At 37.3% G+C, this 144,179-nt stretch overlaps 5 protein-coding genes and 1 long non-coding RNA gene across 8 annotated transcripts in view; 1 reads left to right on the top strand and 5 right to left on the bottom strand.

Annotated features, from left to right (window-relative positions):
- Window positions 1-30,919, bottom strand: part of LOC125278450 — a 53,296-nt gene extending 22,377 nt beyond the window's left edge. For both annotated transcript variants that reach the window (XR_007187147.1, XM_048207648.1), the window contains exons 1-7: window positions 30,687-30,919; window positions 24,614-24,958; window positions 24,163-24,519; window positions 14,364-14,465; window positions 10,619-10,960; window positions 9,718-10,098; window positions 3,944-4,303 (exon numbers count right to left, since the gene is read on the bottom strand). Coding sequence is in view for 1 of the 2 variants with exons in the window: in XM_048207648.1 (XP_048063605.1) it covers window positions 3,944-4,303; window positions 9,718-10,098; window positions 10,619-10,960; window positions 14,364-14,465; window positions 24,163-24,519; window positions 24,614-24,958; window positions 30,687-30,738 (1,939 nt within the window). In the remaining variant the exon portion in view is untranslated. The remainder of the gene's footprint in view (window positions 1-3,943; window positions 4,304-9,717; window positions 10,099-10,618; window positions 10,961-14,363; window positions 14,466-24,162; window positions 24,520-24,613; window positions 24,959-30,686) is intronic.
- A 7,084-nt stretch (window positions 30,920-38,003) lies between these two features.
- Window positions 38,004-43,092, top strand: LOC125272497 (sucrase-isomaltase, intestinal-like). Its single transcript, XM_048197396.1, has 9 exons — window positions 38,004-38,035; window positions 38,143-38,295; window positions 38,375-38,459; window positions 38,588-38,644; window positions 38,801-38,925; window positions 39,777-39,865; window positions 41,438-41,487; window positions 41,962-42,123; window positions 42,835-43,092. Exons 1-9 carry the CDS (start codon window positions 38,004-38,006, stop codon window positions 42,913-42,915), a joined length of 834 nt encoding a protein of 277 aa, XP_048053353.1. The 3' UTR covers window positions 42,916-43,092.
- A 3,493-nt stretch (window positions 43,093-46,585) lies between these two features.
- Window positions 46,586-92,536, bottom strand: LOC125278477. The gene is made up of 17 exons (XM_048207682.1): window positions 92,348-92,536; window positions 83,021-83,371; window positions 82,555-82,911; window positions 77,727-77,828; window positions 62,237-62,323; window positions 62,051-62,143; window positions 61,792-61,866; window positions 61,184-61,297; window positions 57,237-57,371; window positions 52,495-52,578; window positions 52,136-52,234; window positions 51,912-51,992; window positions 50,187-50,282; window positions 49,838-49,936; window positions 49,295-49,323; window positions 48,985-49,041; window positions 46,586-47,951 (listed from the first exon to the last, which is right to left on the bottom strand). The coding sequence occupies exons 1-17, from the start codon at window positions 92,397-92,399 to the stop codon at window positions 47,781-47,783; spliced, it is 2,082 nt and encodes a 693-aa protein (XP_048063639.1). The 5' UTR covers window positions 92,400-92,536; the 3' UTR covers window positions 46,586-47,780.
- A 1,905-nt stretch (window positions 92,537-94,441) lies between these two features.
- Window positions 94,442-97,525, bottom strand: LOC125278459 (uncharacterized protein DKFZp434B061-like). Of its 2 annotated transcripts, XM_048207663.1 has the most exons (3): window positions 97,407-97,525; window positions 96,835-97,138; window positions 94,442-96,611 (listed from the first exon to the last, which is right to left on the bottom strand). In XM_048207663.1, the coding sequence occupies exons 2-3, from the start codon at window positions 97,135-97,137 to the stop codon at window positions 94,632-94,634; spliced, it is 2,283 nt and encodes a 760-aa protein (XP_048063620.1). In that variant the 5' UTR covers window position 97,138; window positions 97,407-97,525; the 3' UTR covers window positions 94,442-94,631. The 2 variants fall into 2 exon arrangements, with proteins under 2 accessions (XP_048063620.1, XP_048063627.1); XM_048207670.1 differs by lacking the exon at window positions 96,835-97,138 and having other exon boundaries at window positions 97,407-97,509.
- A 9,072-nt stretch (window positions 97,526-106,597) lies between these two features.
- LOC125278489 lies at window positions 106,598-111,738 on the bottom strand. Its single transcript, XR_007187151.1, has 4 exons — window positions 111,620-111,738; window positions 108,832-108,915; window positions 107,652-107,750; window positions 106,598-107,503 (listed from the first exon to the last, which is right to left on the bottom strand). It is a non-coding gene; the product is annotated as an uncharacterized LOC125278489 (long non-coding RNA).
- Window positions 111,739-115,042: 3,304 nt separating this feature from the next.
- Window positions 115,043-143,893, bottom strand: LOC125272423 (butyrophilin-like protein 2). The gene is given in 10 exon segments (XM_048197273.1): window positions 115,043-115,047; window positions 115,100-115,189; window positions 115,282-115,368; window positions 122,909-123,268; window positions 125,329-125,661; window positions 133,941-134,279; window positions 134,974-135,075; window positions 143,055-143,411; window positions 143,522-143,632; window positions 143,635-143,893. Coding segments are annotated over 10 exon segments (2,043 nt in total).
- Between the last annotated feature and the right edge of the window lie 286 nt (window positions 143,894-144,179).

Raw genomic sequence — 144,179 nt, 5'->3', positions numbered from 1 at the left:
GAGAGCTTCACTCCTATTGGTTGTCGCTCGTGAAATTCGCTCCTGATTTGCATAAAGTTGAAATATCTGAACTTTTGTCGCTTGTCTCCCGTCGCTTGACACGCCTACATTCTGTCGCCAACAGTCACTGTTGCTCGTCGCCGGAAGTCGCCAGCGCTCCATTGAAATGAATGGGATCCTGTCGCTTTGTCGCTGCGTGTCGCTGGTGGTGTGAACGTGGCTTAAGGCCATTGTTTCGATTTTTTCACAAAAAGGGGGCCGTGACATCAGTGCCTGGCAGAGAAGTTGGTGTTCCTAGCTTTCCCTCCAGGATTCTGGATCCAAAAGCGCTCTCTTTAAAGACACGTCCATCACTGGTTGTGCGTTTGACTAAGAGTACACGTAAAAACCAAACTATACTTTGGGCTTTAAACACAGTAATGAATGTATAAAATACAAAAGGTATTGAGTAAAAGCATCCCCCATGTTATGTTAACATAATGATGTTATTTTGTTTAAAGCCTAGAGTTGGAAGCAGCTATTCTGCTCAAGGGGACCCAGAGTTGCTGTCTGAAGTTGAGGTGAGCCATGAACAGTTGACTACAGTGTGTGAAGCACAATCTAATCAAAGCACTACACTTATTGCATATCTTGTTATGCAAATGATTTCAATGCAAACATTAGTTTTTTTGTTTTTTGTTGGTCTACACAAACTATCCTATTAATGTGAAGAGAAAATTACATTCATTTTTTAGTTAATGGCCAAAAGTATTTGAGCAGTTGTACAACAGTAGTTAAAAACTAGAATGTACATTTCCTGAAGAAAATGTGAATGTTGCTTGCAGTGGCAAAATTCGGCACTCGTTGCTAGGGTGTTTCTAGGCAATTGCTAAGGTGTTGCTAGGCGGTTGCTAGGGTGTTATGGACGGTTGCTAGGCGGTTACTATGGTAACCTGGTGGTTGTTAGGGTATTGTTATGTGGTTGCTAGTTGTCACATATGGTTTTTATGGAGTCTTTATAAAGTTCTTAGCAAGTTTTTAACCTGATTTAGCACTTAGCTAATCAGTATTAGCATGTAGTTATTCACTTCTAGCATGTGTAGCATGTTGAAAGTCCTGTTTGCTAGCATGAGTCAAAAGAGCCAACCGCCATGTCTCTACGATGATCTGATGCAGAGATATAGGTCTTGCTAAATGGTTGCTAGGGTACTCTGTTTGGTTGCTAGGGAGTGGCTTGACAGCTGCCAATGATGATACTCCAGAGGCTGCTTGCCAGTATGAATGATATAAACCAACCCTATGATATTCACATTTGAAGATATCCTTCTTTGGGTTTGGGTTGTTAGGGTGCTCTAAATGGTTGCTATGGCGTGGCTAGACAGTTAGCAGACTTAAACTAATAGACTGCATGTCTGCCCAAATCAAAAGAGCCAAACTCACATGTCTCTATGATGCTCTAATTAATTTATATCCCTCTAATATATTTTCAATGTTAAGTCTATGTGGTGGTTGCTAGGGCACTGTAAGTGGTTGCTAGGGTGTGGCTATGATGAAGATTTTAGGTCATTACTTATTGGCTGCTTGATAAGATGAGTCAAATGAGTGAGAGAGAGTGAGAGAGAAAGGGTTCCTCAGGCCCTGCGTGTGTGTGTGTGTGCATGTGTGTGTGTGTGTGCGTGTGCATGTGTGTGTGTGTGTGTGTGTGTGTGTGTGAGAGAGAGAGAGAGAGAAAGTGACAGTTGAAACTGACGGAATGTTTGTGAATTTGAATTTTTCAATTTAAGTCTACGGGACTTTTTTGGCCGCTTTTTCGTCCGCTGTGCGAACATCATTGGTCCGATCGCTTATAAAAGTCACAGCACACCTCTCCTCAATGAGCCGGTCGATTTGACACCTCATTCATGGGTCTATGACAAACACTGCTGGAGGATTAGCGTGCCAAACTTTTGTGTGGAATAATAATAATAAGTATGCAAGAGAACAATAATGATGCTTCACCAGAAGCAAATTAATTTAGCTTATAAGGTTTGCCTTTCAAATGAATATGTGAAGATGGTTAATGCTATTATCCCCTCTCCTCCAGGGCCATACTCAGACCAGCCCTCCTGACATCCCAACACCTAAGATAAAGGCTGCAGGGAGGATCATCCTGTGCAGTATGACCACATTGTGCTCAGGTTGGATGTCCAGTTAATCACAGAGGAGAGCGAGGACATCTCAACGGCACTGGGCCTCCTCCTGTGTGTGCTTTATTTGAAAAATCTGTAGTCTTTTTAACATTAGATTAATGAGTGAATGAAATTATTGAAAATTGCTAATATAACCACTTGCAAACAGTTATGCTCTGAAGTCCTGCAGTATCTTTCAATGTCAACAGCGCACTAACGTTTTTGTCCTTCAGGATTTCAAAAACAATATAGAAACTGGAACTAAAATTGGATATCTTATCTTATTAAAACACTATATATTTTCCAAATAAAGTAAAGAATGTGTAAAAACAGGACTATTGTCTTCTTCAAAAATGTACACATTTCAAGCTTGTTGCATTATTTCATGTGTATTAAGGGGAGTATATTGTGATGTTGTACATGTATATTCCCTGACTTGTCAGCACTGAGTTTATTTGCTGCTGAAATAAATAAATGAAAAGGTTTTGAAAGTGTAATGTATTTTGTTTCTCAGTAAGCATTTAGTACACTATTTTGAATCTCTAAAGTCATGATTTGGTAAGAAATGATTAATTATCATTCATCTTTTAAGTAAAAGTGTCATTTAGAAAGATATTGACTCATCAATAGTAGTATCTGGCATGATAATGGGCCCTGCTAGCTCATAAAACAATATATGGCACCTCTAATTTGACAAATGCTAGAAAGGTGCCATAGAACGTCTTTTTAAAAGATGTAATATAAGTCTAAGGTGTCCCCTGAATGTGTCTGTGAAGTTTCAGCTCAAAATACCCCATAGATTTTTTTTTTATTCATTTTTTTAACTGCCTATTTTGGGGCATCATTAAATATGTGCAGATTAAGGCTGCACGGCCCTTTTAAATCTCATGCTCCCCCACCCCCGGAGCTCGCGCTTGCCTTAAACAGCATAAACAAAGTTCACACCGCTAATATAACCCTCAAAATGGATCTTTACAAAGTGTTCGCCATGTAGCATGTCTAATCGCGTAAGTATGGTATTTATTTGGAAGTTTACATTTGATTCTGAATGAGTTTGATAGTATGCTCCATGGCTAAAGCTAACATTACACACTGTTGGAGAGATTTATAAAGAATGAAGTTGTGTTTATGAATTATACAGACTGCAAGTGTTTAAAAATGAAAATAGCGATGGCTCTGGTCTGGACAGTAATAAACGATGGTAACTTTAACCACATTTAACAGTACATTAGCAACATGCTAACGAAACATTTAGAAAGACAATTTACAAATATCACTAAAAATATCATGATATCATGGATCATGTCAGTTATTATTGCTCCATCTGCCATTTTTCGCTATTGTTCTTGCTTGCTTACCTGCATAAAGTCTGTTGATTCGGCTGTGCTGCTCCAGACGTTAATACTGGCTTGTCTAATGCCTTGAACATGGGCTGGCATATGCGAAAATTGGGGGCGTACATATTAATGATCCTGACTGTTGCGTCACAGTCGGTGTTATGTTGAGATTCGCCTGTTCTTTAGAGGTCTTTTGCACAAATTTACATAAGGAGGAGGAAACAATGGTATTTGAGCCTCACTGTATGTCATTTCCATGTACAGAACTCTAATTATTTAACTATGCCGAGGTAAATTCAATTTTTAATTCTAGGGTACCTTTAAAGATAGGTGCTATATAGCACTTAAAGAGGTTCCCCTATGATCCAATGAACCATTGCTGGTGCTATTTAGCACCATTTTTGTTTGTGTACTGATTAAGGATTGAAGAGTTGGTCTTTCTCTTGTCTGTTGACTTACCTAGTAGTTTCAGTACCACATTTATCTCGGTTGAAATTTCCCTGTGATTCTGAGATAATCCACTGTTAACTGTACATGTATATTCTCCTTCATCTTCAGCTCTCAGATTGTCCAGACGGAGGGAGAAGTTTCTGTGTTGAATCTGATCAGTAAAGAAATGAGCTCTATCATGATAATCCTTGTGCTGTTCCTGTGCTTGACTCTCACCATCTTCATACAGATGAACCAGATCTTCTAAGTCCTTTTTTATCCATTCCACCTTCAGACCCTCCATTAATAAAGGTTCATCATCATAACAGGGCAGAACCACTGAAGATCCCAGAGGAACAGGTGTGTGACAAGAAGGTTGCACAGTCAATCCTGGAAATTAAACATTTATGTCAAATAAGTTAAAAATAAGTGAGGCATATTTTGTGTTTTTTTTTTTTTTTTCCATTTCATTTAACAGCCCTAAAATGCATTAAAAGCCCAAACATTTATTATGGGTTAAGCACAGAAGGTTCAAGGACCTCTCTCTGCTGTTATTACAGCAGTGCAATTCAACAAGCTTTTTATTTCAAATACATTTGGCATTAATAAACTTCCATACATTATACCACAATTATAGACTGGTGTGGAAAATAGTCATTTAGAGACTCAAGGGACAAGCATCACAAGTTCAGAACAGAAAATAAGTACTATTTCACATGCCTCCCGTGGGCCCACCACCTGCAGGAGGGACAGTAAGGGGCCGGTGCAGTGTGGATTGGGCGGCAGCCGAAGGCGGGGGCCTCAGCGACCCAATCCCCAGACGCGGAATCTGGTGCTAGGGACATGGAATGTCACCTCGCCGGGGGTGGAAGGAGCCTGAGCTTGTGCGGGAGGTTGAGAGGTACCGACTAGAGATAGTTGGGCTCACCTCCACGCACAGTTTGGGCTCTGGAACCCAACTCCTCGAGAGAGGCTGGACTCTCCACTACTCTGGAGGTGCCCGTGGTGAGAGGCGGCGGGCTGGTGTGGGCTTGCTCATAGCCCCCCAGCTTAGCCGCCATGTGTTGGAGTTTACCCCGGTGAGCGAAAGGGTCGCTTCCCTGCGCCTTCGGGCCAGGGATAGGTCTCTCACTGTCGTTTGTGCCTATGGGCCGAATGGCAGTGCAGAGTACCCGGCCGTATGTCTTGGACACTCGGGTGAAGAGAGGGGTGGAGCTGTCAACTGATCACCACCTGGTGGTGAGTTGGATCCGATGGCGAGGGAGGAGGCTGGACAGACTCAGGAGACCCAAATGTACTGTGAGGGGAACGTTTGGCCGAGCCCCCTGTCAGAGGGATCTTCAACTCCCATCTCCGGCAGAGCTTCGATCGGATCCCGAGGGAGGTTGGAGACATGGAGTCCGAGTGGACCATGTTCTCCGCCTCCATTGTCGACGCGGCCATTCGGAGCTGTGGCCGTAAGGTCTCCGGTGCCTGTTGTGGCAGCAATCCCCGAACCCGGTGGTAGACACCAGAAGTAAGGGATGCCGTCAAGCTGAAGAAGGAGTCCTATCGAGCCTGGCTGGCTTGTGGGACTCCTGAGGCAGCTGACGGGTACGGCAGGCCAAGCGGACTGCAGCCCGGATAGTTGTGGAGGCAAAAACTCGGGTCTGGGAGGAGTTTGGTGAGGCCATGGAGAAGGACTATCGGTCGGCCTCGAGGAGATTCTGGCAAACCATCCGGCGCCTCGGGAGGGGGAAGCAGTGCCCTGCCAACACTGTTTACAGTGGAGGTGGGCAGCTGTTGACCTCAACTGGAGATATCGTTCGACGGTGGATGGAATACCTCGAGGATCTCCTCAACCCCACCGACATCGTCTGACACCGTCTTCCTCTGAGGAAGCAGAGGCAGAGGGCTCAGAGGTGGATTCGTCCATCACCCAAGCTGAAGTCACCGAGGTAGTTCAGAAGCTTCTTGGTGGCAAGGCACCGGGGGTGGATGAGATCCGCCCTGAGTACCTTAAGTCTCTGGATGTTGCAGGGCTGTCTTGGTTGACATGCCTCTGCAACATCGCGTGGCATTTGGGGACAGTGCCCCTGGACTGGCAGACCGGGGTGGTAATACCTCTTTACAAGAAGGGGGACCGGAGGGTGTGTTACTACTACAGGGGGATCACACTCCTCAGCCTCCCTGGAAAAGTCAGGGTACTGGAGAGGAGAATTCGGCCGATAGTCGAACCTCGGATCCCGGAGGAACAATGCGGTTTTCGTCCTAGTCGTGGAACACTGGACCAGCTCTATACCCTCTTCAGGGTGCTGGAGGGCTCACGGGAGTTTGCCCAACCAGTCCACATGTGCTTTGTGGATTTGGAGAAGGCATTCGACTGTGTCCCCCGCGGCGCCCTGTGGGGGGTGCTCTGGGAGTATGGGGTTCAGGGCCAGAGCAGGAGCTTGGTTCACATTGATGGCAGTAAGTCAGACCTGTTCCCGGTGTGTGTTGGACTCCGGCAGGGCTGCCCTTTGTCACCGGTCCTGTTCATTATTTTTATGGACAGGATTTCTAGCCGCAGCCAGGGGCTGGAGGGAGTCCGATTTGGGGACCATAGGATCTTTTCGCTGCTTTTTGCAGATGATGTTGTCCTGTTGGCTCCATCAAACCAGGATCTTCATCGTGCACTAGGACGGTTTGCAGCCGAGTGTGAAGCAGCTGGGATGAGAATCAGCACCTCCAAGTCCGAGGTCACGGTTCTCAGCCGGAAAAGGGTGGCTTGTCCCCTTCAGGTTGGTGAAGTAGTTCTGCCCCAAGTGGAGGAGTTTAAGTATCTTGGGGTCTTGTTCACGAGTGAGGGAAGGAAGGAGCAGGATATTGACAGGCGGATCGGTGCAGCTTCTGCAGTAATGCAGTCGTTGTACCGGTCTGTCATGGTGAAGAAGGAGCTGAGCTGTGAGGCGAAGCTCTCAATTTACCGGTCAATCTACATTCCTACTCTCACCTATGGTCATGAGCTTTGGGTCATGACCGAAAGAACGAGATCCCGGATACAGGCGGTCGAAATGAGTTTCCTCCGTAGGGTGGCTGGACGCTCCCTTAGAGATAGGGTGAGGAGCTTGGTCACTCGGGAGGAGCTCAGAGTAGAACTGCTGCTCCTCCACATCGAGAGGAGCCAGCTGAGGTGGCTCGGGCATCTGTTCTGGATGCCTCCTCGACGACTCCCTACAGGGAAGGTGTTCCAGGCATGTCCCACTGGGAGGAGACCCCGGGGAAGACCTAGGACACGCTGGAGGGACTATGTCTCTCGGCTGGCCTGGGAACGACTCGGAATTCCCCCGGAAGAGCTGGAGGAAGTGTCAGGGGAGAGGGAAGTCTGGGCATCTCTGCTTAGACTGCTGCCTCCGGATAAGCGGAAGAAAATGGATGGATGGATGGATATTTCACATGTATAACTTATTAAGCAAATTAATACGTTCTGGCTGTGGATATCTAGTTTAACTGCTATTAAAGTGCCTTGAACAAACTCTGATTATCTTTAAAAGATCTGATGTCATCAGTCTAACAAACTTTACATGAACTGAATTCAGTGATTTTCTTCAAAAGTGCTTGATGGCGATTTTCTATGATGGGCTGATAAAAAAAAAAACTTACTGCATCCAAAATTTTCTCAAGTCTTTTGAATCTGATTGTGTTTTTTTAGGGCTTGCATTTTTTATGTCATTTATTACTTACCCTCATGCCATTCCACACCCATAAGACCTTCGTTGATCTTCGGAACACAAGTTAAGATATTTTAGTTGAAATCCGATGGCTCAGTGAGGCCTTCATAGGGAGCAATGACACTTCCTCTATCAAGATCCATAAAGGTACTAAAAACACATCTAAATCAGTTCATGTGAGTACAGTGGTTCAATATTAATATTATAAAGCGACAAGAATATTTTTGGTGTGCCAAAAAAACTAAATAATGACAAAAATATCTTAATTTGTGTTCCGAAGATTAAAGAAGGTCTTAGGGGTGTGGAACGGCATGAGGGTAAGTAATGAATTAATTTTCATTTTTGGGTGAACTAACCCTTTAAGCTGTGAATATTTCACTTCAAAACATTTCACACTCATTTACATTATTAAAAATTTGAAGATTCATATTCACCTTTTAGATTTCACATCCAACATATTCATGCAGTCTATACACAGGGAAAGTAATCGTGAACACACAGCTTTTGTGTCTTTATCTATGGCGTTATTTTACTGTCAAATGTCAAGAGCACATTACTGTGATGCGAGAGCTCATCAATGTAATGCTCACGCGCAAATCTCTCTGCTCGCGTGCGGATTTCCTTTGCTCTCACACAAAACTCAGTGAACTGCACATGGAATTCTTTTGACAAAAAATGGATATTTAATTTCTTTACAATTTAATAATATTAATCAAATGTAACCTAGTCTAACTCCACCGAGGCTCTAAAGTGGCAGCGGCCATCTTGCAGAGAGGCTCCGACATGGCGGCAGCCATCTTGCACCAAGGCTCTGAGGTGGCGGCAGCCATTTTATGTCGAGACTCTGAAGTGGCGGCAGCCATCTTGCACCGAGGCTCCCACGCGGCGGCAGCCATCTAACCCCGAGGCTCTGAGGTGGAGGCGGGCATCTTATGTCGAGGCTCTGGGACGGCAGCCATCTTGTGACTACGGGGATATTCAGGCAGGCAGGAAAGGACAGAGTCGTGGAGGGAACCGGCGGAAGGTGAGCTGACCAGGCCACATGTGTTTCTGATGGGGCTGGACAAGGAGGATACTTTTTCTCTTTAACCTCTTCAACTCCAAAATTAGAACCATTCAAATAGACCAGATTAATAGACTGGACTAGAGAGAAATAGCAGACAGTTTCTATATAGCGAATAGTATCCTTGTACAGACCCATCAGAAAACACGTGTTAAGAGAAGCATCGAGAGAAGCATGGAGAAGCATGAAGAGATCGGGAGGAGGAAGAGACCCATGATGCTGCTGTATTGTTGCTGTGTTGGTCCGGTCTTCTGTCATGGGAAATGGAGTCCAGAACAGATGGGAACTGTGACAGTCAGAATGGCTCTTCATGTTTTAGAGGGCAGATCTTGGTCAGAATGAGGCACATTATGGACCTGGCCTTTTGTGGTTTAGTCAAAGTTGTTGGTATGTGAGACTAGGAGACCAGTTTCAAGAGTGTTATATCTTCAGTGCAGTGAAACACCATAAACGGAGTCAGTGGACAGGGTGAAGAAGGTCTGGCTTTTCTGTGTAAGCATGCACTATTATCTAGAATAGTTAAGAGTAAAGAGTAAGAGAATTTCTGTCTGGTATTATGTTGTGAACTAACACAGACTGATTATGACTATTTACCACTGAGAGAACATCTGCTGGGGAAATACATCTGCCAAACTACAAATGAACAGACTGAGATTGTGCTGAGAATAGACATGACTCTCACAGGTCAAAAGAACAATATTTCCTCCCACAAATTGGTATTTTTTTATATTATCTGCTAATACCTTTTATATTATAATTTCTAGATTTTTTTCTCTTTAATTTAGTGGGAATTTACTTTCCATAGACACTCACATGTACAAACCTAGCACCAGGTGATAAATAATATACATGTTCAGATGTAATTGCTGCTCATTCAAAATGTATTATTCAATGTATATAATTAATAATATATGACCAGCCCAGACAATTATATTTATCACTTAAATGCATCATATTTTTTATTGTAACTATACTGCTTCATCAAAATGATATATTGATCAGGGCAGTTTCTTTTCAAGTTTTTTTTTTTTTCTTCTCTTTTTTACACTTACCCAATTCTAACTCTGTATCAGTTGAAGACACACAGTCCTGGTCCCTGTAAACTTTACATCTGTAAACCCCTTCATCTCCAGCTCTCAGTTTTTTCAGACGGAGACAGAAGTTTCCATCTTTAATATTCTTAATTGAGAAATGAGCTCTTTTGTGATAATCCTTGTGCTGTTTCTCTGCTCGACTCTCACCATCTTCATACAGATGAACTAAATTCCCTGAGTCTGTTTCTGAGTTTGAGTCTGTTTCTGAGTTTGAGTCTGTTTCTGAGTCTGTTCTTCTCCATTCCACCTTCAGACTGCTCTGCAACAAGCTTTTGTCAATCTGACAGGGCAAAACCACTGAAGATCCCAGAGGAATGAAATCACCAGACATATAGAACTCTATAAAGGAATAGAAACATGTTTTAGTGATTTTTTCTTTGGAACCCAACAGATGAGGTTCACCAACAGCTGGAATAGGAGGGAGTGGTTGCTGGTGGGCGACAGTCATGATCTTGATAAGATATACATATGACATCTCAATGTTTTTAATCCTTTAATCTTAGTTATAGCTCTGATTATATAAATATATTAATACATTTCTTAAGATGTATAACTACATATTCAGGATTACAAATATAATCAGATACTATATAATTATCTTGTTTGAAATAATTGCACAGATTCACACACACACACACACACACACACACTTTGAACATTATGGTAATCAGTTGTGAATAACGTGATAAATTGACTGCACTGTAACATGTCTTCACTATCTTGAGTTCTCCTTTCTCAAACATGTAATATTGACGCATCACTAACACACTAAATAATCAAACCAGTTGAAAACCTGTTCTGCACATACTGTACTGTTGATTAAATATTGATTTAATATTTTTTTTATCTGTTTACTTACCCAGAGCCAAATTTGTTTTGGCTGAAAACACACAATCCCTCTTGCTGTGAACTGTACATGTGTATTCTCCTTTATCTTCAGCTTTCAGATTGTCCAGACGGAGGGAGAAGTTTCCTTGTTTAATGTGTTCAGTAAAGAAATGAGCTCTATCTTGATAATCCTTGTGCTGTTTCTCTGGTCGACTCTCACCATCTTCATACAGATGAACCAGATCCTTTAAGTCTTTTTTTCTCCATTCCACCTTCAGATCCTCAGTTAGTAAGTTTGGAGGAACATGACAGTGCAAAACCACTGAACCTCCCAGATTGAAAAACAGGTTACAATCATTTTGCACAATCAAACCTGAGAAGGAAAAGACATTTCATATCAAATGTGAGGTAAATGTTGAGGCCAAATAACCCCAATATCAGCCTCTGTCAGGCTGTTTTAATCACATTACAGGTGCAAACATTTTGTGATCATATTATTGAGACATTGTCAGAAACACATGACCATATTCTTTTGTAAACACTAATGGTTTGTTCATGAATCTAGAATCAAAAAAATGACGCTGATTGATGCTATCAAAACCACAAAAAAAAAAAACTTCACAAAAATATTCAAACAAAAGAAAACAGTCCTTACACAACACTGATGAGCGATCTGTCTATAGGTACTAGATTTTGCTATGGTTTTCCAGAGTTTAGTTACTAGTAACACAAAACTTCAGGACACTTCAAATTTGATTATATAAATTCAACAATACTTCAACAACTGCTACCAGAAATTACTTTAATCTGCCATTTCTCAACTCCACCACCAGAGGTCTCACTCACCTGAATTCTGAGCTGATTGTTCTCAGTGTTCCTCATAAGCTAATCAGGATGGCCTATATAAGCTCTGATTGTTTATTCACTCAGTGCAAAGTATTGTTGGTTTCACACTATGATTCTGAATGTTCTATGTTGGATTTCTCTCTTGGTTTTTGACTGTATGCTGTTTGCCTCTCTGCCTAATTGCCTTGTATATAATCTAGTGATGTCCAAATGAAGCAATGAATCAGTATTGAACCACTTCATCAATTGTTTTGAAAATGGGTTCATTCATTCAAAGCTTCGTTTCAGTGACATCTAGTGGTGAAATTGTAGATAGCAATATAATGTCTGTATGAGTGTAACTAGGGTTTGTGTGAATGATGTAAATAAACCAGCCACAAATAAATAAGCCAGGTGCAGTAGGATAACCAAGGTATAATAAAGCACCTTATTAGGACTGATCAGATAAAAATGTTCCCACATTGGAGAACAGGTTCTCTTCCTAGCTGGATCCATGATGATGATCAAACAATGCAGTGATAATAACAACTATGCAAACTCCTAATACAACAAACCCACATCTTGTGCATCGTTTTGGGTGTCTAGCTATATAGTCCTATTACGCACCTAAAAAGCTGCTGAAGCGTGCGTGCAACAAAAAAATCGCGTCATGAAGCCTCTCGCGATGCGAAGCAGTATCGACTGGTCTGAACCAGTCACGTGATTCACTCAGAGAACCGAAGCAGTTGCTGCTTCGGACGTCATCGGTCACGTGTGTTTTTCCGCACCAAAGCAAGCTCCGAAGCAGTAGTTCAAGAAAAATGCTGCTTCGAGTTCGAAGCTTGTGTCGGAGCATCGGTGTCAGGCGGCCATCACTAATATAATCATTGCCTGATGTGAACCATTCTGTGGATTTTACTTGTTGTTCTTCCTAACAAATCTATGCACATGGATTCAGACCTTCCCTCTCAGTCTGATGCTTCACATCATCTACTATAATGTTAACAAACTTTTGTCTTGTTGACTTTTTCTTAGTGATGGACAGATTCTTGAAACACTGAAGCAGTTGAAGCAAATGTGCCGTAATGCTTTGAAACAATCTGACACCTGTCTCCACGGTGACCTCTAGTGGTCAGAACAGTGTAAATGCAACAAAACTCAGGCCAAACATGCATAACACCTTTTACAAATCTATTGCAAACAGGCACGTGCACACAGAGACAAAAAAGGGGCTTGAGCACCTGCTCTTTTCCTTCCTCGAGAGAAAGTGCCCTTTTTTTCTGGGGTGCTTTTTTTTTTTTTCTTTTTTTTTTTAATAAATGAATATATATTCCTGTTTGCGCTCAGCTTCCCTGTCAAACACATATTTACTGAATAAAACAAATTAAAAAAAAAATACTATATCAGGTCGGCTTTGTCGTGCTCAGATGCCCTCACTCCGCGACACGCCATTCATGCCCGCACGCACGCACACGCGCCCGCCCCACCTCACCTCGAGTTTGCTGCTGGCTGAAAACTTGTGACAACTATTCCCGCAAAAATGCAACTGCTGTCTGGCGATGAGAGGCGAAAAAGAAAAAAGCCCTAGATGGATTCATCCCGTGCATCTCTTTCAGGTAGGCTAGCCTATGTTCACAAACCTGAAAGTTTTGGCTATTTAAGGGTTATTTATACATTTAACGCTGCATTAATAGTTTGACCACCATCGACACATCTGCCTGATTTGATACTAAAGAAATTTATGTCATATTATAATTTCAATTATTTTATTGTGCTATGCATTGCGTTTTGAACCATGGTAAACATATCGGTTGGGCTGTCAATACAAGAAGAGGAGCATCCATGAACTGCATTATTAGACAGTTTTCTAAGGATGCATGGTTTATTAAAACCATTTAAAAATCATAATACAGCATTAGCTACATAATGCTATTCTTAAATCTACGCTTACACAGGATAATATATCAATCGCTCTGTTTTTGCATGTTTGATGTCCACATATTCTTGTTGAAGAAATTACAGTGGCTGTAGCATTTCTATCACAAAGAAGTGGCCGAATATTATTATTTAACTAATAATATATTTGTAATCATGGTGCTTGGCTTTGATTGTGGATTTGATCGTGCTGTGCTGTCTAACAACAAAAATCAGCAGGCTATTTGCGCCCTCTACAGGCATTTTTTTTTAATAATATATAATGCATTAAGCAATAACAGTTCAGGAAAAAAAAAATCTTGATGTGTTCAAATATGCAGATTAGGTTGTTCTGGTTAATTTAGAATAAATCTACAGGTGAAAACAGACGGATGGTAGTAGGCTTAAAACAAACTGCATCTAAATGTGTAGGGTTAGGGTTAAGATTTCTATCCATTAGAGTAAAAGACCAAAATCTTAAAATTGTCCACTTCATGAAAGAAGTATTCCAATAACACCAATAAAATTAAAACATATTTAATATACTTAATATAACTTAATATATTATAACTTAATATATTTAAGGGTTCATTATTTTTTTTAAATAAATAATTATGAGAAGTGTCCTTTTTTCCACTTGAGCCCCTGCCCCCTAAAATGTCTGTGCACGTCCCTGATTGCAAAAGTTTTATTGAAAGTAAAATCTATCAAATGCAATTAACTAGTCATCTAATAAGATTAAATATAGAGTGTCTGTATAATGTGTTCTTTTATCAATGTTCAAGGCTTGTTTCTCTGTTCCATGGCTCAAGATAAACAGGCCTATAAGAGATTAATAACTACAGTCATTAATTTTAATTATTCTAATGTCTAATTAAAACATCTACACATGAATAAAACTGATCAGAGATCACGTAAAGCCCACAGACACTTGTTCAATAGTCCTCTTTTCACTTTCACTTTTTTTTTTTTTTAGGTTCAAATGTATTTTGCACTGAATCACAGCAAATCAGAATATGTTCCTGTTATAGTTGTACCTTTAGTAGTTGATCTGCAGTAGATCAGACAGCAGAGCAGAAGAGCAGATCCAGACGCAGACATACAGAGGATCATCACCATTATGTGTAGAGCAGAGAAACCTGAGAAACACACACAGTTATTGGACAATGATATTATTGTGCAAAATTCCTTATATTGCACAAATTTGTCCCTAAGATATGATAAAGCGGGACACACACAAGTATGATGTCAATTTAACACATTGCATGCATGATTTCTTTCCTGACTAAGACACAGTCACCACTAAAAGATCTGCAAAAGTTGAACACTTACCCAAGTGTTAAGTTTCAAAACTCTTCACACAGAGATCACAACATCAGTTTGTTAGGTCATGTTTTTGTCTAAATCATGTTTTTTAGATCTGTGTTTTACTGAATGATGAACTCAAACCTTTGCTAGTGTTCTGGAAAGATGAGTTTATTTGAGTCATGAATGAAGTGTTTTGGTAGTTTTAGGAATTTTGAATGTGAAATTAACTGCTGTGAAGCTGAAAGTTGGTCAGGAGAACTGTGTGAAGAGTTATGTATAAATGACCTGTATTAAGAAATGTGTAAAAAACAAACAAACTGTAATTTCATTACCATTTATACAAAATAGGACATTTTATGAATAATTTCATATTGTAATGTAAAGATGGACCATGTAAAATTTACTTAAAGAATTTCAATTTACATGTAAAGAATTATTAACAGTAGAGGTGTGTCAATCTCGTTTTGTAAATACATTTTACAAATTAAAATATTGTGTAATGCTGCCTGTCGTTAGTGTTTTAGGTCATTGTTTTATGAGTAATAATGTGTGCTTCTTGCTACCTCTGCTAATGTTGTGGAAGAATGAGCTGATATGAAACATGGATGAAGCCTTTTGTTTATTTTAGTGGATTTTGGATGTTTGTTAATTGGTCTATAAAAGAAGGAGTTTTTCCAAGTGCTTGGAAATCTGCAATAATTACACCAGTGTTCAAATAATGTGATCACATCTCTATTAATTATAGGCCAATTCGTATCCTTCCAGCAGTATCTAAAACGCCAGAAAAATGGATTTCTGATCAGATAATATCACATTTGAACTGTATTCCATTCTCATTAAATCTGATGCAATTTGAGTTTTGAAAGTATCATTCTACAGAAACTGCAAATTGTTTTCTTTTAGAAAATATAAAATCTATATTGGACAAAGGAGGTGTGGTGGGAGATGTCTATCTAGATTTAAAGAAAACATTCAACACAGTCATGAGGTTTTAATAAATAAGTTATCAGTTTATAATTTCTCACCAGAGGTAATTAAATGGATAAGATCATACCTTGCTGATAGAAAACAGTGTGTTTCGGGTAGGCCATAAGACTTAACAAATAGTTGCTAATTATGTTGGCGTACCTCAAGGTTCGATATTGGGTCCTTTGTTTTCCAGTTTGTATATTTATGACATTACAATCAATAGAAATACTCTATAAGCAGGCTTTTAAATATTTTAAATATTTAAAATGTCTAATTTATATCATCATTGTAAAATGTTGCTATGATCTTTTAAACTGGGAACCTCCACTTATTAGAAGTCCAGTTTATTAGAGAAAAAAAAAACAAAAAAAAAACACAAGTCATCTATTAGAGCCATTACTAGAGGGGATATTATATGGAAGTAAACTAATGCCATATGTTTTTGAAATAAAAAGCTTGTTGAATTGCACTACTTGAAAAAAAAAAAAATGCATTACATTAACCGTGCTTGTATTTTAATGCATTGTATTTTTAGGGCTTGCATTTTATGGGCAGAAATTCAACATGATTATATATTTAAATTGAATATTTCAATTCAAAACAGTTCACACACATTTTCATTTTCATAGTCTATGAGGGGTGAATTCAACAAAATTTGCTGATTGCCAAGCAAACTGAGAGGAGAACTAACGTGTATACGCACGCCAGCCGTCTGGCCAAAATCCCATAGTATTCAGGCGTCAGACGTAAGATATGAGACGTTAGACGTCACGGTCACGTGTTGGAGCTGCGCTCAAAGTGCGCGGCGGCGATGGCGGCGACGTAGTTGAGAAAGTATATTTTTTTACTTTGCGTCTGGATAACGTACGTGTGGATAAACGTCTGGATAACGTACGTGTGGATAAACGTCTGGATAACGTACGTGTGGACTAACGTCTGGATTTGTATGTGTGGATAACACTAATGATATTTTAGCTTTATTCCTATTTTGCCCAAAGGAAGCTTTAAGGTGTAAAGTTCATAAGTTGGAGGAAGCATTACAAATCTGTCTCCCTGATTGAAGCTTGGCCATTCCTCCGGCCACCTCTGTTGAGCAAGCACCGAATTAACAGCTGACTTTTCTCCGTTCAAAGGACACACCGGCCATTCCAGCTGAACTAAGGCCTTCACCTCTTAATATGGAAAATAATAATAACAAGCCCAAAAATGCATATAAGTGGCCATGGTAACACTGCAAGTGCGCGCTTGGCTTGAAGCAGCTAAACAAATAAAACACAACAGAGTCGAGCTCGACTGTCAAACGTGTTTATTTTTTTTTTTTTTTAAGCGCATGTTTACTTAGAAAAATAATGGAAAAGTGCTGCAATGGCATAAACAACCTTAAGGTTAGAACAACGAAATAAACAAATATATTGCATGGTTATACACGCTCGTTTGAGATGTGTTGCATTAATTATTATTAGAAGACTTATTTATTTGTTCTCATGTGCTTGTATTCGATTTGTCTAATAAATTGAATTACTATATTTAAGCTTTAGTTATATTTTAGGTGATGTTGCTGGGCAAGTGAATTAAGAACAGTGCTCAGTGCCGGCGCGATCACTTATATTTTCTTATAAAAGCGGGAAAAAAATAAAATACTCAGACATTTATGGTCACCTTTATGTAACACATTTCGAATCTGTGAAGGGTTAAATAGGCCTATTATTTTTGTACACTCACAATAAAAATAAAAAATTGCCTGTAAAACAAAGAATATAAAAAGAATTATATTTTGTTAATATGTTTATTAGGTAAAATAAATTTGCGCATAGGTTATTTATTCCTTTAGGATTTAATCCTGTTTTTCTCCATTCAGAAGCGCTGCAGGTGCCTGAAGATGATGATGATGATGAATCCTCACATTCTGTTGTTTATTCTGCTATTCCTTCATGTAGGCTAAAACGAATTAAACCCTGGGATTTTATTAATAGGTCACAGACACGTATCCATTGTAATTTCGTTTAATTCTAATTTTATTTTACTTTGTCGGTTAATGAAAAGATAATGATCTCGTCGGTTGAAAGTCAGAGGGGAAAAACGAAATGACATCCACAAGGCAACATTTCTAGTTTTCGTTTAGTTTAAGTTTGTTTTACTAATATATATATATATATATTCTTATATTCAGGTTTATTTCGATTAGCATAAATGTTTTAATAGTTTTAGTTTTTGTTAGTTTATAACCCTGCCTGGGAAAAAACATCCACAGAACTGCAGTCAATTTTCCAGCTGTTTAAGCCATGAATATTTACAAATATTCACGAACTAATTATTGCCGTCTGGGACACAATCTCAGGCCGGGAGTCTCAGACTCGTCGAAGCCAAATACAGTTATTGATGCTCGGGAAGCTAACAGCAATTTCTTAACGATCAGCATTTATCTGAAAGAGGTTCACCTGAAAATGTTGTCCAATAGAGGGAGCCACAGGATAAGGAATATTTTAAGCTTATATTCCTTATTTTTAAGCTTATTTGTTTCCATACTTTTTAATGTATAACCATTAAATTTCTTTAACCATGTTCTGACAATATAGTTTTACTGTACATTTACATATGTGAAATGCTTATCCCATGAATAATTATTTTTATTTATTCTAATATGCTGCCTTAACTAATATGGCAGTTTGTTCTGCATGTGTATTTATTTTTTCCAGTATTATATAGGCTATAGCTTAAATTAAAACTTCTATTAAAATATTACATGATTGAAGTGTTTGATAATAGGCCATAGCTTGCTCTCTGAATTAATCTTTTAATTTCGAATTTGGTCTTTTAATTTAACTGTCTTTAATGCTTCATGCATTTTTTTAATAAAGGATTTCTATGGGGGACAAAACTCTGAAACAACATGTTTTACTTAGATAATGCAGTAATGTCATTATCTTAGCAGTAGTGTTTATGACAGGAGAAATGTGTTGATTAGTTGTCTCTGGTTGTCATTGACATTAAGCGCAGGCATTTTCAAGTTAAGCAATAGCACATCTTTTAATGTCAGTTATTGATTGGCTAATAGTGTCGGTTATGTTTTCATCAACATATTTAAACAAAATTAGGAATGGAGAAATATTCAGTGATTTTGAGGTGCTTAAATGTTAAATGTGTTTTTTTTCTTTTTTCTCAAAACAAACCAAAAACACTAATTTACAGAACTTCAGACAATTTACAAAATAACAACTGGCAAAAGTTACTTCAGACGTCACGGCGCAGACGTCACGTAGCTTCTCACGTAGCTTCTCACGCGGCTTCTCAGGCGAGAAAGGGGGCGACGAAAGTGTCACGTTCCTTATCACACGTCATTGGTCGCGGCTTCTGCTCACGGCAAGGTACGCGACGATCGACACGACTGATTGCTTAGTTAGCATCGTAAATAGCAAAACGACACCCCATAATAGTCAGGCGCGTAAACGCTCAATTTGCGTCGCGCCATTCGCACGTCAATTGCCGCGCTAGACGCTTGGACATCTAGACGCGTGTTTACATTGACTTAACATGTAAAGACGCTCCAGACGCGTTCGGTGTAAACGCAGCATTAGAGGAAGTCATTCATTTCATTTATTAAAACGGACAACATTAATGGAGCAAGCGTTAAGTGCATGTGTGATGATTATCAGGGACAGTATGCAAAAAAATAGTCAGCTGATGAAGACACACAAGTTGTGTTTACATTTAATTCAATGTCTTCGCTGTTACTTTCCCTGTGTAGCCTGAGGGAAACCCCAGTACTGCAGCACAGCTGCGATATTAAGTTAAGGAAAGTTATATGTTTATCTCAGATTTAATATTTGAACTGTACATCAGCATCAGGGAATAACGTTATAATCTCGTTCACTGTAGAGAAAGCTGCTTACATGTAGGCTACCAGTGGTGGACGAAGTACACAATTCAAGTACTTGAGTAATATTTTTATAAATACTAAAAATGTGGAGATCAAATATACCACCTATAGTGAATTTCTTTTGAGGTCTGGTAAAACTTGACATACAAAAATACTTTAGCTATAAGCTCTTATGTATGCACGATTAATCAAAAGAACGCAATCTTATTCTTAAATGACAACGATTCAGTTATGTCTATTAAACCCTTTGAAATTACGATCATACCTGAATATTTAAACCTGCTTTTGCATTGCCATCATGTAAGCTATATGTTTTGCTACTTCTGTGTTGCAAACATTAAATAATAACGCAAGTATTACAATAACAATTTATAATCCGAATATGCACTGATTTCAGTGATAAAAACGAGTAAATTACCTTTGAAACTAATGTTATTACACTGTTCTGCCAGTAGGTGGTGTCCAGTGACTGTTAAAATGTATTTGATATATCAGAATCATTAATTCAAGAGATTTGTTAAAAAACACTGGATGCAACAAGTCTTCATTAATTTCAAACGATTTTGTAATGAATTTGTATAAATTAATTTTTAATAGGCTAATTTATAACATTTTAAACATTTCTAAATAGACTGATTTATAACAATAAATTAGTTGTTTAATCTTTTGTTTTAAATTAATGTTTAATTTAATGTTTTGGTCCATGATATTGGCTAATATGATGGTTTTTGATAAATCATTCAGTGGGGTTTGACCTGTGGGATGCAGTTAGACAAACAAGCTTATTAATACTGAAACCATCCAAGCGCCCCATTCTGAGCCATTTCTAAGATATGGACTACATTTTGATTAATATTATTAAATTGTAAAAAATTTAAATATCCATCTTTGTCGAAAGAATTCCATGTGAAGTTCACTCTCAGCCAATAAGATATCACGTAGCATTTTCATGGATCAGTCGTCTCTTCCGATTGGTTGATAACTTTTGACAGCATTTAATCCATAAGCAAATTAATTTCTGCAAGAGCACGGAGAGATTCGCGAGCGCACAGGTACAGTTTTAAAAATAATGAGTAACGATATGTTTTATGAAATGTAGTGAAGTAAAAGTTGCTCAAAATAAAAATACTCGAGTAAAGTACAGATACTTGAAAAATGTACTTAAGTACAGTAAGAAAGTAAAAAATACTTTGTTACTGTCCACCGCTGCCCTCAATACATCATACTCCAGGATTCCCACTCGGGACATAACACTTAACTTATCTTTATAGACTAAATACAGTGATATGAAAGACCACCGAACTCACACCTATACTATACTATATAGGCTACAGGCAAGCAGGCGGACTCAGAATATGGATGTACAGTAACATGCAAAGTTTGACTCTAAGCGTTTCCTAGTGAAATACTGGCATTAAGTTGTCTTGACATTGGATGGTCCATATTTGCAAATTTAGGGACTGTCTATAAAGTTACTTACGACATTGGTTTACACATTTCTAACTTCAATATCATTTGAAGATAATGACTTACAGTCATAAACTGTGATGTGCTCGTGTAGGTGTCAAGCATGATGCACACTGTTTAGATTTTTTTATATTTATAAAATAAATGAAAAGATATTGCTAATTATTCACTGCATAAGCTTATATTTATTTTAATATCAACAATCTAAAATTATGGTATACATTTTTGATATTAAATAAAACAAACTGTCAAATCATGTGTATTACTATTTTTCACTAAAATATGAGTTCATATTTATTATCAACAGTCTAAAGGTTGTGCATCACACCTATATGAACACTTTACAGACTGTAATTCATTCTCTTCAAATACTTTAGAGCTTTAAATTATGGTATATTTTGTGTACGAGCATACAGTAGGCTAAGTGAAATAAAATGATATTTACATATGACTTGACAGTTTATTTTATTCAATATCAAGAATCTAAAAGGTGTACATCGCACCTGAAACCTACATAAACACATAGTTGGTTTCATGACTGTAAGTCATTCTCTTCATGTTATTGAAGTTAGAAATGTTGTGTGTAACTTTAGAGACGATCCCAAATATGCAAATATGGACTATCCAAATGTCAAGACAACTTTATGCCAGTATTTCACTGGGAAACGATTAGCATCAAACTTTGCACATTACGTTCATATTCTGAGTCGACCTGCTTGCCTGTAGCCTAAAGTGCGAGTTTGGTGGTCTTTCACTGTATTTAGTCTATAAAGATAAGTTAAGCGTTCTATATGTCCCGACAGCAGGGGAATCCTGGAGTATGACGTATTGAGGGAAACCCCAGTACTGCAGCACAGCTGCGATATAAAGTTAAGGGAAGTTATATGTCTATCTCAGATTTAATATTTGATCTGTACATCAGCATGGGGGAATAACGCTATAATCTCGTTCACTGTAGAGAAAGCTGCTTACATGTAGGCGACACAGGGAAAGTAACAGTGAAGACATTGAATTAAATGTAAACACAACTTTTGTGTCTTTATCAGCTTTTCTGCATATATACTGTCCAGGGGTGTAGACATCATTTCAGAAGTGATGGGGAATGAAATGTTGGGTGTAATACCAGGTTTTATCTGACCTTTGTCTAATTGATAGATTTAAAAAAAAAAAAAAATAACATCTCTTGCTTTTAATTTGAAATCAGTTTGCTTTTAATAAGAAATCAAATACCTGGAAAAAACCAGAGGCAGAAATAAATATAGAAAAAAAGAAAAAAAATATCCTGGTGTATGGGCTATTGTACACCAGTACACTACAGTGTTCTCAACTATTTTTTTATTTATTTTTTCTCAGTGATATGCTTGTTATTTCCTGGAGTTTTGATGCGTTTTATATACTTAATAAATGCTTTGTTTCATTAAGTATATAACCCCCCCAACCCCCCACTCGGGTGCGCGCGCACGCACAGCACCCCCAACCTAAAACATCTTCCTGTGCCTCTGACGACAAGTCATACATAGACTATCTTGTCTCTTTGAATTTAAATCAAGATTTATTCACAATGGCCTCTATGTAAACACTATTGCCTGAAAAAAATGTGCAGTGGACGAATTTAAGTTTTATTAAAAGTGCAGGGGACATGTCAGCCCCGTCCCCCGCGTATTCTACACCCATGATACTGTCCCTGATAATCATCACACATGCACTTAACATTTAATCCGTTACTGTAAATCCATTTTAATTAATGAAACGAATGACTTCCTCTAACTGTTGCTCTGTTCTTCATCAACACGCTCTTGCACCACCTGCTGGTGAGGACAACTAACAGCAGATGGAGATTATGCTCGGTACTCTACTGCTTTTCCTGCAGTTCCCGGGTGTGAAATGTTGAAATTTGAACCACTGAATTTGTGGACGCAAAATAAAATGGACCAAAAATTCCCTGCTGAATATTATAGGCTGTATTTTTGAACAGAATTAATATTTTGGAAGTAAAATTAGAAAGGTAATGGATTATTAAATGTTTAACAATGAAAATGTCTGTGAAATGTTTTGAATTGAAATATTCACAGCTTAAATATATACAACCATGTTTAATTTCAGCCCATAAAAATGCAAGCCCTAGTGATGGGCAGATCGAGCCTTTGTGAAACACTGAAGCAGTTGAAGCAAATGTGCCATAATGTGTCGAGGCTTCAAAACAATCTGACACTGTCTCCACGGTGACCCCTAGTGGTCAGAGCAGTGTAAATGCAACAAAACTCAGGCCAAACATGCATAAAAACACCTTTTACAAATGTATTGCAAAAATTTAATTGAAAGTAAAATCTATCAAATGCAATTAACTAATAATCAAATAAGATTAAATATAGATTGTGTGTATAATATGTGTTCTTTTATCAATTTTCAAGGCTTGTTTCTCTATTCGATGGCTCAAGATAAACAGGCAAATAAGAGATTAATAACTACCATCATTCATTTTAATTATTCTAATGTCTAATTAAAACATCTACAAATGAATAAAACCATATGGTAAAGCCCACAGACACTTGTTCAATAGTTCTCAGAGAATCTGCATGATTCATGGGTTCACTTTATCATCGCCCTCTACCGGTGAACCATTGAAATTTCGAACTGCTTTGAAACGTTTCGAAAGAGTGATGATGTAATGAAGCCTCGTTTACTGAAATCACGTGACTTTGGCAGTTTGATACACGTTCCAAATCACTGATTCGAAACAAAAGATTCATAAAGATTCGGAGCTTATATAATAAAAATAATAAAATAATAAAAAACTTATATAATAAAAAACTAAACTATATAAATATAAAAACAATATATTGAATGATTTTAATGTTGTTAGACAAGCTAAAATTGCCCTTTTTATAATTTCATGCAAGTATTATGAAAAAAGAAATTAAATACGGGATTGAAATGTGCTTTGTGGGCGACTGAAGTTTCAGCTATCATGTGCCTCATGAAGATCATGTCCTGAACTGTGTGTGTGTCTATTAGCTGTGTGAATTCATCTGATCTGTCACTCTACACTCATTTCTTTGCTGTTTAGTTATGGTCCATTTAAAAAATGGCAGCTGTATTCATTGGAATAACTTTGTTCTAAAATTTGGAATCTTAATAAACTGGACACAACTGCACAACTGGACATAAATGAATAACTAAATGACACTTGTGTATTAGTTATTTTTATGACTCACCCAGTCTGTCCAGCACAACAGTTGCATTGGCTGAAGCTCCTCCAGCAAACACTTGACACATATAAACTCCTTTATCCTCAGTTCTGACGCTCTTCAGTCGGACAGAGAAGTTTCCTTTGGGGATTTCAGCAGTGAAGAACTCAACTCTGTCTCTGTATCGCTCATGTGATGACTCTGGTAAAGCCTCATTGTCTTGGTAGAGCAGAACCAGAATTTCTTCATCTTCATCAGTTTTCTTCCATGAAACCTGTTCAAAGTCTTCAGGAGTGATGTGAGAGTCTACAGAGCAGTTCAGAGTGACGTCTTCACCCACAGACACAGATATGGACCGATCCGATCCTGAGACCAGCAAACGCTCTGAAAGAACAAACAGAGTAAATATCACAGCAGGAAATACAAATTCAGTCATTAGTTTCTGTAAAATCATAGTGAAAATGAAGAAAGGACTCACCAACATCTTTAATTTGAACCACAGTCTCTCCAGACTCCTGCTGACGGTGAACCGTACATGTGTATTCTCCTTCATCTTCAGCTCTCAGATTGTCCAGACGGAGGGAGAAGTTTCCATCTTTAATGTGATCAGTAAAGAAATGAGCTCTATCTTGATAATCCTTCTGCTGGGACTCTGGTTGACTCTCACCATCTTGAAACAGATGAACTAAAGTCCCTGAGTCTCTTCTTCTCCATTCCACCTCCAGATCCTCCATTAATAAAGGTTCATCAACATAACAGGGCAGAACCACTGAAGATCCCAGAGGAGCAACCACAGGACCAGAGGGACCGCGCACAACGAATCCTGAGACAGAGAAATTAAATAAAGTAAATGGATACATACTAACATAGAGCATAATTACTGACATGAACAAGTATTTATGTACAGTAGATGCATTTAGGGGTGTCACTAGGGCTTGACCCCAAATGTTGTTTTTGGTTTCTAGATGTTTAGGCTGTTTACTTACACATGTGTACTCACATTTTGCTGTATACATTTACTGCACAATTATAGCATCACAATATTTCATCTTGGGAAAAATAATCCAAAAGGTTTTTTAGACTCAAGCTTCAGTATATGACCATTTGTTTTACAATAATCATGCTGTGATGATAGAGGAGAGGTCAGAAACGTCTCAGGTTACGTATGTAACCATAGTTCCCTGAGAACAGGGAACGAGACACTGCGTTTTACCGCATATGGGGAACGTCACATGTGAACCGCTGTCTGAAAGCAATGTATCAAATCACGCCAATCCTATTGACCGGCGACTGCCTATGACGTCATCAAGACGCGGCCCGGAAGTATAAAGGAGCCGCCAGTGAAGCAGTCAGTATCTTATCGTCTGAAGGGACTGTTCAGCAGGCAGCCCCGATGCATGGCAAGGAACGCAGTCTCTTGTTCCCTGTTCTCAGGGAACTATGGTTACATTCGTAACCTGAGACATTCCCTTTCGAAAGGGAACTCTACACTGCATTTTACCGCATATGGGGAACGATATACCCACGCTGCCATGCTTGAGAGGAGTGCATGCCAAGAAGATGGCTAGACAAACGTCAACGGTCCCTTTAAGGGAATGAAGCCAATGAGCTGGAAGGAACCCCCACCAGTCACTAGAAGGGGGACATAGTCACCCTAAATGCCACCAGGGAGGCCGACCCAGTCCGATAACAACCTAGTCTTGGCCAGCAACCTGTCTGAACACAGAGCCTCAACAACGCATTCTTCAGAGAAGATATCCAGTAAGAGCGACTGCAAAGAGGCAGTAAGCAACTCAGACCCGAGCATAGAGGTGGGCACCCAGGAGAGCAGGACTCAGTTAAGTGCTCTTAACCCTGAGTTGCTCTTATTTGCACTGAGGAGGCTGTGCACTCAAACACCCTGACAGGGGGAGCACATTAATCAGCTTGGGGGCTGGATCACAAACGGGAGCCCTCAACCACTGACCAGCTTAGGGAGCTAAGCACTATGCAGGACGACCTTAACAAGGGGAGTACAGAGCTCAACCTAACAGATAGACCGTACTGTAGGCAAAAAATCATGGAGGCCCAAGAAGGGGCCTACAACATGACAACAGTTCTACACAGTGTAAAAATGAAAATAACACAGCAGCCTTGTTAAAGGCCACCATGTGAAGCTACATGTTTAATCTGCTTAAGTTTCATCACCTAGAGTGGTCCCCCTCCTAACACTCTCCCAAGGCAGCTGCAGTCTGCCAAAAACGTGTTCCATAATTTCCAGCAGCTCCGCATATGCAGGGCAGGGAGGCTTTGAGATCTCAGCAGGCTCACCTGCTCTCTAGGGCTAGAAGTTAGAAGAGCACTCGCCGCTGAATCCGATGACGTCATCCAACAGCTCATCCTCATCAGCTGCTGGGGGTTGAGAGATTACACTTCTCACAAACACCTCAGTGAGCTTCCACCTGAAAATGATTTCAGCCACTGCTCTGCCTCGGCACAAGCAGGGCCATAACCAACAGGCACAGATGCCGACACCTCTTCCCACGAGAAGAGGGCCAAACGAGAACGAAGCGTATAAATAGGCAGACGCTCAGAATTCACACAGACAGCGCGCTCAAGCACTGTCCACGCGTGCTCTTTTCCCAGACAGAAAAACACACAGATTGTGTGTGTCACCGAGTGTCAAACACCTGGGACACGGGTCAACACACATTCTGAAACGTTTGTAGACATAATAAAACATTCTTACCGGATTCGAAGAAATCGCGATCAGACAAAACAGTCCCGAAAGACGAAAAGATACTGACTGCTTCACTGGCGGCTCCTTTATACTTCCAGGCCACGTCTTGATGACGTCATAGGCTGTTGCCGGCCAATAGGATTGGCGTGATTTGATACATTGCTTTCAGACACCGGTTCACGTGTGACGTTCCCCATATGTGGTAAAACACAGTGTAGAGTTCCCTTTCGAACTCATGTTATGTGTAGTGTTTCATAGTGTATATGTGTGTGTGTGTGAGAGAGGGAGAGAGTAATGTTTCTTTGTGTTCACCACATCCATTACCTCAAACTTTGTTATGTAAAATGTATATAAAAAATGATCTTTTGGCCTCAGTCCCGAATGGTTTTAAAACAAATGCTCCGTGTGTGTCTTCAAAGATACAAATTCCTATGATTATCTCTATCAAATTAAATTCAGTTTCTTGTTTTTGCACTTCACAATCAAACTGTGTTTATAAATCATTGACAGAGACTATTTCACTTTTATTGTTATAGAAAAAAAAAAGTTGTAAACACTGGGTCAAATCAGGTAACCAGGAAATATGACCTGAGAAAAAAAATCAAGACAGACTGACACACCTCAACATGACATTACCTGACATGAAATGTTAATCAAATATAAATATAAATCTTGTGTTTGAGCTGCTTCTTTGTCTTCCAGCTCTGCTCATTCTGGACATTCTGAACTTCATATCGAGCTCCAGTTCATCCATAAAAAAAATTCATAAAAAAATACTTGATTTAAATTTTATTTGAAGACATGCTGTAACCAGTTCTACTTTACTGTGACTTCTGTTGAACTGAAGCTAATCCAGTCAAACAAGTTATGATTAAGCTGGAAAAAATATCACTATGAAAAAATGAAAAGCATCTCTAAAGGAAGTAATCTGAAACTCATTCTTAGAAGATGAAGATCTGAGGATGAGATTTTTCTCTAACGTAAAATAGAGTTGTAGGAAAGAGATTTGAATGTGGAAGCTGATCTGTGCCAAACTAAACTTTTTTGTACACTTCAGTAAATACCCAGCAGGCACACAACGTCATTAAATGTTGCAATTTGACTGAATAAAAGTTTGAGTGACCGAAATTCAATTTCAAAACAATGTCTATTGTCAACATCAGTTTGATGTAGAATATGACGACAGCTGACATTGATACTGTGTTGGTTTTAAATCATGGTATCTAGTAACCAACAGTCGACGTCTAATGAACGTCATAAGATTAACATTCACACAACGTCAAAATATAGCATAATGAGACATTGATGTTTTGTTGGTTTTAGGTCTTGGTATTGTGATGGAATTTTAATTAATCATAACTATAACTATTAATCATAATACTTGCAGTATTAACATTTATATGCTTTGGAAAACCAAATGTCCAACTCTTTGGTCAAATGTCCGAATAACAAAAGGGGAAATGACACTAAAAAGTTGTCTCAATATAAACTCATTTTGAGTAACAAACTGCTGTAATCAAGAAATCCAGATTTGCTTTTACCTAGTAACACAAGGGTTTGCTGAATTATACCTATGAAGAACCAATAATAGTGGAGAAAAATTATGTAATGAATCATGTAACATTTGCACTCCTTTTGTTGGTGGGATTCTCTGTGATTGATACGAGATGCTCCGGCTGTGATTAAAGCATATTCAAAGGCAATGTCTGGAGTCTGTCTAATTATCACTGCACAGCAGGCTAACCCTCCCACAGTAAACAAAATAACAAGTCAGAAAACACAAGATAGAAAAAATGGAAAAGATATAGGTATATTTTGTGAATGGGATACTTAACGCTGATTGGACGAGACAACTGTCAATCAAGACATGCAAGAAAAATACAGCAGGCTGCGGCAGCAGAAAGTCAATTCATATCGACATCTGTAAATATTAGAGCTGTCTGTTTAACCGGCTGATTTAGTTTATACTACAGGACTGTTGAAAGCTTGAATATGATTGGTTCTAAGGTGTGCAATTATTTTCAGGGAAACGTGGCTAAAGTAGTTCTAGCAGGTCTTGACCACATTACAGTTTCATACCACTTCGCCAAATTATTTCAGTTATTTTAAAAGGTTCATAAAGCCTATAACCGCAAAAGAAACAAAACCCACAACGACATCGACCAAGCTAATAAATATAGTAAACGACAAATTATTGTCATGGAGTTTGCCACAAAATACGATTATACCCTGAAAGGTCATACTCTCTTTCTCTCTCTCACTCAGACACACACACATAGTAGGGGAGAGCAGGGATGAAAGTACCATTTTACACAAAAATGTAATTTTAAAAGATAATGTTTTAGACAGCGATATATTTTTGCTGTGGTCAGTAACTCACAAGTGTGGTCTATCAATACCAGGCAGAATTTTGTACAAATGTAGAACGGCTTCAGTATAATTTCACTTTGAACATAAATTGCACATTGTTACTTTCGACCCCGTCAGGTGGGACGAAAGTAACACAATACAAGCTAGATTTTTTTTTTGTGTTAGTCTTGTTCATATTAAATATACCTGACTATGACTTTTTTTTTAATATGTAACAACAAACATATTTTGTCATTTATCTTTGCAAAAAAAAAAAAAAATTAAATTACATTTTCATTTTAAATTGAGAATTTCAGTTTCAACAAATGTTTCAAAAGTAACCCTACAGCACAAACTTGAATTTAGAATATATATATATATTTTTTTTTTGCCAATGTCAATTTATTTTGTAAAACATTTTTTCAACAGCATAAACAATATGAAAATTAAATTAAATCAACATAATAAGCAGTAGACCTAGTCATGTTTCCAATCCAGCTGTTTTTATGCATAAATTCAAAATATGCATAAAAACATCTGAATAGAAACACTGCAAATTCATAGGTGGGTGTGGAAAAGCTAAGGTTTGGCTAAAAACTAAATGTGACTAAGGTAAATGTAAACAGATTGAGTGAATAAATGGAGACACAGAAATCAGCAACAGATATGTCCAGAAATGCCCTCTCATGAACATCTGGCTGAATCAGACCTCTGTCTGTCTTTCTGGCCCTCACTCTTGGCATATTATGCTAGTATAATTCGACATAAACATGTTTAAATGCTGCAACGCAGAGAAAGCACCACATTAGCAGTGGGACAAAAGAAACGCTTGTTGTCACCAGCGCGGGACGAAATAACAAGTGTTACTTTCGTCCCGACAGGAACATCTGACATTTAAACCCGAATTACTTTCACACTGAAAAATACTGACAAGACAACTTCAGGATGTGTTACAGCACTAAATAACCTGTAGTTTGATCGTTATTGTGACACATGAAACGAGAAACACAACTTGTAATTAGAAAAAAGTACCGCTTCCGCAATTTATTTACCGTATCTAAAAACGGAAAGGAAGACGAAATCACATGATATTTGGCAGCTCCGTCAAGGGTTGCGTGCTTAACGTGCTGTCATAACTTGAAATGCAAATGTAGTCGGGGCTCTGAGAAAATCGCTTTGTTACTTTCGTCCCGGTTCTCCCCTACGGAAACACACCCGCACAGAAACACACCCGCACAATAGCAATTTAGTTTTATTTTACAGTGTTTCCAGTCAGCCATTTGTCAGCGACTGTAAGTGGCCACTTTGACGACTTTATAGACCGCATTAAGTCTTATAAATCAGCACGACGAAGGGCAGCCATGATTGAGGGGCCTTGAAGCCAAATAATATATAGTTTAGGAATCGAAATAAAAAAGAATTGACCATTAAAAATGTTTTGTTTGAAGAGAGAGAGAGAGCGCTAATAATAGCCTGTACATACCATCAGCGATCATCAGCAGGACTGACACCAAAACACAGTTCGTCTGGAGCATCTTCAAATGCTACATTACACCAAAACGATTATGTCCTTCAGCTATAAATAATCACAAATATAAATGTTCCTCTGACGGGAGCTCGATCATGTTCGTGAAATGTCCGCGGAACAGTTTTACTTTCACTTATTCTTTACTTTCAATTTTAAACGGTCGGCTGCGTGGAGTCAGATGATCAGGAAGGAAGTCTTTAGTCTAACTTACTGAAATACATTGTTAATGCGGGACTGAATGTAATTGTTAAATAACAATATAATGTATATTATATATTATAATGTATAATTACTGCTTAGCTAGAAAATGGAAGTTGAAAATTCAACTAATTGTTAAAGCATATATATATATAAAGGCCACAATACTAATGTTGTCCACCAGAGGGAGCCACTGTCAAATACATTCTGCTGTTTGTTTTTGTTTTTTGTTTCCTGTTCTGTTTAGTTAGTCAGTAATAATCATTTAGCAGATGATTTTATTCAAAGCAACTGATAAACGAGGAGAACAATAGAAACAATCAAACTAACAATAGGTTAGCATTCAGTTTGTCCTTGTTGGTTAGACTATTTCAGTTTTGTTTGTTTCTCAGTCTTGCTCATGTGACCCTCTCAAGAAAAGCCTGATGTAGTTTATTGATTCTTTATCTCTGTGTTCACAATATCTGCAGTTCAGTCAACATGCTAAAGATTTGTGAGGTTTTCATAGGTTTTCAAACAACCCAAAGACATGCTATTGAGCGATACAGAGAAAGAGTTGAGTTCTTCACTGCCAACATGACCATAATCACTTGTAAACACTAACGGTTTGTTCACACTGACTGATTAAATCAGGAGCTCTCAGAGTCTCTGTGCTTTTGGTTGCTGTTAGTTTTTCTCACTCTGCTGTGGAACAGAACTGCATCACATGTCAGATCACTGTCTGCACTCCCATTAGTGGTCAACACATTTTTGTTTCTGATAATTTGCATAAATTTGAGCTCTAAGTAATGCAGCATAACCCAAACATAAAAACTAAGACATTATTAGTTAATTATGAGCCACTCAAGCATTCATTACTAATTCAGAAGGCACTAGTAATGGTGAATTGGGCTGTTTCTATGCAGTTATTGTTGGACACAGTTATTGGATATCCACAATCTGACCTGTAAAGCTGCCTGAATCATAATCACATAATCACAAAAAGTGTTTGTTTATTGGCCAGAGCAGAAATGCTTATGCTGTAAATGTGTTGTAAGTAATGAATCTGGTGACAATGAAGAATCAGAAAAATGATGCTGATTGATGCTATCAGAACCACAAAAACACACTTCACAAAAATATTCAAACAAAGAAAATCGAGTCATCTATATGCACAACACTGATGAGCGATCTGTCTATAGGTACTAGATTTTGCTATAGTTTTCAGCTACTAGAAACACAAAGCTTTAGGATACTCCAAATTTGATGATATAAATTCAAAAATACTTTAACAGCTGCTACCAGAAATGTTTTTAATGTTTTATAACTTATGTCTTATCTCATCTTGGTGTTGTATTTGTCAAAATATGAATAACTTATGATAACTCAAATTAATTAAACTCATCATCTATGACACTAACAAACCTTTGACTTCTTGATTTTTTTTCTAGTCAAGAAGTTTCAGCAGCAGCTGTTTGATTTACTCACTCAATAAACACTAATTATTATAATGATGGTTATTATTAATATTAGGTTCAGATGTATTTTGCACTGAATCACAGTAAATCAGAATATGTTCCTGTTATAGTTGTACCTTCGATCTGCAGTAGATCAGACAGCAGAGCAGAAGAGCAGATCCAGACGCAGAAATACAGAGAATCAACACCATCATGTGTAGAGCAGAGAAACCTGTCAAACACACAGTTATTGAACAATAGCAATAGCAGCTAATGCTAAACTGTAGTTGAACACTTACCCAACTGGTAAGTTTCAAAACTCTTCACACAGTGATCACAACATCAGTTTGTTAGGTCATGTTTTTTTAGATCTGTGTTTTATTGAGTGATGAACTCAAAACTTTGCTAGTGTTCTGGAAAGATGAGTTGATTTGAGTCATGAATGAAGCGTTTTGGTACTTTTAGTGCATTTTGAATATGAAATTAACAGTAATGCTTTAGATTACAGCCCGGAAAGTACTGTGTAATTACAACAAATTTACAGCGTCACTTTTGATAATTATAGTGTACCTATACAGTAAGTATGTGTAAGTATAGGGGAACAATATGTAAAGTATCGGGAATAAAGGGGTAACAACCAGGAAAATAACAAATTATTTATACTGTAAATATTTTATAACTAAGGGGTACTTACACTGTTATGATAAACAACAATCATATGTTTGGGAGCAATTTAGTGAGAAAGTGCACTGATTAAGTTGTTTCAAGGCAAGTAGAAAGAACTATTGCAATCTTTATTAAGTATGACATTGCGGGCCGTAAATTAAAGTGGAGCTTGTTACGCTCTTGTTTCATGTAGTTACAGGGTAAATACAGTATGACATTACGGGCCGTAAATTAAAGTGGTGCTTGTTACACTCTTATTTCATGTAGTTACAGGGTAAGTAATTAATAAAATGCAAACAATCTGATATCACTGACTCCAAAACCTTTATTTGAAAAACAACTTTATTAAAAACAGGTCTACAACACTTTTTTAAATCAACCTTTCATTTCAAATTATAAAGTCCTGACAGAAAGTAACAAGTTTGTCTGTTTTTTGGTTGTTGTTGTTTCTCTTGCTTGGCTTCCTCCTCCTCTTGTTTCTCAACTGATGAATCTTAAGAAGGAATCCCATTGCTATTCTGTATTAAAAGAAAATACAGTACACCCGGAAATTTTCTCATGGTTTAGGCTATTCATCTTTCTGCTTCCAACCAGCTGTCACCAGCGCCTGCATGAGAGTCGACTTTGCGTTCAACAAAGCATATTGTAATGAGCAATATGATGTCCGGTTTGCGAACAAATCGTTCATTTTAACCGGTTCTTTTCAGTGAACCGGTCAAACCAGTTCACCAAATCGGTCTGAATCGTTCCAAACAGTTCGCATCTCCAGTAAGCAAACACTAATCCACAAATTACTGAAGTTACTCACTTTTGACGTGCCTGACACTCCTCTCAAAATAAACCAACATCCCGGTGTCACGTAAGGCACAAAGACTAGAAGGTAAGATCCAAGTGCAGCTTTAATAGGGCAATCCAAAAACGTTGTACATCCAGGCAAGAGTCTCAATCCACAGAACAGTCCACACAAAACAAGAAAACAAAACAGTGAAGCCAGTGACCATAAATTAAGACTCGACAACAAAGGCAGAAACAAACTCAGTATAAATAGAAAGACTAATAACATAATACAAGACAGCTGGGTGCAATGAAGTGATAATGAGTCCGGGAAGTGGGTTATGGGAAATGAAGTGGTGAGGCAATAGTCCGGGGTGGAGATCATGACACCCGGAGTTATTCAGTTACTCCAACAGTACACTGACTTAAGGCCCCGGTATACTTCAAACGAAATCGAAGAACGAACTGATGTGACATCATTTCGAACAAAATCTGGCCAAAACGAAGTTCGTTTTGTGTTCTTTTTGGAAGTTCGAAACGGCTTGCCAAAGAGAACTTTCAGGAAAAGTTCGCTCCAGCTGCAGGTCACCTTCGTACTACCATTGGTCAGTGACGATAACGTACAGGAGGTGTGCGCTCAGGCTCCGCCTTCACTCGCATGAGACGCATCTCTAATTTATTTGATCTGTAGAGTTTAGTGAGATTAGAGCTCTGCAGGTGAAAACATGAACACACTGGATAGCCGCTTTATAGTACAAAATGAAGTTGTGCTTGTAAAAAATGAGGCACTAACACTGTTTTTCATGTTTGATACTGTAAAGCTGCTTGATTTTAAGCACTCTATTGAATAAAGTGCTGTATGAAGACGTGACGTGACTGGAGTGCTACTTTGCAGAGCTCGTGCTAACATACATATTGATCATTATGAGTAAAGCAGGAAATATTAATCTAAAGGTGCTCTTAATATTTACTAACTTTAACACATGCATTGTGTTTCTTCACACTCTCAGAAAAAAAAGGTACAAAATCTGTCACTGGGGCGGTTTCCTTTCCAATGTTACTAATATGTGCCATTAAGGTATTAATATGCACTTTTTTAAGTATTAATATGCACCTTTAGGGGTAAATAAGCTACAAAGGTGATCCTTTTGAAAGGGCTTTGGCGTGTGGATGGAGACCCAGGCCGCAGCCAGGAAAGTGGCAGAGGTCATAATCCTGTGCATACAGTGAAAATGTTTGCAGTGCCAACAAATTCTGTTCTCAAATATTTTAAGAGACAGTGGGACAATCTGAGAGAAATACATTACATGGATCAATGTAAAGTACTTCATTTCAACACAGTCTGTAGTAGTTTGGATCCCTGGATATTAATATCGATCGTAAACAGTTGGCAAATATTGCTGGACATTTGCCATTATACATTTATAACAATAATATCTTAGTCTAAACCTAAAGTATTTATATATATATATATATATATATATATATATATATATATATATATATATACCTTATAATGTCACCGGTGGAGTCTGGATATCATCTAGTGGAAAAGTTTGGTACTGCACACAAAACATCTTACTGAAAGTTCTTTTTTTGAGATTTAAACCTAAAATTTGCCACATAACTTTTTCAGACATTTAACTTTGATTTTATTGAAGATTTAGAGTTACATGTTTTGCAAAATATGTAATTTCAACTCTATGCTCAAAAAGTTGGACAGTTAACAGGTAAAACAACTTTTTTTTATTTAAAAACATAAATGATAGCTTTTTTTTTTACCATCTGTGGCTGACAAAATATTTTTCAGTATTGCAACAAGTGGGAATAAATCATTCAATTCAATTCACATTTATTTGTATAGCGCTATTCATGATACATATTGTTTCAAAGCAGCTTTACAGAGAATGCATGTCAACATTACAATTTAAAGAATGCAGTTAGCAAATAATGTAATAATTTAGGCAATTAATTTACAATCACTGTTAGCAGTTTAACTGAAGGTAGAAGCAATGAGCTCCTGGAAAAATGAATTACATATTAGCAATAATTAGGATATATAGAAAATAAATAACTTTTAAGCCCATTTGTAGTAGCCAGGTTTGGGATGGATGTGGGATGAATGATACCTCAGAATCGGTCCAAATAGCCCGAGTCCAGCTGCTGTATTGACGAGGCTCACACACCGAGTACTGTTATCAGAATGCTTTAATTCTTGTTCTCCGGTCCTTAACTGAACTTAGCTGTACCACTGCATTATACTGCCATCTAGTGGCCATAATAATATGACAACACACATATCAATACATCTTCCTTTCTTTTTCTTTTTCTTTTCTTTAATTTTTTTTTAAACAATAATTTATAATGTTATACTCAAACAACATTTGATCCTTTCTGAGAAACACAAAATAACTCTATTATATCACCAGTCAACAATCCTTAGTCATCTCCACTCCAGCTTTAAACTTTAAACTAAATTCTGTATTTTTTCTGTATTTCTCTCTGTTATGACCACATCTCTTCTATCAATCTTTTTGGTCTGTTTATTTGTCTCTTAGGATGTTCTGTCAGTGTCTCAACATCCTTTTCTTTATCAGTCCATAATACTTTACTTTTTTCTGGCGTTTTTGCTTGTTCACTTTGCTTTGAGATTGCCAGGTCATGTGTGTCACTTTCCTTGATTTTCATCACTCTCTGAGGCACTTTCAGCAGGTGTCTTCTGCACTTTGCGGTTGACACTGGCATCTGTGTTTTGATAGAGTCCACGTGAATCTGCACATCTGTAGTGCTTCTGGTATTCCGGAAGCTAGCCCTGCTCAGGGTGTCTGCTACTACTAAATGCTTGCCTGGTTTAAACTCATATGCCAGATCATACTTTTGTAGTCGCAGCATCAGTCTTTGTATGCGTGGCTGCACTTCTCCCAGTGTTTTTTTTTTATATTGCTATGAGAGGCTTATGATCTGTCTCAAGGATCACTGGTCTTCCGTAAACATACTCATGAAATCTCTCACAGCCAAACACTGCACCAAGAGTCTCTTTTTCTATTTGCGCATAGTTTCTTTCTGCAGAAGTCATTATGCAGGATGCATATGCGACTGGATACCATTCTGTGTCATGCTGCTGGAGTAAAACGGCTCCTAAACCAGCTTTCGATGCATCCATAGAGACTTTTAGTGGTTTATCTTGGTCGTAGAATTTAAGAACAGGCTTTCTAGTTAAACTGTCCTTCAACCACATCCATTCTTTTGTGTGCTCCTGCTTCCACTGCCACTCTATGTTTGATTCCATCAGGCTTCTTAATGACCTTGTATTTGCTGACAGATTTGGAACAAACTTCCCCAGGTAGTTTACTAACCCTAAGGCTCTTTGTAGGTCTTTCTTGTCTCTTGGTTTGGGCATTTCTTCGATTGCCTGGATTTTTCTTCTGTCCGGCTGTACACCTTCTTCAGACAGTCTCTCCCCCAGGTATGTAATTTCTCTCACACCAAACTGACACTTGCTTTTATACAGTTTTAACCCTGTCCTTTGTGCTTGATTTAGGACCCTGCAAAGTCTTGCATCGTGCTCTTCTTTTGTGCAGCCCCAAACTACGACATCGTCTATGAAAACTCCTACTCCTATTCCATCAAAAAGCTGCTGCACAGTTTTGTGGAAGACTTCTGGGGCTGAGCTGATGCCAAATGGTAACCTTAGGAAACAATGCCTTCCAAATGGTGTGTTAAAGGTGCATAGCTTCTCCTGCTATCAGTAAGCATAGGGTGTCGTAAAAGTAATCAGCATTGGTTTCTCTGTAGACGAGCTGGAGTCGGAATTTCGATTCTGAATTAGAATTATGGTTTGAAAGAATCATCTGAATGATTCATTTGTCTGATTCGTCCATGGTTCCCACAATGTCAAGAGAATGTATGATAAGGTGCTGATGCTTAAAGGGTTAATTCACCCAAAAATTACATTTCTGTCATTAATTACTCACCCTCATGTTGTTCTACACCCGTAAGACCTTTGTTAATCTTCGGAACACAAATTAAGATATTTTTGATGAAATCCGAGGTTTTTTTTATCCTCTATCGAAAGCAACGAAATTCATATTCATTGTCCAGAAAAGTAGTAAAAACATTGTTAAAATAGTCAGCTCGACTACAGTGGTTCAACCTCAATGTTATGAAGCAACAAAAATACTTTTTGTGCACAAAAATAATGACTTTACTCAACAAATTTGTCTCTCTCCTGTCATTCAGCTATTTATGTTGCAGAGCTTCTGTGTTTATGTCCGTTCTTGTTTTCTTCAGAAGTGCTGAATGATGATAATCTGATGAGTTTGTGTGATCTTTGACAGAGGCAGGATCCCGTGGCATTCTGGGGAGCCAGAGTTTGCTGCTGTGTCTCGTGATGTGCTGAATATTCGCTACACCCTCCTGCCGTATCTGTACACACTGATGTACGAAGCTCACGCTCACGGAAACACTGTGGTCAGACCCCTGCTGCACGAGTGAGTGTTTCTCAACAGTTTAGCCAAATAATTGATGAAATCATGTCTGATGTTGTTGAGATCATGTTCTGTACTGCAGGTTTGTCACAGATGAAAACACATGGAAGATCGACAGGCAGTTCCTCTGGGGTCCGGCTCTTCTGATCACACCTGCTCTGGACCCGGTGCTGAACACACACAAACACAACTCCACTATGATCACACTACACAAACACATGAGCCGTAGTCATGACATACCCTGAACTGATTCATGTGTTGTTTGTTCATTTCTCATTGGTTTTGTTTTGTGAAGGGTGTTACTGTGGTCAGGGGCTACATGCCAAACGCCCGCTGGTACGATTACCACACGGTGAGCAATTTATCAGCATGCAAATCTTTATCAGCAAGATTTTAATAGCATGTCAATGAAAGAAACAGTCATAATGCAGCTGGCTTCTAAACAAACTCAACCTGCGCTACTATATATTGGCTCCTCTTATCTGCTGGTATGTGATTGATCATCCAGGGTGAAGTTGTTGGAGTGCGAGGACAGTTTGTGGATATGGATACACCATTATCAAAGATTAACCTGCATGTGAGAGGAGGACACATCCTGCCCTGGCAGAAAGCAGAGACCAACACACACTACAGGTCACACTACACTACAACAAGCTGCTCGCCATCTTTATTAAGACTTTATTCTAGAGCTTGCACTGTATTTCTTTCAACTTTCAAAAGGGTTTCTTGCTCCACAAACAGTCAGTTTTTGTCGCCCAAAAGAAAGAAGCGATTCTGAACTGAAACGAGTCGTCAGTAATTCAGTCTCACTTCCTGCTGAACCTGTGAAGGTTTGTAAGTTATTTGCATAATGCCAGCCTCTGCTCTTCATTGGCTGAACAGTGTCTCTTTGCCCCGCCCTCAATCACTGTAGTTGTATCTGAGACTGGAAGAGTTTGGTTCGTGTTGTTCATGTCGAGAAGACGCTGATTTCTGCTGCCAAAGCAAATCCACTTACACGAGATTGATACGGTAAAACTGATGCCATCATTACTGTTCATATCACTGTGAATCAAGTGTTAAAATTCAAATATGATTATGAGCATTTGGTTTCTGATGAATCACAACAGACTGGGCCGTCTGACCAATCAGAACAGAGCCGGCTCTCAGAAAGGCGGAGTTTAGAGAGGCCGAGTCCTTTACTGAACTGTTTCAGATACTGTGAGAAAAGAGCTGATGCTGCAGATATTAGATATTATTAGAAAATATTATTAGATGTTTTTATTAGATATTATGAGAAAATTAAAGTGTTTTTGACCTTGGATGAATGAAAACCTGTTGTAGGAGACTCCGAAATTAACATTAGGAACCTTTGAAAATATAATAGGGCACTTTAATATGTTAATGTAAGTGTTTTTATATTTATATATATTATATATTTAGGTATATTTATTCTTGTGATGTCACAATATGGTGTTTTTTATTATTATTATTATTTCTTGTAGTCGTCTGAATCCTCTGGGTCTTCTTGTTGCTCTTGATGATGGAGGATCAGCTCATGGATCCTTGTTCTGGGATGATGGAGAGGGAATTGGTGAGTTATGTTGTGTGTGTGTGTGTGTGTGTGTGTGTGTGTGTGTGTGTGTGTGTGTGTTTAGGGATGGGAATCGTGAGAAATTTAATGGGTTTGACTGATTTTGAACGATTTATTCAACTTCCAGAGTAAAATGTGCAGTAAGTGACACTAAAAGCACATGCAGTTTTATCTGAAACAGATGAATGTGAATGTGTTTTATTACATTGTGATGCAAAATGTCAAAATGTTTACAATATTTAGTTTTTGGAGTTTTGCAATAAAATGTGTCGTGTTTGAGCTCTAAATGCAGAATTTATAATTCTCTGTAATTCTGGTAATAAACATTGAAATAAAGGAAAATATTAAGAAACTTTATAAAGTTGTTAATAAAACAGGAGAATGTTCTGCATTCACGCGATTGATCAATGACAATAGACAAGGCGTTCTATCTCCGTAGCAACGTTCATTGGAGGATCGCATCTGAAGGATGGAGCCAAAATTGCTCCTTTAAAACTATGCTGTCCGAACAAGCTAAGTCAGAAATAGGTCAGAAATCGCTCGAAATCGGTAGAAGTCGGACTGAAGCACAGTCGTTGAAGCCCAGTAGCAAGCACCGCTACTTTGACCACGGCGGAAAAGTCGCATGGGTCATTGAGAACTGATTGACCGGGGCTGATTTTCCATCTAACAGTCGCCGACTTCAACCACGAGCTGCGCAGCTGACCATTCAACAGCCGTCACATCCAGACTCCAAAACACTCCAGCCACCAGCCAGCAGCATCCTTCAAAGCTTCCGCGCAACCCACAGGGCTTTCCCGAGAAGACGTCACCTGAAAGACAGCCAATCCAGAACGGGATTCCGCTGTACACGAGTCACGGAACAACCCGATACCTCAGCTGTCACAGCAAACGCAGGTCAAGCAAACTTTCTCTCTCTTGTGGGAACTGGTGAAACTTTTAAACCTAAAGAATCAAGCCAAAGCTTGCTTTTGTGATTTTCCTCAGGTTATGTTAAGTTAGCACTGAACTTGGGACTTTTCATAACTCATATCAACTCCGCCAATGTGTGTGCATGTATGTGTTGTGTGTGTGTTTAGCCTTAGTTTCTTAATCATTAGAAGTAGTCAATAAATCTTGTTTTGATTTTCACATATACGATTTCTTGTGCTGTGTATCTTACTGTTTAAACTTAAAAGATCAAGTTACTTTGCTTATAATAATATAATAATTACAATAATAAGAATAATAATCTAATAAAATGTTTTACTGTTGGCCACAGAATTTTTTATCCAGAATTGGTAAAATACTCTAACCTCAATTTTCGTGGACGAATAATTGATGAAGTGTTAAATAATAATTCTGAATCATTTACAGAATAACAGCTGATTCACTTATTCCCTGTAACAATTAAATTGAGCTAATAAATGACCTAAGGTTACGTAAGGTCTTGTCAGCTTTACAAACAATAAAACTGTTTGTGAATATGTTTCTTTATATTAGCTTATGTTTTTTATGTAGATCAGAGTAATTTTATCAAATTTTCCCTTGTTCTTCTCTTAATCTTCTTTGTTTTCTTCTTTCTCCTTTCAGATACTGTTCAGAATAAGCGTTTTCTCTTTACGACTTTCACTGCATCTTCGGTACGTTCATATGTTTTGAAGAAAGATATGTGTGCAGTTGTTTCAGATTTATTAAATCTAGCAGGGAATCAAAGATTGTCTGCCTCGATTAAAGCCAAACATCACTCTTAACAGATCCAGATCCAGAAGACCATTAGATGATTCATAAATACTGAAACAACACAATTTTCTGTTGTGACTGAGTCTCAAGAAGCATGTCATATGCCATTGTGATATTATTTTCATGAAAATTAACTACATTTCCCTCACAAAAATTCATTACTATAGTTTAACTGGATGTTTTGCTGTCATCAGTTATCATCTGTGATAGCATGTTTGCTCACACTGTAAATATGCGTGTGTGTAATAGTTGTCCTGTGTGTTTATTTGTGTGTAACAGTTGTCCTGTGTGTTTATTTGTGTGTAACAGTTGTCCTGTGTGTTTATTTGTGTGTAACTGTATGTATGTCCTGTGTGTTTATACTGTATGTATAGGGTGTCCTCACCAGCGCGGTTCCCACTGACGGTCTGTCTGAGGTCGACAGGTTGACTCTGGGTCTGGTGAAGGTGTGGGGTGTAACAGCGCCCGTCACTCGTGTTATCATGAGCGTGACTGGACAGCCTGACGCAGACCTGACCTTCACATATAACGCTGAGGTGAGAACATATATTCAGCTTCATACTGTCACAAACACTGATACGATTATGAGGGGAAAAATGAATTAGTTTTAGTCATTTAAAACAAAATGTAAATATATCAGTTTAAAAATGTAAAATGTCATTTAAATATAAAAATTATATTTAACAGTTATTTAATACATTTAATAATTTTATATGTATTTGTTATGTATTTGCCCGATTAAAAAGTTATTGATTTAAGTTTTCATTTTGAAATATACACTTATAATTGGGTGAATCTCATGAAAATGTCAATACAAAAAAAAAAAAAAATCAATACAAAAGAAATATACAAAAATACATTTTAAAAAGAGAGTATAATATTTTGTTTTCATATTTTAAGAGATTATTTTAATGACAATTAAGCATTTATATATCTAATTATAAATAATTAGATTATTTTATGTAGGTCATATTTCACTGAGAATTGTATTATATTTTAAATTATAAAAGTAAAATTAAGTAAAATTATATTTTACTTAAAATTATATATATATATATATATATATATATATATATATATATATAGATATTTTTATGACCACTAGCTTTTTTTAGTACATTTCCAGCACATTTTCATTTATGGGTGAAATATTTGGATTTGTGTAGTAGCTGCTGACTGTGAATGTGTAGTTTAGCTTTCATTTTGTCTGAAAACTGCGTCTCAAACTCTCTCTTCCTCTTCCTCAGGTTCAGCAGTTGCAGTTTGATGCGACATCACAATCTCACAGCATTGAAAAGCCTTTCACAATCAGCTGGAACACAGCTTAGACTCGGATCGCACGATTATTGACCTTTATTTACCAATGTTCAGTCAACTAGTCCTTTATTTAGCATTTCATCCGGGAACTTTTTATCATCTGGATTTGAAATGATTTCTTCTGAAATAAATGTTTTGGTTTTGCATCTCATATCGACAATCACAGCTTATTAAGGAAGAAAACCTCTCAGCAGCAGCTTCACGTACAGTTTGATGTAAGAAAAGTGCAGCTGTTCCTTTTCCAGTCAGGCAGTGAGGAAGTTATTCATGGACTTCTGTGTCCTGAAAACATCAGCTCTGATCCTGATGAGATCTGTTCATTTCACCATTAGAAGTTCATCACCGTCCATTAAGAAACATGTGAGAAAATACAGTGTAACATGGAGAAAGATCTGAAAACTGCAATAAAGTGATTAAACCTCAGTAAGGCTGAAAGACTGATTTATGGTCATATTTGCTTTAATCTATGAAGAAACTTTCTTTCTTCTGTTTTTTTCCTGCATGACATGATTGTGTTTGTGATGTTTGTAGGCTGGAATACATGAGAGAAAACATTAAGAACAAAACTGTCTCTAATCATGGAAAATCATCCCTAAAGAAATCATGGAAATAACAGATGATACGCTGAACCAGAGCACTCACAGTTGATGAGATATTTAAAAATATAAGTATATCTGGAGTTTCAAGATGAAGAATAATGTGTGGTTTTATCAATGATCATCTTTCTTAGTATGGCTTAATTTAATCATGCACATTTGAGAGAAATCTGGAGGTATTAGTATGACCCTGTTTGAACAGCACAGATTAAATGGAAACACTTTCAATAAGCTCTAGTTTGTTTGCACTAGTTAACACATTAACTAACATGAATTAATAAGCAGTTGTTTTTTTTACAGCTTTTATGAATCCTTGTTAATAGCTTATAAAATATAAGTGTTAATTGTTTCGCACACTGTTGTATCATTAACTAAATGTAAAACTATTCAAAATTGTTTTTGTTAATTGCAATAAAGCTGAAATGGACCTTAATTCATGTCTTTGAACTTTACTTCTTTAAAACATGATCAAAACAGATATCGATTTAAAGACGAATGTTCAGATAAGTAAGCAAGTGACAAATATCGGTATCAGAATCGGCCAGTAGTTGTTGTTGACTTATAAATCGAGGATCCTGCATGTCATGTCCAGGACTCCGTAGATTCCTGACCTTAAATATCCGATTTCAGAATTGGAATTGATTTCTGATTCCCAGCCCTACCAACAGGTGCCTCTGTTACACAACATGATCCAATGAATCTATCAAGACCAGTCTCTCGACAATAGGCACAACTAACCAAAAGTTATTAATATATATATTTTAATTTTATTATAAAAAGCGCCAACACTTTTTGAGCACCTTCAGGGCATGGTGCTGAAGACACACATCATTTTGTAACGACATGCCATTGTGTTCATAAAATATAGCATTTTATGTCAAAATCCAAAATGGCAGAGAGAGAAAAATTGGATATCGTTTGACGGTTTGATGATCTGAATCTAAAGACACCAGTCATGTGATTTTTGGCCAAACCATTCATAAATCATAAGAAAATTTGGCATTTCTCATATCTCCTGTTAGAGACTCCAAATTTGCTGTGGTTAATGTTGAGATTGTCCTCTATCTGTGTACCAGATTTCATTAGTTTCCTGCAAGCAGTTCAACTTAATTAATTCGTTACGCCCACCACACACCAGCTGATTGGTGGAGAGGAGGCAGAGTGATGAAGCCAATCAGTGTTTGGGGATGATTAGGAGACCATGATGGAGAGAGACCAATGGGCAAATTTGGCCAGGATGTCGGGGTTACACTCCTACTCTTTTCAAAGGACATCCTGGGGATTTTAATGACCAACAGTATACAGTTACAGTATTCCCATACAGTATACTGCTCATATTGGTGACTGTAGAAAGTCTTCTTGATGTTCTGTATACTGAGCACATTACACACACTATATACTGCAGTAACAGTAAGAGCAGTCAGAGCCGGCCCAAGGCATAAGCGGACTAAGCGGCTGCTTAGGGCCCCCGTAGCCACCAGGGGGCCCCCAAGAGCATATGAAATGACAGCTTGATCAGTTTCAGTTCTAGTGCCTCCGTCCCAATAATACTGTACAACTCGACGTACATTCATATAACATTAGGGCTGCACAATGCATCGTTTTAGCATCGATATTGCGATGTGCGTATCCACGATAGTCATATCAAAGGAATTGCAATGATTAACCAAAGTTACGCGTGTTTAGGTCCTGTCACACGGAGCCGCGCAGACGCACATGAACACTGAATTGCGTTCAGACCAGTTCCGCATATTTGTGTTTGAACGGACATATACACGCAGAATTATGTCAAAATGTCCTTGTAAACACATTTTCTTATGGTTTAGGTAATGCAAACAAAGAAAACGGATGTGTCTTAAAGTCACAGCAGGCTTGCTGCTTTCTGTTTCATGAATGTTAACAAACAACAAAATACAAAGAGAAAATTTGCTTTAACAGATTAATTATATTCAATTCATACAGTGAAGACTATGCAGTGTTATTTTACATTTGATTATTCATTTTCTGGACCTGAATACTTACCTGAAAAATATAAAACACTCATTTATGTCATTTAAATCACCCCAATCGTTCTAGAATTATTCTTTCCAAATAGAGCTATTCAAGTAATCTGTTAAATTTATTTCATATCGCAACATATATTGCAGAAAAACAAAAATCACAATGTCAGTTTTTTCCAATACCGTGCAGCCCTACATCACATGTTAACGCAGCAATAGAGTTACACTCACGGGACACTGCACTTATTCACAATCACAAAAGTTCATTATTTGCATATGCTTTAAAGCCTTGCCGGTTAAACATTTCATTCATATGCTGTTCTGACATGCGCTTTTTCTAAGAGCAGAAACTTGAAGCGCATGCACACTAAAAGCCTGGCAAACAGCGCCCGATTACGTCTGATTGCGCTAATATTGTCAAATACTCACTAGGTTTACATAAACACAGTTGGTTATGTCTAAAGTAATCATTTGAGAAAAAATGAATGTGTGTCTTTTTGTTACATGCGTGCAGGTCTTAAAGTGACAGCAGCTTAATATTAAACATGCTGCTGCTTGTCCTTAAAGGGATAGTTCACCCAAAAATGAAAAATTATTATTTACTCTTTCTCATGTTGTTCCAAACCTGTATTAACTTATTTCTTCTGCTGAACATTTTGAAGAATGTGGGTAACCAAACAGTTGTTGGTCCCCATTGACTTAATAGAAAAAAATACACTATAGAAGTCAATGAGGACCAGCAACTGTTTAGTTACCCACATTCTTCAAAATAACTTTTATGTTCAACAGAAGAAAGAAACTCATTCAGGTTTAAAACAACCTGAGAGTGAGGAAATGACAGAATTTTCATTTTTGGGTGAACTATTCCTTTAATGTTAATACATTTATTATTGTTATCTTGTTACAGATCCACCTGATCTGTTCATTTTATGTCTTTATTTAAGTATGTGATTTAATATTGTGCGTTTTGTAAATTAACATTTATTTTTATATAATAAGATACTGTTTATCTTAAGTTATTCTAACGAGGGGCCCCCAAATAAAATTCTGCTTAGGGCCCAATAAAGTCTTGGGCCGGCCCTGAGAGCAGTCAAAGTTAGTTTTATTGCCATTTACAAACATTATTTACATACATTTACAACATATGAAATAAAGCACAATGTTACACAATACAAAGACAAGAAGAACAATACAGACTATAAATACAAACAATAGTTGGACATTTAGCAAAATCTCTCATTTTGTCTTCTATATAAAGAATCCAACATGTTTGATCGCAATTTAGAAATTAGAGAAGAATTAAGAGTTATAAATGTATTAACTTCTTGATCTGCTTCCCAGACTCAGTATTATGGAGGAGAATGGCTGATCATGAGCTTCTGTGTTTGGACTCATTCTGGGCTGGAAACTTGGAGGAAGAAATGGCAGATATAGAGGAAGGAAGGTAACAACAACTCCATCAAGTTTTGATATGACTGAACCATATTCATGAGGAGAAACAGTTGTTCCTCCTCTTTAATCTTTGCTCATAGGGAATGATCTGGACTTCTGCTGATGGTTTTCTGACTGCTGTACTGAAGACATTCAGGAAGGCAAATGCTGTATTTCATGTTTGAACTCCAGAAATGATGTTCTGATCTAACTTGTCATACAGTATTAAATGATTGTTTTTCATCTGTCTAATGAGCATTAATGTCTGTGTTGTGTGTACAGGTGCTGTCGGCTCTGTCAGGATGATTTCAGCTGTATTATTATGAGCATTAATATCATCTTCATGTCTAGTAGAAGTGATGGATTGAGATTTACTGAAGTTCACTTGTGTTTGTGGCTGTTGAGTGTCTGAACGGACTGATAATGACAGAATCAGCAGCTAACATAATATTTATAAGCAATATTTAATAATTCAAACATTGTAGAAATACAAACGGCTGCGATCATGATGAAGGATCTGATCTTCCATCTGAAGGTGTGAATATTCAGTCTCAGTGTTTCTGAAGGGTGTAAGAGACCCTGAACTGAACATTTACTGACGTCATGATCCTGAACTGAGACCAAACCTCACAAATTATAACACTGATTTCTCTCTCTGCTGATCTTGAAGAGTCTCAGTTTACTGTTGAAGTTGGTTTACAGCTAGAATTATTATAAATCAAATCACAATATATGAATACAAAGTGCAGTGACAGTTAAACATCCTGTATATATTTACAGATATTTACAAAACATACATTATAAAAAACCTCCTCAATAACAAATGAAGAACGAGACTAAACTCTTAAATCACTGTTTCAGGAGTGTTTTTGTCTGATTGTTGATCATGTTTGTGAAACCACTGAATCCAGCTGAGTCTCTTGGTTTTGTTGATTCAGTAGAGGATTCATCTCCATGTGATTCTGTGTTCTGGTTCTGGTTTGATCCAGCGGCTGGAGGTTCATCAGAAGCTGCTGCATTCTGGGTTCAGAATAATATAATATATTATAATAATAATACAAATTAAGTGGTAAATGATGTTCTAATTATTTTATAGTTTCATACTGTTTATATAATACAAAGATATGATCATGTAATATAGACTATAGGCTTATATATAAAAATATATTAGTAAATGGACCTGAACTTCCATAAACCCGTAGAGAACTGATCTGGGTTCAAACATTACGACACAAAAGTGAAGCATTCACGTGACTAGGAAAGAAAGTGAGGCTTCGTTTTTCCTTCACAGGCTCATTTAAATGGGGTACAGTATCAATCATCTGATCATCTATCAGCTCTAGTTTATTCTTTGTATTCTATTCTTTGTTTATTCGTTTTTCCTCTGAAAACGATACACGCTTTGGCACCGATCTTCATGAGAAACTGTTCTGTGTCCTCGATACATGCTCTGAAGCTTCAGTGTCAAATGTAACATCACTGATTTATTGATGGACTTCATCTGAATGCTGCTATAGGCACCATCACACACAATATGTTAATATAATCATTTCTTAATTCTGCACTAAATATTATAAGAGGCCTATGCCAGTGGTGTCCAAACTCGGTCCTGGAGGGACACTGTCCTGCAGAGTTTAGATCCAACTTGCTTCAACACACGTGACTGCCTAATTAGATATGTTGATTAGTTATTAGACATTGATTAGCTGTTCAGGAGTGTTTAATTGCGGTTGGAGCTGAACTCTGCAGGACCGAGTTTGGAGACCTCTGGTCTATGCATTTCTGATATTTCCAGGTTGGAACTCGTGGCCATGAGAAATAGATATAAAAATAGATATCGTTCCCTCAACACAGGATCTCGAGGCCACAACTTATCACGTGACCACGAATTAATATCTTGTGACCACGACAAAACTAAGTGAAGCGAACATGTCTGTAATTATCTGAAGTGGTTTGTGTCAGATAAAGTGCTGATGTTCTCCAGGAGCAGGACTTGAGAAACACGACATCTCTAGAGAAAAGTGTTCAAATCCACTATAATTCTGACACTGACCTGAGATTCCTGATCCTGTGATCCAGCGGCTGGAGTTCGACGAGACTTTATTGCCTTCTGTGTTCACGACAAGACATTAATTTACACACAGATCTACACTAAATGTGTTTCTGACAGAGCTGTACTGAACAAGTACTTTTTATTTTTATAACTAAATATTATTACGTTAGCTTGTGTGTGATGCTGTGTCACACTGATGTGTGTCTGTATGAAGACTTCAGTCAGAGAAACATGAACATAAATCACTGAGTGCACCTTTAACATCAAGTGAATTAATCAAAATCTGATTTACATTAAATATGACACTAACCTGACATGACTCCAGACATGGTGTGATCCCTGTGAGTTCAGAGACAGAGGAGGAAAAGAGATTTACAGGATTATTCAGATTCAGGACATGTCAGACTGAATAATAGATGTAAACCGTCAAATATCCAGACTAGATACATCTGAATCAGTTTAATGTGTTCAGTGAGTGTTGAAGATTGAGGGATTCAGTTTAGTTTAGTTTAGAATGAGTCAATATGAGTCACAATCATTATAACAACAGCAGAAATATCTTTAATAATGTCCTCAAAGACCACAATAAACAGCAGTGAAATGCTGGTGGTGAATGAGTTATAATGAGTGTTTTTCTGCTGTAAACTGTGAGATGAATCAGACTGAAGATCACAGTCAATAAACACACATGTGAGATTCAATAATCACAACACAAAACTGATCATTTATTCCCTGAAAAGACAGATGATTGGTCACATATGTGGTCATATTTTAAAATGAAAATACGAGAGTCATCAAAACAGCTGAAGTGAATGTAATTATTGAATTGTCTTTAAGTTCAGGTTATACTTACAGGGTTCAAATACCATTAAAACCATCAGAAATAAAGTGAAGATGAATTCAGAGGAAAAGACGACGATCCTCAGATCTCCAACTGCACCTTCACCATTAACTGAGGATGAAAAGAAACAACAGGATTTTATTTACAGCATGAACAGCTGATTATGAGGTTTATTATTGCTCCAAATTAATATATGTGAATGAAAATGAGAATAATCTGATCAGAGATGAAGCTGATTTCTGCCTCACAGATTTTACCACTCAGTTCAGATTAAAATGCTGTATTAGTTTATAATATGTATTTAATACAGAGTTCATGGTTTATATGCAGATATATTACTGATGTTGAAGTGTTCGCTCACCTGTTTTCAGTATCAGTTCAGTCATCAGAGCAACAGAGTTCAGTACAACAACACCGACTGATCCAAACACATACACAGGAACAAGACGAGGAAGAGCTGGAAGATCAAACAATACAGTTAATATCATCACCATTAGATCAGATGATAAAAATATCATCACCATTAGATCAGATGATAAAAATATCATCACCATTAGATCAGATGTAACCACATTAACAACCACTACAGAAAAAAGCACATATCAAGAAAAAAAAATCTCCACTTCTTTCTAAATCTGACTCTTAGTCTGTTTGGAGTGTCAAACTAATAATGAATAATAAATTATACAAAAATATTCTGTACAATAATAATGTTTTTCATCATTCATTCACAGTGAAATATTGCAGTAAAATAAAAACAGTAACTGAGGATACCTGAACTTCACTTAAAAAATATGGCTTCAGCATTTCAGGATTTATAGATTTAACTTAAACTTACAATAAAACCTGCATTTCATTAACTGGTATAATGTTAATATATCAGAACTAAAATATCCATAAAACACATGAGGTGACGAGAAAGTTCAATGTTTATGACAAGCAGCTTCTCCACAAGCTGATGAATAAATATTAATATAGAAGCTGCAGAGAGTGTCATTCACACAAACACTGAACACCATCATGACGACACTGAACCTCTGTTTTCAAAGGAGGAAATCATGTCAGTAACAGTAACAGGGTTGAGTGAAACAGTTTAAATCTAGACTAAAAACGCATCTCTTTAACCTGGCATACACATAACACATTATCAATTTATATTTTCAAATCCGTTAAAGGATTATTAGGCTGCATAAATTAGGTCAGCCGGAACCGGGAACACTTCCTATAACACCAGATGTACTCGTTACATCAGAAGAAGAATGGCATCTACGCTAATATTAGTCTTTCTGTTTATCCCGAGGTTTACCGTAGCCTGCCGGATCTGGGCCGTATCCAGGTGAGATGAAGGACCTGCTGTTGATAACACAGCCCTGACATTTAATTTAATCTATCCCCTGCGAAGGCCTCCTTCCCTTTCCTTTCCCTATGTATAGATAAAACATTATCAAAAATATTCCAGTTTGCATAGATCCGCGGACACAACTAATTTTTCTGTATTATGTGGACCAGTAAAGTAATTTGGCAATATCACTTTTTAAAAAAGACCAAGCTCATGCACACACACACACTCAAACACACAAACCTATAGACTAAACACATAAATAAATGGCAAGAATGCATTCAACGTATTCGGTTTTCAGTAGGAAAGGTGTCATTTAAGCAGCCCCTAAAGTAATAATGAACCATTTTTACAACGGAAGTGATTCAATCAAAAAACGACTTTAGCTCTATAATAGTATTTTCTTAGATCTGTTGTGAAGCCAAAATAATCTCTGTCCATTAATTGTCACTGTGAATCTGCTTTGAAACAATCTGTATTGTGAAAGGTGCTCTATAAATGAAGATGACTGAAATAATGCAGTTAATAACATTACATGTGACATGACACCCTAATGCACATAACTGACAAGGAAAAAGAAACAGTTTTTCACCGTTTATGAACTTACTGTTAACAGGTTTGTACTGTAATATTTTTAGTCTTTATGATCATTTTTTACAGTGTAGAGACGAAAAGAGAGGAGAATAAAGAGAAGAACAGAGGAGAATAAACTAGAGCTGATAGATGATCAGATGATTGATACTGTACCATAATCAAATGACACTGTGAAGTTCATCACTGCCCAGAGTAACTGAAGAAACACAATCACACAGATCCATCCCACACGATCTGAACATGAACAAACACATCATCATCGTCATGGTAACAGTTTCTGTAAAGTGTTCATTAACTGACAGACAGACTTGTAACTATAGTACACTTTAGCATTAATGTAAGATATGCTTCAGATATATAATTTTAGATTATCGTACCCTTTTCATTTTCCAGAGCGATGATGTAGAAATAGACCAATACAGCATTGACCAATAACATGAGAGTTAAATACACTGATCTCCTGACCGAAGGTGAACCTGAAAAACATGGTTAATAATATTAGTTTAAAAAAGAAGAGCATTTCTGTGTTTGACACTGACTGAATAAAATCAAGACCATAAATATAAAACATCTGAACACAGATTATTATGAAATCACTGGAAGTATTTCTGCTCTCACTCAAAATCTGTAAAGATCAGACATTCATAATGACACGAGCAAAATATTGATCTCATGATGATGTCATGAGTTATGAGTGTTTATATCAGGATCAGATCATAATTCATCAATCACTTACAGCCCATCTGTTGACCACATACTGCGTCCCAATTGTATCTTGTCACAGTGAGAAACACTGGTAAAACTGCAACAATGATGAATCCTGAAAACAGAAGATTAGATGATTATATTATATTATAATCACTCTCGGTGTATAATGAGATCCATCACTCATCATATTTACAGTATTCTGCCTGTCAGATGAAGTGGTTTTATGTTCAGCAGTGTAAAACACGAGGGTAGAGAGAGTCTGTTCCCGGTTATTTTTATTTATTTATTTTTTTTTTTTTTATTGCAAAACAAGAACAATATACATACAGAGGATCACAATGTGTTCAACTCTTATGTATTGCATTCATAATAGCATCAAAGGAACAACAGAAAGAAGAAATAAACTAAGAAAAAAAAAAAAAAAAGTACAGGGGAAAAAGAATAAAAACTTACAGTGTGTTCCAAAAAGAAAAGGATTCAAAAATGTTATACATCCGTATCGCTTTTTTATTTCTTGCATCTTTTAGGGCCTCAATATAATGCTTCAATTCAATTTTAAACAATATAATGTTAGGTTTATTATTATTCCATTTCTGTTTGTGTATGTGATATTTTCCATACATAATTATTAAGTTAATCATCAAATTTTGCTCCAAAATCTTATTTTTATATAACAAAAATATATCTTTACCAGATAGTTGAATCTTTAATTTTGTTAATTTGAATATTAGATATTCAATATCAATCCAGAATGACTGGGCAAATACACATTCAAAAAAATAAGTGTTTTATGGATTCTTCTTCTGAATTACAAAAGACACATGTAGTCTCCATGTCTCTGAAAAATCTTGAGACTACTTGTCTCGTTGGATAAATCAAATGAATAACCTTATATGTAATTTCTTTAACTTTATTGGTGAGACATTATTAAATTTTTTATCTATAATTTTCACACCATTAATACTTAACTGATCTGTATATAAGGGAAAAGGCTCAGAAGATATATTGCCTGATAAAAGTTGAATAAGACCACTAGGAATAGCATCAAATACTACTGCAAACTCCTTAGCAGTTATAGGGATCTTATAATGATTCAGGAATTCACAGTAATTAAAGAGCTGTCCGTTATTCTTAAATAGCTGCCTCACCAAAATTATACCATTATCGTACCAATTTCTGTAAAATAAAGATTTATTTTTAAACTGAATATATTTGTTGTTCCAAATCACAGAGTTGTGTGGAGAAAAGTTATGCTTAAAAATGAGCATCCATAATAAAAAAACCTGTTTATGAAAAGAAGAAAGCTTTATCGGAACCTTGTTTACATCAAAATTACACCTCAAAAAAAATTCTAAACCCCCCAATTTTTCAAAAATTAATTCAGGGATGACATTCCAAATCTTATCTTTAGAGTTCAAGTAGTTCTTTATCCATTTGTTTTTAAATACACAGTTTGCAGTATTAAAGTCAAGTACATTTAGACCACCATCTTCAATTGGGTTACACATAACTGTTCTCTTTAAATAATGTGGTCTGTTCTTCCAGATGAAATTAAACAAAATAGTATCTACCTCTTTTATAACAGATTGTGGAACATCTAATGCAAGAGATGTATACTAAGCGTGACAACCCTTCAGTTTTAGATAATAATATTCTTCCTTTTAATGATAGATCTCTCATTAACCAAGAGTTTAATTTTTGTTTAACTTTCTTAATAATTGGTGTAAAATTTAAATTATTTCTCTCCTTTTGGTCCTTACAGATCTTAATACCTAAATAATCTACAATCTATTTTACTGGAATACTCAGTATGTTATTATGAATACATGTTTTCAAAGGAAATAACACACATTTTTTAATATTTAAACATAAACCGGAAACAGACGAGAAAATATTAAGGCACTCAATAGCTTTTTTAATTTCAGTTTCATTTTTTAAAAAAATGGCAGTGTCGTCCGCTAATTGAGAACACTTTATCTCTTTCTCCAAAATTCTAATGCCACAAAATGTATCTTTTTTAATATGAATGGCCATGGTTTGTGTTACAAGTAAGAAAAGGAATGGAGAAATGGGGCAGCCCTGACGTATACCTCTACTAATTTCAAACCTGGATGATGTTCCATGTGATAATTTAATTGAGCTGTTACAGCCACTGTATAGTGTTTGAATAGCTTTTTTAAAATATTCTCCAAAACCAAACAAATTTAGAGTCTCTAACATAAAGTTATGATCAATAGTATCAAACGCTTTAAAAAAATCAACAAATAAAACAAAACTATTATCTATAATAAATTCGTTATAATCAATTAAATCTAAAATGAGCCTAATATTATTGCAAATGTGCCGACCTTTCATAAATCCTGATTGACAATCATCAATTAAAGGATCAAGATATTTCTTCAATCTTTCAGCAAATATACGAGCAAAAATTTTTGCATCATTATTAATTAGTGTAATCGGATGCCAATTTTCTAGAAATAATAAATCCTTATTGGGCTTTGGTAATAAGGTTATTAAGCCTTGTTTCAGTGAACTGGGTAAATAACCTTGTTGTATAGCTTCACTGAATACACTTAACAAAAAAGGTGACAATTCTTCTTGAAAATATTTATAAAATTCACTAATTAATCCATCATTTCCTGGTGACTTATTGTCTTTTAGTTTGTTAATACAGTGAAATACTTCATTTAAAGAAATCTCTTGGTCGCACAATTTACTAGAAGATTCACTTATCTTTTGAATGTCATTTTTAATAGAGTCTAAAAATGACTGTGGCTTACTCAATTTATCATCACATGAATATAATTTCTCATAAAACTGGGCTGTATATTTTGATATTTCTTTAGAATTTTCTGTTAAATGTCCATTAATATTCAATTTGACAATAGATGTAAGTTCTACCTTCCTTTTTTCCATGCTAAAAAAATATTTTGTATTTTTTTCTCCTTCCTCTAACCATTTCTTTCTTGATCTTATGAAAGCACCCTTTGCTTTATATTCATATATTTTATCCAACTCTAACTGCAGTTGTAGTAATTTATTTTTATTTTCTTGATCAATATTACAATTTCCAGAAAGGCTTATAATTTTTTGTATAAATTCCTTGAAATTAACCAATAGTCTATACGTGACTGTTGAGAAAGATTTTTTTTACACCATGTAAACTGAATTTTTTCTGGACATTTATGTCTCCATATATCAATCAAATCAAAAGTAGAACATAAATTATATAATTCTGGAAGAACAGACTTGTTACTTGGACGGGGTGGATAACAATCCTTTTCAGAATCCCATACTGTATTGAAATCCCCTCCAAGTACTAATATTGCATTGCTATATCGTTCCACTGTTTTTTCAATTTGTTCTTCAAAGTTAAAAAATAATTTTTTATTTTGTGTAGTAAAATTACTTGCATAGATATTCCCCAAAATAAACAATTCAGTATTCTTTTCTCTGTACCCGGTTAAACACACTGACATTCTCAACAGAGTGACGAATGCACGAGTCTCCATGGAAACAGACGCTGAGAAAAAGCGCGCCATTCTACTTCCTTCTTCTTTTGTTTAATGGAGATTTACACACTTAGTGAATGTCGCCACCGTGTGGTTGTGCAATAATAGCATTTTCAATCTTTTTGTTTAATATTGATTCTTTAATCACTCAGAAGAATTATAATGTTTGTTTAATGCTAATAATAAGACATAATTGTTTCATTAAAATACATTATTAGAAAATGTCCCGTTACAAAAAAAAAAAAAAAAAAAACATTTGAATGTAGATCCATTATGTGTGAGGTGACAAAGTAAATAATAAATATATTAGAATTAAATAAACATTTAAACATTACCTTGTTATAATAGTGCTTTATAATTAATATATATCGATACAAATCTCTCTCTCTCTCTCTCAGTCTGTCACGCCCACTGGAGTCTCATCAGTAGATCGCACATGCCCTGAACACCTCTGAAGAATAAACTAACCCTAAACTAACCCTGGATCATGATCGGAGCAGGTTATGTTCAGAGAGTAAGTTGCTATGGTTACTCACATACCCTGAAAATTACCTCAGTTTTTGGAGCAGAAAGTGGAGGTTATCTGCTCACTTACTCTTAGGTGTGTCACATGACCTGCTTTCTGGAATACTCTGTGTTATTAATATTTCATATTTGATCACTATTACCTTTATTTACTCTTACTTGTACATTTAGTATATTCGTTAATGATATATATTTTATTTTACTGTCAGTTGTTTGTGTTGTTGTTTTTTCTCTTCTTTTATGTTGTTTTACACTTTTGTTTTAATTGTCACACATCTTGTTTTAAATATATTTAACTATATTTATCTGTCATTTAGTGTTTTGCAGTATGTGTAGTTTAGAAATTTACTACATATTCATAAACTGTATAAATTGTTGTCAAGTACAAAGTTACATGAACATCAGTGTGAATTTTGCACATTAATTTGAACTTTAAAATGAACTTGTCTGAAATAAGTGCTATACATTTCAAAGATACTGTAATATTTAAAAGGTGTGTTATACAAAAACTTCTCATTTTCTTCTTCCACCCTCATATAAACTGTAATTAATTAATTAATCAGATCAATATATTTTAATGAGTGTGAATGAATGAAGCAGTAACATCTCAGACACATCTGGAAAATAACTGGACAGTTTCCACAGATTTCTCTTGATCTGATTTTAATACAGTTGAATAATGTTTTCCTGCACTATTGCTCATAAATGAATGTAAATATTAATGTAAACTCACCTCCTCTAGCAGATCCAAAGGCATAAAACAGGAGGATGAATTGTAGTGAAGGCAGAACATTAAAGCTTATTCCAGCCAGAACACTGAATATAGTAATGATCCGTTGACTTACATTCCCAATTAAACTCACCAATGCTGTATAAGAAACAAACAACAATTAATAAATCAATCCAAATGTTTGATCTGATCTTAAATTAATGTCATGATAAACAATGAGTACAGAAGTAAACTAACTTCACTAATTAATGTTTTAATTTGGACAGACAATGTTAACACAGTCATTCACTGTTTTCCCTTGAAAACTATATAAATTAATAAATATCATATTATACTCTCAAAATCTTCAACACAAGGAAAAACTCAGTATTTACAGTCCTCAAAAACACTTAATATTACACACATTAAAGTCATTATGTGGACATTATGACAAAATACTGACACTTTATTTTGAAAGTAATACACAAGTGAGTGTAATTCAGTGTGAATGTAAATGTAATAAACACTGTAATTATTGATCAGATTAAATAAACATGATGGTGTGTTGATTCAATCATAGTTTAATTATATTCAACTGAAAATACTGTAATAAAGACTGTAATAAATATATAAAAATATAATCTCCATAATAAATCTCTATGATTATACACTGTAATAAATAACACTGTAATCACAACTCTCTAATCACCCCCCACTTTTTTTTGCTGTCTGAAAAAAACAATTAAATTAATTATTGTGTTGATACTATACTTGCGTCTCGACTGTCTGTTTCCTGTTCACACATTAGAAAATCTGAGCACTTCGATGTGTTTGTGTGTTTATATATATAAGCCTGTAGTAGCCCATATTATATTATCATATATAAACAGAGTAATAATAATTACAGCACCATTTACCTGCTCTCAAACAACTCTGTAGGTATTATTATAATTAGCATTATTATACTTATTGTTTTTGTTGTTACGTTTAATTTATTGCCACACTTTAATATGTGAATTATATTATCAGAAACTAAACACCTTTAGCGCTGTCAGGCGCTTTTATTTTTATATTTTTATTATTATTTGTGCTGAAGAGGATAAAGCGGCACACTCGAGTTTAAGTCTGCTGTGAATTTAACTTCCACGAGATGGCGCTGTTTTCACTGTCACAATATTGATGCTGAATCTTTTCCCTTCACAGATTTAAGAGGCTTCATTTCTCCTTCCCTACTCAATAGTTTTAGGCCTTTTTGCAAATGTTTAGAGCAAGTGTAGCTGTTTTAGAGAGCGTTTACTCATTTTGATGCCGGTTTAAACATGAACTATCTGTAATGTCATTTCGGGTGTGTGGAAAAAGCGACTAAACTAAACCGAGCCAATCAGATTACTTTTCATCCCGTTTGACTTTACAACACACAAACACACACCTTTATATATTCTCATTCTCTCTTGCTTTCTCAATATGACATGAGTGTGAGTGTACACACAGATAGATCAATAATCAATTAAAAATATGTAAAAATTATAACAGCATTAATAAGCGCCCTCTCGTGGAACAGGAGGATTGATGGAGATGGTTCTTGTTTTGTTTACACATATTTTCTTCCTTTAGTTCTGCCCTTCAGTCAGATATTTACATGTTTCCCAGATGACAAAATAAGATCAATTTACCCCAATCATCCTGTGCAAAAGTCTACACCCCCTGACTCGTAATGAGCTTCTCAAGCTTCAGTGATGTTTGAACCTTCAGTATATTTTTGCCATGCTACAGATACAGATGATCCCTGGGAGATTAATTTTTGGGGGGCATGGTAAAAAATATGGTTCACAGTGCTGTACCACAATTAGATCATTTTATTCAGGCTAAAAATGATTTTGTCTAAAATAAATGAAAATAAACTAGACAGTATTAATACTGTAAATGACAACATAATAGTAATACTGTAAATTAAAGTACAGTACTGTACAATATACTGTAAATAAAAAATACAGTAACAATACTGTAAAACATTTTACAGTAAATTACTGGCATCCAGCTGCAGTAAGTTACAGTAAAATGTACAGCAATCTCTTTACAGTGCAGTAAGAGTTGAGTTTGAGTCACTCAGTTATTCTCAGTGTAAAAGACGGATCTAAAAGGGTTCAAATATACAAAAGATGCTGAAAAACTGAAGAAGCTGGAGGATTTTTCTGAAGAAAATTCTAAAATTTTGTCTTATGGATTATATGTAAACCCTGCTATGTGAAATATCGTATTCAGGACAGTACTAAACAAAAAACAACATGCAATCTTTTATCCCTCATACATAAAAAAGATAATATTTTTATGTAAAATCATAAACTCAACTATACACACAGATTATACTTGGAAAACAACACAGACTGAAACATGCTGATAAAATATTAAATTAGTATATTTATTTAACTAGTATATTTACTTAAATATTTAACTTTAAAGTGAAATATGGAGTAGTTTTGCTCAGCTATGAAAGCTGAGCAAAACTACTCCATATTTCACTTTAAAGTTATTTATTTCCATGATTTTTCATGGCCTGGAAATCACAATTCAAAAAATCTGTTATTTCAGGTTTTCCAGACCGTGAATCAGTGAATCAATGGCTTGAGGTGATCAGAAAATGTTTCAATAAGAGTGTGTGCTCAATCCTGAGGAGAAAATCATGATAAAAGTGCTGAGTGTGTCTGTGAGAGAGAGCTGAAGACACACCAGAAACACACACAACACAGATCTATTACTAATTTAATGTTTATATATTTGTTAAAATGGTGTTATCATGAATAACCGAGTGTCCTGTGGACAGAAGAGGCACAAGGAGAATCTGTCTTGTTTTTAAATCACTCGATGGCCTGAGATTTAATAAAATTAAAGGATTAGTTCACTTTCAAATAAAATTTTCTTGATAATTTACTCACCCCCAATGTTCATGTCTTTTTTCAGTCGAAAAGAAATGAAGGTTTTTGATGAAAACATTCCAGGATTTTTCTTCATATAGTGGACTTTAATGGAGCCCAAACGGTTGAAGGTCAAAATGTCAGTTTACAGCGATCCCAGATGAGGAATAAAGGTCTTATCTAGAGAAAACATCACTCATTTTCTAATTTTTTTTTTTTTAATTTATACATTTTAACCATAATTGCTAATCTTGAACTAGCTCTCTTCTTCATCTTCTCTATTTAATTTACTAAATTGTCATATACAATATTCTAGTGCAAGTATATAACAATTAGTTCAAACTTTGACCTGTGGAGGGCAGTAATACACTTAGCAGTGTCTGGAATTCACTGCTGGAATTCAAATAGAGAAGAAGAGAGCTAGTTCAAGATGATTATGATTTATGATTAAAACGTATATAATTTGTAATTTTTTTTTGAAAATGACTTATCGTTTCGCTAGATAAGACCCTTATTTCTCGTTTGGAATTGCTGTAAACTGTAATTTTGACCTTCAACCGTTTGGGCTCCATTGAAGTCCACTATAAGGAGAAAAATCCTGGAATGTTTTCATCAAAAACCTTCATTTCTTTTCGACTGAAGAAAGAAAGACATGAACATCTTGGATGACATGGAGGTGAGTAAATTATCAGGAAAATTAATTTGAAAGTGAACTAATCCTTTAAGACTTGATAAAGTAATAACTTTACCTCCTGATTCATGCCATCATTTCAGTTCACATCCTTTATTGGACCGTGACATTCACTGTCACTTTGATTTATTCTATTTTATTTCTTTCTTCCATTCTTTCATCACTTTTATTTATTTTATTTTTTTCTCTTTATCATGTAAAACACTGATTATAATCTGCTATATAAACACATTGTCTAATGGAAATGCTTCAATTAACTGATAATCAGGTCTGATATTAAGGTTTGTATATTTTGTAACTCAAACAGCATTAATCTGGTAAAACATGATTTCTGCTCATTTCTGACTCTTGATGAAGGAAACACTTACAGTAAATAATATAGAAGAGGTTGAACAGGAGTACAATCACAAACATGACTATAATCACGACACCTTCAAATCCAGCGAAATTCAGACTTTTGTCCAAGGCAGATTTAAACAGAACTGGAATAAAGAAAGAGAAAAAAAATCAACAATTACTAAAATAGAAGAACAAAATTGAAACATAGATCACAGGAATTACAGAAACTCTTCTCACTGAACAGATGTTTTGATACAAACATTACGACACATTCTTTGAACTGTCAGTCTCTCTTCTGATACTGACCCTTGACCTTTGTGCTGATCACATGACCTCTGACCCTGACACATGCTGAGATGTCATTCAGAAGAAGCTTTAGCTTCAGTCACTAACATGATGTCTACTGTAACAATTAATGCAATATTTTCATAACTAACTGGTGTAGATTATAATGTGTCGAGTCACACAGAGATTCAACAGTGAACATGTAGAATATACTGACAGAAATACAACAGTAACACCAGACACTTCCATATTAAAGATTTCCTGCAGGATATTGGGAATATCACATCATTGTTAATGTGCATTTTAATGTGTTTATGATAATGACTGTTGATTTACATCTGGATTTATTTACCTGAGTAAAAAACAGCCGAGAAAACAATATATTCTGTGTCATAACTGTAATACTGAACCCATGTTTTTATATTGCCTGTAAAACAGAAAAGATGAAATAATTACATCCACAATCTCATTTACACCAACACAATGAAACACAAATGCCAATAAAACACTGAACAATTTTTGTTGTAAAATAAATTTTTTATGTGAAAACAATATGCACATTATAATCCATATCCTATATTAATCTATGAATAATAATAAATCATTCATACCTGTGAAGTTATTAATATATGGAGCCGCCCAGAGCAACATGAGAGGCCTCAGAAAATAAAGAGCACAACAAGAGACCGTCTCAAACAGAGATCCTGAAACAACACCAGATATTACTGTACATATAAACAGATATTTGAATGATAAATCATAATGCATTGATAAACTATCAGTAGTGAAACACTGACCTTCAGAAAATCCCCAGAGGAGGAAAGACAGAAACATCAGAATATTTGGACAGAAGACGAGAAACATCTGAAGACGAAACACTGTGTCTGGAGAGAAAAGACAAAATAACTCACATTCAGTCAAATTAATAAATGATGCTTTAATTAAATATGAATTATTTAAACTCTCATTATCAGCCATTCAGTATTATTTAAAACACACATCTCTTTTCTTCCTGACTATTACACTTATATCTTAATGAATCAAACTCAAACTGTATTGGAAACACAAATGTAATATCATAAATGGCTATACTTCACTCAAATGTTGGTTCTTCAGCGGTTCTTTGGGGTGGTTCAGGTGAAATATACACCGTTATCGTATAAAGAAGCTGTTAAGCCTCTGTATGATTCTTTAAAGGTTCTCCAACCCTCTTATTCTCTTAGTTTAGTTGGGGAAAGGATTATAAAACAACATTAAAATACAGTGTATTTTCTGAAGATGACCTGATTCTCAACCTTTTTGCCCCCAAGGCCTCTCTACACCGTGAAGTGAATATGGGAGTAAGTCGGATTCTCACATTATAATTGTTTGTTTGTTCTTTTATTTGTCTTTGTCACGTTAGCTCTGATTTATTCATCTATTTGTTTGACCACAATGATGAAAAAAGTCTGTAAGTAAAGACAAATTACTTAAGGCTAGCTTCATCTTGAGGTGTTTTGTTAGGGTATTTTATTAGAAATCATGATTTATTTTAGTAGTGATAGTAGAGTATTTACACAACTAATTAATTACTTGAACTGCAGCAAACATTTTTTTCCACTTATAAATATTGCAAAATTTCCTCTCCCTTTAGGACCTATAAAGTTCTTCAATGTTGTTTGACGACTGAGGACACTTTGCAATATAAGTAATTTCTATAAAAACTGCTAAAATTGTTAATAGATCATATGAATTACTAATGTTGGACGTGTTTGAGTAAATCCATCTAATGTTGTTTATTGACTTGCATGTTATCCTCATTAACAAACTTTAGACTTGGAATTATCCAACCAAAATATTCATCAACTCCCTCTTATGCCATCTCAAATGCATGTGACTTTTTTTGTTGTTTTTCTGAAAAATATCTGTTTTGTATTCATTTTTTTTTTTTTTTTTGCCTGTATATGTTTTTATTATTCTCACATTCTCACAGTGAGAATGCTCTACTGCTCTACTGAAGAAAAAAGTCTCCTACAAGTCACCTTGGGCGGCCTGTGGGTGAGTAAATTAACAGCTAGTTTTCATTTTTGGGTAAAATATCCCTTTAATCAAGAATGATCCAATTTATTAGGGTGTAAAGACAATTTATGAATTGATGCATGTTTTATTTTCAGACTAAATTATAAATGAAATCAATGACTGATTCAGATGTGTTTCTTAATTGCAAATCTGGCCAGTCATTAATAAAAATTATTTTAGTGCTGTAAATTTTTATATTTTCTTGTCCTTTATCACATATCTGCAAAAATGTGATTCCCTATAACAGATTATTCTGCTTTTTTTTAAAAAAATAATAAAAATAATCACAGTTGCTTTATCACAGACTGAAAACATTCACATGAGAAGAGTGTGTCCTGAAGACCCTTATCTTTATCCTGAGAGAAAGTCCTGAAGACCTCATCAAGGAGTACCTTCTGAGTTGAACTTAAGAATATTCTATTTTGATTTATTTTCTAAAAAAGACTAAATTTGTGTATTTTGTAGTTCTGGAAGCAGAAGGCAATGGAACTATGTTCACTATTTTAGGATATCCAGACAGATGATTGAGGAGCAGCTCACCATGGTGGTGTTCATTATTCAGAAGGAGGAATAACTTCATGAACCATCTGCTGACATCGAGGGAGTTAAAGTTTTGAATAGAGATGCACCGATGTATCGGCTAACAATCGGCATCGGCCGATAACAAGCTATTATTATCACTATTTAAAACCGCCGATGGTCAGGGCCGATTATATCCTGTCAATCAACAGCGTGCGGAAAGACGTGTTCAGACTGCAACTCATACTGTGTGTGAAGAAAATCACTCCTGTGTTGAATTTTAACGCATTAACAGTTTAAAAATAGTGATGTTAAAGCAGGCTCTTTTTGACCCTATGAATCACCCGTAGTTCAAGCCAGGGTTGCCAGGTCTATTCAAATATTTCAAATATTATTTGTAGCACCTCCCATCCAATAATCGCAAAAAGATTTGTGCTTTTTTTTACTTCTGATAAGAATAAAAGTTTCAGTTTTCAATTTCTGTGCATTTTATCATGAAATTCAAACAATAAATGGCATTTTGACGCTCTTAAACATGAAGTGTCATTCGGCAGTGCGGAGCGCGAGTCTTCTCTTTCTCTTCAATAGTTATATCTTACGGAGCCCCGCACATGACATGCAAGAAAACATTTTTTATCGTGCGCACGATTTACTATTTCGTTCCCTCAATTTACTAAATGATTTATAAATCGAGGGAACGAATTAGTGAATCGTGCGCACGATTTAGCCTATTATTATTTTTTTCCTGATGTCATGTCCGGGGCTCTGTATTATCTCGAAAAACATGAATGAACATCAAAGGTATGTTGAAATATATTGCACAACTTTATATGTGTTTTAACCGCGGAAAGACGTCAATAAAACAGCTTGTGAACAATATGTCACATCACTAATATTGTGGTGTACCAAATGAGGGGGTTCCCTGTATAGTTTGCAATATTATTTGGGAACGATTTTTTTTTTTCCTTAAGAAAAACCAAACCTTCGGTATTGGCCAAAATCATTCTGAATAATCGGCTATCGGTATTGGCAGAGAAATTTACTGTCGGTGTATCTCTAGTTTTGAATCTACTGACTTCAGTTACATCAGCTTGTGTCCTGCTTCTGGTATGATACACACCATCAAACTGGCTCGTCTGGAACCCCTTCGATTTTCTTTGTATGTGTGTGTCTAGTACGAATGTGTAGCTGTATGAACGTCCAGTTGTGTTGTTTGAGAATTGCTTGGTTCACTTTGATTTGTGCAAGGGTAAATTACCTTAAAAGGGTTAGTTCACCCAAAAATGACTCGCCCTCTTGTCGTTCCACATCCATAAGACCTTCATTCATCTTCAGAACACAAATTAAGATATTTTTGATGAAGTCTGAGAAGTTTCTGTCCCTCCATAGAGATCCAATGCAACTACCAATTTCAAGGTCCAGAATGGTAGTAAAGACATCATTAAAGTACTCCATGTGACTCCAGTGGTTTAACCTCAGTTTTATGAAGTGATGCAAGTGTTTTGTTTGTGCAAAAAAACACAATTTACCACTATATTTATAAAATATTATCCAAAGCATATTATTATGAACACAAAATGCATGTGTCGTGAAGCTCTTGTGAACGTGCGTTGCAGATCAATATTTTCGTAAAGTGATAAATTATGTTTTTTGCACAAACAAAACACGTCACTTCATAAATCTGAGGTTAAACCACTGGAGTCACATGGACTACTTTAATGATGTCTTTTATTCTGGACCTTGAAAGTGGTAGTTTCGTTGGATCTCTATGGAGGGACAGAAACCTCTCAGACTTCATCAAAAATATCTTAATTTGTGTTCTGGAGATGAACAAAGGTCTTACGGATGTGGAACAACATGATGTCTCCATCTCAGTCTCTCTAGCGCCACCAACTGTCCAAATATGCACTCACATTTATGCTAATAACTTTATTAACCGTAAGGGCTAGAAACAAAAGTCCTTGGTTCAAGGCGATTGAATTGCACCACATGGCATCATTTTCTGTCATGAAAATTTTCCCTCCATTTTGAATTTTCTGAAAAAATTACTTTTTTGAACTCCTCCTAAAGCCCCGTTCACACGGCCAGTAACTTTTTCTCTGCATGGCCGTTTCTAGTGCTGTCGCTCTAATGTCATTGGTAGACTGCATGTCTGATCATATCTATATAAAATACAATCACAAACGATATATAAAACTAAGAAATCATTCTAATTTGACTGGGAATTAGGTTTAAAATAATTAAAAGTAACATTCTGACTGCAGAGCTCAGTGCATTAAATCATTAACTAGATTAACAATCGGTCTATCAACAAATTAAACTCACTCATACTGTCAAAAAATACTAAAACATCATTCGAATTTGACAAATAATCAATTTTCTTGCCCCTAATAATCAACCCAATGCAGGGGAAACTGTAATTGCAGTGGTGCTAAATTGCTCACAGCATCATATAATTAACAACACAAAATGAATGAATCAAACTCACAAGACTGCCAACCGTTTCTTTTCCACGCATTATTTTATTATATAGATGTATGGGTAACACTTTAGAATAACTCACGCTATGAAGCATTAGTTAAGCATTAGTAAATAGTCAATTCATCATTTATAAAACATTAACAGACATTAGTAAGCCATTTAAAAATACAGCTATAAATGCTTTGTTCTTGATTTATAAGCATATCTATAATGAGTTTAATAATTGTATTTTAATACTTTATTAATGGTCAATTTATCATTTCTAAATTATGTATTACATTATTCACAAACCAGTTATTTAGGAGTTGTCAGTGGTTCATAAGATCATTTAGGAAGTGTAAGTAAATGATTAATAAAATATTTAAATGTACATTTATGCATCTTATTATTTAGACATATAGTATTAGTTACTCAGTGTGTTAATAAATGCTTTATTAACATATTCCTAGTGTCAAAACTACCTCGGTACTAACTTTAAATCATTAGAGAACAGCAGTGCAGAAGATCACTGAACCTTTAAATCTCATTTATAAAAGCTTTACAAAGCATAAACAGTCCTCACTTCAGATGAGCTCACAAAAATAGTTAACTGACTACTTCTAAATGTTTTATAACTACCTGAATTAATCATGAATTGCAGTAGGAATATGTGTAAATAAAACATTTACTAACACACTAAGTAACTATTACTATGTGTCTAAATAATAAGATGTATAAATGAATGTTTAAATAGTTTATTAATCATTTACTTACACTTACTAAATGAACTACTGACAACTCCTGAATAACTGGTTTGTAAATAATGTAATACTTAATTTAGAAATGATAAATTGATTATTAATAAAGTATGAAAATACAATTATTAAACACATTATAGATATGCTTATAAATCAAGATTAAAGCATTTATAGCTGTATTTAGAAACTACTTACTAATGTCTGTTAATGCTTTATAAGCGATGAATTAACTATTAACTAATGCTTAACTAATGCTTCATAGTGTGCAGTTATTATAAAGTGTTACCCAGTCGAATCATATAAAACAGTGAAATCGCTATTCATGTCTGTCTTGCCTGCACTCGAGACGGTGACGTGAGCTCCAGAGAGCTTCACTCCTATCGGTTGTCGCTCGTGAAATTCGCTCCTGATTTGCATAAAGTTGAAATATCTGAACTTTTGTCGCTTGTCTCCCGTCTCTTGACACGCCTACTGTTGCCAACGGTCACTGTCGCTCTTGTCGCCGGAAGTCGCAAGCGCTCCATTGAAATGAATGGGATCCTGTCGCTTTGTCGCTGCGTGTCGCTGGCGGCGTGAATGGGGCTTAAGGTCATCGTTTCGATTTTTTTCACGAAAAGGGGGCTGTGACATCAGTGCCTGGCAGAGTAGTTGGTATTCCTAGCTTTCCCTCCAGGATTCTGGATCCAAAAGCGCTCTCTTTAAAGACACGACCATCACTTTGACGACCATAGGCTCCCACGTCTACCAGTGTGTCCTTTTGTAGTTAAAGTAGTCACGGCTAGCCTTTCCACTGTGCTTATAGGACTTCTATGAGTTTTTGAAACTTTTATGCAGGGAGCAATACGACACTGGCTAGGAGAGGTATTACAACTTGTCGCAATGTGCATGCGTTGAACGCGTGTACGCATACGGATCAAGTGAAGTATAGTTTGCAAGGTTGTGCGTTTGACTAAGAGTACACGTAAAAACCAAACTATACTTTGGGCTTTAAACACAGTAATGAATGTATAAAATACAAAATGTATTGGGCAAAAGCATCCCCATGTTATGTTAACCTAATGATGTTATTTAGTTTAAAGCCTACAGTTGGAAGCAGCTATTCTGCTCAAGGTGGACCCAGAGTTGCTGTTTGAAGTTGAGGTGAGCCATGAACAGTTGACTACAGTGTGTGAAGCACAATCTAATCAAAGCACTTCACTTATTGCACATCTTGTTATGCAAATGATTTCAATGCAAACATTAGTTTTTTTGTTTTTGTTTGTTGTTGGTCTACACAAACTATCCTATTAATGTGAAGAGAAAATTATATTCATTTTTTTAGTTAATTGCCCAAAGTATTTGAGCAGTTGTACAACAGCAGTTAAAAACTAGAATGTACATTTCCTGAAGAAAATGTGAATGTTGCTTGCAGTGGCAAAATTCGGCACTCGTTGCTAGAGTGTTTCTAGGCAATTGCTAAGGTGTTGCTAGGCGGTTGCTAGGGTGTTCTGGGCGGTTGCTAGGTGGTTACTATGGTAACCTGGTGGTTGTTCGGGTATTGTTATGTGGTTGCTAGTTGTCACAGATGGTTTCTATGGAGTCTTTATAAAGTTCTTAGCAAGTTTTTAACCTAACCAGCACTTAGCTAATCACTATTAGCATGTAGTTATTCACTGCTAGGATGTGTAGCATGTTGGAAGTCCTGTTTGCTAGCATGAGTCAAAAGAGACAACCGCCATGTCTCTACGATGTTCTGATGCAGAGATATAGATCTTGCTAAACGGTTGCTAGGGTACTCTGTTTGGTTGCTAGGGAGTGGCTTGGCAGTGCCAGTGATGATACTCCAGAGGCTGCTTGTCAGTATGAATGATATAAACCAACCCTATGATGTTCACATTTGAAGATATCCTTCTTTGGGTTTCGGTTGTTAGGGTGCTCTAAATGGTTGCTAGGGCGTGGCTAGACAGTTAGCAGACTTAAACTAATAGACTGCATGTCTGCCCAAATCAAAAGAGCCAAACTCACGTGTCTCTATGATGCTCTGATTCATTTATATCCATCTCATCTATATTTAATGTTAAGTCTATGAGGTGGTTGCTAGGGTGCTGTAAGTGGTTGCTAGGGTGTGGCTATGATGAATATTTTAGGTCATTACTTATTGGCTGCTTGATGAGTCAAATGAGTGCGCGCGCACGCGTGTGTGTGTGTGTGTGTGTGTGTGTGAAAGTGACAGTTGAAACCGACGGAATGTTTGTGAATTTGAATTTTTCAATGTAAGTCTATGGGACTTTTTTGGCTGCTTTTTCGTCCGCTGTGCGAACATTGTTAGTCCGATCGCTTAGAAAATTCACAGCACATCTCTCCTCAATGAGCCGGTCGATTTGACACCTCATTCATGGGTCTATGACAAACACTGTGGGAGGATTAGCGTGCCAAACTTTTGTGTGGAATAATAATAATAAGTATGCAAGAGAACAATAATGATGCTTCGCCAGAGGTAAATTAATTTAACTTATAAGGTTTGCCTTTCAAATGAATATGTGAAGATGGTTAATGCTATTATGCTATTATTATTATGGTTAATGCTCAGACCAGCCCTCCTGACATCCCAACACCTAAGATAAAGGCTGCAAGGAGGATCATCCCCTGCAGTTTGACCGCATTGTGCTCAGGTTGGATGTCCAGTTAATCACAGAGGAGAGCGAGGACATCTTGATGGCACTGGGCCTCCTTCTGTGTGTACTTTATTTGGAAAATCTGTAGTCTTTTTAACATTAGATTAATGAGTGAGTGAAATTACAGATAATTGCTAATATAACCACTTGCAAACAGTTATGCTCTGAAGTCCTGCAGTATCTTTCACTGTCAGCAGCGCACTAACATTTTTGTAAGTCCTTCAGGATTTCAAATACAATATAGAAACTGGAACTAAAACTGGAAGAAAGAGAGCAAGAGAGAATATTGACTCTGAAAGTCTACTCCCAGATTGAGTTTCTCACTCATTTTACAGTGACAGGAAGTCAGACGGCATCCTTCTATTTAAAAACAACACGCTCCAAAAAGGTCAGTGTCTTTTTCAGTCCTTTAGGATACTGGACTGGATTCCAAACAAAAAATATACACACAGACGGATGAGACGTCCTCACTCTCCTCTGATTAACTGGACGTCCAACATGAGCACAATGTGGTCAAACTGCATGGGATGATCCTCTCTATCTATCTTATCTTATCCAGTATCCAGTTGTATTAGTAATTTTCAGTAATTTCACTCGCTCGTTAATCTAATGTTAAAAAGACTACATATTTTCCAAATAAAGTAAAGAATGTATGTAGAAGCAGGACTATTGTCTTCTTCAAAAATGTACAATGCTTGTTGCACTATTTTGTATGTGTATAAAAAGAGTATATTGTGATGTTGTACATGTATATTCTCTGACTTGTCAGAGTTTATTTGCTGCTGAAAGAAAGAAATTAAAAGGTTTTGGAAGTGTAATGTATTTTGTTTCTCAGTAAGCATTTTGAATCTCTAAAGTCATGATTTGGTAAGAAATTATTAATTATCATTCATCTTTTAAGTAAAAGCATCATTTAGAAGCATATTGACTCATCTATAGTAGTATCTGGCATGATAATAGGCCCTGCTAGCTCATAAAACAATATATGACACCTCTAATTTGACAAATGTGCTAGAAAGCTTCTTTAAGAATAGGTGCTGTATAGCACTAAAAAAGCTTCCCTATGATTACGAGCCAATGAACCACTACTGGTGCTAAATGGCACCTCTTATAGTTCTACATAGCACCATATGACAAAGATGCTGTATATCACCTTTAAACATAGGTGCTATATAACACTTAAAGAGGTTCCCCTATGATCCAATGAACCACTGCTGCAAAAATAGCACTATTTTTGTTTGTGTACTGATTAAGGACAGAAGAGTAGGTCTTTCTCTTTTCTGGTGACTTACCCAGTAGATTTAGTACCAACTTTATCTTGGTTGAAAATTGCTTTCGATCCTGAGATAATCCACTGTGAACTGTACATGTGTATTCTCCCTCATCTTCAGCTCTCAGATTGTCCAGACGGAGGGAGAAGTTTCTGTGTTGAATCTGACCAGTAAAGAAATGAGCTCTATCCTGATAATCCTTGTGCTGTTTCTCTGCTCGACTCTCACCATCTTCATACAGATGAACCAGATCATCTAAGTCTTTTTTTCTCCATTCCACCTTCAGATCCTCCATTGTAGAGGGTCTCTCATCATAACAGGGCAGAACCACTGAAGATCCCAGAGGAACAGGTGTGTGACGAGAAGGTTCCACAATGAATCCTGAAAATTAAACATTCATGTGAAATAAGGTAAAAATAAGTGAGGCATATTTTGTGTATTTTTTCCCCATTAAACAGCCCTAAAAACTGCATTAAAAGTCCAAACATTTATTAAGGGTTAAGCACAGAAGGTGCAAGGACCTCGTTACATATTATTACAGCAGAGAGAGAACTGAGGTCTGATCCTCACACAGACTGATCACCAAACGTTCACATCGTCTGATCCTGTGTGTTCTTACTTCTGGATCTTGTGCAAAGATAGCCAATCAGATTCAAAGACCTGACAAAATGTTATCTAATTGTGTGTGCGATCAAGCACTTTTGAAGGAAATCACTGGATTCAGTTCATGTGAAGTTTCTTAGGTTGATTACATCATATCTTTTAAAGATAATCAGAGTTTGTCCAAGGCACTTTAATAGCAGTTAAACTAGATATCCACAGCCAGAACTGATTCATTTGATGCATTTTCTGAGTTATATATGTGAAATAGTCTTATTTTCTGTTTTGTACTTGTGATGCTTTTATCTTGAGTCTCTAAATGACTATTTTCCACACCAGTCTATAATTGTGGTATAATGTATGGAAGTTTATTAATGCCAAATGTTTTTGAAATAAAAAGCTTGTTGAATTTGCACTAATTAAAAAAGTGCATTGCATTAACTGTGCTTGTATTTTAATGCATTGGATTTTTAGGGTTCACATTTTTATGGCCTGAAATTCAACATGGTCATATATTTAAGCTGTGAATATCTCAATTAAAAAATTTCACACATTTTCACATTATTAAAAATTTGAGGATTCATATTCGCCTCTTAGATTTCACTTCCAACATATTAATGCAGTCTATACACAGGGAAAGTAATTGTGAACACACAGCTTTTGTGTCTTTATCAGCTTTTCTGCATTTATTCTGGCCCTGATAATCATCACACATTCACTTACCGCTTGCTCTATTTCAGCAAATTCTTTTTGATGAATGAATGAATGACTTACTAGCCTTTGCTCAAGTCTTCGTAAACAGCCGCTAGCGGCACCTGCTGGTGAGATCGACTAACAGCAGATGGAGATCATGCATCGGCACTCTACTGCTTTTCCTGCAGTTCCCGGATGTGAAATGTTGAATTTTCTGCCGAATTTGAACCACTGAATTTGTGGAAGCGAATTTCTAAAAATAAAATGGACTGAAAATTGCCTGTTGAATATTTTAGGTTGTATTTTTAAGCAGAATTAATATTTTGGAAGTGAATATGAAAGGTGAATATGAATCTTCAAATTTTTTTGATAAAAATGAGTGTGAACTGTTTTGAATTGAAATATTCACAGCATAAATATACGACCATGTTAAATTTCAGCCTACAAATATGCAAGCCCTAAAAATACAATACATTAAAATACAAGCACGGTTAATGCAATGCATTTTTTTTTTTTTTTCAACAAGCTTTTTATTTCAAAAACATTTGGCATTAATAAACTTCCATAATAATTCATCTCAGAACAGCATGTTTGAATAAAATGAACTGTGATTAGTTACTGTACATGTTAGTCAGAAGGCTATGTTTTATCTTCATGTTTTAGAGGGCAGATCTTGGTCAGAATGAGGCACATTATGGACCAGACGTTTTGTGGTTTAGTCAAAGTTGTAGGTATGTGAGACTATAAGGGAGCAGTTTCAAGAGCAGTACATCTTCAGCGCAGTGATACATTATACACCATAAACACAGGGTCAGTGGACAGGGTGAGAGACGGGCCCAAAAGAGCCCACGTCACACCTCTCTTCATCTCTCTGCACTGGCTTCCACTTGCTGCTCGCATCAAATTCAAGGCATTGACGCTCGCTTACAGATCTACCACAGGCTCAGCACCCTCCTACCTCCACTCACTCTTACGAGTCTACACTCCTACCAGAAACCTGCGCTCATTAAAGGAGCGAAGGCTTGTGGTACCGTCACAGAGAGGCACAAAATCACTCTCCAGGACATTTCTCCAGTACATATCCCTTTCGAGAATATTCTCATTCACTGTCCCTTGCTGGTGAAATGATCTTCCTGCCTTCATCCAGAATGCTGAATCCCTGGCAATATTCAAAAGACAGCTGAAAACTCATCTCTTTCGTGAGCACTTAACCTCATCTTAAAAAAAAAAAAAAAGAAAAGCACAATAATTCCTCCCACAAATTGGGATTTTTTTTTATATTATCTGCAAATAGCTTTTATATTATAATTTCTTGATTTCTTCTCTTCAATTTAGTAGGAATTTACTTTCCATAGACACTCGCATGTACAAAACCAGCACCCGCTGATAAAGCATATAAATACATGTTCAGATGTAGTTGCTGCTCATTCAAAATTAATCCTTTTATGTATATAATTAATGATATATGACCAGCCCTGCAGACAATTATATTTATCACTTAAATGCATCATATTTTTATTGTAACTATACTGTGTAATCAAAATTATATATTGATCAGGGCTACAACAGCAGGAGTTTTTTCTTTTACACTTACCCAGTTCCAACTCTGCATCAGTTGAAAACACACAGTCCTGATCCCTGTAGACTTTACATCTGTAAACTCCTTCATCTCCAGCTCTCAGTTTTTTCAGATGGAGGGAGAAGTTTCCATCTTTAATCTTCTTATTTGAGAAATGAGCTCTTTTGTGATAATCCTTGTGCTGTTCCTCTGCTCGACTCTCACCATCTTCATACAGATGAACTAAAGTCCCTGAGTCTGTCTCTGAGTTTGAGTCTTTTTTTGAGTCTGTTCTTCTCCATTCCACCTTCAGATTATTCTGTAACAAGCTTTTGTCAACCTGACAGGGTAAAACCACTGAAGATCCCAGAGGAATGTAATCACCAGACATATAGAAATCTATAAAGGAATAGAAACATGCTTTAATGTGGAAAAAATAAACTTTAGCACAAAACTCACTTGCTTAACAGCTAGTCCATGATTCACAACTTGCTATTAATTAATTAATTTGGTTTAATATGCAAAATGCAACAAAAAATATATTTTTTTCAGTTTTTATAATTTTAAGCATAATTTAATAGCAAACCATCCAAGATATGTTTCAAATTGCTCTTAGGCCCTGTCCCAAATGGCACCCTAAACACTCGTGGTCTTCCTACTATCGTGACGTAATGCCGCTTTGACTGACGGGAAGAAGTCTGCTGCGGAGCCGCACCAGTGCAAAAGTGCACTTCGAGGGCGAATATCGACTGCAAAGGGGGCGCTCGTGAGCACCCTTTTGAAAGCAAAATGACAAATGGGACACTCTACAGTCCAAGAACAGGTCTCTGCAGGACAGTAATAAGAGTTCAGTGGGTGAATCCATAAACAGAGCCTGATTTGCCCATGTCAAACTGTGGGTAGGGTTTAGGGGTGGGGTCGGGTGAAGGGGATCATTTTCACTGCTTGATTTATAAACACCCACCAGTTTGAAAACACTTACAAATACAGAAATGCCCACTTTTGTTCTGCAGAGACCTCATACTCCTACAGTCTCGTGGACTTAACGGACACATGCACAACACAGCCATTGTACGTCCACAAGACCGATAGTGCAGAGAAGTGTGCCATTTGGGACAGCGACTCAGAAGTGCTGAATGAAAACATTTCCAGTATCACATCAGAAAAAAATACTAATTTCCATATCCTGCAAAAAGTGATAATGTTCAAATTATCACCTTAAGCATATAATAACTGTTAATGAAGAATGTTTAACTCTCAACTCAACTCAGCTTTATTTATATATCACCAATAAAAACAATTGTTGACCAGGGTGCTGTACAGTATAACAAACTAACTACATGTACCACATAAATTACAGCACAAAACAAACCCAAAACACAGCACACACCAATGACAATTAAAAGCCAGAGAAAAAAGATGGGTTTTGAGTTTTGTTTTAAACTCATTTTGGTGCAGCAACAGCAAAGGCTCTGTGTTCTCTCGACTTTAATCTAGGCCGAGGAACTCTCTGACTATAAGGTGGAAAATCCTGGAATGTTTTCATCAAAAACCTTCATTTCTTTTCGACTAATGAAAGAAAGACATGAACATCTTGGATGACATGAGGGTGAGTAAATTATCAGGAAAGGTTTATTTAAAAGTGGACTAATCCTTTAAACTACGCCAGAGCACGTACACACCTCACGCACCGGATGTCATGCGCACACTCAAGGCTGTTGGACATAGTGGTGTATCAGATGATATATATACTGTTCGGTTTCTTGCACAAACTAATGTGCGAGAATGTGACATTGTTTCTTCTACTGAAGAAACAAAGTCCCCTACAATTTGGATGCCCTCGGGATAAGCAGATAAACATCAAATTTTCATTTTTGGGTGAACTATCCCTTTAAGAGTTGAGTTTGATTACGTTTTTATCTGTTTACTTACTCAGATCCACATTTGTCTTGGCCGAAAACACACAATCCCTCTTGCTGTGAATTGTACATGTGTATTCTCCTTTATCTTCAGCTCTCAGATTGTCCATACGGAGGGAGAAGTTTCCATGTTTAATGTGTTCAGTAAAGAAATGAGCTCTATCTTGATAATCCTTGTGTTGTTTCTCTGCTCGACTCTCACCATCTTCATACAGATGAACCAGATCCTTGAAGTCTTTTTTTCTCCATTCCACCTTCAGATCTTCAGTTAGTAAGTTTGGAGGAACATGACAGGGCAAAGCCACTGAATCTCCAAGATTAACTTTAAGTTTGCGAGATTTTTGCACAATCAAACCTGAGAAGGAAAAGAGATTTAATTTAACCACAACACTGATGAGCGATCTGTCTATAGCTAAAAGATTTTGCTATAGTTTTCTAGTTTAGCTACTAGTAACGCAAAACTTTAGGACGCAGAAATATTTGATTATATAAATTCAACCATACTTGGTAACACTTTATAATAACTGCACACCATGAAGCATTAGTTAAGCATTAGTTAATAGTTAATTCATCGCTTATAAAGCATTAACAGACATTAGTAAGCAGGTTATAAATACAGCTATAATTGCTTTATTCTTGATTTATAAGCATATCTATAATGTGTTTAATAATTGTATTTTCATACTTTATTAATAATCAATTTATCATTTCTAAATTAAGTATTACATTATTTACAAACCAGTTATTCAGGAGTTGTCAGTAGTTCATTTAGTAAGTGTAAGCAAATGATTTATTAACTATTTAAACATTCATTTATACATCTTATTATTTAGACACATAGTAATAGTTACTTAGTGTGTTAGTAAATGTTTTATTTACACATATTCCTATTGCAATTCATGAATAATTCAGGTAGTTATAAAACATTTAGAAGTAGTCAGTTAACTATTTTTGTGAGCTCATCTGAAGTGAGGACTGTTTATGCTTTGTAAAGCTTTTATAAATGAGATTTAAAGGTTCAGTGATCTTCTGCACTGCTGTTCTCTAATGATTTAAAGTTAGTACTGAGGTAGTTTTGACACTAGGAATATGTTAATAAAGCATTTATTAACACACTGAGTAACTAATACTATATGTCTAAATAATAAGATGCATAAATGTACATTTAAATATTTTATTAATCATTTACTTACACTTCCTAAATGATCTTATGAACCACTGACAACTCCTAAATTACTGGTTTGTAAATAATGTAATACATAATTTAGAAATGATAAATTGATCATTAATAAAGTATGAAAATACAATTATTAAACTCATTATAGATATGCTTATAAATCAAGAACAAAGCATTTATAGCTGTATTTATAAACTACTTACTAATGTCTATTAATGCTTTATAAATGATGAATTAACTATTTACTAATGCTTAACTAATGCTTCATAGTGTGAGTTATTCTAAAGTGTTACCCAATACTTTAACAGCTGCTACCATAAATTACTTTAATGTTTTATAACTTATGTCTTATCTCATCTTGGTGTTGTGTTTGTCAGAATATGAATAACTTATGATAACTCAAATGAATTAAACTCGTCAGCTATCACACTAACAAACTTTTGACTTCTTGACTTTTTCTAAATTGTAAATATTTCCATAGGAAAAGCAGCATCAGCTGTTTGATTTACACACTCAATAAACACTAATTATTATGAAGATAGTAAATTATTATTTTTAGGTTCAGATGTATTTTCCTCTGAATCACAGTAAATCAGAATATGTTCCTGTTATAGTTGTACCTTTAGTAGGAGATCTGCAGTAGATCAGACAGCAGAGCAGAAGAGCAGATCCAGATGCAGAAATACAGAGAATCATCATTATTATGTGTAGAGCAGAGAAACCTGTCAAACACACACAGTTATTGGACAATGTTATTATTGTGCAAAGCTCCTTATATTGCACAAAATTGTCCCTAAGATATGATAAAGCGGGACACACACAAGCATGATGTCAATTTAACACATTATTGCATGCATGATTTCTTTTCTGACTCAGACACAGTCACCACTAAAAGAGTGTGTGATTTCCTACATTTCTACAGTAATACTGTGCTGAAATATATTCCAAAGCTAAGACAAGGAAATACTATCAAAACCATTAGATCAACCGCAGCTAACGCTAAACTGTAGTTGAACACTTACCCAACTGGTAAGTTTCAAAACTCTTCACAGTGATCACAGCATCAGTTTGTTAGGTCATGATTTTGTCTACATCATGTTTTATTGAGCGATGAACTCAAAACTTTGGTAATTTTATGGAAGGATGAGTTGTTTTGAGACATGAATGAAGTGTTTTGGTAGTTTTAGTGCATTTTAAATGTGAAATTAATTGCTGTGAAGCTGAAAGTTGGTCAGGAGAACTGAGTAAAGTTATGAATAAATTACATGTATTGAGAAATGTGTAAAACAAAACAAAAACAAACTGTAATTCCTTACCATTTATATAAAAGAGGATATTTTATGAATAATTTCATACTGTAATGTAAACATGGACCATGTCAAATTTACTTGGGTGAATTAATAACAATAGAGGGGTGTCAATCTCATTTTGTAAATACATTTTACAAACAAAAAGATTGTGTAATGCTGCCTGTCCTTAGTGTTTTTAGGTCATTGTTTTATGAGTAATAACGTGTGCTTCTTGCTACCTCTGCTAGTGCTGTGGAAGAATGAGCTGATGTGAAACATGGATGAAGCATTTTGGTTGTTTTAGTGGATTTTGAATGTTTGTTAATTGGTAAATATAAATGAAGGAGTGTTTCCAAGTTCTTGGAAATCTGCAATAATTACACCAGTAACTGCTAATTGTTTTTATTTAAGAAAATATCAAAACTAAATTGGACAAAGGAGGTGTGGTGGAAGCTGTCTATCTAGATTTAAAGAAAACATTCGACAGTAAATCATGAGGTTTTAATTAATAAGTTATCAAATTATAATTTCTCATGGATTTAATTAATTAATTAAGGTAATTAAAGATCATACCTTGCTGATAGAAAACTAGAGATCGACCGATATATCGATTTACAGATATTTTCCCCAATATTTAAGCATTTTACCATAATCGGATATCGGTTTTGTAATATCGGATTTACAGATAAACGCCGCCATATTGTGGGTGTTTTGAGAATTGAGCGCAGGATCGCCATTTCAGCGCATCAGAGGGCAGACGAGATAGCGGCGTGCACAGGTAAAGTATACTTACCTGCTTTGCTGTAATTAGTAAACTTTTTTTTAACATAACAGCCATTAATGCACAAATTAGTTACATAAATGCCTGAAATGTTGCTAGTTTATGCAGCAATTGTCTCTAAGAAATGGAGACAAGCTCACAGAGTCACGTAAGATAATCCATCTTGCCCTGTCCCAATAAAGACATAACTCTGTATGAATTCAATAATACAGCCATGAATGAGCACATGTTGGACATAAAAGCGCTGAATTTAATTCTCTCTCTGTTGTTTGTGCTCATCATTAGTCTCGTGAAGTCGTCTGCATTTTGTTCACTCAGCGGGTTAATGCTCAGGAAATGCTCCACGGCCACTGCATGTAACTTGAGATTCACTTGTTTAAAACAGCGTAATTATATAAACATTTACTATACAACAACTAATTCGCTAATAAACATCCAAGTAAACACAACTCTATGAAAATTCATTATTTATTATCTCCACAAGCGATCACAGTTTGAGTAGTTCTGTGTAAATGCATAGATAAATGCGCTTTGTCAGCAGATATTTCATAATCTAGAACGACAAAAACATTATTAATAATTCTGATATAACATACCAGTTGAGAAATGCAGTAAAATACGATGTTTTGTTTGTTATATTCCAATATTCCAGAGAATATTATTCAGTTATTTAACATTATCCAGTGAATTATTCTTCACTCTTCACCCTATTAAACAGCTTATACATCTACTAAAACTGTAGTTTAAAATGAAGTATTACATTTATGCAAAGTTGATATGACTCCTGTCTTTAATTTATTTTCTCCATTTGAAAACATTAGACATTTACATTTATTTTGCGTATTGTTAACATTAGTGTTGCTGCTAAATACAATACAATACAATAAATACAATTATTTTTGTAAAATGAAGATTAAAATGAACATGAAAGACTAATTTTCAACAAAAACAGTTTAGTAACAATGCACTTTTTTTATTTTTTGCACTTTCAGACCCCTCTATTTATTGGTGTATAAATAAGAATTTTGTTTTCTATGCAAGGAGGGAGTGATTGTTATAAATAAAATGGTTTGTTCAGTTCAGTGGTGTTGTAATCGTGTCAAAAACAGAAGTATAACAGTAAATAAATATCAGTTCTGCATATCGGTTATCGGGCACATAAACACACAAATTATCGGTATTGGTTCTAAAAAAAATCAATATCGGTCGATCACTATAGAAAACAGAGTGTTCGGTAGGCCAAATCTAATTGTGTTGGCGTACCTCAAGGTTCAATATTGAGTCCTTTGTTATTCAGTTTGTATACTAATGACCTACCTGACGTTTGTGCATCTTCTGTTAATTGTCAGATGTATGCTGGTGATGCGGTTATATATTTGCATGCTAAAAGCAAAAAGCAAGCTGCAGAAGAATTATCAGCTGCAATGGTTAATAAATTCATGTTTACATCTTAATGTTAAAAAAACTGTATGTTTGTTTGTTTTTTATCAAAGTCTGCAAATAGAGATGATGTTGTAGTAGCAGAAAGTTATTAGTAGTTCATGAGTATAAATAATTAGGCATAATAATAGATAATCAAAACTTACATTTAAAAAAGTTTTGTGTGTGTGTGTTTTTAAAGTAGGAAATAGAGTTAAATCAAAATAATCTGGTAAATTTTAGACACATTAGGAATAATATAACCACTGAGGCCTCAAAGTTATACATTAATGCTATGATCTTCTCACATATGAATTACTATCTCACCAGATGGACGCAGACAGGTGAGACTACATTACAATCAATAGGAAGACTCTATAAGTAGGCTTAGGAAATATTGCATAAAAAGTCTAATTTATATCATCACTAAAATTTTAACTAAATATGATATTTTGAAATAGATTAAATTTGCAGATATTATACTTGTGTGTAAATTTTTTCATGGTATGGCCCCACCTCCACTTAATGAGTTTATTAGACAAAATCATAACTGCTAGAGCCATTCCTAGAGGGGATTGTACAATAACACATAGAAGAAGTGCTTTTGGGCAGTCAGATTTTTATTATAGAGCACATACCTGGAATACTGTACCCACAGAATTAAGGAATATTAATTACATCTTTTACTTCTTTTTCTGCATCATTAAAACAGTGGTTATTGGATAATCAAGCATGTCTTCATATTTTAGTGTAGTGACTTGTTTCTGTCTCCTTATATTTAAAGTCACTTTGTGTTTGTGTTTGTGTTAATGTTATGGCTATGTTTGCTGGAATGTGTTTTTATGTACTTATAGACTTTACCATCAATGTATCAGGGATTACAGATTAAAATTAAAATTAGCCTGTATGGCTAAATCTGGCACATTAACATGATGGACTTGAGTGCTCATGTTAATTTATGTGCATTGTCCCTTTTAAATAAACAATAAAGAATGTGAAATTAACTGCTGTGCCAAGATGAAAGTTGCTGAAGAGAACTGTGTGAAGAGTTTTGAAAAAGTACTGAGAAATAAGTCCTAGCAGTTGTATATATATATAAAAATGTCTGAGTATCCCAAGAGAAAGCACATAAGCTTATTTAATATAATTAAAAAATATATGTAATAAAAACGTCTCAGGTTACACATGTAACAATGATTCCCTGAGAACAGGAAACGAGACACTGCCTTCTTAGAACACTAATGGGGAATGCCTCCACGGGAGCCGGTGTCTGAAACGTTATCAAATCACACCAATTGTATTGGGCGGCGACAGCGTTTAGACAAACAGTCCCTGAAAGACAAAAAGAGGTTGACTTGTTCTCTAGGCGCCCCTTATGTGCATTCGGGTCGCAATAGTAGTGACGTCATAGGCTGTCGCCAGCCAACACAATTGGCGTGATTTGATAGCATTTCAGACACCGGCTCCCATGGAGGCGTTCCCCATTAGCATTCTAGGATGCAGTGCGAGTTCCCTTTCGAAAGGGAAACTAAATTATATAATTTCTAAAACAATATATTGAATGATATATTCAATGATGTTGTTAGCTAAAATTGCCCTTTTTATAATTTCATGCAAGCATTATGAAAAAAGAAATGAAATGAGGGATTGAAATATGTTTTGTGGGCGACTGAAGTTACAGCAATCATGTGCCTCATGAAGATCACTGTCCTGACAGTGTGTGTGCTGCTATTAGCTGGTGAAGTCATCTGATCTCAGAGGATCTGTCACTCTATGGTCATTTCTTTGCATATGTAATGCTGTTTAGTTATTGTCCATTAATAATTTGGCAATTGTATTCACTGGAATAAATCAAAATCACTTTGCTGTAAAATTTGGAATCTTAATAAACTTCATATACAACTGGACATAAATGAGTAACTAAATGACACTTGTGTATTAGTTATTTTCATGACTCACCCAGTCTCTCCAGCACTACAGTTGCATTGGCTGAAGCTCCTCCAGCAAACACTTCACACATATAAACTCCTTTATCCTCAGTTCTGACGCTCTTCAGTCGGACAGAGAAGTTTCCTTTGGGGATTTCAGCAGTGAAGAACTCAACTCTGTCTCTGTATCGCTCATGTGATGACTCTGGTAAAGCCTCATTGTCTTGGTAGAGAAGAACCATAATTTCTTTATCTTCATCAGTTTTCTTCCATGAAACCTGTTCAAAGTCTTCAGGAGTGATGTGAGAGTCTACAGAGCAGTTCAGAGTGACGTCTTCACCCACAGACACAGATATAGACCGATCTGATCCTGAGACCAGCAAACGCTCTGAAAGAACAAACAGAGTAAATATCACAGCAGGAAATACAAATTCAGTCATTAGTTTCTGTAAAATCATAGTGAAAATGAAGGAATGAAATCATGTGTCAATACTCACCAACATTATCAACTTTTATTTCAACCACAGTCTCTCCAGACTCCTGCTGACGGTGAACTGTACATGTGTATTCTCCTTCATCTTCAGCTCTCAGACTGTCCAGACGGAGGGAGAAGTTTCCATCTTTAATGTTCTCAGTAAAGAAATGAGCTCTATCTTGATAATCCTGCTGCTGGGACTCTGGTTGACTTTCACCATCTTGATACAGATGAACTAAAGTATCTGAGTCTCTTCTTCTCCATTCCACCTCCAGATCCTCCATTAATAAAGGTTCATCAACATAACAGGGCAGAACCACTGAAGATCCCAGAGGAGCAACCAGAGGACCAGAGGGACCGTGCACAATGAATCCTGAGACAGAGAAATTAAATAAAGTAAATGGATACATACTAACATAGAGCATAATTACTGACATGAACAAGTATTTATGTACTGTAGGTGCATTTAGGGGTGTCACTAGGGCTTGATGTTATTTTTGGTTTCTAGATATTTAGGCTGCTCAAGCTTCAGTATTTGACCATTTGTTTTACAATAATCATGCTGTGATGATAGAGGAGAGTTCAGAAACGTCTCAGGTTACGTATGTAACCATAGTTCCCTGAGAACAGAGAACGAGACACTGCGTTTTACCGCATATGGGGAACGTCACGTGAACCGGTGTCTGAAAGCAATGTATCAAATCATGCTAATCCTATTGGCCGGCGACTGCCTATGACGTCATCAAGACATGGGCCGGAAGTATATAGGAGCCGCAGGTGAAGCAGTCAGTATCTTATCGTCTGAAGGGACTGTTCAGCAGGTATCCCCGATGCATGGCAAGGAACGCAGTCTCTCGTTCCCTGTTCTTGGTTACATACATAACCTGAGACGTTTCCTTTCGAAAGGGAACTCTACACTGCGTTTTACCGGATATGGGGAACGATATACCCATGCTGCCATGCTTGAGGAGATACCAAGAAGATGGCTAGATAAACGTCAACTAGCAGTTTCAAATGAAACGTCCAAGCAACTCCCCCTCGGGTCAAACAAAGGCTGTCAGTGACACCATTCCCTACGGCCAACAGCCCAAGCTATAAGCCTCAAAGAGGCCTTCCGCAAAAGGCCTACCAAGGCCGTGTAAGATTGAAAATATCTAAAGATATTTTGAATGAACAAAAAACATTTGCTTTACTGTTTCAACCCCATCTCTCTTGCTACAAGGGCCATTTGGAAGGCACAAAGGTGTTGAAGGTGATCAAGGCCTGTAGGCCAAGATGTATATACATCGGGGGTCTACAAAATGTCACACCTTTAGTACAGTGGGGGAAGTTTTAATCTTCTGATTGGTCAGTTTGAATGTCTCACATTTGGGTTTCAGTCACATGGTCAAGGAAGGGATAAAAGAAGATTGTATCTGTTGCTCTGTCTCTTTTATCCTCTGCTCTTTGATTCTTGGCTTTTCTTGGGCACTCTCTGGCACTCTCTATCTCTCAGGTAACTTTTTACATACATGCTGGGTACAATTAATGGTATATGATTTTATAATCTCATACATCTATCTTGTAATTATTTTAAGTGTAACCATAATCAGATATTGTCATTAAACCCTTTCAATTACAAATTATTTGTGCTAACTAGTTTTGATTTAGTATTAACATTAATGTGCTTCCTATTGCAATACAATATTGTCACACTATAGAAACGCTCTCCCACAGGGAGATGTAGAAGGGGGACATAGTCACCCCAAATGCCACCAGGGAGGCCGACCCGGTCCGATAACAACCTAGTCTTGGCCAGCAACCTGTCTGAACACAGAGCCTCAACAACGCATTCTTCAGAGAAGATATCCAGTAAGAGTGACTGCAAAGAGGCAGTAAGCAACTCAGACACGATCGTAGAGGTGGGCATCCAGGAGAGCAGGACTCAGCTAAGTGCTCTTAACCCTACAAACTCTGCTCAATCCTAGGACCTACTCAGCGCCTGATTATTCGCACTGAGGAGGTTGTGCACTCAAACACCCCGACAGGGGGAGCACATTAATCAGCCTGGGGACTGGATCACAAACGGGAGGCCTAATAGAGGCCTTAAACCACTGACCAGCTTAGGGAGCTAAGCAATATGCAGGACAACCCTAACAAGGGGAGTACAGAGCTCAACCTAACAGATAGACCGTACTGTAGGCACAAAATCATGGAGGCCCAAGAAGGGGCCTACAACATGACAACAGTTCTACACAGTGTAGAAATGAAAATAACACAGAGGCCTTGATAAAGGCCACCATGTGAAGCTACATGTTTAATCTGCTTAAGTTTCATCACCCAGAAGTGGGGGTGGGAAAGCTTCAAAGGCGGCCTGTTAAGGCCACACACCTCGAACAGCCAGCTTGCTGAAAGCAAGAACCCACAAACATGTAACTTGTTCAGAATGAAACCGAGTTAAACCAGCAGATAAGACTGTAGAGTGCCCACATAACAGTCCACCTAACACAATCCGACAAGCAGTGTACTCAGCAAAAGCAACTTTTTACTCTTAAAGCAAGAGGAGTACAACATACGCCATCATGTTCTGTAGGAGGCCCAAAGGCAGACCTACGACTTCAGACAGACACGCAGCGTCAGCTCGTGGTTGTGTTTCAAGCTGAAAGGGAGCAAACATAAGAAAACTGAACCAAAGTGAGGTTAACTAGATAAACTCAACCTGAGCCAAAGGCCACTCAGCAAAGTACTCAGTAAAACACCTTTTACTCTTTAAGCAAGAGGAGTACAAAGACATATGCCATCGTGCTCTCAAAGGAGGCCCAGAGGGCCTACAACTCACAGACACGTGGCGCCAGCTAGTGGCAACTCCAGTACAAACCAACAGGCCATGTACTCAGTAAAACACCTTTTACTCTTAAAGCAAGAGGAGTACACACTCCGCCAGCATGCTCTGAGAGAGGCCCAAACCTGGCTTGCTACAGCAGATACGGGTGTAGCCAGTGGCAGTGATAGCAAAACCAACACAAAACTGTGCCAGCATGTTAAATGAAGGAGGCCCAAGAGGGCCTGTGACTCCAAAAGACATGTGGCGTCACAGCTAGTGGTTTCACAGGTGACCAAGCTCAAAGGGAACCAGCTCTAAAACCCAACAAACAATAGCGGTTAACTAGCTTAACTCAACCTGAGCTTATGTCTACACATTCCAACAGGCAATGTACTCAGACACACTAAACCCTAACAGAAAGGGGGTCTTTTGAATCTAACTGAATTTGCCTTTCCCCTGAGCCATGGTAGCATATGTTGTTGCTACCATGGCTCAGGGGAAAGACAAATTCAGTATGAATGAAGTTCTAGAAAGTGGGGCCTAAGCAACATAGCATACACTTATCTAAACAAAGATAAGGGCCTACCACCTGAGACAACGGCACCAGGGAGGCTAGTGACAGCCTGCTACCTTAGCTGCTATCTAACTTGTACCTACACCAAAGGGATAATGGGCATATGGCCTGACAACTCAGATAAGAGGAGGCCAGAACTAGTAACTATACAACCTGACAAAGGATAGTAGCAATAAAGAGTGAAATTTGCTTTAGTAAATCACCTAAACCCTAGTTCTAGTCTAGGCCGGCTGAGCTGTGGGCCTGTAGGGCCGCACAAAGCATAGATCTTCCTGGGGCTTAAACTCAAACTCTGAACTCACCCAGAGAAGAGGAAACTTAAGTAAAGCAAAGCTCAACAAGCAAACAATGCCAGGCGGCCCAGAGGGCCGACCTAGACATTAGATCTATCTGAAGTAAAGAGTGCTAACTCAAACATACTCTAGCTAAAACCAGAGGAGAAGCTACTCTACCAAAGGTGGCTGAGAGGTGGCCATTTTGAGGCCAACACAATACAAATAAATTGTTCCAGCCAACCTAATGGAACTTCAGTGCCCAACAAACCCCTTTTTTCAGTGCCCAATCTTTTTCCATCTACACGCCCAGGAAAAACTATACAGGAAAAACAAGGTTGGACGATTAATCGAAAAGTAATCGAAACCGAAATTCAGAACCTCGAACCGACGTAATTTACCCATGTCGGTTAGTTTTTTTAATTCTGTTAATACTTCCCCCTTAAAAACACACTACCGCGTGTGTAGCCACATGACTCTGCCCCGTCCAGCATAAAAGCAACACGGAGGTGAACGCCAGTTCAACACATACACTAAAATTTGTCAGTTGTATTTGTTTTATGGTTTGGACATTCAAGCTATTAGACGATCGGATGTGTATTATTATATCGAGCTACCGTGCTCGCTCAGCTGCATTGTGGCACGAACACTCATACAAACAGTAGCTGCGCAAAACGTGAAGATCGTGCGCACAGAGAGGAACACAGAAACTAGTTGTCAGCGCTGTCCTGTGATTTATCACTAAAGTAGCTTAGAAACTCAAAACTTATTATAGCATATATTTTTCTACTTTTGAAGGAACTATTTACAACCCACAGCTTCACAATTAATAGAGAGACGGTATGACTAATTCACACACGCAATCGCTCTTATTACTGGTACTGTACTAATTTATCTTTATCTGATTTACAACGAGCAGAAATCTGTAAGAAATGTTATGAACAACAAAGATAAAATAACTGCTGATAGTGAGCTATGATGTCAGATCACTCTTTCAATAGGAAAAAATATCCCACCTTTAATAGTCAATCATGTTTACAGTACAAACCTTGTCAGTGAACTACGAGGGCAAAAAAAAAAAAAAGAAACAGAATCAAAATAATCGTTCATTAATCGTAATCGAGGTAAAATGTTCAATTAACCGAGGTTTTGATTTTAGGCCATAATCGTCCAGCCCTAGCTAGAAGTTAGAAGAGCACTCAGCGAACGGATGTCAACATCATCCTCAGTCCGCGCAGGCTCTTTTCCCAGACAGAAAAACACACAGATTGTGTGTGTCACCGAGTGTCAAACACCTGGGACACGGGTGAACACATATTCTGAAACGTTTGTAGACATAATAAAACATTCTTACCGGATTCGAAGAAATCGCAATCAGACAAAACAGTCCCGAAAGATGAAAAGATACTGACTGCTTCACTGGCGGCTCCTTTATACTTCCAGGCCACGTCTTGATGACGTCATAGGCTGTCGCCGGCCTATAGGATTGACGTGATTTGATACATTGCTTTCAGACACCGGTTCACGTGTGACGTTCCCCATATGTCGTAAAACGCAGTGTAGAGTTCCCTTTTCGAACTCATGTTATGTGTAGTGTTTCATAGTGTATGTGTGTGTGTGAGAGAGGGAGAGAGTAATGTTTCTTTGTGTTCACCTCATCCATTAGCTCAAACTTTTTTTATATACATTTTACATCTAAAAGAACAATTTTCTTTTGGCCTCAGTCCCGAATGGTTTTAAATCAAATGTTCCGTGTGTGTCTTCACAGATTATCTCTATCAAATTAAATTCAGTTTCTTGTTTGTGCACTTCACAATCAAACTGTGTTTATGAATCATTGACAGAGACTATTTCACTTTTATTATTATAGAAAAAAAGTTGTAAACATTGGGTCAAATCAGGTAACCAGGAAATACGACCTGAGAAAAAAAATCAAGACAGACTGACACACCTCAACATGATATTACCTGACATGAAATTTAAAATACCAAACAAATGTTGATCAAATCTTGTGTTTGAGCTGCTTCTTTGTCTTCCAGCTCTGCACATTCTGAACTTCGTATTGAGCTCCAGTTCATCCATAAAAGAAATTCATAAAATATACTTGATTTAAATTTTATTTAAAGACATGCTGTAACCAGTTCTACTTTACTGTGGAGTTCTGTTTAACTGAAGCTAATCCAGACAAACCAGTTATGATTAAGCTGGAAAAATATCACTATGAAAAAATGAAAAGCATCTCTAAAGGAAGTAATCTGAAACTCATTCTTAGAAGATGAAGATCTGAGGATGAGATTCTTTCTAAAGTAAAATAGAGTTGTAGGAAAGAGATTTGAATGTGGAAGCTGACCTGTCCCAAACTAAACTTTTTTGTACACTTCAGTAAATACCCAGCAGGCACACAACGTCATTAAATGCTGCAATTTGATTGAATAAAAGTTCGAGTGAGCGAAATTCAATGTCAAAACAACGTCTATTGTCAACATCAGTTTGATGTAGAATATGGTGACAGTTGATGTTGATATTGTGTTGGTATCTAGTTCTTTGAATCATGGTAACCAACAGCCGACGTCTAATGAACATCATAAGATTAACGTCAAATTATAGCATCATTAGACATTGATCTTTTGTTGGATTTAGGTCATGGTATTGTGATGGAATTTTTAATTAATCATAACTAAAATGTCATTTTCTTGCAGGATTAACATTTATATAATTTGGAAATCCAAATGTCCAACACTTTGGTCAAAGTCAGTGTGTCTGAATCATGTCCAAAAGGGAAATGACACTAAAAAGTTGTCTCAATATAAACTCATGACTTTGAGTAACAAACTGTAATTAAGAAATCCAGATTTGCTTTCACCTAGTAACAGAAGGGTTTGCTTAATTATACATATGAAGAACCAATAATAGTGGAGAAAAATTATGTAATGAATCATGTAACATTTGCCATGCTCCTGTTCTATAAAAACTGTTGTACTCCTTTTGTTGGTGGGATTCTCTGTGATTTATACAAGTTGTTCCGGCCGTGATTAAAGCATATTATTCAAAGGCAATGTCTGGAGTCTGTCTAATTATCACTGCGCAACAGGCTAACTCTACCACAGTAAACAAAATAACAAGTCAGAAAACACAAGATAGACAAAATGGAAAAGGTATTGGTATTTTGCGAATGGGATACTACTTACGAGACATCTGTCAATCAAGACATGCAAAAAAAAAAAAAAAATACAGCAGGCTGTGGCAGCAGAAAGTCAATTTGTGTGTATGTGTAAATATTAGAGCTGTCAGTTTAACCGGTTAATTTAGTTTATACTACAGGGCTGTTGAAAGCTTGATTATAAAGCTTGATTAACCAGCGTTCTAAGGTGTGCAATTATTTTCAGGGAAACGCATGGCTAAAGTAGTTCTAGCAGGTCTTGACCACATTACAATTCCATATCAATTCACCAAATGATTTCAGTTATTTCAAAAGTAGTGGCGTGCAGTGGTGTTCTGAAATGAGGAGGCACATTTTTTATTTATTTATGAATTATTTATATACTCATGTGTATTACTCTTAATGTTGACATCTTCCTTGTTAAATGAACATTATTTTACATCAAAAAAGAAAAAAAAAGAAACCAAAGACAATTCTATGTTGTAACTTTACATTAACATGCATTGTAATAAATGTTCTATTAATCAAAACCAAGTCAATCTCATCAAGTTAGTGTTTTAAGCATAAAATACTAACTAAAGGCTGTAGCAATTTAAACAATATATTTTAATTGTGTATTGATTTTTTTCATTTTAATAGTCAACTTAGGCTATTTTGGATCATCAGTCATGCTCCGTAAACACCGTCTGTCACAGACACAAATTGTATTTTTAATTTCACCAAGCTGATTGCACTAAAAACTCCGCAGTTATCAAGCTTTCAGTCCATTTCATGTTTGATTTTGACGTGACATAAAGCAGTGATATCTAACTGGGTGATCTGTTTACTTACTTTCCAGTTAGTCTTCCCATTGACACCTTCATTTGTTCAGTCAAACCCACGCGCGGAAAGCTCACGTCAACAAGAGGCGGGATTTATCACACAAACCAATCATATCTAATCATAACCAATTACATCCAATCATAGCGCGATGGAGACGTTGCCTCCTCTCACGTGACTTTCCCCCATTCATTCTCAATTACCCCCCACAAAACCCACCGCACGCCGAGGGTCTGATGATTTTCTATGGTTTCGTATGAGAGCAACTTTACCTGCGGGTGTCGCTGTTGGGCAGTGTTCCTTTAGAAAAACGAGTGACTTGGGCTCTTTTTAATGTCATAATTTGTAATATTTGTAGTATTTTTTTTATATGTAATATGGATTATTTTCTCATCCTATTTTTGAGGAGGCACTGCCTCCCTTGCCTCCTCAGAGGAAACGCCCCTGTTCAAAAGGTCCTTACAGCCTACAACCGCAAAAGAAAACAAAACCCACAACGACACAGACCAAGCAATTAAATATAGTAAACGACAAATTATTGTCATGGTTTTTGAATATATGTTTTATTATATCCTGAAAGGTCATACTCTTGTCTTTCTCCCTCTTTATCTCTCTCACTCAGACACACACACACACACACAGTACGGACACACACTCGCACCGACACGTGTTGTCAGCGCTGCTCTGACAAATTAATCTGTAAAATAATTTAGTAATTTAAAAGCTACATGACATTTCTCACCAGCGAGGTAATAACTGCGGTTCTTGAGGTAGATAAACTTACAGTTTCGCTATTAGTAGAGACACTGTCGGTGTGGCAACCGTAGTATAAGCGGAATAATTGACTCTGCATTGTTGGTCAGGCCAGACAAAATTATTAAACAGCCCGATCTGAGATGTGGGAGAGTGGCGTAAACAGCAAGCTTAGTTTTACAGTTTTTCACAATTGCTAAGACACGTTTATTGGAAACCATCACCCATTTTCTCACAACATTAAACACAAAACCACATCTTCAAACTATATTCACAAAACCCCTGACTCTTCTGGCAAAATCAAACCATTTTACCTGTTCTCAAAATCAAACATTGCTTTCAGATCAAACACACATCAGTCAATAATTTAAGCAGATTATTCATTAGACACTACATCAAAAAATGGAGAACAGCATCCAGATCATGTAGTTACAGAAAAAAAAATGCATATTGTTTACAGTAAACAAAATTTGCCAAGTCAAGTCACCTTTATTTATAGCGCTTTTTTCTTAATTTGTCAAGAGGCACTGGTCTGATCTGAATATGTTAATTTATATTTGGCAATGTTTCCAGACAGCCATTTGTCAGCACTAGGCGTGGCTGCATTGAACCGAGCCCGAGCGCGATTGTCCCCCCTCCTCACTCCCCCGCTGGCCTGCACTCACACAGCACTTAACCCTTCTGAGCAGGAGCATGCTAACCTCACATATGATGCAACTTTTTGAATGGAAGAAAACATGAAGAAATGCACTTTCGCTAAGATACTGATAGGCTATTGGCCATTTTGACGACTTTATAGGCCGCATAAAGTCTTATAAAGAAGCACGACGAAGGGCAGCCATGATTTAGGGGCCTTGAACCCAAATAATATATACAATAGTTTAGAAATGGAAATAAATAAAGAACTGACCATTAAAAATAGTTTTGTTGAAGAGAGAGAGAGAGCGCTAATAATAGCCTGTACATACCATCAGCGATCATCAGCAGGACTGACACCAAAACACAGTTCGTCTTGAGCATCTTCAAATGCTACATTACACCAAAACAATTATGTCCTTCAGCTATAAATAATTACAAATATAGATGTTCCGCTGACGGGAGCTCGATCATGTTCGTGAAATGTCCGCGGATCAGTTTTACTTTCACTTACTCTTTACTTTCAGTTTTAAATGGTCGTCTGCATCAGGTGATCAGGAAGGAAGTCATTAGTCTAACTTACTGAAATACATTGTTAATGCGGGACTGAATGTAATTGTTAAATAACAAGTTATATAATAATGTAAAATTACTGCTTAGCTACAAAATGGAAGTTGAAAATTCAACTAATTGTTAAAGCATATAATTGAAGTCCACAATATTACTGTTGTCCACTAGAGGGAGCCACGCTCAAATACATTATGCTGTTTGTTTTTGTTTTTTGTTTCCTGTTCTGTTTTGTTAGTCAGTAATAATCATTTAGCAGATGATTTTATTCAAAGCAACTGATAAACGAGGAGAACAATAGAAACAATCAAACTAACACTAGGTTAGCATTCAGTTTGTCCTTGTTGGTTAGACTATTTCAGTTTTGTTTGTTTCTCAGTCTTGCTCATGTGACCCTTTCAAGAAAAGTCTGATGTAGTTTATTGATTTTTTTATCTCTGTGTTCTCAATATCTGCAGTTCGGTCCACATGATTTGAGGTTTTCATAGGTTTTCAAGCAACCCAAAGACATGCTCCATAGCATTTACTAATAATGGACAGATATGACACATTGTGATTGCTATTGAAAGTATGAATTCTGTTTATTCCAGAGACATTTGTGAAATCTAAAGATTGATTTCAGATCGATATATCAAAACATTCCTTCTAGTTTTAACAGAGAGAAATCTATTCACAAATAATTCACAAACTTAAGTGTAATTGCAAAGCTATAATGTCAGTTTACCGTCTTCAAGCTGAAAAGAACTATAAATGCAGAGTATCTTTCACATAACATAAAGAAATGATGTCCAACAATGTAACTGTTGACACGGATGTTGCTGTTTCTTTCATTACCTCATAAGCAGAACAGTGCATCATGGGAATAGTAGTTTCTCCATGCACATTTATGACGACACACCTAATATATTATATGAGTATTTGCTCTTTGTTTGATGAGCTTCGCTTTAGATATTTCTAGCCTGAAGTCAAGTTATCAATATATCTGATCACATGACTCGACCCTCACGGCAGTTTAAAGGTGAAAGTAAGAAATCAAAGTAAAAGTTGCTCTGTCGACACAGCTTATGAACATTAGTGAGTGCCACTAAAAATTACCATCTTTTATAGCAGACATGACTCTTTTTTATTTATTTATTTTTATTTACATCTGAAGATGTATCTAAATGTTTTGATCTCAGTACTGCTGATGATTGCTGATAGGCTGACGTAGACTTTATGTTTTTATTCCCCTCTTCTGTCTTTCCTTTTATTTATTAAAAGTTACATTTTTTTATTATTGTGTAAAGCTTGTATATATGAAACAATCTCTTAGGGAATCTCTGATCACTAATAAATGTAACCATTATATGCCTATGTGTTATAAGAATAGCTACGGGAGACATTAATAAAAAAAAAAAAAAGACATGTATTCCTCACATTAATACCTCAATAATGTAATTAAGTAAAAAAAAAAAAGTTTTGTTTTATAGCTTCCTAATGCAATAGGACCCTTAAAACTCTTAAAAAACAAACAATTGAAAATTATTTCACTTTAATCGGAGACTATATATTTAGGTGTTGACATGTCTTTCTCATTTAGGGGAGACCGGGTATGGTTGTAACACTTTTTTCTTCAGCACCTAAAACTACCTTTTTTTTAGGCTACACATCTGAAACTTTTAGGCAAAGTACCCACATTTGTCTACTACAAATGGCAACAATTTAAATTTATTCAACTATGTCACAGACTTTGTGAGATGATGACAAATACAAGGTGGTCCTTTGTTACAACCTACCCCATTACTGGGGTAGGTTGTAACACATACTGGGGTAAGTTGTAACAGGTAGACAAAATGCACAAAAAATAAGGTTACTCCAAGTGATATGCCACAACAACAGTTTTATTTTAAATGAATGGCTGCAACAATAAAATATGTGTGAATATGGGGAGTGTATGAGCATATTGTGTGTTTTTGTGCATGCACACGTGTACATTTGTGTGTGCATGTCTGTACGTGCACATTCATATGAGTGTGTGTGTGTGTGTGTGTGTGTGTGAGTGAGAGCAAATTAACAGAGGAGCCGGGCAACAGGTGAGCTGGAGAGGAGCCGGGCGGCAGGTAAGGAGGAGAGGAGCCGGGCGGCAGGTAAGGAGGAGAGGAGCCGGGTGGCAGGTGAGCTGGAGAGGAGCCGGGTGGCAGGTGAGCTGGAGAGGAGCCGGGTGGCAGGTGAGCTGGAGAGGAGCCGGGTGGCAGGTGAGCTGGAGAGGAGCCGAGCGGCAGGTAAGGAGGAGCCGGTTGGCAGGTGAGATAGAGAGGAGCCGGGCGGCAGGTGAGCTGGAGAGGAGCCGGGTGGCAGGTGAGCTGGAGAGGAGCCGGGTGGCAGGTGAGCTGGAGAGGAGCCGGGCGGCAGGTAAGGAGGAGAGGAGCCGGGTGGCAGGTGAGCTGGAGAGGAGCCGGGTGGCAGGTGAGCTGGAGAGGAGCCGAGCGGCAGGTAAGGAGGAGCCGGTTGGCAGGTGAGATAGGGAGGAGCCGGGCGGCAGGTGAGCTGGAGAGGAGCCGGGCGGCAGGTAAGGAGGAGCCAGTCGGCAGGTGAGATAGAGAGGAGTCGGGCGGCAGGTGAGCTGGAGAGGAGCCGGGTGGCAGGTGAGCTGGAGAGGAGCCGGGTGGCAGGTGAGCTGGAGAGGAGCCGGGCGGCAGGTAAGGAGGAGCCAGTCGGCAGGTGAGATAGAGAGGAGTCGGGCGGCAGGTGAGCTGGAGAGGAGCCGGGCGGCAGGTAAGGAGGAGAGGAGATGGGCGGCAGATGAGATAGCGAGGAGCCGAGCGGCAGGTGAGATAGAGAGGAGCCGGGTGGTAAGTGAGATAGAGAGGAGCCGGGCGGCAGGTGAGCTGGAGAGGAGCCGGGCGGCAGGTAAGGAGGAGAGGAGATGGGCGGCAGATGAGATAGCGAGGAGCCGAGCGGCAGGTGAGATAGTGAGGAGCCGGGCGAGAGGTGATCTGGAGAGGAGCCGGGCAACAGGTGAGCTGGAGAGGAGCCGGGCGGCAGGTAAGGAGGAGAGGAGCCGGGTGGCAGGTGAGATGGAGAGGAGTTCTGTTGAAGAGCCCCAGACGGATCAGGACGATCTGTGACTTGAGAAAGCGCAAAGTCACAGTCCTGAAAAATTTTACAATTGTATGGCCATATGCCTGTACACTGGAAGCCGGCCTGTATGTTTTTCTGTGTTGCGGCTGTAGGCAGGGCGATCCTCACAATGCCTGGAATGTCGTAAATACTCATAGTTTTATCTGGATTTCCCCTCATCCAGTCATCGCTCGCCGAATTCACCATCCTTTTAAACGGACCAAACACACTACGATCAAGTGGTTGGAGTTTATGGCTGCAATGTGGTGGAAACGTAAGTAGTACAATTCCATGGCCTTTGCAAAAATCCACAGCTCTCACAGAGATGTGGGAAGAGTGGTTATCAAGCAGGAGCAACACCTTTCTTTCTGGACTGACCTTTGTATGCTTCACAAAGTGAACGAGGAATGATAGGAAATCCTCTTCCTGCATCCAGCCTGATGAATTAGCTCTTCCTGCACTCCCCAATGGCCCGCTCTGAACAAAGTGATCTTTAAAATTCCTACAAGGGAACACAAAGAATGGAGGAATGGTATTCCCCAGAGCTTGCACAGCATATGCAACTGAAACAAGTGTGCCCCTCTCCCCCGATGTCATGGCACCAACCTGCTTCATACCCCAGCGTGCTACGACTCGGGATGGTGCCTGGACAGTTGTCACACCGGTTTCGTCGACATTCCATATGTCACTGCCATCAAACCCATTTTTATCAATCACCTCCCCCAGTTGACTGAAGAAGAGTTCCACATTAGCACGATTAAAACTGGTAGCTCTTGAAAGGCTAGTTGCCTGTGGACTCCTCACTGAAAGTCTGGGGTTCCGCTTCATAAACGAGCTAAACCAATCAGGCCCCGCCATTTTCTTCTCATCCCAGGTTTGTGGATGCTGTATGTTGAATTCCACCGCGAGTTGATAGGCAAACTTTCTGACCTAAAAGAAATCATAACATGATGTCTGAGTAGGGACACACATTTTTTAAAAATTGTCTAAATGTATGTGTTGGTATTTGTTTAACTTTTACCTGATTTTAAATATTTTATTCATCATTCACAAACATTAAATTGAGTTTGTATGAAAGGTCTAATACACATTAAGAGGTCTTGAATCTTGCCTTTTCTACCCTGTTCTCAAGACGCTTATCCATCATGCTCACCTCACGTGGAGTTAGCCCATAGTATATATCGGCTGCCTGGCTTATATACTGTGACAAAGTCTCCTCCTGCTCCCTGGTGAAGACCTGGTGAGGACTGTAGTATCCTACACGAGGAAGGTCCCTCGATCCCTGGTCTTTCAGTTCTTTATATTTCTGCCAATATCTGTTCAAGGTTACATGGCAGATTCCATGGGATTTTGCCACTGCCCTAACAGACTTTCCTTTCCTAACTTGCTCTGCTGCTCTTTTTAAAAGACTGGCATCGACTCCATGATCTGTTTTTCTCACCCAAGTTCTAGGCATTCTGTAAAATTATTAAAATCACAAAAATGTTCTTAGTTGTATATAAGGGGATGGTTGTAACAATTTTAAAACACGTGTTACAACCTACCCCGCCACTGTCACCCATTGTTTAGCTAGCTGTATTAGCATGGTGCTTTGAAATTGGCAGGAGGTTGATACACGATTCTTTACTAGAGAAACTACAGTTTGACCTGATATAACTCATACAACATTATCTACAACGGTACTAAACAAAATATTATCTTGTTATTTTTTTTTAACTTTCTTACCTCAGAATTAGATTTTCTGCTGTAGCTTCAGGAGAGATAGCAACACAGACTGGAAAACCTCCATGTGGGATCGTAAAGGAAGCCTGATGAGACTGAAACTGTCACATGACTCCTATCTTATGTGTATTATTCATACCAGAAACACATTTCACTCCTCTGGATAGGCTTCTAGCGACCTCTAGCGGACAGAAATATTACACATTGCACTTTCAAATTAAAAATTAAAAATAGTTTTCTGTCTATAAATATATCAAAACAGTTGTTCCCTTGTCTATTAAAACGTGTAATAAATTAAAGCGTCTTTAGGGTTTCCATGGTTTCTACAAAATAAACCGGAAACCGAGGGTAACGCGAGTATGACGCCATTGACAGGCAACTCCTCACACTTCCTGGAGCCTTGGCTAAAATTGCAATTTTCTCACGATTTACAAATAGTGGCAAACATTTGGATATTGTAAGTACTCAAGTGAACAAATTATATAATACTGGCCTAGTGGTTTTGGGATATTTTTCTGCAAAATTATTACATATTAACATATATTTTTACATAGAGTCAGTTCAGATTCCAGTTCACTTTCTGTCACTCACTCGACGTTGTGTGTCAAATAAGTGAGGATCATATTTGCTGTGTTTGACTGTGTTTAGTGTGAAAACTGACTGCAGTATTATTGGCACTAAATATTCTCTGTGTTTCTCAGGTTTCACACATAATGGTGTTGATTCTCTGTATTTCTGCATCTGCACTTCTGCTCTGCTGTTTCATCTACTGCAGTCAGATCACAAAATCATGGTGTGTTTTTCAAACTTATTTTTACATTAAGGTCTTTTGATACTGTTTTATTGTATATTAATGATTATTATATTCATATAAGTACTTCCTCCAATATAAAGGCAGTAAAATCGGTGAATGTGAGTAGATACCAGCACTTTCCCTTGTTCTTCATCACTGTCCACTGACGAGTCCTATTCAGAGAAAATCACTCATCTTCTCTCATTTATATGCTGCTGAAATGAGTTTGACTCTCAGATGAATGAAGCTTGTGCTCTAATAATAATAATAATAATAATAATAATAATAATCAATATTAATGGACAGAACCTGTTCTTTCAGGATCATACAGTGACTTATGCTGCCATCAGAGAAACAGAAGATGAACAGCAGGATGAACTTTATTCTCTGTGAACAAGAACAAGACCTTCACAAATAAACATTAATGACAGATCATGAGCTCATCATATCAGGAGCAGACGGCACGTTTTCATCTCTCTGGTGTTTGGAGGATTTAACTGTTAATTCAGATATTTGTTGAATGAACAACCAAACAACTCAAAAGTAAAGTACGGTAATATTTCCTAAATTTTCAACCCAGTGCAGCAGAAACTACTCTTTCTTTATAAGTCGTCAGGAATGGCCTTTTTTCCTTCTTCTTCTTCTTCTTCTTCTTCCAAAAAAAAAACACAGTCTGCGTCAATGCAAAATCATTTGGATTTTGGATAGTGACTAATTTGTGAAAACCTTCACAATATCATTTGGTTTAATGGTTCATTGTTTGTCACTGCTCTGTCCTGTTTGTCTTGTGTAATAATGACTTACACACTGTGCCGATGAATATGAAATGATAAATCTGCTTTATAACACAAAAAAAGACATCTAGATGGGCCATATTAGACTCCAGAGACTGTTCTGGGTGTTCATGTTCAGTATTAACGTCGTGGAGCTGCACAGCCGAAACATCAGATGCTCTGCAGGTACTGTGAAGCATGCAATCAATGACAATAGCAAAAATGGCAGACGGAGCGATCCATGATATCATGATATTTTTAGTGATATTTGTAAATGAAGAGTTCAGATGCAAAAACCTCTAAGTGCCGTCTGATATTTTCTTCTAAAATGAGCATTTTTATCAAGCTTGTATGTTTAGGTTCTGTCATTTCACTTTAATGTCAATTAATAGGTCATTTTCATTGCCATTAAAGTGAATTAACTGAACATAAACAGAGACGCTGCGTAGTATCATTGCGCCCGCTGCACTCATGGTATGGCAGCAAAGTTCCTTGATTATTGCGCTGGTATGAGAGTGTAGTTCCTAGCCATATTGGCCTACAACTTTTCATTTTCCGTCGGTCTTAGTACATGATGTACATACAGAAGAGTCAAGTTTTAAATAGGAAAAATATAGAAACTCTTTGGTCATTTTTTGAGCAAGATGCTAACGGTCTAATCAGATTCAATGAACTATGCTAAGCTATGCTAAAAGCGGTACCGCCAGACCCGGAGATCGGCTAAATGGATTTGAAAACGGTAAAACTCAACTGTTTAACTCTAGGGGAGTTGGAAAATGAGCCCATTTTCAAAAAAAGTGGAGTGTTCCTTTAAATATCCGAATTCAGAATTGGAAACGATTTTGATTCCCAACCCAACCAACAGGTGGCACTGTTACATAATATGATCCAAGGAATCTATCAAGACCAGTCTCATGACAATAGGCAAAACTAACCAAAAGTTATTGTGTTCATAACATATAGCATTTTATGACAAAATCCAAAATGGCAGAGATGGAAAAATTGGATATCATTCGACGGAATGATGATCCGCCTCTAAAGACACCAGTCTTATGATTTTTGGCCAAACCATTCATAAATTATAAGAAAATTTGGCATTTCTCATATCTCCTGACCACTAGTTTGAGTTAGAAACTCCAAATTTGCTGTGGTTAATGTTGAGATTGTCCTCTACCTGTGTACCAAATTTCATTAGTTTCCTGCAAGCAGTTCTATTTAATTAATTTGTTACATTTATATAGCGCTTTTCTGGGAACTCAGCGCTTTACATGGAAGGGGGAATCTCCTCAACCACCACTAATGTGCAGCATCACCTGGATGATGCGACGGCAGCCATATTGAGCCAGAACGCCCACCACACACCAGCTGATTGGTGGAGAGGAGACAGAGTGATGAAGCCAATCAGTATATGGGGATGATTAGGAGGCCATGATGGACAGAGACCAATGGGCAAATTTGGCCAGGATGCTGGGGTTACACCCCTACTCTTTTCAAAGGACATCCTGGGATTTTTAATGACCGCAGAGAGTCAGGACCTCGGTTTAACGTCTCATCCGAAGGACGGTGCTTTTTTTGACAGTATAGTGTCCCCATCACTATACTGGGGCGTTAGGACCCACACAGACCACAGGGTTAGCACCCCCTGCTGGCCTCACTAACACCTCTTCCAGCAGCAACCTAGTTTTCCCAGGAGGTCTCCCATCCAGGTATCAACCAGGCTCAGCCTCAGGAGAAGAAATCATGTTGGTTTTGTGGTTCTTTGATCACAATGGAAATGGAAAATCAAGTAAAAAGCATTGAATTGTGGGATACAGTATTTCCATACAGTTTATTGCTCATATAGAAAGTCTTCTTGATGTTCTGTATACTGTGTGCAACACACACTATGTACTGCAGTAACAGTAAGAGTAGTCAAAGTTAGTTTTACTGCCATTTACAAACATTTACATTTATTTTATACATTTACATCATATGAAATAAAGCACAATGTTACACAAAATATAAACAATAGGTGGACATTTAGCAAAATCTCTCATTTTGTTTTCCATATAAAGAATCCAACATGTTTTGATCGCCATTAGAAATGACAGATATAGATGAAGGAAGGTAACAACAACTCCATCAAGTTTTGATATGACTGAACCATATTCAACATCATGAGGAGAATAAACTGTTGTTCCTCCTCTTTAATCTTTGCTCATAGGGAATGATCTGGACTTCTGCTGATGGTTTTCTGACTGCTGTACTGAAGACATTCAGGAAGGCAAATGCTGTATTTCATGTGTTTGAACTCCAGAAATGATGTTCTGATCAATCTTGTCATACAGTATATGAATGTTTTTCATCTGTATTATGAGCATTGATGTCTGTGTTGTGTGTACAGGTGCTGTCGGCTCTGTCAGGATGTTTTCAGCTGTATTATTATGAGCATTAATATCTTCTTCATGTCTAGTAGAGGTGATGGATTGAGCTTTACTGAAGTTCACTTGTGTTTGTGGCTGTTGAGTGTCTGAACGGACTGATAATGACAGAATCAGCAGCTAACGTTGATCTTAAAGCAATATTTAATAATTTAAACATTGTAGAAATACAAACTGCTGCGATCATGATGAAGGATCTGCTCAAGGTGTGAATATCAGTCTCAGTGTTTCTGAAGGGTGTAAGAGACCCTGAACTGAACATTTACTGACGTCATGATCCTGAACTGAGACCAGTCCTCAAAAATCATAACACTGATTTCTCTTTGTTGATCTTGAAGAGTCTCAGTTTACTGTTGAAGTTGGTTTACAGCTAGAATTAGTTATTAAAGCAAATCACTGTTATATGAATACAAAGTGCAGCGACAGTTAAACATCCTGCATATATTTACAGATATTTACAAAACATACATTATAAAAAACGTCCTCAATAACAAATGAAGAACGAGACTGAACTCTTAAATCACTGTCTCAGGAGTGTTTTTGTCTGATTGTTGATCATGTTTGTGAAACCACTGAATCCAGCTGAGTTTCTTGGTTTTGTTTATTCAGTAGAGGATTCATCTCATGTGATTCTGCTGTGTTCTGGTTCTGGTTTGATCCAGCGGCTGGAGGTTCATCAGAAGCTGCTGCATTCTGGGTTCAGAATAAGACATGTTTTAACACGTGTTTTCAACAGTATCACAGAAGTGTTTCTCAGTCCTGCTCCTGGAGTCTCCTCATTTGAACAGTTTTACCACATGGAAACGTAAAATCCTTTAACTTAAAAACAGCAAATGCTTCTAAGTCACATGACCTGCTGCTGATAACTTTAGTATATAGTATATCCTCATGTCGTGGCCTCGAGATCCTATGTTGAGAGAACGATATATTACCGTTTTAAAATGCGATGTTGCCATTCAAATGAAGTTTGTTATTATCAATACATGATAAAAGAATATGTAAGATAGATTAGAGTTACAATTAAGATAGATTAAGGTCAAGAGAAACTGGAAATAAAGGGGAAAATAAAGCAAATCCAGTAATAAGGTTCATTAATTAAACATTAGTTAATGTATTAACTAACATGAACTAACCATGAGAAATACATTTACATTTACAGTTACTGTATTTCCTAATCTTCATTAATGTTAATGAAAATACAGTTGTTCATTGTTTGTTCATGTTAACAAATTAACCTTATTGTAAAGTGTTACCGCAAATCCATTACACTGAATAAAAACATTTAACCAATAGGCCTAATAATAATAATGATAATAATAAAATATATATAAAATAAAAATAAACAATCAGTGAATGGATTTAAAAGACTGTTGGATGATATAGATAAAAATGTACACGGCAAATTCTTTGAAGATTCCCTGTAGGGAAGGAGAAATAAAGCCTCTTGAATCTTTGAAGCTTTTCTCTGATTGTTTCAGGAAAAGATTTGAAGCATCAGGAGTGTCAAACAGTCCAAATTGTTTTCTGATAATACAATTCACATATTAAAGTGTTGCAATAAATTAAATTAGTATTTATAATAACACAAATTAAGTGGTAAATGATGCTCTAATTATTTTATAGTTTCATACTGTTTATATGGCAGAATATATGATCATGTAATATAGACTATAGGCTTATATTAAAATATATTAGTAAATGGACCTGAACTTCCATAAACCCGTAGAGAACTGATCTGGGTTCAAACATTACGACACAAAAGTGAAGCATTCACGTGACTAGAAAGAAAGTGAGGCTTTGTTTTTCCTTGATCACGTGTTTCTCTGAAAACGCTACGCGCTTTGGCACCGAGCTTTAAGAGAAACTGTTCTGTACTCTGTACTGTTCTGTAGATATTAGACATTGATTAGCTGTTCAGGAGTGTTTAATTGGGGTTGGAGCTGAACTCTGCAGGACCGAGTTTGGAGACCTCTGGTCTATGCATTTCTGATATTTCCAGGTTGGAACTCGTGGCCATGAGAAATAGATATCGTTCCCTCAACACAGGATCTCGAGGCCACAACTTATCACGTGACCACCAATGAATATCTTGTGACCACGACAAAACTAAGTGAACCGAACATGTCTGTAATTATCTGAAGTGGTTTGTGTCAGATAAAGTGCTGATGTTCTTCAGGAGCAGGATTGAGAAACACGACATCTCCAGAGAAAAGTGTTCAAATCCACTATAATTCTGACACTGACCTGAGATTCCTGATCCTGTGATCCAGCGGCTGGAGTTCGACGAGACTTTATTGCCTTCTGTGTTCACGACAAGACAGATCAATTACATAGATCTACGCTAAATGTGTTTCTGACAGAGCTGTACTGAACAAATACTTTTTATTTTTATAACTAAATATTATTACATTGGCTTGTGTGTGATGCTGTGTCACACTGATGTGTGTCTGTATGAAGACTTCAGTCAGAGAAACATGAACAGAAATCACTGAGTGCACCTTTAACATCAAGTGAATTAATAAAATGTAATATACATTAAATATGACACTAACCTGACATGACTCCAGACATGGTTTGATCCCTGTGAGTTCAGAGACAGAGGAGGAAAAGAGATTTACAGGATTATTCAGATTCAGAACATGTCAGACTGGATAATAGATGTAAACCATCAAATATCCAGTCTAGATACATCTGAATCAGTTTAATGTGTTCAGTGAGTGTTGAAGATTGAGGGATTCAGTTTTTTAGAGTCAATATGAGTCATTATCATTATAACAACAGCAGAAATATCTTTAATAATGTCCTCAAAGACCACAATAAACAGCAGTGAAACGCTGGCTGTGAATGAGTTATAATGAGTGTTTTTCTGCTGTAAACTGTGAGCATCTGTCAGTGAATTAGACTGAAGATCACAGTCAATAAACACACATGTGACATTCAATCATCACAACACAAAACTGATCATTTATTCCCTGAAAAGACAGATGATTGGTCACATATGTGGTCATATTTTAATATGAAAATATGAGAGGCATCAAAACAGCTGAAGTGAATGTGATGAATTGAATTGTCTTTAAGTTCAGGTTATACTCACAGGGTTCAAATACCATTAAAACCATCAGAATTAAAGTGAAGATGAATTCAGAGGAAAAGACGACGATCCTCAGATCTCCAACTGCACCTTCACCATTAACTGAGGATGAAAAGAAACAACAGGATTTTATTTGCAGCATGAACAGCTGATTATGAGGATTATTATTGCTCCAAATTAATATATGCGAATGAAAATGAGAATAATCTGATCAGAGATTAAGATGATTTCTGCCTCACAGATTTTACCACTCGCTCAGTTCAGATTAAAATGCTGTATTAGTTTATAATATGTATTTAGCACAGAGTTCATGGTTTATATGCAGATATATTACTGATGTTGAAGTGTTCGTTCACCTGTTTTCAGTATCAGTTCAGTCATCAGAGCAACAGAGTTCAGTAAAACAACACCGACTGATCCAAACACATACACAGGAACAAGACGGGCAAGATCTGGAAAATCAAATAATACAGTTTCATCACCATTAGATCAGATGATACAGTTAATATCATCACCATTAGATCAGACGATAGAAAATAACAGAAAAAAAAAATCTCCACTTCTTTCTAAATCTGATTCTTAGTCTGTTTGGAGTGTGAAACTAATAATGAATAATAAATTATACAAAAATATACTGTATAATAATAATGTTTTTCATCATTCATTCACAGTGAAATATTACAGTTAAATAAAAACAGTAACTGAGGATACCTGAACTTCACTTAAAAAATATGGCTTCAGCATTTCAGGATTTATGGATTTAACTTAAATTTAGGCAAGGCAAGGCAATTTTATTTGTAAAGCACATTTCATACACAATGGTAATTCAAAGTGCTTTACATAAAGAAGAATAATAAAAATAGAACATAAGGAATAGAAATAACAGTAAAGACAGATAATTTTGCTATCTGGATGGATGAGCTAGGAAGTCTCAGGGAGTTTGTTGTTGTTGTTGTTGTTGTTGTCCATCAGAGTGGATCTAAGCGGATCTATCCATCAGAGCAGATCTGAATGGATCTTCCCCACACGACAGGACTGCTACCTGTTAAGGCACTTCAAACTGATAAACACAGTTTCAATCTCCCCTTTTGCCAAGACACCTCAAACTGCACCACACAGCCCTAATCCCACTTCCGGAGATATCTTATCTATGCAACGCAGTTCAAATTTCCCCTTTGGAAAGTGTCCTGACTGTAATCCAGAGATATCTTAACCATGCACTACAGCTCAAATTTCCCCATGGTTTGTCTCCTTATCCAAATTTACCAAATTTTAACCTAATCACAAATGCTTTCTTCCTAATTCTCCCAGCTCTTTCAACCGGGCAGCAATATTTAAAATGCATTAAAAGTCAGAAATAACAAGATGATACTTAAAAGATATAAAATACATAAAAAAAAAAAAAAAAAAAAAAATTTAAATAAACTTACAGTAAACCTGCATTTCATTAACTGGTATGATGTTAATATACCAGACATAAAATATCATAAAACACAGGAGGTGACGAGAGAGTTCAAAGTTCATCACAAGCAGCTTCTCCACAAGCTGATGAAGTAAATATTAATATATAGAAGCTGATATATAGAGTGTCATTCACACAATCACTGAACACCATCATGATGACACTGAACCTCTGTTTCAAAGGAGGAAAATCATGTCAGAAGTAACAGGGTTGAGTGAAACATGCAGGACACTGTTCATGACCTCAAGGCTAGATTACTGTAATGCTCTACTGGGTGGTTGTTCTGCTGGTTTAGCTCCCCAGTACCTGAGCGAGCTCTTAATACATTATAGTCCTTCACGTTTATTGCGATCTCAGAATTCAGGCCAGCTGATAATACCTAGAATATCAAAATCAACCGCAGACGATAGATCTTTCTCCTATTTGGCACCTAAACTCTGGAACAATCTTCCTAGCATTGTTCGGGATGCAGACACACTCTGTCAGTTTAAATCTAGACTAAAAACACATCTCTTTAACCTGGCATACACATAACACATTATCAATTTATATTTTCAAATCCATTAAAGTATTATTAGGCTGCATAAATTAGGTCAGCCGGAACCGGGAACACTTCCTATAACACCAGATGTACTCGTTACATCAGAAAAAGAATGGCATCTACACTAATATTAGTCTTTCTGTTTATCCCGAGGTTCACTGTAGTCAACCGGATCTGGGCCGTATCCGGATGAGATGAAGGACCTGCTGTTGATAACACAGCCCTGACATTTAATTTAATCTATCCCCTGCGAAGGCCTCCTTCCCTTTCCTTTCCCTATGTATAGATAAAACATTATCAAAATTATTCCAGTTCACATAGATCCGCAGACACAACTAATTTTTCTGTTATGTGGACCAGTAAAGTAATTTGGCAAATATCACTTTTGTAAAAAAGACCAAGCTCATGCACACACACACACTCAAACACACAAACCTATAGACTGAACACGTAAATACATGGCAAGAATGCATTAAAGGTATTCAGTTTTCAGTAGGAAATGTGTCATTTAAGCAGCCCCTAAAGTAATAATGAACCATATTTACAACGGAAGTGATTCAATCAAAAAACGACTTTAGCTCTATAATAGTATTTTCTTAGATCTGTTGTGAAGCCAAAATAATCTCTGTCCATTAATTGTCACTGTGAATCTGCTTTGAAACAATCTGTATTGTGAAAGGTGCTCTATAAATGAAGATGACTGAAATAATGCAGTTAATAACATTACATGTGACATGACACCCTAATGCACATAACTGACAAGGAAAAAGAAACAGTTTTTCACCGTTTATGAACTTACTGTTAACAGGTTTGTACTGCAATATTTTTAGTCTTTATGATCATTTTTTACAGTGTAGAGACGAACAGAGAGGAGAATAAAGAGAAGAACTGAGGAGAATAAACTAGAGCTGATAGATGATCAGATGATTGATACTGTACCATGTGTAAATGAGGTTGTGAAGTTTATCACTGCCCAGAGTAACTGAAGAAACGCAATCACACAGATCCATCCCACACGATCTGAACATGAACAAACACATCATCATCGTCATGGTAACAGTTTCTGTAAAGTGTTCATTAACTGACAGACAGACATGTAACTATAGTACAATTTAGCTTCAGATATACTAGAAAGATGCTTCAGATATATAATTTTATATTATCGTACCCTTTTCATTTTCCAGAGTGATGATGTAGAAATAGACCAGTACAGCATTGACCAATAACATGAGAGTTAAATACACTGATCTCCTGACCGAAGGTGAACCTGAAAAACATGTTTAATAATATCAGTTTATCAGTTATTTTTACTATCAGTTACTTTTATCATTATCATCATTATTGTTATTATTATTATTATTACTGTAATTGTTATTAATATCACTGTTGCCGACAACGCAAAATATCATCATCATTGCCATCTTAAGCATTTCTATTGTTTTTATTACTATTGTTATTATTATTGTTATTAATGTTATTAATGTTATTATATTATTATTGATATTACTATTGCTGTCATTACAAAATATTATCATCATCATATTTAGTATTACTATTATTACTGTCATTACTGTTGCTATTATTATTATTGATACAAATGTTATTATTGTTATTGATTTTACTTTTTCCGTCAGCACAAAATATTATCATCACCATCCTTAGTATTGTACCTCTACTGTTATAATTGTCATTATTATCAGTGTTATCTATTATTGTTATTGATATTACTATTGCCGTCAACACAACTTATCATCACCATTTTTAGTATCATTATTGTTATTATTACTGTTATTATTATTACTGATATTACTGTTCTCATCATCACAAAATATTATTATCATTATTATTATACATGCAATTACTATTTACATACTTCTACATTTCTGCTTATTTTTCATTGCTGTTACTATCACTGCTGTTTTATTGTTGTTTTTTGTTTTGTTGTTGTGTTTTGTGTTGTAAGTTTTGCACTCCTAATAAAAAAAAGAAAAAAGAAAAGAAAAAGAAGAGCATTTCTGTGTTTGACACTGACTGAATAAAATCAAGACCATAAATATAAAACATCTCACAAATGTTCAGAACATCTGAACACAGATTATATTGTCTGAAATCACAGGAAGTATTTCTACTCTCACTCAAAATCTGTAAAGATCAGACATTCATAATGACACGCCCATTATTTTTAAGAGTTTCTCCTAAATCGGCAAGTTAGGAGCTGCTTTTAGCCATAAGATGTTTTGTGAATACGGCCCCAGACATTCATAATGACATGAGCAAAATATTGATCTCATTATGATGAGTTATGAGTGTTTATATCAGGATCAGATCATAATTCATCAAACACTTACAGCCCATCTGTTGACCACATATAATGTCCCAATTGAATCTTGTCACAGTGAGAAACACTGGTAAAACTGCAACAATGATGAATCCTGAAAACAGAAGATTAGATGATTATATTATAATATATTATAATCACTCTCAGTGTATAATGAGATCCATCACTCATCATAATTACAGTATTCTGCCTGTCAGATGAAGTGGTTTTATGTTCAGCAGTGTAAAACATGAGGGTAAACAGGGTAAATAAGGGGCTCAGCTGAATAATATATGGACAGTATCACATGTGCAGCAGATGTTCACACAGATGTGATTCAAACACAGTCCTGATGATATAGAGCTCCTGATCACGTGATGTCGCATTAAACAACAGTTCCACAGAACAAAAAATAGGGGAAAACTCAGGAAGAACTTCTGTCCCAAAATGAGTGTGTCCTGTTGGGTTATTCCAGAAATCAAGGTTATCTTATCGTCACACATACCCTGAACTCTCGGCCGATTAACCCAAACCTAATGGTTCAATAAACGCGTTCAGGAGTAAGTTCAGCAAACTCAGAGTCTGTTCCCGGTTAAACACACACGAGACATTCTCAGCAAAGCGACTACGAGTGCACGAGTCTCCATGGAAACAGACGCTGAGAAAAAGCGCCATTCTACTTCCTTCTTCTTTTGTTTAATGGAGATTTACACACTTAGTGAATATCGCCACCGTGTGGTTGTGCAATAATAGTGTTTTCAATCTTTTTGTTTAATATTGAATCTTTAATCACTGAGAATGAGAATTTATATTGTTTGTTTGATGTTAATTATAAAATAAGACAGAAGTGTTTCATTAAAGAAATTCATTATTAGAAAATGTCCCGTTGCAAAATAAATAAATAAACATTTGAATGCATGACAATAAAGTAAATCATAAATATATTAGAATTAAATAAATATTTATACATTACCTTTTTATAATAGTGCTTTATAATTAATATATATCAATACAAATCTCTCTCTCTCTCTCTCTCTCAGTCTGTCACGCCCACTGGACTCTTATCAGAAGATCACACATGCACTGAACACTATGGCAAGCCGTTTTGACTTTTATTTACATCTCAGGATATGAATTCTTGATATCAACAATGATGTCATTACTCGCAGAAATATGTATTCTTGATATCAACATTTGAATTTCCACTAGTAAAAACTATAATTCTTGATATCTGTAATTGTATTTTCACTAGTGAAATGTCACCATAGGCTGCCATTCAAATTCAATTGTTGATATCAAGAATTGAGTTCTTACTAGTTGAAATTCTAATTTCACATATCAGAAATACAATTCTTACTAGTAAAAATAGTAATTTTTGATATCAAGAATTCAATTGTCACTAATTGAAATGTCATTTCTTGATATCAAAAATTGAATTGCTACTAGTAAAAATGTGAATTTTTGATATCTGAAAATGTATTTCTGATATCACTATAATTTCAGATATGTAAAATGGCTTTCTTACTAGTAACAATCACATTCATGATATCAGAAACTAACATTGTCACTAGTGACAATCAAATTATTGATATCAAAAATGAACATTTTTACTAGTAGCAATTCAATTGTTGATATCAAGAACTGACATTTCAACTAGTGACAAATGAATTACTGATATCAAAAATTACAGTTTTTACAAGTAAGAATTGTATTTCTGATATGTGAAATTGGAATTTCAACTAGTAAGAACTCAATTCTTGATATCAACAATTGAATTTGAATGGCAGCCTATGGTGACATTTCACTAGTGAAAATACAATTACAGATATCAAGAATTCTAGTTTTTACTAGTGGAAATTCAAATGTTGATATCAAGAATGAACATTGTTATTAGTGAAAATGTAATTCCTGATATCAAGAATTAGCATTTAAACTAGTGAAAATTGAATTGTTGATATCAAGAATTCATATCCTGAGAATGAATAAAAGTCAAAACGGCTTGCCATAGCACACCTCTGAAGAATAAACTAACCCTGGATCATGATCTGGAGCAGGTTATGTTCAGAGAGTAAGTTGCTATGGTTACTCTCATACCCTTAAAGTTACCTCTGTTTTTGGAGCAGAAAGTGGAGGTTATCTGCTCACTTACTCTTAGGTGTGTCACATGACCTGCTTTCTGGAATACTCTGTGTTATTAATATTTCATATTTGATCACTATTACCTTTATTTAGTCTTGTACATTTAGTATATTATTTAATGATATATATTTTATTTTTCTGTCAGTTGTTTGTGTTGTTGTTTTTTCCTCTTCTTTTATGTTGTTTTGCACTTTTGTTTTAATTGTTTTAATTGTCACACATCTTGTTTTAAATATATTTAACTATATTTATCTGTCATTTAGTGTTTTTGCAGTATGTGTAGTTTAAAAAATTACTACATATTCATAAACTGTATAAATAAATATGTACAAAGTTACATGAACATCAGTGTGAATTTTGCACATTAATTTGTGAAAATCAAATGAACTTGTCTGAAATAAGTGCTATACATTTCAAAGATATTGTAATATTTAAAAGGTGTGTTATAAAAAAAACTTCTCTCTTTCTTCCACCCTCATATTGAGTGTAATTAATTAATCAGATTGATATATTTTAATGAGTGTGTGTGAATGAAACTGTAAAATCTCATACGCATCTGGAACATTTTCACAGTTTCACAGAAAGTTTTCACAGATTTTTGTTGATCTGATTTTAATAGTTGAATAATGTTTTCCTGCACTATTGCTCATAAATGAATGTAAATATTAATGTAAACTCACCTCCTCTACCAGATCCAAAGGCATAAAACAGGAGGATGAATTGCAGTGAAGGCAGAACATTAAAGCTTATTCCAGCCAGAACACTGAATATAGCAATGATCCGTTGACTTACATTCCCAGTGGATACAACCAACACTGTAATAAGAACAAAACAACAATTAATAAATCCATCCAAACATTTGATCTGATCTTAAATTAATATCATGATAAACAATAAGTACAGAAGTAAACTAACTTCATTAATTAATGTTTTAATTTGGACAGACAATCATTCACTGTTTCCCCTTTAAAACTATATAAACTTATAAATATCATATTAAACTCTAACAATCTTCAACAAGGAAAAACTCAGTATTTACAGTCCTCAAAAAACTGAATAATACACACATTAAAGTCATTATGTGGACATTATGACAAAATACACTCAGTTTATCTATGAAAGTAACATGTAAATACACACAAGTGAGTGTAATTCAGTATGAATGTAAATGTAATAAACACTGTGATTATTGATCAGATTAAATGAACATGATGCTGTGCTGATTCAATCATAGTTTAATTATATTCAACTGAAGAATACTGTAATAAAGACTAGTAATTCTTAACTCTATAATTATAAACTAATAAATAAAACACTGTAATCACAACTCTCTAATCACCCCCACTTTTTTTGCTGTCTGAAAAAATCAATTAAATTAATTATTGTGTTGGTACTGTACTTGTGTCTCGACTGTCTCCTTGCTGTTCACACATTAGAATATCTGAGCACTTCGATGTGTTTGTGTGTTTATATATATAAGCCTGTAGTAGCCTATATTACATTATCATATATAAACAGAATAATAATAATTACAGCACCATTTACCTGCTCTCAAACAACTCTGTAGATATTATTATAATTAGCATTATTATAATTATTGTTTTTGTTGTAACATTTAATTTATTGCCACACTTTAATATGTGAATTATATTATCAGAAACTAAACACATTTAGCGTTGTCAGGCTGTTATTTGTGATAATTAAGTGGATAAAGCAGCGCACTGGAGTTTAAGTCTGCTGTGAATTTACTTTCCACGAGATGGCGCTGTTTTCACTGTCACAATATTGATGCTTCCAATCTTTTCCCTTCACAGATTTAAGAGGCTTCATTTCTCCTTCCCTACTCAACAGTTTTAGGCCTTTTTTGCAAACGTTTAGACCAAGTGTAGCTGTTTTAGAGAGCGTTTACTCATTTTGATGCCGGTTTAAACATGAACTATCTGTAATGTCATTTCGGGTGTGTGGAAAAAGCGACTAAACTAAACTGAGCCAATCAGATTACTTTTCATCCCGTTTGACTTTACAACACACAAACACACACCTTTATATATTCTCATTCTCTCTTGTTTTCTCAATATGTCATGAGTGTGACATGAGTGTGAATATACACACAGATAGATCAATAATAAAATTATTTTGTTTAAACTAAATGAAAATAAACTCGACTGTATTAATAATGTAAATGACAACATAATAGTAATACTGTAAATTAAAGTACAGTACTGTACAAAATACTGTAATTAACCCTCCTATTATCCTCAAAATCCAGCGACGCCGGTTTTCTAGTGGGGTCTATTTGACCCCAGCAATTAAAAACCTCCAGAATATAATTTTATTTTCAAATTTTTATCTATCAGGTACTTTATGTTTCTTCATTGAATACTCAAATAGCACTTTAAATAAAACAACACCCCCCATCACCCCCGACCCCCCTCTGCTGACCCCCCCTGAAACATGCTGATAAAATATTTCACAGCTGAGCAAAACTATTCCATATTTCACTATTATGTTATTATTTCTATGATTTTTCATGGCCTGGAAATCACAGTTTGAAAATTCTCTGTTATTTCAGGTTTTCCAGACCGTGAATCAGTGAATCAATGTCTTGAGGTGATTGAGCCTCTGAAAACATCTCAATAGGAAAGTGTGTTCAATCCTGAGGAGAAAATCATGATAAAAGTGCTGAGTGTGTCTGTGAGAGAGAGCTAAAGACACACCAGAAACACACACAACACAGATCTATAACTAATTTAATATTGATATACTTTTGTTAAATATGCTGTGTTATCATGAATAATTGAGTGTCCTGCACAAAGAGAATCATGTTTTTAAATCACTCGATGGCCTGAGACTGAATAAACTAAAGACTTGATAAACTAATGACTTTACCTGATGATTCACTGCTATTATTTCAGTTCACATCTTTAAAGGGCCGTGACATTCACTGTCACTTTGATTTTATTTATTTTCTTCCATTCTTTCATCAGTTTTAGTATTTTTTTTTCTCTTTATCATGTAAAACGCTGATTATAATCTGCTATATAAACTCATCTCGTAATGAAAATGCTTCAATTAACTGATAATCAGGTCTGATATTATGATTTGTATATTTTGTAACTCAAACAGCATTAATCTGGTAAAACATGATTTCTGCTCATTTCTGACTCTTGATGAAGGAAATACTTACAGAAAATAATATATAAGAGGATGAACAGGAGTACAATCACAAACATGACTATAATCACGACACCTTCAAATCCAGCGAAATTCAGACTTTTGTCCAAGGCAGATTTAAACAGAACTGGAATAAAGGAAGAGAAAAAACAACAATTACTAAAATAGAAGAAGAAAATATAAACACAGATCACAGGAATTACAGAAACTCTCCTCATTGAACAGATGCTTTTATACACAACACTACGACACATTCTTTGACTGTCAGTCTCTCTTCTGATGCTGACCCTTGACCTTTGTGCTGATCACATGACCACTGACCCTTGGCCCTTGAGCTGATTACATGATCTCTGACCCTTGACCTTTGTGCTGATCACATGACCTCTGACCCTTGACCTTTGTGCTGATCACATGACCTCTGACCCTGACACATGCTAAGATGTCATTCAGAAGTAGCTTTAGTTCAGTCACTAACATGATGTCTACTGTAACAATTAATGCAATATTTTCATAACTAACTGGTGTAGATCATAAATGTGTCGAGTCACACTGAGATTCAGCACTGAACATGTAGAATATACTGACAGAAATACAACAGTAACACCAGACACTTCTGAGTATTAATGATTTCCTGCAGGATATTGGGAATATCACATCATTGTTAATGTGCATTTAATGTGTTTATGATAATGACTGTTGATTTACATCTGGATTTATTTACCTGAGTAAAATACACCTGAGAAAACAATATATTCTGTCTCATGACTGCAACTTTGAACCAATATTTTTATCTTGCCTGTAAAACAGAAAAGATGAAATAATTACATCCACAATATCATTTAAAACACCAAAGCAATTAAACAAATGCCAATAAAGCACTGAACAATTTTGAATGTAAAATTCATTCAAGTATTGACAAATTATTTTGTTTATGCTTGAAAACAATATGTGTATTAATAAACTGGCAATAGTCATAAATGAATCACCTGTGAAATCATTGATATAAGGAGCCCAGAGCAACATGAGAGGCCTCAGAAAATAAAGAGCACAACAAGAGACCGACTCAAACAGAGATCCTGAAACAACACCAGATATTACTGTACATATAAACAGATATTTGAATGATAAATCATAATGCATGATAAACCATCATTAGTGAAACACTGACCTTCAGAAAAACCCCAGAGGAGGAAAGACAGAAACATCAGAATATTTGGACAGAAGACGAGAAACATCTGAAGACGAAACACTGTGTCTGGAGAGAAAAGACAAAATAACTCACATTCAGTCAAATGGATAAATGATGCTTTAATTAAATATGAATTATTTAAACTATCATTATCAGCCATTTAATTTTATTTAAAATACACATCTCTGTTCTTCCTATTACACTTATAACTTCATGAATCAAACTCAAACTGTAATGGAAACACAAAAGTAATATCATAAATGGCTATACTTCACTCAAACGTTGGTTCTTCAGCAGTTCTTGTGGTGATATATACACCGTTAGAGAAAGTTACGCCTCTGTATAGTTCTTTAAAGGTTCTCCAACCCTCTCTTATTCTCTTAGTTTAGTGGGGAAAGGATTAAAAAACAACATTAAAATACAGTGTATTTTCTGAAGATAACCTGGTTCTCAACCTTTTTGCCCCCAAGGTCCCCCTACACTGTGAAGTGAATATGGGTGTAAGTCGGATTCTCGCATTATAATAATGAGTTTTTAAAGTAATGTTTGTTTGTTCTTTTATTTGTCTTTGTCACGTCAGCTCTGATTTATTCATCTATTTGTTCAACCACAATGATGAAGAAAGTCTGTAAGTAAAGACAAATTACTTAAGGCTAGCTTCATTTGCCTAGCTTGAGCTGTTTTGCTTCGTCCAGGGAAAAAACGTTAGGGTTTTTTAGTAGAAATCATGATTTTTTTTAGTAAAAATAGTAGAGTATTTACACAACTAATTAATTACTTGAACTGCATCAAACTATTTTTTTTTCCACTTATAAATACTGCAAAATTTTTCTCCTCTTAGGATCTAAAGCTCTTCAATGTTGTTTAACGACTGAGGACACTTTGCAATAACGTTACATGGTAAGTAACTTCTATAAAAACGGCTATAATTGTAATAGATCATATGAATTACTAATGTTGGACATGTTTGAGTAAATCCATCTAATGTTGTCTATTGACTTGCATGTTATCCTCATTAACAAACTTTAGACTTGGAATTATCAAACCAAAATATTCATCAACTCCCTCTTATGCCATCTCAAATGCACGTGACTTTTTTGTTGTTTTTCTGAAAAATATCTGTTTTGTATTCATTTTTTTTTTTTTTTTTTGCCTGTATATGTTTTTTTTATTCTCACATTCTCACAGTGAGAATGCTCTACTGCTCTACTGAAGACAAAAGTCTCCTACAAGTCACCTTGGGCGGCCTGTGGGTGAGTAAATTAACAGCTAGTTTTCATTTTTGGGTAAAATATCCCTTTAAACAAGAATGATCCAATTTATTAGGGTGTAAAGACAATTTATGAATTGATGCATGTTTTATTTTCAGACTAAATTATAAATGAAATCAATGACTGATTCAGATGAGTTTCTTAATTGCAAATCTGGCCAGTCATTAATAAAAATTATTTTAGTGCTGTAAATTTTTATATTTTCTTGTCCTTTGCCATCACATATCTGCAAAAATGTGATTCCCTATAACAGATTATTCTGCTTTTTTTTAAAAAAATAATAAAAATAATCACAGTTGCTTTATCACAGACTGAAACATTCACCTGAGAAGAGAGTGTCCTGAAGACCCTTATCTTTATCCTGGGGAGAAAGTCCTGAAGACCTCATCAAGGAGTACCTTCTGAGTTGAACTTAAGAATATTCTATTTTGATTTATTTTCTAAAAAAGACTAAATTTGTGTATTTTGTAGTTCTGGAAGCAGAAGGCAATGGAACTATGTTCACTGTGTTCAGGATATCCAGACAGATGATTGAGGAGCAGCTCACCATGGTGGTGTTCATTATTCAGAAGGAGGAAGAACTTCATGAACCATCTGCTGACATCGAGGGAGTTAAAGTTTTGAATAGAGATGCACCGATGTATCGGCTAACAATCGGCATCGGCCGATAACAAGCTATTATTATCACTATTTAAAACCGCCGATGGTCAGGGCCGATTATATCCTGTCAATCAACAGGGTGCGGAAAGACGTGTTCAGACTGCAACTCATACTGTGTGTGAAGAAAATCACTCCTGTGTTGAATTTTAACGCATTAACAGTTTAAAAATAGTGATGTTAAAGCAGGCTCTTTTTGACCCTATGAATCACCCGTAGTTCAAGCCAGGGTTGCCAGGTCTATTCAAATATTTCAAATATTATTTGTAGCACCTCCCATCCAATAATCGCAAAAAGATTTGTGCTTTTTTTTACTTCTGATAAGAATAAAAGTTTCAGTTTTCAATTTCTGTGCATTTTATCATGAAATTCAAACAATAAATGGCATTTTGACGCTCTTAAACATGAAGTGTCATTCGGCAGTGCGGAGCGCGAGTCTTCTCTTTCTCTTCAATAGTTATATCTTACGGAGCCCCGCACATGACATGAAAGAAAACATTTTTTATCGTGCGCACGATTTACTATTTCGTTCCCTCAATTTACTAAATGATTTGTAAATCGAGGGAACGAATTAGTGAATCGTGCGCACGATTTAGCCTATTATTATTTTTTTCCTGATGTCATGTCCGGGGCTCTGTATTATCTCGAAAAACATGAATGAACATCAAAGGTATGTTGAAATATATTGCACAACTTTATATGTGTTTTAACCGCGGAAAGACGTCAATAAAACAGCTTGTGAACAATATGTCACATCACTAATATTGTGGTGTACCAAATGAGGGGGTTCCCTGTATAGTTTGCAATATTATTTGGGAGAGATTTTTTTTTTTTTCCTTAAGAAAAACCAAACCTTCGGTATTGGCCAAAATCATTCTGAATAATCGGCTATCGGTATTGGCAGAGAAATTTACTGTCGGTGTATCTCTAGTTTTGAATCTACTGACTTCAGTCACATCAGCTTGTGTCCTGCTTCTGGTATGATACACACCATCAAACTGGCTTGTCTGGAACCCCTTCGATTTTCTTTGTTTGTGTGTGTCTAGTACGAATGTGTAGCTGTATGAACGTCCAGTTGTGTTGTTTGAGAATTGCTTGGTTCACTTTGATTTTTGCAAGGGTAAATTACCTTAAAAGGGTTAGTTCACCCAAAAATGACTCGCCCTCTTGTCGTTCCACATCCATAAGACCTTCATTCATCTTCAGAACACAAATTAAGATATTGTTGATGAAATCTGAGAGGTTTCTGTCCCTCCATAGATATCCAATGCAACTACTAGTTTCAAGGTCCAGAATGGTAGTAAAGACATCATTAAAGTACTCCATGTGACTCCAGTGGTTTAACCTCAGTTTTATGAAGTGACGCGAGTGCTTTGTTTGTGCAAAAAAACACAATTTACCACTATATTTATAAAATATTATCCAAAGCATATTATTATGAACACAAAATGCATGTGTCGTGAAGCTCTTGTGAACGTGTGTTGCAGATCAATATTTTCGTAAAGTGATAAATTATGTTTTTTGCACAAACAAAACACGTCACTTCATAAATCTGAGGTTAAACCACTGGAGTACTTTAATGATGTCTTTACTACCATTCTGGACCTTGAAAGTGGTAGTTTCGTTGGATCTCTATGGAGGGACAGAAACCTCTCAGACTTCATCAAAAATATCTTAATTTGTGTTCTGGAGATGAACAAAGGTCTTACGGATGTGGAACAACATGATTTGTCAAATTCGAATGACGTTTTAGTATTTTTTGACAGTATGAGTGAGTTTAATTTGTTGATAGACCGATTGTTAATCTAGTTAATGATTTAATGCACTGAGCTCTGCAGTCACAACACTCTACAACAGAATGTTACTTTTAATTATTTTAAACCTAATTCCCAGTCAAATTAGAATGATTTCTTAGTTTTATATATTGTTTGTGATTGCATTTTCTATAGATATGATCAGACATGCAGTCTACCAATGACATTAGAACGACAGCACTAGAAACGCCCATGCAGAGAAAAAGTTACTGGCGTGTGAACGGGGCTTTAGGAGGAGTTCAAAAAAGTATTTTTTCAGAAAATTCAGAATGGAGGGAAAATTTTCATGACAGAAAATGATGCCATGTGGTGCAATTAAATCGCCTTGAGCCAAGGACTTTTGTTTCTAGCCCTTACGGTTAATAAAGTTATTAGCATAAATGTGAGTGCAAATTTGGACAGTTGGTGGCGCTAGAGAGACTGAGATGGAGACATGGAAACTGTCGCCAACGGTCACTGTCGCTCTTGTCGCCGGAAGTCGCCAGCGCTCCATTGAAATGAATGGGATCCTGTCGCTTTGGCGCTGCTTGTCGCTAGCGGTGTGAACGGGGCTTAAGGCCATCGTTTCGATTTTTTCACAAAAAGGGGGCCGTGACATCAGTGCCTGGCAGAGTAGTTGGTGTTCCTAGCTTTCCCTCCAGGAGTCTGGATCCAAAAGCGCTCTCTTTAAAGACACGACCATCACTTTGACGACCATAGGCTCCCACGTCTACCAGTGTGTCCTTTTGTAGTTAAAGTAGTCATGGCTAGCCTGTGCTTATAGGACTTCTATGAGTTTTTGAAACTTTTATGCAGGGAGCAATACGACACTGGCTAGGAGAGGTATTACAACTTGTCGCAATGTGCATGCGTTGAACGCGTGTACGCATACGGATCAAGTGAAGTATAGTTTGCAAGGTTGTGCGTTTGACTAAGAGTACACGTAAAAACCAAACTATACTTTGGGCTTTAAACACAGTAATGAAGGTATAAAATACAAAAGGTATTGAGTAAAAGCATCCCCCATGTTATGTTAACCTAATGATGTTATTTAGTTTATAGCCTACAGTTGGAAGCAGCTATTCTGCTCAAGGTGGACCCAGAGTTGCTGTTTGAAGTTGAGGTGAGCCATGAACAGTTGACTACAGTGTGTGAAGCACAATCTAATCAAAGCACTTCACTTATTGCACATCTTGTTATGCAAATGATTTCAATGCAAACATTAGTTTTTTTGTTTTTGTTTGTTGTTGGTCTACACAAACTATCCTATTAATGTGAAGAGAAAATTATATTCATTTTTTTAGTTAATTGCCCAAAGTATTTGAGCAGTTGTACAATGGCAGTTAAAAACTAGAACGTACATTTCCTGAAGAAAATGTGAATGTTGCTTGCAGTGGCAAAATTCGGCACTCGTTGCTAGGGTGTTTCTAGGCAATTGCTAAGGTGTTGCTAGGTGGTTGCTAGGGTGTTCTGGGCGGTTGCTAGGCGGTTACTATGGTAACCTGGTGGTTGTTCGGGTATTGTTATGTGGTTGCTAGTTGTCACAGATGGTTTCTATGGAGTCTTTATAAAGTTCTTAGCAAGTTTTTAACCTGATTTAGCACTTAGCTAATCACTATTAGCATGTAGTTATTCACTGCTAGCATGTGTAGCATGTTGGAAGTCCTGTTTGCTAGCATGAGTCAAAAGAGACAACCGCCATGTCTCTACGATGTTCTGATGCAGAGATATAGATCTTGCTAAACGGTTGCTAGGGTACTCTGTTTGGTTGCTAGGGAGTGGCTTGGCAGCTGCCAATGATGATACTCCAGAGGCTGCTTGACAGTATGAATGATATAAACCAACCCTATGATGTTCAGATTTGAAGATATCCTTCTTTGGGTTTGGGTTGCTAGGGTGCTCTAAATGGTTGCTAGGGCATGGCTAGACAGTTAGCAGACTTAAACTAATAGACTGCATGTGTGCCCAAATCAAAAGAGCCAAACCCACATGTCTCTATGATGCTCTGATTCATTTATATCCCTCTCATCTATATTCAATGTTAAGTCTATGAGGTGGTTGCTAGGGTGCTGTAAGTGGTTGCTAGGGTTTGGCTATGATGAATATTTTAGGTCATTACTTACTGGCTGCTTGATAAGATGAGTCAAATGAGTGTGTGTGTGTGTGTGTGTGTGTGTGTGTGTGTGTGTGTGTGTGTGAAAGTGACAGTTGAAACTGACGGAATGTTTGTGAATTTTTCAATTTAAGTCTATGGGACTTTTTTGGCTGCTTTTTCGTCCGCTGTGCGAACATTGTTGGTCCGATCGCTTATAAAAGTCACAGCACACCTCTCCTCAATGAGCCGGTCGATTTGACACCTCATTCATGGGTCTATGACAAACACTGCTGGAGGATTAGCGTGCCAAACTTTTGTGTGGAATAATAATAATAAGTATGCAAGAGAACAATAATGATGCTTCACCAGAAGCAAATTAATTTAACTTATAAGGTTTGCCTTTCAAATGAATATGTGAAGATGGTTAATGCTATTATGCTATTATTATTATGGTTAATGCTCAGACCAGCCCTCCTGACATCCCAACACCTAAGATAAAGGCTGCAAGGAGGATCATCCCCTGCAGTTTGACCACATTGTGCTCAGGTTGGACGTCCAGTTAATCACAGAGGAGAGTGTGTGTGCTTTATTTGAAAAATATGTAGTCTTTTTAACATTAGATTAATGAGTGAGTGAAATTATTGAAAATTGCTAATATAACCATTTGCAAACAGTTATGCTCTGAAGTCCTGCAGTATCTTTCACTGTCAGCAGCGCACTAACATTTTTGTAAGTCCTTCAGGGTTTCAAAAACAGTATAGAAACTGGAACTAAAACTGGAAGAAAGAGAGCAAGAGAGAATATTGACTCTGAAAGTCTAATCCCAGATTGAGTTTCTCACTCATTTTACAGTGACAGGAAGTGTGACTGCATCCTTCAATTTCAAAACAACACACTCCAAAAAGGTCAGTGTCTTTTTCAGTCCTTTAGGATACTGGATTGGATTCCAAACAAAAAATATACACACAGACGGATGAGACGTCCTCACTCTCCTCTGTGATCAACTGGACGTCCAACATGAGCACGATGTGTTCATACTGCATGGGATGATCCTCCCTGCAGCCTTTAAGAGCACTATCTCATCTTATCTTATCTCATTAAAAGACTACAGATGTTCTAAATAAAGTAAAGAATGTGTTGAAACAGGACTATTGTCTTCTTCAAAAATGTACATATTTCAAGCTTGTTGCATTATTTTGTATGTGTATAAAAGGGGAGTATAATGTGGTGTTGTACATGTATATTCCCTGACTTGTCAGCACTGAGTTTATTTGCTGCTGAAAGAAATAAATTAAAAGGTTTTGAAAGTGTAATGTATTTTGTTTCTCAGTAAGCATTTAGTACAGGATTTTGAATCTTAAAAGTCATGATTTGCTAAGAAATGATTAATTGTCATTCATATTTTTAAGTAAAAGCATCATTTAGAAGCATATTGACTCATCTATAGTAGTACCTGGCATGATAATGGGCCCTGCTAGCTCAAAAACAATATATGACACCTCTAATTTGACAAATGTGCTAGAAAGCTTCTTTATGAATAGGTGCTGTAGCACTGAAAAAGGTTCCTCTATGATTATGAGCCAATGAACCACTGCTGGTGCTATATGGCACCTCTTATAGTTCTATATAGCACCATATGACAAAGATGCTGTATGTCACCTTTAAAGATAGGTGCTATATAGAACTTAAAGAGGTTCCTCTATGATTACGAGCCAATGAACCACTTTTAGTGCTATTTAGCGCCATTTTTGTTTGTGTAAACACTGTCTTTTTCTTTTTTGTTGACTTACCTAGTAGTTTCAGTACCACATTTATCTTGGTTGAAAATTGCTTTCGATCCTGAGATAATCCACTGTGAACTGTACATGTGTATTCTCCTTCATCTTCAGCTCTCAGATTGTCCAGACGGAGGGAGAAGTTTCTGTGTTGAATCTGTTCAGTAAAGAAATGAGCTCTATCTTGATAATCCTTGTGTTGTTCATCTGCTCGACTCTCACCATCTTCATACAGATGAACCAGATCATCTAAGTCTTTTTTTCTCCATTCCACCTTCAGATCTTCAGTTAGTAAAGGTTCATCAACATAACAATGCAGAACCACTGAAGATCCCAGAGGAACAGGTGTGTGATGAGAAGGTTCCACAATGAATCCTGAAAATGAAACATTTATTTATGTTAAAAATAAGTGAGGCATATTTTGTGTATTTTTTTTTTTTCATTAAACAGCCCTAAAAAACGGCTTTACAAGCCCAAACATTTTTTAAGAAAATCACTGGATTCAGTTCATGTAAAGTTTGTTAGGTTGATGACATCAGATCTTTTAAGGATAATCAGACTTTGTTCAAAACACTTTAATAGCAGTTAAAGTAGTTCATTTGATTCATTTTCTGAGTTATAGGCCTATATGTGAAATAGTCTGTATACTTATTTTCTGTTCTGTACTTGTGATGCTTTTATCTTGAGTCTCTAAATGACTATTTTCCACACCAGTCTATAATTGTGGTATAATGTATGGAAGTTTATTAATGGCAAATGTATTTGAAATAAAAAGCTTGTTAAATTGCACTAATTAAAATGTGCACTGCATTAACCGTGCTTGTATTTTAATGCATTGTATTTTTAAGGCTTGCATTTTTTATAGGCTGAAATTCAACATGGTCGTATATTTAAGCTGTAAATATTTCACTTCAAAACATTTCACACACATTTTCACATTATTAAAAATTTGAAGATTCATATTCGCCTTTTAGATATCTCTTCCAACATATTAATGCAGTCTATACTCAGCTTTTGTGCATGTATACTGGCCCTGATAATCATCACACATGCACTTACTGCTTGCTCTAATCCTGTAAATCCGTTTTTGTGAATGAATGATGACTTACTACCTGTTGCTCTGGTCTTCGTAAACACGTGCTTGCACCACCTGTTGGTGAAGAAGACTAACAGCAGATCGAGATCATGCATCGGCACTCTACTGCTTTTCCTGCAGTTCCCGGATGTGAAATGTTGAATTTTCTGCCGAATTTGAACCACTGAATTTGTGGAAGCGAATTTGTAAAGCGAAATAAAATGGACTGAAAATTGCCTGTTGAATTTTATAGATTGTATTTTTAAACAGAATGAATATTTTGGAAGTGAAATCTAAAAGGTGAATATGAATCTTTAAATTTTTAATAATGAAAATGAGTGTGAACTGTTTTGAAGTGAAATATTCACAGCAATATATATGACCATGTTGAATTTCAGCCTATAAAAATGCAAGCCTTAAAAATACAAATGCAAGCACAGTTAATGTAATACATTTTTTTTTCAACATTTTTTATTTCAAAAACATTTGGCATTAAAAAACCTCCATAATAAATCATCTCAGAACAGCATGTATGAATAAAAGTAACTGTGATTAGTTACTGTACATGTTAGTCAGAAGGCTCTTCATGTATTAAAGGGCAGATCTTGGTCAGAATGAGGCACATTATGGACCAGACGTTTTGTGGTTTAGTCAAAGTTGTAGGTATGTGAGACTATAGGGGACCAGTTTCAAGAGCATTACATCTTCATCACAGTGATACACTATAAACACAGAGTCAGTGGACAGGGTGAAGGAGGTCTGGCATTTCTGTGTAAGCATGCACTATTATCTAGGCATGAATGTAATAATGAAATAATTCAAGTAAAGCGAAAGAGGATTTCTGTCTGATATTATGTTGTGAACTACAGGTTGATTAGGACTATTTACTACTGAGAGAGCATCTGCTGATAAAATATATCTACCAAACTACAAATGAACAGCCTGAGTTTGCGCTGGGAATAGACGTGGCTCTCATGGGCCAAAAGCACAATATTTCCTTCCACAATTTTTTTTTTAATTATCTGCTAATAGCTTTTATATTATAATTTCTTGATTTCTTCTCTTTAATTTAGTGGGAATTTACTTTCCATAGACACTCACCTTTATAAACCCAGCACCAGCTGATAAAGCATATCAATACATGTTCAGATGTAGTTGGTGCTCATTCAGATTAATCATTTTATGTATATTAATGATACATGACCAGCCCAGACAATTATATTTATCACTTAAATGGATCAAACTAATGTAATTAAAAATCTGGAAATACTATTTTTATTGTAACTGTATTGTTTAATTAAAATCATATATTGATCAGAGCTACAACAGCAGCAGTTTTCTTTTTTTCTTTTACACTTACCCAATATAAACTCTGTATTGGTTGAAGACACACAGTCCTGGTCACTGTAAACTGTACATCTGTAAACCCCTTTATCTCCAGCTCTCAGTTTTTTCAGACGGAGGGAGAAGTTTCCATCTTTAATCTTCTTATTTGAGAAATGAGCTCTTTTGTGATAATCCTTGTGCTGTTCATCTGCTCGACTCTCACCATCTTCATACAGATGAACTAAAGTCTCTGAGTCTGTTCTTCTCCATTCCACCTTCAGACTCTTCTGTAACAAGCTTTTGTCAACCTGACAGGGCAAAACCACTGAGCCTCCCAGAGGAATGAGTTGATCAGTAATGTAGAACTCTATAAAAGAATAGAAACATGTTTTAGTGCAGAAAAAACAATTAATACAAAACAACAACAACAAAAAAAAATTCAGTTTTTATAATTTTAAGCATAATTCAACAGCAAACAATCCAAGATATGTTTCAAATTGCTCTTAGGCCCTGTCCCAAATGGCACCCTAAACACTCGCAGTCTTCCTACTTTCGCGACGTAACGCCGCTTTGACTGACGGGAAGAAGTCTGCTGCACCAGTGCAAAAGTGCGCTTCGATTAGTATTTATTAGTATTAGTATTAGTATTTAGATTAGTATTTACTATTATGGAAAAAAACAGAACTAACGCCGCGTTCGTTCTGTAAGTTGAATAGGGAATGCGTTGGACATACTGCGTGAGCTTTTTGAAGAATACAGAAAGCGGAAGCACGTGCAAGTTGATCATTTGTGTTTATAAAGCATATACAGTTGTATTTTTTTGGAAAATGAGCGATGGTTTCTCTAGATAAGACTCTTATTCCTCGTCTGGTATCGTTTAAAGCTCTTTGAAGCTGCACTGAAACTGTAATTTTGACCTTCAACCGTTTGGGCTCCAGTGAAGTCCACTATAAGGAGAAAAATCCTGGAATGTTTTCATCAAAAACCTTCATTTATTTTCGACTGAAGAAAGAAAGTCATGAACATCTTAGATGACATGATGGGGGTGAGTAAATTATCAGGAAAATTTTATTTGAAAGTGAACTAGTCCTTTAAACTACGCCAGAGTACATACACACCTCACACACCGGATGCTAGGGATGGGCGATACCAATTATTTTCTTTCCAATCCAATACCAAGTACTTTCAAGACAAGTATCGTCGATATCGATACCGATATCAATACCGATACTCCAATGAAATATTTTCATGTGAGTGATTTTATATTGTCTTTTGATAGCCATCATTATTAATATTAAATAAACTGCAATGAACATGATTCTTTTTTTTCATTTATTAAAAAATACTGGACGTTATTAATTAAATGAACAAAGATGTAGGCTAACAACAAAATATAACAAATATAACAAAAATGTAAATGTGTCTCACAAACTTTTTCTCAATAATTGTCACATAATGATTCTAAATTTCTTCCCTTTATATGTTTTTGAGATGAAACAAAGTTGACATTCTCCTCTTCAGCCTGTTTTTCTTTGACTGATCAAAATCTCTTGCTTTTGAAAAAAGTGTGGCGTATTGTTTTTTGACAAACGTCACAAGAAGCTTCGTCACTCTTAACTGGAGTGTAATAACGTCTCGGTTACGTATGTAACCCTCGTTCCCTGAAGGAGGGAACGGAGACGTACGTCAGTAGTGACCGACGAATTGGGATATCGCTTAGAGAGCCCTATCAGCTTCGTGTGAACTAAAACAAGCCAATGGAATTGGCGTGCGATATTTGCATAATGCGCACCGCCCCCGACAGGTGTATATAAATAGGAAGCGGATGCAATCGCACTCTGTTTTTCGCTGAGGAGACAACTGGTGTCCGCACTACAGCGAGGGTACAGGAACTGTGGCGACGGGACGTACGTCTCCGTTCCCTCCTTCAGGGAACGAGGGTTACATACGTAACCGAGACGTTCCCTTTCAGTCGGTCACGTTCGACGTACGTCAGTAGTGACCGACGAATTGGGATCCCAACTAAAGCGCCACAGTACGAAACCCCTTCCAGTGCCCAGCGCAAGCTCGGCTACCCATAGCACCAGCTGGAACGGTGAAGGGGCGAGCTTACGCCGAGAGAGTTTACTGCTGTCTTACCGAATACCCACTAAGTAAACTAGACTACACTGGGGAAGCGAACCCGTAAGGGACGCTGCGGAGGCCACTACCTACCCAATGGGGGAGGAGTTTACGTGGAGAATACACATATGGACTGGCCCGGGGGGCAGTACGCATATGGGGTCCCTGGGATGGCTCCACCTGGGTAGGGGGAGACTCATCTGACAGGTGACAGCAGAGCTGGCTCTGCTAAGGGAAAGACACGGGCTCGCCGTAGGGAGTTTAGACCCGTGGACAATACACATATGGGACCGCTCACGTAGAGGGGTCACGACATATGGGCCCCAGCCAACAGACAGCGTCAGCGACGGATGTAGGCCTGGCATCAGACACTCCGCAATGTCCGAGCCGAAGGGGGAGGCGGAGGAACTCGACAGGGTTCGCCAAGCGGGGAACACGACTGGAGCAAAGTATGCACGTATCCGGCCCAGGGGGCGGGAATGGCATTGCAAGCCGACACTTAGAGCGGGTACAACACGTCTACCAACTAGTGGCTGCGAGTACACGTGAAGATACCGGCTCTACACGTAGGCTATAAAACCTAGCGAACGTGTTAGGTGTCGCCCAGTCCGCAGCTCTACAGATATCTGTCAGCGAGGCGCCATGAGCCAGCGCCCAGGAAGAGGCCACCCCTCTGGTGGAGTGGGCTCTCAACCCGAGCGGGCAAGGCACGCCCTGGGATTCATACGCCAAGGCGATGGCATCCACTATCCAGTGGGCCATCCTCTGCTTGGAGACAGCCTTTCCCTTCTGCTGGCCTCCGTAACAGACAAAGAGCTGGTCTGAGGTCCTGAAGCTTCGCGTTCTGTCCACGTACACACGCAGAGCGCGGACGGGACAGAGCAAAGCTAGGGCTGGGTCTGCCTCCTCCGAGGGCAGCGCTTGCAGGTTCACTACCTGATCTCTGAAGGGAGTGGTAGGAACCTTGGGCACGTATCCAGGCCAGGGTCTCAGGATGACGTGAGAATCACCGGGCCCGAATTCTAGGCACGCTTCGTCGACCGAAAACGCATGCAGGTCCCCTACCCTCTTCAGGGAAGCCAATGCGACCAGAAGGACAGTTTTTAGAGACATTACTTTCAGGTCGACTGATCGCAAGGGCTCAAAGGGATGACCCCGGAGAGCTGAGAGAACCAGGGTCAGATCCCAAGAGGGTACGGAGGAAGGGCGAGGAGGATTCAGTCTCCTCGCCCCTCTCAGGAACCTGACGATCAGATCGTGTTTCCCCAGGGACTTACCCTCAACTGCGTGGTGATGTGCAGCGATAGCGGCAACATACACCTTCAGGGTGGAGGGAGACAGCCTTCGCTCCAACCCTTCTTGCAGGAAGGAAAGCACAGATCTGACCGAGCATGATCGGGGGTCCTCTCGGCGAGAGGCGCACCATTCGACGAACAGGTTCCACTTCAGCGCGTAGAGACTCCTAGTGGAAGGAGCTCTAGCGGAAGTGATGGTGTCTACGACCGCTTGCGGGAGATCACTCAGAACCTCCGCATCCCGTCCAGGGACCACACGTGGAGGTTCCACAGATCGGGACGCGGGTGCCACAGGGTGCCCCGTCTCTGAGTCAGGAGGTCCTTCCTCAGAGGAATCGGCCAGGGAGGGGCTGTCGCGAGGAGAATGAGGTCTGAGAACCAGGTCCGAGTGGGCCAGTACGGAGCCACTAGCAGAACCTGCTCCCCGTCCTCCCTGACCTTGCACAGGAGTTGTGCGAGAAGGCTCACTGGGGGAAACGCATATTTGCGTAGACCCGGGGGCCAGCTGTGTGCCAGGGCATCCGAGCCGAGCGTGCCGCCGGTCAGGGAATAGAACCACTGGCAGTGGGCAGTTTCCGGGGAGGCAAACAGGTCTACCTGGGCCTCGCCGAAACGCTGCCAAATCAGCTGAACCGCCTGGGGGTGGAGCCGCCACTCGCCCGCAAGTGGAGGCTGCCGTGACAGCTCGTCGGCCGCACGGTTGAGCACACCTGGGACATGAGTGGCCCGAAGGGACCTCAGATGCTTCTGACTCCACAACAAGAGATGGCGGGCGAGTTGCGACATGCGACGGGAGCGTAGACCACCTTGATGGTTGATGTACGCAACGGCCGCAGTGCTGTCCGAACGGACCAGTACATGCTTGTCTGACAACAGCTCCTTGAAGCGGGCCAGAGCAAGACGTACTGCTAGCAACTCGAGGCAATTGATATGCCAATGCAGCTGAGGCCCCGTCCAAAGACCCGACACTGCATGCCCGTTGTACGTGGCCCCCCATCCCGTGGCAGAGGCATCTGTGGAGACCACAGCATGCCTGGACACTTGTTCCAGGGGTACTCCGGCCCGCAGGAACGAAGGGTCCGACCACCGGACAAGGGTGCGGCGGCAGCTCGGTGTCACGGGGACACGGAGCGTGCCGCGCTGCCACGCCCATCTCGGGACCCGGCCGCGGAGCCAGTGTTGAAGCGGTCTCATATGGAGCAATCCGAGCGGCGTGACCGCAGCTACAGATGCCATATGCCCCAGGAGCCTCTGAAAATCTTTCAGTGGAGCCGCTGTCCTGCGCTTGAGCGAGCTCAGGCAGTTCAACACCGACTGGACGCGCGCCTCGGTGAGACGCGCAGTCCGTGCGACCGAGTCTAGCTCGAGACCGAGATAAGAGATCCTCTGCCCGGGGGCGAGTTTGCTCTTGTCCCAGTTGACCCGAAGACCCAACCGGCTGAGGTGAGCTAAAACCATGTCCCTGTGTTCGCACAACTGCTCTCGCGAGCTGGCCAGGATCAGCCAGTCGTCGAGATAGTTGAGGATACGAACGCCCTGTTCCTTGAGGGGAACAATGGCCGCCTCCGCAACCTTCGTAAAGACGCGGGGGGACAGGGCCAGCCCGAAGGGTAGGACTTTGTACTGATATGCCCGACCCTCGAACGCAAACCGCAGGAAGGGTCTGTGTCGAGGCAGAATCGAGACATGAAAGTACGCGTCCTTCAGGTCGATTGCTGCAAACCAATCCCGGGGACGGACGCATTCGAAAATGCGCTTCTGCGTGAGCATCTTGAACGGCATCTTGTGGAGATACCGGTTCAGGACGCGTAGATCCAGGATTGGCCGTAGCCCACCGCCCTTTTTCGGTACAATGAAGTAGGGGCTGTAAAACCCCGACTTCATATCGGCTGGAGGGACCGGCTCAATTGCATCCTTCGCCAGGAGGACAGCAATCTCCGCCCGGAGAACAGGTGCACTGTCCAACGACACCTGAGTGAAGTGGACACCCCTGAAGACCGGGGGACGCCGGGCGAACTGAATCGCATAGCCGAGTCTGATAGTGCGAATGAGCCAGCGGGACGGGCTGGGAAGCGTGATCCACGCCTCCAGACTCCGAGCCAGCGGGACCAAAGGCACCCCAGACGCACCGGGGGTGGGGCAGAAAGGTAGAGTGGGACCCAACTCGGACGGCATGGGAGCGGCCCGGAGTGTGGTCGAACTCTGGGAGGCAGCAGTGCGTATGGGAGACGGCGCACGGGGCGCGGGCTGCACCATCACACTGCCACCTGCTGGCGAAATGGGAGGGGGCTGCGAGTGGCGAGGCGGGGCCTGGCACACTGGCAGGCGCACCCTGTTGTGACCTGGAGTTTGAGGAAACTGCTCTTTTTGTGATAAAGTGGGTACCGCTGGACTCCGGGGAGCCAGCGGCGGTAGATGGACAGACATCACAAATTCCCCCCGGCCCTCCTCCGGGGGTGGGAGAGAAGGTGGAAAACTCTCCCGAAGAGCAAGATCCTTCCCCTCCAGGTTGCCCGTCTCAGGGCCGTGACTTCCTTTTGCGTTTGCCACCTGGCTTGGCTGAGACGGGCTGGGCACCACGTCCGCGACCGGCACCCTGCTGCTTGGCTGGTGTAGGCTGCTGCTTTGCCGAACCAGCAGGGGCGGAGGACGACGCAGGCGGGCGCCCTCGGCGACGGGCGGGCTGAGGCTGAGCCACGGGCGGGTGGGTGGAGGCAGCAGCGGACCGCCGTGGCATGACGTGTTTGATAGCCTCAGCCTGCTTCTGTGCGGCGGAGAACTGTTGGGCGAAGCTCTCCACCGCGTCGCCGAAGAGGCCGACCGGGGACACGGGGGAATTCAGGAACCGCTGCTTGTCGGTTTCCCGCATGTCTGCCAAGGTCAGCCAGAGATGGCGTTGCTGGACTACCAGGGTAGACATCGCATGACCAACAGCGCGTGCTGTCACCTTCGTCGCCCGGAGGGCAAGGTCGGTGGCAGCGCGCAGCTCCCCAAGCAGTTGTTGGTCAGGCCCTTCCTGGGGCATCTCCGACAGCGCTTTTGCCTGGTAAACCTGCAAAAGGGCCATCGCGTGCAGGGCTGAGGGAGCCTGCCCACAGGCGCTGTAAGCCTTCTCAGTCAGACCGGCTGAGAACTTACAGGCCCGGGACGGGAGACGCGGCTCACCACGCCAGCCAGTGGCCGTTGGACACAGCTGCATCGCAACGGACCGCTCGACTGGCGGGATCCTCGCATACCCCCTGGCTTCCCCGCCGTCCAGGGAGGTGAAGGCGGACGAGGGACCGGGCCTTGCACGAGCACTATACGGTGTTTGCCAAGACCTGGTCACCTCATCGTGCACTTCCGGGAAGAATGGCATTGGGGCGGGACGCTGGACATGACCAGCGCGACCCCCCCCCCAAGTACCAATCATCCAGCCGAGATGGGCCGGGACAGGGTGGAGGGTTCCACTCGAGCCCGACACACAAGGCGGCCCGGGAAAGCACAGCCGTCAACTCGGGATCCGACTCGGCCACCGCTACCGTCCCGGAGGGCGGCAGCGCGTCTGGATCTTCCTCCCCCGAGGACCCTGGCTCACCTTCCGATGCAGAGATCGACATCCGGTCCGCCGCAGGCGCACCAAAGGTAACGGCTGGACAGTCCGTAGAGGGCCCAGCGGAAACCAACGGCGGCACGACGGGTTGCGGTGCTGATGAGGCGGCAGGGGCCCGCGGAGCGTTTCCGCTCGGCGGGGAAGCCCTGACCGTAATCCTCAGGTCACCCTTCCCATACACCGCCGAACCGTCATTCCGGCCCGGGCCGGAAAAAACGGTCGAACGGGGCATAGGAGAGGGGACCCCCGCTTCCTGAGACCTCAGGAAGGAGAGTCTAGACCTCAGCACCGCGATAGTCATATTCCCGCAATGGGAACATGAACCATCCACAAAAGCTGCTTCAGCGTGCTGAACGCCCAAACACGAGATGCAGCGATTGTGCCCATCAGCAGGGACCAGGGAACGACCGCACCCAGTAACGCACAGACGAAATGACATACTGTCAGGGTTCGTCTGTAAAGCTCTTTTAGAAGGGGAAAGATCAGCTCACTTGTGCTGAAGCACACAGGGAGTGACGCGATGTGCTCAGGTACACCACTCCCTGAACACACCGAGGAACCGGCCCAAATCGCAACACGCACACACACTTTTAGAGTGTTGCTGTTACAACAGCAGTTGAGAGCTTATAGCTCGGCTCCTCGGAAGCTCGCGACCTCGCTGGAGTGCCTTCACTACCAACACGAACAGCGCGCTGTTAATCCTCTTCTGAGGCAGTTTTAGTTTCAGTTTAAACAAAGTCTGAAGCAGGACACCAGTGTATGGCTCCGAAGCGAAAGACAGAGTGCGATTGCATCCGCTTCCTATTTATATACACCTGTCGGGGGCGGTGCGCATTATGCAAATATCGCACGCCAATTCCATTGGCTTGTTTTAGTTCACACGAAGCTGATAGGGCTCTCTAAGCGATATCCCAATTCGTCGGTCACTACTGACGTACGTCGAACGTGACCGACTGAAAGGGAACTCCAGATTAAACTGCAGCCACGCACTCGACTCCCTTTAAAATCCTGCGCTGTGCGTGCTTGCTTGTCTTTGAGAGTGAGCGAACACTGTCTCGACAAGCGGAGATACAGCGAAAGAAGATGTAGTTCCCATTGCCGTTCCTATTTAAGTAAATATTGCAATAATATACGGCATACAACTATTATTAAAATATCCCAAAAAAACACATAGGATCGATACTTCTATTTGAGAATCAATCTTTTTGATACATGCCAGTATCGAAAGTATCGATACTTTAGGATCGATCCACCCATCCCTACCGGATGCGCAGGGCAGTTGGACATATTGGTGTTTTAGAGGTAAAAAATGATATAAATACTGTTCGGTTTCTCACACAAACCGATCGTTTCGTGTCTTAGGACATCAATGTGTCGTCACGAGCCGCAGGGTTTAATTTGGATTTGTCTAAGCATGTTTTTTTGACTCTTCTAGATGGAGTTCCCATTGACATGCATTATATGACTGACAGACAGCAGCGGTTGTAGTTAAAAATCATCATTTGTGTTCTACTGAAGAAACAAAGTCACCTACATCTTGGATGCCCTGGGGGTAAGCAGATAAACATCAAATTTTCATTTTTGGGTGAACTATCCCTTTAAGAGTTGAGTTTGATTAACTTTTATCTGTTTACTTACTCAGATCCAAATTTGTCTTGGCTGAAAACACACAGCGCCTCTTGCTGTGAACTGTACATGTGTATTCTCCTTTATCTTCAGCTCTCAGATTGTCCAGACGGAGGGAGAAGTTTCCATGTTTAATGTGTTCAGTAAAGAAATGAGCTCTATCTTGATAATCCTTGTGCTGTTTCTCTGCTCGACTCTCACCATCTTCATACAGATGAACCAGATCCTTTAAGTCTTTTTTTCTCCATTCCACCTTCAGATCCTCAGTTAGTAAATTTGGAGGAACATGACAGGGCAAAACCACTGAACCTCCCAGAACATTATAGTTTAAAGAATTTTGCACAATCAAACCTGAAGGAAAAGAGATTTAATTTTAAATGTTGAGGCAAAATATCCCCACTATCAGCCTCTGTCAGGCTGTTTTAATCACACTATACAGGTGCAAATTTTTTGTGATCAGATTATTGGGACATTGTCAGAAACACTTGACCATAATCATTTATAAACACTAACAGTATATTTATAAACATAGAGTCAGTGAAGAATCAGAAAAATGACGCTGATTGATGCTATCAAAACCACGAAAAATCTTAATATAAAATAAAATATTCAAACAAAAAAAACAGAGTCCGTACACAACACTGATGAGCGATCTGTCTATAGCTACTAGATTTTGCTATAGTTTTCCTGAGTTCAGCTACTAGAAACACAAAGCTTTAGTATGCTCCAAATCTGATGAAATAAATTCAACAATAATTTAACATCTGCTATACCAGAAATTATTTTAATGTTTTATAACTTATGTCTCATCTCATCTTGGTGTTGCATTTGTCAAAATATTAATAACTAATGATAACTCAAATGAAATAAACTTGTTTTCTATCACACTAATAAACTTTTGACTTCTTGATAGTCAAGAAGTTTCAGCAGCAGCTGTTTGATTTATACACTAAATAAACACTAATTATCATGATGGTTATTATTTTTAAGTTCAAATTTGCACTGAATCACAGTAAATCAGAATATGTTCCTGTTATAGTTGTACCTTTAGTAGGAGATCTGCAGTAGATCAGACAGCAGAGCAGAAGAGCAGATCCAGATGCAGAAATACAGAGAATCATCATTATTATGTGTAGAGCAGAGAAACCTGAGAAACACACACAGTTATTGGACAATGATATTATTGAGGAAAGTTCCTTATATTGCACAAATTTGTCCCTAAGATATGATAAAGTGGGACACACACAAGCATGATGTCAATTTAACACATTATTGCATGTATGATTTATTTCCTGACTCAGACACAGTCACTACTAAAAGATCTGCAAAAGTGATTTCCTACATTCTACAGTAATACTTTGCTGAAATATATTCCAAAGCTAAGACAAGGAAATACTATCAAAACAATTAGATCAACCGCAGCTAATGCTGAACTGTAGTTGTACATTTACCCAAGTGTTAAGTTTCAAAACTCTTCACACAGAGATCACAGCATCAGTTTGTTAGGTCTGTTTTTGTCAAAGTGATGTTTTTTAGATCTGTGTTTTATTGAGTGATGAACTCAAAACTTTGCTAGTGTTCTGGAAAGATGAGTTGACTTGAGTCATGAATGAAGTGTTTTGGTACTTTTAGTGCATTTTGAATATGAAATTAACTGCTGTGAAGCTGAAAGTTGGTCAGGAGAACTGTGTGGAGAGTTATGAATAAATGACCTGTATGGAGAAATTGTGTCCTAGCGATTGTAAAAAACAAAACAAACTGTAATTTCATTACCATTTATACAAATGAGGACACTTTATGAATAATTTCATATTGTAATGTAAAGATGGACCATGTCAAATTTACTTGAATTATTAACAGTAGAGGTGTGTCAATCTCGTTTTGTAAATACATTTTATAAACAAAAAGACTGTGTAATGCATCCTGTCGTTAGTGTTTTTAGGTCATTGTTTTATGAGTAATAACGTGTGTTTTTTGTTTCCTCTGCTAGTGTTGTGGAAGAACGAGCTGATGTGAAACATGGATGAAGCGTTTTGGTTATTTTAGTGGATTTTGGATGTTTGTTAATTGGTCTATAAATGAAGGAGTTTTTCCACGTGCTTGGAAATCTGCAATAATTACACCAGTGTTCAAATCACGTGATCGCATGGCTATTAGTTATAGACCAATTATCCTAGTATCCTTCCAGCAGTATCTAAAACTCCAGAGAAATTTATTTCTGAACACATAATATCACATTCGAATAGTACTCCCTTCTCATTTCATTGATGCAATTTGAGTTTTGAAAGCATCATTCTACAGAAACTGATAATTGTTTTCTTTTAGAAAATATAAAATCTAAATTGGATAAAGGAGGTGTGGTGGGAGCTGTCTATCTAGATTTAAAGAAAACATTCAACAAAGTAAATTATGAGGTTTTAATCAATAGGTTATCAGTTTATAATTTGTCACCAGGTAATTATATGCATGATAGAAAACAGTGTGTTTCGGGTAGGCCATAAGACTTCACAAAAAGTTGCTAATTATGTTTGCGTACCTCAAGGTTCAGTATTGGGTCCTTTGTTTTCCAGTTTGTATATTTGTGACATTACAATCAATGGAAATACTCTATAAGTAGGCTTTGGAAATATTGCATAAAGTGTCTAATTTATATCATCATTGTAAAATGTTGCTATGATCTTTTGAACTTGGAAAATATTACATTTTATTTGTGAATATAATTTTGCATGGTATGGCCCCACCTCCACTTATTAGAAGTCTGGTTAATTAGAAAAAACATAACTCATCTATTAGAGCTATTACTAGAGGGGATATTATATGGAAGTAAACTAATGCCATATGTTTTTGAAATAAAAGGCTTGTTGAATTGCACTACTTGACAAAAAAAAATGCATTGCATTAACCGTGCTTGTATTTTAATGGATTGTATTTTTAGGCCTTGCATTTTTATGGGCTGAAATTCAACATGGTCATATATTTAAACTGAATATTTCAATTCAAAACATTTCACGCACATTTTCATTGTTAAAAATTCAATAATCCATATTCACCTTTCAGATTTCACTTCCAAAATATTAATTCTGTTCAATAATACAACCTTAATAATACAATTATTACAATACAATAATACAATATTCAGCAGGCAATTTTTGGTCCATTTTATTTCGCGTCCACAAATTCAGTGGTTCAAATTTCAACATTTCACATCCGGGGCGGGAACTGCAGGAAAAGCAGTAGAGTACCGAGCATAATCTCCATCTGCTGTTAGAGGAACTCATTCATTTCATTCATTAAAACAGATTTACATTAACGGAGCAAACATTAAGTGCATGTGTGATTATTATCAGGGTATATATGCAGAAAAGTCAGCTGATAATTTAATTTAATGTCTTCACTGTTACTTTATAGCCTGAGGGAAACCCCAGTACTGCAGCACAGCCGCGATATAAAGTTAAGGGAAGTTATGTCAATCTCAGATTTAATATTTGAATTGTACATCAGCTTTAGAGAATAACGTCATGATTTACCAGACCTCAAAAGAGATTCACTATAGGTGGTATATTTGATCTCCACATTTTTAGTATTTATAAAAATATTACTTAAGTACTTGATTTGTGTACTTCGTCCACCACTGGTAGCCTACATGTAAGCAGCTTTCTCTACAGTGAATGAGATTATAACATGCAAAAATACTTTGGCTATATGCTCTTATGTATGCACGATTAATCAAAAGAACGCAGTAGGGGTGTGACGAGATTAAACTGTGACGAGATTTCTCGTCGAGGCCAAAAGTAGTCTCGTGATGTTGCCATGACAGAGTGTTAGGATGATTAGGAAAAAATATGCCACCGCTACGTTTACATTATGCCTCCACTGTTGTTTTGCTTTGTATTTAAATAAAAAAAACATTTAATTCAGTTGGATGACGGTCGCCGCCACTCCATATTCACAGAGTTACGCGTGATCACGAAAGTGAAAGTAAACGCGAGCGCGCATTCAAACGCAATTTCAATACCCGCATTTTGAAAGCGGCTCACTGATGAATGCAAATATCTCTCAATATGAAAGCTATTTTATGCTGGGCAGTGTAGTTGTAACCATCTCTTAGCTCTGTATCAAAGAAAAAGTTGGTCTTATTTGCACTTTGAATATTGAGAGGGTGCGATTATGGTTGCACTTATTGTAAAGTGTTACCATAAAAATGAATAACAGTTTTCTCTTAATCTTATTAAGCACAAACAATAAGATTTCATTTGTTAACATTAGTTAATGCACTGTGAACTATCATGAACTAACAATGAATGACTATTTTTATTAACTAACATAAACAAAGATTAATAAATACTGTATCAAAGTTATTGCTCCTTGTTAGTTGGTTAATACATTAATGTTAATAAATGAGACCTTATTGTAAAGTGTTACCATTTTTATTTATACTGTCTTTATTTCTATGATCAGTTTGTGGAAAGGAGTTCAGTTAGGAGGTCTAAAGTTGTAGAAGCTCATAAATCATGTACAGTAAGGTCTGAAGAGACTGAAATCATAGGAGAGAAGTCAGTCAGTTGAGTTATGGTAAAACCTTTTACAGTACTTTATTATTGTTGTCTTTTACTGCATATGACAATTCATACTCAGAAAGTAGAACTGAATGACATTCATTATAAGATGATTAGTTAAAAAATTTCGCCGTCCCGTCTCGTCTCGTGAACTCAATCTCGAGTCTCTTAAAAGTTGTGCATCACACCTACATGAATACTTTACAGACTGTAATTCACTCTCTTCAAATACTATAGAGCTTTAAATTATGGTATACTTTGTATATGAGCTATATGAGCAATAGGCTAGGTGAAATATAACAATATTTACATATGACTTGACAGTTTATTTTATTCAGTATCAAGAATCTAAAAGGTGTGCATCACACCTGAAACCTACATGAACACTTCAAAGTTGGTTTCATGACTGTAAGTCATTCTCTTCATGTTATAAGTTAAAAATTTTGTGTGTAACTTTAGAGACAATCCCTATATTTGCGAATATGGACCATCCAATGTCAAGACAACTTTATGCCAGTATTCACCGCGATATAAAGTTAAGGGAAGTTATATGTCTATCTCTTATATCTCTAATCTCGAGTCTCGTCTCGTCTCGTGAGATACCTGTCTCGTCACACCCCTAGAACGCAGTCTTATTCCTAAATGACAACGATTCGGTTATGTCTATTAAACCTTTGAAATTACGATCATACCGGAATATTTAAACCTGCCGCTGAAAGCAGTGGTCATGTAAGCTATAAGTTTTAAACAGCTTCACAAAGTATTTTTAACAACACACTATTGCTACTTCTGTGATGCAAACATTAAATAATAACGCAAGTATTGCAATAACAATTTATAGTCTGAATATACACAGATTTCAGCAATAAAAACGAGTAAATGACCTTTGAAACTAATGTTATTACACTGTTCTGCCAGTAGGTGGCAACCAGTGGCTGTTAAAATGCATTTGATGTATCAGAATCATTAAATCAAGAGATTCGTTTAAAAACACTGGATCTATATCTATTTCTAAATAGACTGATTTATAACATTAAATTAATTGTTTAATCTTTTGTTTTAAATTAATGTTTAATTTAATGTTTTGGTCCATGATATTGGATAATATGATGGTTTTTGATAAATCGTTCAGTGGGGTTTGACCTGTAATGGGATGCAGTTAGACAAACAAGCTTATTAATATAGAAACCATCCAAGCGCCCCATTCTGAGCCATTTCTAAGATATGGACTAAATTTGATTAATATTATTAAATTGTAAAAAATTTAAATATCAATCTTTGTCGAAAGACAAAGTTCACTCTCAGCCAATAAGATTCCACGTAGCATTTCCATGCAAAGTTTGACTCTAAGCGTTTCCTAGTGAAATAGTGGCATTAAGTTGTCTTGACATTGGATGGTCCATATTTGCAAATTTAGGGACCGTCTATAAAGTTACTTACGACATTGGTTTACACATTTCTAACTTCAATATCATTTGAAGATAATGACTAACAGTCATAAACTGTAATGTGCTCGTGTAGGTGTCAAGCATGATGCACACCTTTTAGATTTTTTTAAATTTATAAAATAAACAAATAAAAAAAAATTGCTAATTATTTATTACTGCAAAAGCTTATATTTATGAGTTGATATTTATTATCAACAGTCTAAAAGTTGTGCATCACACCTACATGAACACTTTACAGACTGTAATTCACTCTTCAAATACTATAGAGCTTTAAATTATGGTATATTTTGTATATGAGCTATATGAGCAATAGGCTAGGTGAAATATAACAATATTTACATATGACTTGACAGTTTATTTTATTCAATATCAAGAATCTAAAAGGTGTGCATCATACCTGAAACCTACATGAACACTTCAAAGTTGGTTTCATGACTGTAAGTCATTCTCTTCATGTTATAAGTTAGAAATTTTGTGTGTAACTTTAGAGACAATCCCTATATTTGCGAATATGGACCATCCAATGTCAAGACAACTTTATGCCAGTATTTCACTGGGAAACGATTAGCATCAAACTTTGCGCATTACGTTCATATTCAACATGTCGACATGCTTGCCTGTAGCCTATATAAGGTGCGAGTTTGGTGGTCTTTCACTGTATTTAGTCTATAAAGATAAGTTAAGCGTTCTATATGTCCCGACAGCAGGGGAATCCTGGAGTATGAAGTATTTAGGGAAACCCCAGTACTGCAGCACAGCCGCGATATTAAGTTAAGGGAAGTTATATGTCTATCTCAGATTTAATATTTGATCTGTACATCAGCATCAGAGAATAACGTTATAATCTCGTTCACTGTAGAGAAAGCTGCTTACATGTAGGCGACACAGGGAAAGGGACAGTGAAGACATTGAATTAAATGTAAACACAACTTTTGTGTCTTTATCAGCTTTTCTGCATATATACTGTCCAGGGGTGTAGACATCATTTCAGAAGTGATGGGGAATGAAATGTTGGGTGTAATACCAGGTTTTATCTGACCTTTGTCTAATTGATAGATTTAAAAAAAAAAAAAATAACATCTCTTGCTTTTAATTTGAAATCAGTTTGCTTTTAATAAGGAATCAAATACCTGGAAAAAACCAGAGGCAGAAATAAATATAGAAAAAAAGAAAAAAAAATATCCTGGTGTATGGGCTAGTGTACACCAGTACACTACAGTGTTCTCAACTATTTTTTTATTTATTTTTTCTCAGTGATATGCTTGTTATTTCCTGGAGTTTTGATGCGTTTTATATACTTAATAAATGCTTTGTTTCATTAAGTATATAACCCCCCCAACCCCCCACTCGGGTGCGCGCGCACACACAGCACCCCCAACCTAAAACATCTTCCTGTGCCTCTGAGGACAGGTCATATATAGACTATCTTGTCTCTTTGAATTTAAATCAAGATTTATTCACAATGGCCTCTATGTAAACACTATTGCCTGAAAAAAATGTGCAGTGGACGAATTTAAGTTTTATTAAAAGTGCAGGGGACATGTCAGCCCCGTCCCCCGCGTATTCTACACCCATGATACTGTCCCTGATAATCATCACACATGCACTTAACATTTAATCCGTTAATGTAAATCCGTTTTAATGAATGAAACGAATGACTTCCTCTAACTGTTGCTCTGTTCTTCATCAACACGCTCTTGCACCACCTGCTGGTGAGGACGACTAACAGCAGATGGAGATTATGCTCGGTACTCTACTGCTTTTCCTGCAGTTCCCGGGTGTGAAATGTTGAAATTTGAACCACTGAATTTGTGGACGCGAAATAAAATGGACCAAAAATTCCCTGCTGAATATTATAGGTTGTATTTTTGAACAGAATTAATATTTTGGAAGTAAAATTAGAAAGGTAATGGATTATTGAATGTTTAACAATGAAAATGTCTGTGAAATGTTTTGAATGAAAATATTCACAACTTAAATATATACAACCATGTTTAATTTCAGCCCATAAAAATGCAAGCCCTAGTGATGGGCAGATCGAGCCTTTGTGAAACACTGAAGCAGTTGAAGCAAATGTGCCATAATGTGTCGAGGCTTCAAAACAATCTGACACTGTCTCCACGGTGACCCCTAGTGGTCAGAACAGTGTAAATGCAACAAAACTCAGGCCAAACATGCATAAAAACACCTTTTACAAATGTATTGCAAAAATTTAATTGAAAGTAAAATCTATCAAATGCAATTAACTAATAATCAAATAAGATTAAATATAGAGTGTGTGTATAATATGTGTTCTTTTATCAATTTTCAAGTCTTGTTTCTCTGTTCAATGGCTCAAGATAAACAGGCAAATAAGAGATTACTAACTACCATCATTCATTTTAATTATTCTAATGTCTAATTAAAACATCTACAAATGAATAAAACCATATGGTAAAGCCCACAGACACTTGTTCAATAGTTCTCAGAGAATCTGCATGATTCATGGGTTCACTTTATCATCGCCCTCTACCAGTGAACCATTGAAATTTCGAACTGCTTTGAAACGTTTCGAAAGAGTGATGATGTAATGAAGCCTCGTTTACTGAAATCACGTGACTTTGGCAGTTTGATACACGTTCCAAATCACTGATTCGAAACAAAAGATTCATAAAGATTCTGAGCTTATATAATAAAAATAATAAAATAATAAAAAACTTATAATAAAAAAAATAAACTATATAAATATAAAAACAATATATTGAATGATTTTAATGTTGTTAGACAAGCTAAAATTGCCCTTTTTATAATTTCATGCAAGTATTATGAAAAAAGAAATTAAATACAGGATTGAAATGTGCTTTGTGGGCGACTGAAGTTTCAGCTAACATGTGCCTGTTGGGTCTCTCATGAAGATCATGTCCTGAACTGTGTGTGTGTCTATTAGCTGTGTGAATTCATCTGATCTGTCACTCTACACTCATTTCTTTGCTGTTTAGTTATGGTCCATTTAAAAAATGGCAGCTGTATTCATTGAAATAACTTTGTTCTAAAATTTAATAATAATTAATAAACTTTATACACAACTGGACATAAATGAGTAACTAAATGACACTTGTGTATTAGTTTTTTTCATGACTCACCCAGTCTCTCCAGCACTACAGTTGCATTGGCTGAAGCTCCTCCAGCAAACACTTCACACATATAAACTCCTTTATCCTCAGTTCTGACGCTCTTCAGTCGGAAAGAGAAGTTTCTTTTGGGGATTTCAGCAGTGAAGAACTCAACTCTGTCTCTGTATCGCTCATGTGATGAATCTAGTAAAGCCTCGTTTTCTTGGTAGAGCAGAACCAGAATTTCTTCATCTTCATCAGTTTTCTTCCATGAAACCTGTTCAAAGTCTTCAGGAGTGATGTGAGAGTCTACAGAGCAGTTCAGAGTGACGTCTTCACCCACAGACACAGATATGGACCGATCTGATCCTGAGACCAGCAAACGCTCTGAAAGAACAAACAGAGTAAATATCACAGCAGGAAATACAAATTCAGTCATTAGTTTCTGTATAATCATAGTGAAAATGAAGATAGGGACTCATGTGGTCAATACTCACCAACATTATCAACTTTTATTTCAACCACAGTCTCTCCAGACTCCTGCTGACGGTGAACTGTACATGTGTATTCTCCTTCATCTTCAGCTCTCAGATTGTCCAGACGGAGGGAAAGTTTCCATCTTTAATGTGTTCAGTAAAGAAATGAGCTCTATCTTGATAATCCTGCTGCTGGGACTCTGGTTGACTCTCACCATCTTGAAACAGATGAACTAAAGTCTCTGAGTCTGTTCTTCTCCATTCCACCTCCAGATCCTCCATTAATAAAGGTTCATCAACATAACAGGGCAGAATCACTGAAGATCCCAGAGGAGCAACCAGAGGACCAGAGGGACCGCGCACAGTCAACCCTGAAAACAGTGTTTTTCCCATACAAAGGGAAAGAAAAAAGTGAAATAAAGCTTGTTTTATAGTCAAAAACAAATAATGAAATTTTTAGCTGTTGAAATTTGCATCCCTATTTTTACCTCATATATTGTAAAATGATGTACTTTAGTTTGAGAGTAAGCATGTCTCCCTATTTTCCCCCTTTTACCTAATGCCAAGCGCATACTAAATTATTTTAGCCCTGATTTTCACTTGCCCACAGTTTTGTGGAAATTGCCATTCTTGCCTTCATATTATTATTCTAGATAATAATGGTATCGTAAAAAAAAAA

The sequence above is a fragment of the Megalobrama amblycephala genome, linkage group LG1 (assembly GCF_018812025.1).
Source record: "Megalobrama amblycephala isolate DHTTF-2021 linkage group LG1, ASM1881202v1, whole genome shotgun sequence".
NCBI lineage: Eukaryota > Metazoa > Chordata > Actinopteri > Cypriniformes > Xenocyprididae > Megalobrama > Megalobrama amblycephala.
The sequence above is the reverse complement of the archived record's forward strand: the minus strand, read 5'-3'. Positions and strand labels throughout refer to the sequence as shown.

What these genes read in the sequence shown, in the direction of transcription:
- LOC125278477 (XM_048207682.1), bottom strand. Translation starts at nt 92,399, where the DNA reads ATGCTCAAGACGAACTGTGTTTTGGTGTCAGTCCTGCTGATGATCGCT. An exon ending in CCTCTGGGGATTTTCTGAAG is followed by an intron (nt 62,144 to 62,236) that starts GTCAGTGTTTCA and finishes GTGTTGTTTCAG; the next exon opens with GATCTCTGTTTGAGACGGTC. An exon ending in CCTCTTCTATATTATTTACT is followed by an intron (nt 57,372 to 61,183) that starts GTAAGTGTTTCC and finishes TTTCTTATACAG; the next exon opens with CATTGGTGAGTTTAATTGGG.
- LOC125272497 (XM_048197396.1), top strand. Translation starts at nt 38,004, where the DNA reads ATGACTTTACTCAACAAATTTGTCTCTCTCCT. An exon ending in AACAAATTTGTCTCTCTCCT is followed by an intron (nt 38,036 to 38,142) that starts GTCATTCAGCTA and finishes GATCTTTGACAG; the next exon opens with AGGCAGGATCCCGTGGCATT. An exon ending in CCTTCACATATAACGCTGAG is followed by an intron (nt 42,124 to 42,834) that starts GTGAGAACATAT and finishes CCTCTTCCTCAG; the next exon opens with GTTCAGCAGTTGCAGTTTGA.
- LOC125278459 (XM_048207663.1), bottom strand. Translation starts at nt 97,137, where the DNA reads ATGCCTAGAACTTGGGTGAGAAAAACAGATCATGGAGTCGATGCCAGT. An exon ending in ATGGGCTAACTCCACGTGAG is followed by an intron (nt 96,612 to 96,834) that starts GTGAGCATGATG and finishes GATTTCTTTTAG; the next exon opens with GTCAGAAAGTTTGCCTATCA.